Source organism: Heloderma suspectum, chromosome 6, assembly GCF_057233095.1.
Source record: "Heloderma suspectum isolate Gila_16-S chromosome 6, 16-S_ref, whole genome shotgun sequence".
Classification (NCBI taxonomy): domain Eukaryota; kingdom Metazoa; phylum Chordata; class Lepidosauria; order Squamata; family Helodermatidae; genus Heloderma; species Heloderma suspectum.
In genome coordinates, this window is record NC_139463.1 from 65,006,680 (window position 1) to 65,136,334 (window position 129,655).

General features: G+C 46.4%; 2 protein-coding genes and 1 pseudogene across 10 annotated transcripts; all 3 read right to left on the reverse strand.

Moving 5' to 3' along the window:
• Positions 1–34,161: 34,161 nt before the first annotated feature.
• Positions 34,162–60,335, reverse strand: LOC146341043 (keratin, type I cytoskeletal 14-like). 8 transcript variants are annotated; one of them, XM_084804634.1, is made up of 11 exons: positions 57,960–60,335; positions 51,674–51,801; positions 50,200–50,404; positions 43,851–44,030; positions 42,939–43,021; positions 42,551–42,707; positions 42,228–42,389; positions 39,024–39,149; positions 37,741–37,967; positions 37,075–37,199; positions 34,162–35,102 (listed from the first exon to the last, which is right to left on the reverse strand). In XM_084804634.1, exons 4-11 carry the CDS (start codon positions 44,028–44,030, stop codon positions 35,089–35,091), a joined length of 1,074 nt encoding a protein of 357 aa, XP_084660760.1. In that variant the 5' UTR covers positions 50,200–50,404; positions 51,674–51,801; positions 57,960–60,335; the 3' UTR covers positions 34,162–35,088. The 8 variants fall into 8 exon arrangements, with proteins under 8 accessions (XP_084660760.1, XP_084660753.1, XP_084660758.1 ...); XM_084804627.1 differs by having other exon boundaries at positions 43,851–47,261; XM_084804632.1 differs by lacking the exon at positions 51,674–51,801 and having other exon boundaries at positions 43,851–47,261; positions 58,654–60,335.
• Positions 60,336–66,396: 6,061 nt separating this feature from the next.
• On the reverse strand, positions 66,397–90,185 carry LOC146341044 (keratin, type I cytoskeletal 17-like; annotated as a pseudogene). Its single transcript, XR_014784103.1, has 7 exons — positions 89,949–90,185; positions 89,211–89,293; positions 78,268–78,424; positions 76,595–76,754; positions 74,081–74,206; positions 70,321–70,544; positions 66,397–66,712 (listed from the first exon to the last, which is right to left on the reverse strand). The product of XR_014784103.1 is annotated as a keratin, type I cytoskeletal 17-like (transcript).
• A 9,418-nt stretch (positions 90,186–99,603) lies between these two features.
• LOC146341045 (keratin, type I cytoskeletal 19-like) lies at positions 99,604–116,483 on the reverse strand. The gene is made up of 8 exons (XM_084808257.1): positions 115,750–116,483; positions 114,717–114,799; positions 112,350–112,506; positions 111,437–111,598; positions 109,156–109,281; positions 107,027–107,253; positions 102,125–102,267; positions 99,604–99,889 (listed from the first exon to the last, which is right to left on the reverse strand). The coding sequence occupies exons 1-7, from the start codon at positions 116,416–116,418 to the stop codon at positions 102,147–102,149; spliced, it is 1,545 nt and encodes a 514-aa protein (XP_084664383.1). The 5' UTR covers positions 116,419–116,483; the 3' UTR covers positions 99,604–99,889; positions 102,125–102,146.
• Between the last annotated feature and the right edge of the window lie 13,172 nt (positions 116,484–129,655).

Consider the following 129,655-nt stretch of genomic DNA (forward strand, 5'->3'; position numbering starts at 1 on the left):
CCTGCGATTTGCCACCATTAAGTGCAAACTGGCCCAAATAGTCTTCCGGTGACAAGAAGTCCATGTGGAAATGATTACTTGAAAGTGTGATATTCTTCTAAACCACTGGTCTACAATAATCTGGGTAATAAATTCTGAATCAAAGTCAATTGGATGGTTACGTATTTCATCTTCCCTCATATATACCCCACTTTTCAGGCAAGAGTTGCTCCCACAATGACTTGCAAATCCAATTCCCCAGGAGATATAATATAAGTAAATGGGTCTGTTTCTATATATGCTAGAGAGTGGAGGAGAGGTGATATTGTTTACGTATGATGCCGGTGGGCCTCAAATATTCAATGTTGTTCAGCCTGTTTTGCATTGCTGAGTGAATGATTGCTGCCTTGGGTTCTATTTGGGTGGCCTTTTGCCAGGGCCATGATGGAAAAATAAAAGCCCTGCTTTAAAGCGGTTTTCTTGGGAAATGCCATGTCGAAACAGGGCATCCACATGGATTTCTCAGACAGGAGGAGGGGCGGTTCCTGCTGGTTTCTCCTTTTGTGATGCCTTCTGAGAAGTCCACATAGATGACTGGTGTTTGTTTTCACAAAGATGCCTTCATGGGAATGTCTCCAAAAGCACTCACACAGGGCCCCGGTTCACACAATCAAAACAGTCCACCACGACTTATTTAAGTCACGGTGGGCAGCGGTGCATGCCGGTGTCCATTGTGGGGGGTTTGAACATTCAAGCCCTGGCTGCGGCTTGTTGTGTCATCTGAACCCAAGGACTGTGGGTTATGCGAGGGTTAAACAACCCTCGCATAACCCAGCAACAGATTGTGGGTCTATTCAAAATGGCTGCTTGCATGTGATGCTGCTCAATTGTGTAAACTGGCTTGCTAACTGCATTTTATGCAGAAAATCAGCCCTCAGCCTCGGTTTCTGCATTTGTAAAATGAGTATAAAAATGTCTTGCCCTCAGGGCTGTTTGGTGAATAAGCCGAGCACTGCACATGCAAAGTACGATGTAAAAGAATTCAAAGGTGAATACTGAGTCGTGAATGGAAGCCTGAGAAAGGCAATGGGAAAAGCCCACTGCAAATGATCAGTTCAGACCTCTGGCAAGGATTATCTGTTCCTCCCCTGGGAGACCGCTGGGCAGGGAGGATGAGGGAGAAAGACAGAGAAAGAGGGTGGCAGAAAGAAAGCAAGAAAAGGCCCACTGCCCACTTTTGGATCTGGCCCTATCTACCACAAGCTTTCGCCCCACCTACCACCAGCATGCAGTCCCCGACAGATTAACCCGAAAACCTTGACACACACACAAAAGGGTTCCATATGGCCCCTTTCGAAGACTGGAGGACACCGTGGGCTCCTTCACACCAGGCTTTTATCCTGCGATTGAGATTGCTCCTTCACGGAAGTTTGTGGGCTCTTTACATGACACCGTGATCTTTCAAAGCGTCTCCTGCACTAAATGCCCTTTGTTCCGTTTTTAAACAGAACGCAGATCATGAGCTATCAAATTACCCAGTTGTGTTCCGCTTCAGTTTCCTCCGTGAAAAGAGTTAAAGCGGCAAGAAGAGGAGTGAGATCAATGAAAGATGACAAAAGACTCCGATATGGGGAGAAGCGGGGGAAAGGGAGGGGGAAAAGGAAGCGCGTGAAAAAGGGAGTCGTTGTGATCCTGCATTTCAAGCAGAAGCCAAAAGCCCTGTTTTAAATGCAGGATTTTAGGCTGGTGTAGAGATGCCCCGTGTGAGTGAACACCGTGCTGTCCCCTGAGCTCTCTGCAACTGAGGACGTTCTCATTTTGTCTGTGATTCTCAGGAAAATCAGAGCAGTGCACAAAAGATCCACGGTGTTTCTGACCTTCCCAAGTACATACTTTAGAATGACATCCACTTATCCACATTGAAGGGGAAAGCCCCAGTGTTTGGGGAGCAGAGTAGCCCCTGAAGGCAGCTGCTGCTGTTGTCATCTGCCTTTCTGCACCTCTCAGGGCATTCTGGGGGGAGGTGAGTTAATCACAGATGTTCTTGTACTCAATAGACCCCCTTAAAATCCTGGCCAGCACTGTTAAGGAGACTTGTAATCACGAGAGTGTGTGAACTGGTTGGCTGATATGCAGCAGTCATTTTTATCGCCTAATGGATATGCAGTGGTCCTTGTTTCTAAATTCTTACATGATTTTTTTTTATTATAATTACTCATGCACCCTTTGTCCTCAGGCAGCTAGAACTGGGCAAGCCTGCAATCCCTGGGCAAGCCTGCAGTCACACTCTTTCCCCTTCACTTTGGATGTAGTTTTAAAATGTGTATGGCAAAAGTGAGTTTCTGCAAATCTGTACATTCTGTACAGTAATTTGAAGCCGCCTCCCCGTGATGTTGCCTAGCGCCCTATAGCAGCATCAACAGAGAAACATGGGTTCAGTTTTAGTATCCAGATAGTAATCATGCAGTGATCTTTTGGCCCTTCAAAGTGCTGTTTTGAATACTTGTGTAGAGCTGCTCTGTAGTGTAGCCCCAAGCAACTGCTCAAATATAGACATTTTTACCCATGTGCGACTTCTGCAGTTTCTCCGCCCACCTTTCCAGTGTGCTCAGAAAAGCTTTCTTTTGCATTTCGGAAGAGTGCCTCAGATGAATTATTATCATGTTTCCCTTTTATTGGACGTCTCTCTGGCACGGAGAGGCAAATCTTACCTGCTGCCTGTACAATAAAGTCCTTGCAACAAGACCTGATTCATGGTTCCAGGCAGTAGTTAGACTAAAAGGTTTGGGAAGTAATGGTGAACATGCACTGGAAACCATAACACAAATTGGTTGAAAGCCCAAGCTAATGTTACTACCTTTCACATCCACTTTCAAGATACTAGGAAATGGGGAAGTATTTCCTACTCCAAACCAACAGTTACCTTTAGCACTGTTCTCACTTTCTTTCATTCTTTCTGTGTCTTTAGTCTTCCCAGTTACAAGAGTTCTCTGGTAGACTACATGACACCAGAAGAATAAAAACACAGTACATAAGAAATAACCAATCATCATCAGGAGATAAAAATGCAGTATAAAATAAATAAAAGCAGCCATTCCAGCGCACCAAGGGCACTTAAAACTTCTCAGGTCGATACTATAAATACTAGACTCTAAAATTTAAAATGCCTTTGCCTGGCACAGAAAAGAGAACAGTGTGGATGCCAGGCAAGTCTCCTTGGGGAGAGCATTCCACCAGCAGGGTGCTGCAACTAAGAAGGCTCTCTCTTTTGTAGCCCTCTGCCTGACTTAATTTGGTGGTGGCATCTGAAGGATGGCTTCCAAAGCTAACCAAAGGGTCCAGGCAAGCACATATAGAAAGAGATGTTCCTTTAGATACTCTGGCCCCAAGCCATTTAGGGCTTTAAATGTCAGCACCAGCACTCTGAGTTGGGCCCAAAAGGGCCCCTTCACACCTCTAATATTGCATATATGGCCCTGTATGGCCACCATTTTGTGCAACATTAAATATACGGAAATTACAGATTCCCAGTCTTGCATTAAAATGGCGGCTCGCAGCAAGGGGCAGGTGGTTGTGGGGCACTCCCAGGGTACTCACTGAGCCCTCCTTGGCTCACACGGCCTGGTAAGCGGGAGTGGGTGGCAGTGGGGAGTAAGCAAGCACCTGTGCTCAGCGGATGAGTCCATCCATCCCTGTAACGAGGGCAGTTTGCAGGAGGCTGATCATGAGTCCTACTTTACAGAAGAGAAGACCATCCCCTATCTAAAGGGCTGTCAGGAAAGTCGTCGGGTTGAATGCATCCTCTGTTTGAAGGGTTGTCCAGGTCAAGACCAGTTTAGAGATATAGGACCATGCAAAGGGAGAACAGGGGCTTTGAAGTTGTCCAGCAACAGTTAGCACCTGGCTGGAAAGCAGACTAGGGATGCCAGAAAAATCCATTTGCAGTGGAGTTCAATGGGTTTTCCTAGGTTTTCTAAGCAATTTGCACAAATTACAGCTGAATTTGTATAATTGGTGCAAATTTGGCCTTTCTTTCTGCCAGTTTGGCTGTAATTTGCACAAATTGCTGACCCTCCCCCCTCCCCTGCCGATGCACAAAACAGTTCCCAGCGTTCAGGGAACAGCCCGCAGCTTGGCTCGCAGATGCAAAGCAAGTTGTGCATGCCACAGAACTCTTTCGAGCCAAAAAAGAGATGGATTTCCCAGAGACAGACATCCCTGCAGCAGACTGAAGATGCATACAGCTCCCCTAGTCACAGTCTTCCCCACTATGGAGACATGTCTTGTATCTCTAGTACAGTAACCATTTATAAATTGGGATCTCTCTACATAATTAGCACATGTCTGAGCAAAGGGCTGGATGTGCCCGATCTCATATGATCTGAGAAGCTAAGCAGGGTCAACCCTGGTTAGTACTTGGATGGGGGCCACCTGGGAATCAGGCTTCCTGCACCGAGCAGGGGGTTGGACTCGATGGTCTTGTAGGCCCCTTCCCACCCTATGATTCTATGATCTATGTAGAGTTTATGCAAATCTATGTCCTCTTTTTTGGCAATGCATCACCTCTGTTCTTTTCTCTTTTTTTGATATGTAAGTGGTCATCCTAGTCTACAAAATAAAAGCAAGATCATCACAACGCTGTAACATATCAACAGGGCCGGTGACAGAAGCCAGCCCTGGGCCCCCTTTACATTTTTTCCAGCCCATCGCTATAAGCAGCACAGGGCTGCTCAGTCTAACCACCATTTTAATTTCCCACCCTGTCTGCGATACACTGTCACTCTGGGGCATTGTGGGAAAATAAAATGGTGGCTTAACCCAGCCATCAGTAGTGCTTGGAGTGCTGTCACCTCCCACCACCACATGAGCCTACTACTACTGGGCTGTGTTGGACTGCAGTTCCCATCATCCCCTGACAACATGCCAATGGCTGTGGAGGCCTGACCTAAGGTATACAACTTCTTTTTTGCCTTGTCATTTGAGTTTCTGGTTACTGGCACAAAGAAAGAAAGAAAGAAAGAAAGAAAGAAAGAAAGAAAGATCTGGGCCAGGCCAGTTTTTTTTCTGGTTGAAAACCCTGCATGGGACTCAGATCAGAAACCATAGCAATGAATTTAGAAATTATCCAGAATTTTGCTAGGTTGGGGTAGTCTGTCTCTTAAGGATTCATTTTGGCCTGAACTCCAGACCGGACTCTCTGGGCTCTGATGAACCTGATCTGGGCTGGGGTTGCTAGCCAGTGGGAGGCATCTTAATCCTGGTGATCAGTGATGACATCATCACAGTGTGCCAGGGACTGGAGGCCTTAAACCAGCCCTCCCCAACACAATGCCCTCTGGATGATCGGGACTACAGCTCCCAGCATTCCTGACAATTGGCCGTGCTGGCTGCGGCTGATGGGAGTGGAAGTCCAAAACATCTGGAGGACACAAGGATGGGGAAGGCTGCCTTAGACTCTACTGCACGGGTGGGGAACCTCTTTCAGCCCAAGAGCCGAATTCAGTTTTGGAGCAGCTCTCAAGTTTGTACTATGCACAAACACACAAAGCGGCATTCCAGTGGTGGGTGGAGCTGGGCCAAGGGGGCAGGACCGAAGGCAAAAGGGGTGGGGCCAAAATGACAAAAAATGCAAAAAGTGCAGGAATTTTGGAACATGGTTGCCGGTTAGTGTCAGGAATGTGTTCGTGTTAGACTACTGGCAGCTCCTAAAGCAAGGCTGCTTCATCTTTTTGAACCTCGTGATCCTGGATTCCTGCATAAAGACTGTCTTAAGCAATTGTTTACCGCTGCAAAGTTAAGCGTAGCTTGTAACTGGAAGTCTCCAAAGCAACCAACTAATAGGGGTGTACAAAATCCCACTTATCTGCGTCCGCGGGGGGTCCACCGGGGGGGAGGAGATCTGTTCCTCCCCCCGGAATCCTCGACAGGGGGGAGGCGATCCGTTCCTCCCCCCCGGAATCCTCCCTGGCTGGCTCCACTCCACGGCAAGTCCGCAGAGCCACCAGCCGGGACCGCCCACCGCAGCCTGACTTCTGGTCGCGGCCGGGCTGTGGCAGCAAATGGCGTCTGGCTTAGGGGACGCCATTTGTGTCCTTGCTTTGCCATGATAGGCTATGTAAGGATTTACGTAGCCTATCACGGCAAAAAGGGAGGCATGCAAATGGCGTGTAGGGGATGCCATTTGCGTCCTTGCTTTGCCGTGATAGGCTACGTAAATCTTTACGTAGCCTATCATGGCCAAAGGGAGGCATGCAAATGGCGTAGCAGACTCAGGACGCCATTTGTGGCCGCAGCCCGGACGGCAGCCAGCAGCGTCCGGATCCAGACCCGGCGGAGGCAGGTAGGATCCAGTCCGTGCAGACTTCGCAGGGTGGCGGGGGGGTTGCTCCATTCCGCCACGGACTCCAGGGGGCCAGATTCCAAAGAATACGGCCTCACTGGAGTCCATGGCGGAATTCTTCGCCATCCCTAAAAGAGCAGTGGGTTGATAAAATCTGGGGGACGATGAGTATGTATATAAACTTACTCAGCAAGTGCAGCAAGCAAGGGATCCTAACTTGAAGAATTATATTATGGCACCATGGTTTCCATTCATTTCCTATGCTGAGGCACTTCAAATGTTTGATAAAGTTCCCACAACATACAGTTGCTATATTTTTTTCTGATTACCATGCACAAACATACAAAGAGGCACACACCCCGTTCATATGTTGTGGAACTGGCATTTTTACGGTCATTAGAAATTGAGCTCCTACTGGGCTGAAAACAACAGAATGAAATTTAATAGGGATAAATGTAGGGATGTACGAAATTGCCCTTACCTGGCTCCACCGGGTTCCGCTGGCGGGGGGAGGCGCTCCGTCCGTCCCCCTGGAATCCTGGCCGGCCGGCTCCGCTCTGCGGGGATTCCGCGGAGCCGCCGGCCGACTCTGCCAGCAGCCGGACATCCAACCGCTGGCTAGCAGGGACGCAAGTGGCCGTAGCCGCTGTCATTTGCATCTCTGTAGTCAGCCGTGATAGGCTACATAAATCTTTACGTAGCCTATCACGTCTGACTTTTTTAAAAAAACAAAAAATGCGCGTACGCAAATGGCGGTGGCTACGGCTGCCACCATTTGCGTTCCTTACTTTGGGCCGTCTTAGTCTACGTAAATATTTACGTAGACTAAGACGGCAAAAATAAGGGCAACGCAAATAGCGTAGCGGACGATATTTGTGTTCCCCCTTATTTTCGCCATCTTAGTCTACATAAATATTTACGTAGACTAAGACAGCCCAAAATAAGGAACGCAAATGGCGGCAGCCGTAGCCGCCGCCATTTGCAGACGCGTGTTTTTTGTTTTTTTTTTAAAGTGAGATGTGATTTTTTTAAAGTTTTTTTTTTAAGTCAGACAGCGTACACGTCGTTTTTTGTTTTTTTAAAAAAAAAAACCTAGCCATGATGGGCTACGTAAATCTTTACGTAGCCTATCACATCTTTTTTTTTTTTTCAACACTGGAAATGGCGGCGGCAGCAGCCAATCGGAAGACCAGCCGCCACAGCCGCCGCAGGCGCCGCAGCCGCCGCAGGCGCCGCAGCCGCCGCAGCTGCCGCAGCTGCCGCAGCTGCCGCAGCTGCTGCCCGAAAGATCCGCCCCAGGTAAGTCTCGTCCTGGGGGGGATCCGCGGGGGGGCGGGGGGTGGCAGGCCGTTCCACCACAGAGTTCGGGGGGCCGAATGCACTGGCATTTGGCCTCACCAAGATCCGTGGCAGAATTCTCTGCCATCCCTAGATAAATGCCAAGTTCTGCACCTAGGAAATAGAAACCAAATGCACAGTTACAAGATGGGGGATACGTGGCTCAACAACACTACAAGTGAGAAGGATCTTGGAATTGTTGTCGATCACAAGCTGAATATGAGCCAACAATGTGATGTGGCTGCAAAAAAGGCAAATGCTCTTTTGGGCTGCATTAAGAGAAGCATAGCTTCCAAATCCTGGGAGGTACTGGTTCCACTTTACTCAACACTGGTTAGGCCTCATCTGGAGTCCTGTGTCCAGTTCTGGGCACCACACTTTAAGAAGGGTGCAGACAAGTTGGAGTGGGTTCAGAGGAGGGCAGCAAAGATGATCAGGGGACTGGAAACAAAGCCCTATGAAAGAACTGGGCATGTTTAGCCTTGAGAAGAGAAGACTGAGGGGAGATAGCATAGCGCTCTTCAAGTACTTGAAAGGCTGTCACAGAGAGGAAGGCCAGGATCTCTTCTCCATCATCCCAGAGTGCAGGACACGGAATAATGGGCTCAAGTTACAGGAAGCCAGATTCCGACTGAACATCAGGAAAAACTTCCTGACTGTTAGAGTGATACGACCATGGAACCGATGACCTAAGGAGGTATGGGCTCTCCCACACTGGAGGCATCCAAGACGAGGCTGGTCAGCCGTCTCTCAGGGATGCTCTGACTTGGATCCCTGCACTGAGCAGGGGGTTGCACTCGATGGTCTTATAGGCCCCTTCCAACCCTACTATTCTATGATTCTATGAATTCCTTTGTTTCTTTTGTGATTGTGATCTATTATTTTGCACATTCTTCTTCTTTTTGTTGCCTTTATTTTGTTAACCTTGTTATTTTGTTAACCTGGGGAACTGAAACTGACACTTAACCGGGGAAATGAAACTACTCCTCTCAGGTTTACCCCATCCCAACAAAAAACTGCTGGCCTCTAAGCCTGGCCTTTTCCCCGTTTGCCTCTGTAGACCTCAAACCTTCACACCATGTATGGGGCACTCCACCATGTTACTTACTGTGGGTAGGGTGTATGTGTCTGCACATACATGAAGAGCCAAGAATATCCCACTTACAGAATAAGAGCTGAAGCTCACTCTGAGGCCTCTACAATCTGACATATGGAGACGACGGCACCGTTTACGGACTTCTGGGCCATGCTAGTAATGCCCAGTTGTGCAAACTGGGCCTAATCGAGAAGAACAATCTAAAAGCCCAAGAGATGTCTTGGAAATAAATATGTCTGGGAAATCAGATTGCTGCCAGATTGGATTTAGGGATCATCTGCCCATCATCTGTTTGTAGTCACAAGAAAGCACCTTTGTTTCTTTTCGAGGGAGAAGAGCTGATATTAATTCTAATATAGGTAGGGATGTACGAAATTGCCCTTACCTGTCTCTGCCGGGTTCCGCTGGGGGGGGAGGCGCTCCATCCCTCCCCCTGGAATCCTCGCGGGGGGGGGAGGCGCTCTGCGCCTCCCCCCCAGAATTCTGGCCGACCAGCTCCGCTCCGCGGGGATTCCATGGAGCCGCCGGCCAGCTCCGCCAGCAGCCGGACATCCGGCCGCTGGCTAGCAGGGACGCAAATGGCGGCGGCCGTAGCCGTCGCCATTTGCGCCCCTGTAGTCAGCCGTGATAGGCTATGTAAATCTTTACGTAGCCTATCACGTCTGACTTTAAAAAAAAAAACCGCACGTACTCAAATGGCGGCAGCTACGGCCACAGCCATTTGCGTTCCTTATTTTGGCCCGTCTTAGTCTAGGTAAATATTTACGTAGACTAAGATGGCGAGAATAAGGGGAACGCAAGTAGCGTAGCGGATGCTATTTGCGTTCCCCATTATTTTCGCCGTCTTAGTCTACGTACGTAGACTAAGACGGGCCAAAATAAGGAACGCAAATGGCGGCGGCCATAGCCGCCGCCATTTGCATACGCGCGTTGTTGTTTTTTTAAGTCAGACATGATAGGCTACATAAATATTTACACAGCCTATCACCTTGTTTGTTTGTTTTTTTTAACCTAGCCATGATAGGCTATGTAAATCTTTACGTAGCCTATCACGTCTTTTCTTTTTCTTTTAACACTGGAAATGGCGGCGGTGGCAGCCAGTTGGAAGACCAGCCGCCGCCGCTGCCAAAACCACCGCCGGAACCACCACCGGAGCCGCCGCCGCCCAGAAGATCTGCCCCAGGTAAGTCTCGTCCCGGGGGGGATCCGCGGGGGGGGCGGGGGCAGGCCGTTCCGACACGGAGTTCGGGGGGCCGACTGCACTGGCATTCAGCCTCCCCGAGATCCGTGGCGGAATTCTCTGCCATCCCTAGATATAGGCTGATCCTTAAAGGAATGTATCACAAGTTTGGTACAAATAGCTTTATGTATCTATTACCGATGTGTTTTTATTTGATGTGCTTTATGATTTCATTATAATTTTGTATACTTTATTATTGTTAGCCCCTCTGAGTACTATAGTTAGTGGAAAGGTGAGATAGAAATATAATAAAGAAATAGTTCAGTATTTTAGAGGCAAAAACTTCAATCACAAAAGTGGAGAACATGTTTTTCTGGAATTTCTGTAATGTTATACCAGAAGTCTAAGCTCAGAAATAAATATCTGCATAAGGGCGCAATCCTGTTGAGATAGTCGGTAGCCTCCAAAATCAGACTTGTGCTGTATAAGTTCACGGAATTGTTGTGAAAATAGAGTTGCATACCCCATCAGTGGCACCCAAAGCAACCTAGAGAAAGGGCAAGGTAGAAATGGGATAAAGAAATGTTTGATTTATCGGGTATGTGGTATGTGAAGAGACTGAATCTTCCTGCTCTGCGCTTTTGACACATTGGATGTTAGAACTCATTCTGCTCTGGAGACATATGTGATCCAGGAAATCAGTGATCCGTCTCCCAATTATTTTACATTAAAACAGATGCAAGAGGTCCAAATCTGATCTGGGGGAAGCACTAGAGGAACGGGTTATTTAACCCATCCCCCCATGCTGTTTTCGTGATTTGTGTACCCCTCTTCCACCAACATAGCATAATGGCATGATGCTAAAAGTATAATGGAGGTTGGGAATCAGATATGCCAAGTGGAAGCTGGTGGCTTCAGTTTCAGAGGGGTGGTGATTCCATTCTGGATTTTAGTTAGAACCAGAGCTCTAAAGGTTCTAACCATGGTGCTGAAACCGATCCCCAAAATGCTTTTTTCCGAAAATGGAGCCACCAGCCTCCACTGGTATGAAGGTTTGAGTCTTACAAAGGCAAGGAAAAAGGTCCGGCCTAGAGACCTGAGGGTTTTTTGTTGGGAGGGGGTAACCCTGAGAAGAGTAGTTTCATTTCCCTGGTTAAGTTTCAGTTTCATTTCCCGAGATACGTTTCATTTCTTCCGTTTTGAAGCAGTACTTTTGGTTTTGAGGGAGGAGGGTATAAAAAAGACAGCAAGAGAGCCAGTAAGAGCAGAGTCGGGGAGACCAAAGCCTGAAGAGGGAGCAGGAAGAAGAAGCCTGGAAGTCTAAGTACAGTTAGGGTAAAGGAACTTGAGTTTTTGCAACCTTTATTTTCTCTTAATGCCTTTGGTATCACTCAGCTCTATTCTGTAAATAACTTTAGTTGTAATTTGCCTACTTTAATTTACCAGTAAACTGTTGTGGTTAACACCCAAGTGTCTGAAGTGCTGATCACCCCATGTCTACAGCCTAAACGCCATGTTACTGGGAAGAGGAAGTTTAAAAGAAGGAAGGTGGGACTCTTAAGGAGGCAAGAGATCCTTAAGGGGTTGCTGAGGTGGTCCAGGCAATAAAGACAACTGGATATGCCTACATTTTCCACCTGTGTGGGGCTAATGGCAACTTGGCAGGGAGAGATTCAAATCAGGAAAAAGGCATGGGGAAAGAGATAAACACCTCCTTCCCCGGTGCTGTGATTTGATCAAATCCTGAAGCCCTGCATCCATTTAAAGTAAGCACTGGAGACATCCTATTACCTTTCTCCCACATCATGTGTGGTATGGCTTTTGGGAGGTGTGAACAAAAGTTGCTGAAAGTAGTATGCAAAAACATAGTGTGAATCAGCTCCTATGCTTAATCCCAGTCACCCAATGGCCATCCACAGAGAAAGCTCCTATAATGCTTTGTACTCCAGCAGAAGAAAATGGTAGACCTGTTATTGAGAATATGTTTAACTGCACCCCTGAAATTTGAGCTTGTCGCCCAGGTGGTATCGTCATTAATAAGATATTCTGCTGCACTGATTTTAGGATTTCAGAAGGCATAGAGAGATGGAAGCTTTCTCTAGAGAACATACTACATTATATTCTATATTACATGTACTGGAGCCCTTATGCAGTAGTATCACCAGGCTGGCCCATCTACTGGACAGATGGGATGCTTGTCCAAATTGCTGAGTTTGCAGGAAGTGCCCATGGATTAGCCACCTGTGATCTTGAATGCACCAGCCTTGAACCTGAGTCTTCTCCGCAGTGCACAGAATACACAAATCAGCAGCTTCTCAAGTCTGTAAATATATGCAGCAGAACTGAGCAACTATTGGTCCTCTTCGTCCTGAAATACCTGGTACGTCGAATTTCCCCATACAATTATTTCCACTAAACCGCCCTTTGTGGTTTTGATTAATGCTAATTTAGAGGGCTGTGTTAATGCAGGAGGATTTAGCAACCTTTAGGGAGAAGCATTTTTTCACCTTGGTGCCCAGCCCAAAGAGTGCCGTCAGTCTCACCTACACAGCCAGACACACCCAAACCCAAATCTCGTGATTGTGGTTGAAAGCTGAAAAAAGTGAGGCTCCATCATGTAAGGCTCAATCCAGCTAAAGCCATTCATGAGGGACTGCAATACAAGCAATGGGGCTGCCTTGGTTTCAATGCAACTTAGTTCTACGGCAACATTTAAAGAGAGTCACACCTCACTTTAACTTTAGCTTGATTGGAAACTATAGGTTAAACCACGGTTTTCTGTGTTTATTCTGTGTTTCTGAGATCATAGCAAAATTCTGAGACAGGTAGGGATGTATTTATTTATTTATTTATTTATTTATTAAATTTATTAATCGCCCATCTGACTGGTCACCCAGCCACTCTGGGCGATGTACAACCCACCATAAAACAATTTAAAACAATAAAATTTTACCATAATTTTTTTTTTAAATACCCTAACCCACCCCAAATGCCCGCCTGAACAACCACGTTTTTAATGCACGACGGAAGCTTATTAAAGAGGGGGCATGACGGAGTTCCCTAGAGAGGGAGTTCCACAGAGTGGGGGCCACCACAGAAAAGGCCCTCTCCCTCGTCCCCACCAGTCTAGCTGTCCTGGCTGATGGGACAGAGAGAAGGCCATCCGAGGCTGATCTTGTTAAGCGGCCTGTCTGGTGTTGCTGGAGGCGCTCCTTAAGATAGGCTGGGCCGGAACCATATAGGGTTTTAAAGGTCAAAACCAACACCTTGAATTTGGCCCAGAAAACAACTGGTAACCAGTGCAACTCCTTCAGCACTGGAGTGATGTGATCTCGCCGGCAGCTGCCTTTAATCAGGCGAGCTGCCGCGTTCTGTACCAGCTGCAGCTTCCAAACCGTCTTCAAGGGTAACCCCACGTAGAGCGCATTACAGTAGTCTAAACGAGAGGAGACCAGGGCATGTACTACCGATGGGAGCAGATGGTCAGGAAGGAAGGGGCGCAGCCGCCGTATCAGATGGAGTTGATACAGCACTGTCCGGCTCACAGCTGACACCTGAGCTGCCATGGACAGCTGGGAGTCCAAAATGACCCCCAGGCTGCGGACCTGGTCTTTCAAGGGTAGCCGTACCCCATTCAACACCAGGTCAACATCTCCCAGCCTCCTCTTGTCTCCCACCAAAAGTACCTCGGTCTTGTCAGGGTTCAGCTTCAGCTTATTCCTCCCCATCCAGCCACTCACCGTCTCCAGACATTTGGACAGGGATTCTACGGCCAACCTTGGTGAAGATTTGAATGAGAGGTAGAGCTGCGTGTCATCCGCATATTGATGACACTGCACCCCAAACCTCCTGATGATAGCCCCCAGTGGCTTCACATAGATGTTAAATAGCATCGGGGAGAGGATGGAACCCTGTGGCACCCCACAAGTAAGTGGCCACTGGTCCGAAACCTCCTCTCCCAGTGCTACCCTCTGGTACCTGCCGGAGAGGAAGGACCGGAACCACCGCAATACAGTGTCTCCAATGCCCAACCCCTCCAGGCGGTCCAGGAGGATACCGTGGTCAATGGTATCGAAAGCCGCTGAGAGGTCGAGGAGAACAAGGAAGGAGCATTCACCCCTATCCAGAGCCCTCCTCATATCATCCACCAAGGCGACAATGGCCGTTTCTGTCCCATGCCCAGGCCTGAAGCCTGACTGAAATGGGTCTAGATAATCAGTTTCTTCCAAGTGTGCTTTCAACTGCACCGCCACCACCCGCTCAATCACCTTGCCCAAAAATGGCAGATTCGAGACTGGGCGAAAGTTGTTCAGAACTTGAGGATCCAAGGAGGGCTTCTTTAAGAGCGGTCTTATCACTGCCTCCTTGAGGGCTGATGGCATCACTCCCTCCTCAAGGGAGGCGTTCACCACCGCCTTGATCCCCTCACCCATTCTCTCTCTGCAGCTCATAATGAGCCAAGATGGGCAAGTATCAAGTAAGCAGGTGGTCGGCCTTACAGATGAAAGCACCTTGTCCACTTCATCAGGAGGAAGAAGCTGGAACTGATCCCACAAAATCGGTTTGCCACAGGCCGCCTCTTGCTCACTAACTGTATCCACAGTGTGCAGAGTAACACGAATCTCGGGATCACTGGCGAAACGGTCTGCCCCCCCTCCCCCCGCCCCCCCCGGGACGGGACTTACCTTGGGCGAATCTCCCTGGCGGCGGCAGCAGTTCGGCGGCGGTTCGGCAGCGGTTCGGCGGCGGTTTGGCGGCGGTTTGGCGGCAGCAGCTGGTCTTCCGGTCTGCCACCGCCGCCATTTCCAGTAAAAAAAAAAAAACGTGATAGGCTACGTAAAGATTTACGTAGCCTATCATGGCTAGATTTTTTAAAAATACCATGATAGGCTACGTAAATGTTTACGTAGCCTAACACGGCTGATTTAAAGGGGAAAAAAATGCGTGTATGCAAATGGCGGCACCCATGGGCGCCGCCATTTGCGTTCCTTCTTTTGACACGTCTTAGTCTACGTAAACATTTACGTAGACTACGAGGAAAATAAGGGGAACTCAAGTAGCGTAGATGCCCATGGGCGCCGCCATTTGCATACACGCGGTTTGTTTTTGTTTTTTTTACTCAGCCGTGATAGGCTATGTAAACTTTTACGTAGCCTATCACAGATGACTGCAGGGACGCAAACAGCGGCAGCTATGGCCGCCGCCATTTGCAGACCTGGCCGGCCAGGATTTGCGGTGGGAGGGACGGGGCGCCTCCCTCCCCGGCCAGAATTTCGGGGGGGGAGGGACGGGGCGCCTCTCCCCCACCGCGAATCAAATTTCGTAAAAGGTAAGTGACTTTCGTACATCCCTAGGACAGACCAAAGAAAAACAAGGCAGTCGCAAAACTGCTCTGGAACTGCAGTGGAGAGGAATGGTTGAAACATCCCAAGCACTAACCAATTGGCACCAACAGAAGGCTTTTTATATTCACACTAAAACATCCCAAGAAATCCCAGAAGGATTCCCCCTGTCCACCCAGAGCTCGCCCCAGAAGAGGAAAAGTATGTTTAGACAGAACATGATAAAGGACCCTTCAAAACCATTTCCAGTGTTCTAGAAAAGTTATGTTTGTCTTCACCTTAGTTTTAGAGATAGATGGTATGAAAGCAGACACTGAAGTTTTCTTAAATATTTCTTAAATATTTTCCTTCACAGAGTAGTGGGGCAACAGTTTGCTTCCTCACTGATACCGCAAAAGTAACAGCTCTTCTCAGTTTTCCATGCTGTTATAAATTAATGTATAAATTAATACATCTAAGGATTAACACAATCCACCCATTTATACTGTGGGAGATTTGAAATTGATCAGATATTTCTGACATCAGCATTTGAGTTACTTAAGTTAAGCTGTCTGCAGAAACCAAATGAAATCTACACTGTGTGGGATAATCTTCAGGAGGTTTGAAAGGTGATGAGCTAACACCTGATGATCAAGCAGCTGTTGCAATGCTCTACAGAAACAAACAGGGATCCTGATATGATCTGGACATTGTGATCTGTGATGCTTATTTAATTATCTGCCGGTGATGGCCCTTTTACTCATGATGTTTATCCGAGTCTACAGAAAGATTTCCAACAGTCTCCATATGCCCCCCTCTCTTTTAAGGAAAGAGGATTCCCCACCACCGCCACACCCATTGTTCAGACTACTTCTGTGATGGTATTTAAACATTTAAGGGCACAACCCTATGCATGTTTAGACAGAGAAGGAAGAAGCTGGCTGGGAGATGCTGGGAGCTGTAGGCCTTTTCTCTGTCTAAACATGCATAGGATTGCACCCTAAATGATGCAGTGCACCAGACAGAAAGTTTGGGTGGATCCTGCTACCTCTGCCAGTAGCACATGCAAGGCAGGGTGCGCAGAGACCAGCCATGTGCACAACCACACCAGGAGTTGTGTATGGATAGCCAATAACAGCCTCAGCAGTACTGATCCCTGGGAGCTGTGTATGTGCAGATATTCCCCTATACACACCATAGCTGTGAGAAAAGCATGCCTGTACGCAAAGCTGACTCCGGCAATCTGAGGCCCCAAGCACCTCCCAGTCAGGCACCTAGTGACGAATGCCCCTCTTGTACCGGGGAAGGTCTTCATGTTTGTTACCTATATTATTATTTATTTATTATTATTAAATTTATTAATCGCCCATCTGGCTGGTCACCCAGCCACTCTGGGCGATGTACAGCATATAATAAAACAGTTTAAAATAATAAAATCCTACAATAAAAACGTTTTCTAAAATACCCTAACCCACCCCAAATGCCTGCCAGAACAACCACGTTTTTAATGCACGGCGGAAGCTCATTAAAGAGGGGGCATGGCAGAGTTCCCTAGGGAGGGAGCTCCACAGAGTGGGGGCCACCACAGAGAAGGCCCTCTCCCTCATCCCCACCAGTCTAGCTGTCCTGGCTGATGGGACAGAGAGAAGGCCATCCAAGGCTGATCTTGTTAAGCGGCCTGTCTGGTGTTGCTGGAGGCGCCTAGTAGTCTCCCAACTTCTATCCACGCAGGACAAGAGGCAGAGTGAGAAAGCCAGGCTGCTGTCACTGAGCGATGCTGAAAGCAGAGAGGAGCGGAAGGGGCTGAGTAAACTGGAGTTAACATGCCTGTCCATTGACCAATGGTGGCATCAAGCCATGCTTGCCACTGAAGGCCACTGGGTGGACTGACTGACTTATATGCCTCCTCGCCTATCAGCTTCCAGTGTATCAATGTGCTCTCCATAGCCCACTGTCACTCACTGCTTCGCAAATGGTAAAGGGGCCACCTGCAGTTCAGGTCTGTGGGACCTGTCCCACACATGGCGAGTGTGATCCTCCAATAATGTTCCAGACACATCTGTCCAATGAAGTGGGCAGCACCCACAAATTAGGGCACTCACCCAGTTAAAGAAATCTTAGTTGATTAACGGCATGAGTTTTAGGGAGCAATCCCATGCTCCCTGGGAAGGCGGCTGAGGGGCCATAGTGGAAGCCTTGCTCTGTTGCTGGGGGGGGGGGTCTGATGGCAGGATGGCACACCCACCACTGGAGGTCCGCCTGCTGCTGTGGTGGAAAGCCCCGCCATCATTGTTCGGTTCCATTACCGATAAGAGCCAAAATGGGGTACTCTGGGGGTGAGGCAGGGGAAGCCATGGATCTGTGCCCCCTTGTCCCCCCCCCCACAAACCTAAACAGGATCCAAAACTATAACAGCCCCAGAGCTTATGGTCAATGGAAGGGAAAGAAAAAAAGAAGGGCAGAAGAAAAAATAGAACTACTTCTTGTCATCAGAGTCGCTGGGGTGGTGAAGGTGCTGGACCAGTGCCTGGAGGCTGTAGTGGGCTGAATGAGGGCCAATGGACTGAAGCTAAATCCTGACAAGACAGAAGCTCTGTGGAGTGGTGGTTCCTGAGTCTGGGAATTGGGTAAGTGACCCATCCTGGGTGGGGTTGCACTCCCCCTGAAGGAGCAGGTGCATAGCTTGGGAGTACTCCTAGATCCATCCCTGTCACTGGAGCCCCAGGTGGACTCCGTGGCCCAGAGTACTTGGAGCCAGCTTTCGCTGATCCAGCAGCTACGGCCTTTCCTGGACAGGGATAACCTAGCCAGAGTAGTGCATGCGCTGGGAACTTCCCGATTAGACTACTGCAATGCAGTTTACGTGGGGCTGCCCTTGAAGACGACTCCGAAGTTGTGGCTAGTGCAAAATGCAGCAGCTAGACTGATGACCAGAACATCTCGTAAAGATCATATAGCACCAGTTTTAAAGGAATTGCACTGGCTGCCAATATGCTTCTGGTCAGGATTCAAGGTTTTGGTGATGACATTTAAAGCCCTAAGCGGCTCAGGACCTCGATATTTGAGGGAGCGCCTCCCCCTATATATGCCTACCCGAGGACTGAGATCTGTTGGAGGGGCCCTCCTCTGTGTCCCACCAGTTCAAGACATACACTATGGTGGGACATGGGAGAGGGCCTTCTCTGCTGTGGCACCCCGGTTGTGGAATGCCCTCCCCTCGGAGGCCCAACTGGCACAGATGTTGGTTTAGTTTTAGTTTCAGCACCAAGTCAAAACATAGCTTTTCATCAGACTTTTGAGGGCTAAATGCATTCCCTAAAGTTGCACACTGTTTTAAGTGATTTATTGTTTTAGGTTTAAAAATTGGTATTAACTTGTTTAATGGTTTGATATGCTTTTAGCTGTTTACATTATTTACTGTTTTATACTGTTTAAATTGATTTTATCTCTATGCCACCCTGAGATCTTAATGATATGAGGCGGGATACAAGTGTTTTAAATACATACATACATACATACGTACATATATAGATACATAGCCACCACCCCATACTTCATGCCTTGGCCTGGACTGGCCTGGCCACAGCAAGCCAGCAGGGCTGTGGATGTGACCATTGCTGTGACACAGAATCTCCCCACCACCATCCGTCAATTGCTCCATCTGTCAATTAATCAAGGAATTAAAGTTTGCATCGAAAACAATCATTCTGAAGCAAAAGGATATTTTCTTGCACAGGCATACCCTCCTGTCTGTGGGATAAAGGTGAATGCCTCTTTTAAGATGGTGCTTGACCCCTGTGTTTTTTAAAATAAGTACTTGTATTAAAAATAATATTTTTCAAAAATTCTCCCGCCCAATTCATGGAGCGCCTTTTTAGTCGATCAAAACTTTTAAAATAAATTAATCAAATCCAGGGGTGGGAAACTTGTGGTCCTTTAGTTATTATTGGACTGCAGTCCCTCACCATTGGCTAGGCTAGCTAGGGCTGATGGGAGTTGGAGTCCAACAACATCTGGAGAGCCACAAGTTGACCACCCCTTATCTAACCATTGAATCAAGTAAACATTGCCACCTACTCCAAATGAAGTCCTCTGGTACCCACCGGCTTACAGATTATATTCAACATCTGCAACAGGGATGAGCAAAGCAGTGCACAAAGTCCTGTTAAGAAGACTGGGCTAAAAGACTACTTTCTTTCCTTATAACCCTAACGACATTTAGACAAATGGATCAAAGGCCAGAAATGAGAGCTGTTTGGGTTGGTGCAGGAAAGACAGGAACCGTAGCTCCCTATGCCAATGTTATGATCAATGAGAGAGCCACTGTGGTGTAGTGGTTAAAGTGTTGGATTGGGAGTGGGCAGACCTCAGTTCAAGTCCCTATTCAGCCATGAAGCTCTCTGGGTAGCTAGCTTTGGGCCAGTTACTGACTCTCAACCTACCTCACAGAGTTGTTGTGAGGATAAAATGGAGAGGAGGAGGAGAATCGTGTATGCTGCCTTGGGCTCCTTGAAGGAAAAGGCAAGAGATTTATTGATTTATTACATTTATATCCTGCCTTTTTTTGTCCTTAAGGAACCCAAGGCGGCATACGTAAACCTCCTCCTCTCTGTTTGACCCTCACAACAGCAACCCTGTGAGGTAGATTGAGAGCTGAGAATCTGTGACTGGCCCAGAGTCACCCAGTGAGCTTCCATGGCCGAGTGGGGACTAGAACCCGGATCTCCCGGATCTCAGTCCAGCACTCTAGCTACTACACCACACTGGCTGTCATTCACTCAGTCTTCTGAAACCAAATCCAATACACATAAAGAGGAGCCTTTTTAGCAGCTGGAGACTCACCAAACAAGAAGCTGAGCATCTTTCCAAAGTCCTGGTTTCAGTTTTATTTTAAATTGGATTGTTTATATATTGCTTTAGTATGTTGCTAGCTGCCCAATGTCTTTGGCCTGGGGTGAGGCTTAGCAGGGCCATGCTACCCTGAGAGAGTTCCTGTTAAAGGATGCACCACTTTACGGCTACACCACTGCTCTGCCAGCAGGCAGGGGACACATCTTCCACAACGTGGGGAAGTTGGTCTGATTATTTCATTTTATTTATTTATTACATTTTTATCCCGCCTTTTTTCCTCCTTAAGGAACCCAAGGCGGCATATGTAATCCTCCTCCTCTCTGTTTGACCCTCACAACAGCAACCCTGTCAGGTAGGTTGAGAGCTGAGAGTCTGTGACTGGCCCAAAGTCACCCAGTGAGCTTCCATGGCTGAGTGGGGACTAGAACCCGGATCTCCCAGCTCCCAGTCCAGCACTCTCGCCACTACACCACACTGGCTCTCTATACTACACTACTCTACACTACACATAAATGTAACAAATAAATGTGTGGATATCAAGCACAGAAAGGGATGGGGCTAGTCAGCCTGATCATTGCACAGGGCTTTCAAATGTTCTCATTAGAGGATTTAATGGGCTCATAAAACCTGAGCATTAATTTTGTTAAAGGTTGTTTAAGGTTGCATACAGTTTGTATTAAGTTCTTGGAGCTCCCTTCCAGGCAGAGGAGCTAAGGAACTCACAGACTCTCAGCCCAACCCACCTCACAGGGTTGTTGTTGTGAGGATAAAATGGAGAGAAGGAGGAGGATCATGTAAGCCACCTTGGGTTCCTTGCAAGAGGAAAAAAGGCGGGGTATAAATGCAATAAATAAATAAATAAATAAGGAACGACTTCGCCTGTATAAAATAGGAGATGTGTTGGATTTGTCATGTCCTGTGGCCACAGCAAGTGGGAAGGTGAAATGTGCAGACAAAACCAGAAAGGGCAAAAGGAAAATATAAATGCTTCCTTATTTGTAAAGCTATTTCCCCCTCCTCCTTTAAGCCCCTCTTAAGAACCGCTGCTTCTTCAGCAAAACGTTTTCTAAACCGCCGTGTCAAGGAACTTGGAGCTCGAACTGAGAACTTGGTGCCTCGACACTTGGAACCGCCTAGCCAAGTAAGCGACCTGGAACTGCCTGTGCTCAGGCCTCAGAGCCCTCTTCAGTTCAGACACAGGTGGGAAACAGGGGTGTGAACATCGGCCCCTGTGATTGGCAGTCTGTATCACCTTAAAGCTTCTGGATTGGCTAGGTCTGATTCCAATTCCAGGAGGCTGGCCAACAGAACAATACCTTTTGCTAGTATTAGTCCCTGAACGGGTGGAGGAGAGAGCAGCTCAGGAACCAGGGTTGATTACAGGGTTTAACTCGTTGATGTGGAACGTCATTCACTCCTCTGAACTTCATCATCCCATGCACTGCATGCCGTCTTCATTCCACGTGTAGGCTATTCCACAAGCACCCTCGCTCACTGGGCACATGGGAGGTCAGCTTCAAGAAGGCAGACATAATCTTTTGCTCAGCAGGCTCATCAACAGCTCATCACAGGATGACCACAAGACTCGGCCAAACAGATCTGATTTCCATGAAAGCAGGCGCCCCTGTTTACACTCAGATAGTCTCCCTTTTCCAGATGGGTGGGATGACCGTTGGGCTCATCTACTTTTTGTCTGCTAAACCATAAGAACAGTCTTGCTGGATCAGTCCAAGGGCCCATTCATCCCAGCACCTCGAACCTTGGGGCCTTGTAGCCACAGAAACAAGGGATGTAAGATCTTGATCGGTCCCTAGCTGAAGGATCATTGGCTGGTGATCAGCAAGAACATCAGCCTAGGTAGCTCCAGAACTTGTCCGGAAGATCAACAGCCACAGAGAGCTTGCTTGTGTCCCCCTCCCTGTCCAAGAGAATCCTGCCAGAATGGTCCATTCTGTCACTATGACACTGATCTGCCTCTTCTACCTGTTGACTCCACTCCCCTTCCCTTATGTGTGCAGTTGTCTCTGAAACTGTAAGCCTGAGGGCAGGCTCTGTGTCTGCATTTCGTTTTATATGCATAAAATAAACACACCGACCGTGATGTCCAGCAATGGAAGAGAGCTACTTGAGACAGGAAAGAAAGGAATTTTGCACCATGCTAGTTAATGGGCCCATAGCACTATATGGCACCCTTGTATGTGCTAAAAGAGATTGAGAAGCACTCCCTGCTGGATACAGTGGAAGATGACACAGGATCCCGGTTGACTGTCTCCACCCCTCCAGCTGTCAGGAAAATGCAGGGGACCTCTGTTGTTGCATAGTAATTAAATATTGCATGTCAACATGGATGATCTCATTCATTCCTGCAAATAAATTGCTGTGCCACGCAATATACTTGAGTAAGTAATCTTGGTGTCCTCCAAGTGGTTGGAGGCAGTAATGCTGTGTCTTGTTTTTCTACCACCTTCAGCTTGAAATGGATTGCTTCTTGTGCACTAAAGCTGCCCCTCAAGGCAGATGGTTTAAACAGGACCTCTTCAAACCGGACCTTCTTCAGACCAGGGCTTTCAGAACTAGAACATCGTCTTTGCACAGAAACTTAGGATGAAATGCTGTTACAGTCAGAGTTGAAGATTTATGTAATATTCAACACAATTAGTATTTAAGGGTGCAATCATATGGGGATAGGCGGCCGCCTCCGAACCCGGAGGCGACCGCCTATCCAATGCAGGGCAGGAGAAGCCCGGAGGGGATCGTTCCCTCAGCACTTCTCCTGCCCTCCAATTGCGGCTAGAAAGCTGATTTCGGCTGTCTAGCCACAGGAAGGCAGAGCGGGGGAGGAGGCTGCTGGACGACACATAGGATGTGTCGTACCGGCATTTACGCCTTCCCTGCCCCAAAACACCCCCTGGAACACCCTGTTTTGGCCACTCTGGGCTCCTCTTGCAAGCATGGAGCATGGGGCCATTCTGTGCTACCTGCAAGGCAGTGTGGAAGAGGGGGAAGGTCGGTTCTCCAGGCAGGAACCAACCCCAGAGCATGGGCTCCAAGGTCGGTTCCCAGAAAACCACATATCCTATAGCCATCCAGCCAGTGACTAGCAGCCATAGGATTGCTCTCTCCATGTACTTGGAAAGTCAGAGAATTCTCAAACCAATTCTCATAATTTAAAATTGCTTGCCTCCCCCCCCCACCCCAATTTCATTTCCCCACCAACGTACACAATTATAATGTGGATGGATTTAGGATTCAGAGAAAACACAAGGTTCGAAAGTAATGAATTAGGTAAATTGCCTTAACATTCACCAGCTGTGCATAGAGTAGGCAATGATTGAAAATCCCAAGACACAGTATTGCATTAAAAATGAAATTGAATTTATTTTAAAAGCAATATGACTTTACAAGGCATTTAACAACGTAGTTCTAAAACTGGCAAAAAGTATAAAAAGCAGGGGGAAATTCCTTACAGAAATGCCTTTCTGCACAGCCTGGGGCAAGGTGTTAAGCCAGACGAGTTCCCACAGAATAGTTCCATGAGTCCTTTGTTCTCAAGCCATTTCAAAAGGTTTTCAAAACGGAGTCATAAACATGTGACTGGAGTTCCTGCAGATAATTACTGGAGACAATGTGTAAGCACAACAGTGCTCTTGTACAATTGTTGAGAATCCTATGCGCCGGTCCCCTGGTGTTGAAAGCGCATGATTCTATCAAAGTTGGCAGCCAGCGCGTTTTGGCCAAGGAGGAGAAGGATTGAGAATTAGCCAATTCTAGAAGGGTAGGCAAAAAGACGTTTCGAGACACACACAGATGAAAGGGTAGCATTTTGACTATGTCATTTTGGGTGGCGTTTGCAATCACACTGAAGAACCAGGTGGGAGTTATGCATAATAATCCTTCTACCTCCACCCTCTCTGCTTCCCTCCTGCTCGGTCCCTGTACTGAGTCACTTCCTGACAGCCATTCCCTCAATCTGTGCTTTGCTTTCCCTCTTCCTAACTGAGCGATTGTTCCTGTCTGCTCCTCCAACTCTCCTCTCTAGTTCCAGGTACATACATTGATACATATGTTGTTGTTCAGTCGTTAAGTTGTGTCCGACTCTTCGTGACCCCATGGACCATAGCACGCCAGGCCTTCCTGTCCTTCGCTTTCTCCCGGAGTGTGCTCAAGTTCATATTAATTGCATCCGTGATGCTATCTAGCCATCTCATCCTCTGCCGTCCCCTTCTCCTTTTGCCTTTGAAATTTCCCAGCATCAGGGTCTTTTCCACTGACATTTGGTGGCCAAAATATTTGAGCTTCAGCTTCAGTATCTGTCCTTCCAATGAGCAGTCAGGGTTGATTTCCTTTAGGATTGACTGATTTGACTGCCTTGCAGTCCAGGGGACTCGTAAGAGTCTTCTCCAGCACCACAGTTCGAAAGCATCAATTCTTCGGCGCTCAGCCTTCCTTATAGTCCAGCTCTCACAGCCATACATTACTACTGGGAAAACCATAGCTTTGATTAGACGGACCTTTGTCGGCAAGGTGATGTCTCTGCTTCTTACTATGCTGTCTAGGTGTGCCATAGCTTTCCTCCCAAGGAGCAAGTGTCTTTTACTTTCATGGCTACAGTCACCGTCTGTGGTGATCTTGGAGCCCAAGAAAATAAAATCTGTCACTGCTTCCATTTCTTCCCCTTCTATCTGCCAGGAAGTGATGGGGCCAGATGCCATAATCTTTGTTTTTTTAAGTTTGTAGAGTTTCAAACCAGCTTTTGCACTCTCCACTTTCACCCTGAACAAGAGGCTCTTTCGATCCTCTTCGCTTTCTGCCATTAGGGTGGTATCGTCTGCGTATCTGAGGTTGTTTATAATTCTCCCGGCAATCTTAATTCCAATCTGTGATTCATCCAACCCGGCATTTCTCATGATGTACTCTGCATATAAGTTAAATAAGCAGGGTGACAATATGCAGCCTTGTCGTACTCCTTTCCCAGTTTTGAACCAATCCGTTGTTCTATGTCTGGTTCTTCCTGCTGCTTCTTGACCCTCGTACAGGTTTCTCAGGAGACAGGTAAGGTGGTCTGGTACTCCCATCTCTTTAAGAATTTGCCAGTTTATTGTGATCCACACAATCAAAGGCTTTAGTGTAGTCAATGAAGCAGAAATAGACTTTTCCTGGAATTCTCTTGCTTTCTCCATGATCCAGCAAATGTTGGCGATTTGATCTCTAGTTCCTCTGCCTCTTCGGAACCCATCTTGTACTTCCGGTAGTTCTTGGTTCACATACTAGTGAATCCTAGCTTGTAGGATTTTGAGCATCACCTTGCTGGCATGTGAAATGAGCACAATTGTATGGTAGTTTGAACACTCTTTGGCATTGCCCTTCTTTGGAATTGGAATGTAAACTGACCTTTTCCAGTCTTGTGGCCACTGTTGAGTGTTCCAAATTTGCTGGCATATTGCGTGCAGCACTTTAACAGTATCATCTTTTAGGATTTTAAATAGCTCAGCTGGAAGACTGAGAATGACTTCTCAGCTGGAAGTCATCTCTACTAGCTTTGCTGTTAGTCATGCTTCCTAAGCCCACTTGACTTCACTCTCTAGGATGTCCGGCTCCAGTTCAGTGACCGCACTATCATGGCTATCAGGGACATTCAGATCTTTCCTGTATAGTTCTTCTGTGTATTCCTTCCACCTCTTCGTAATCTCATCTGCTTCTGTTAGGTCCCTGCCTTCTTTGTCCTTTATCATTCTCGTCTTTGCACAAAATGTTCCCTTGAGATCTTCGATTTTCTTGACTAGATTTTCTCTAGTCTTTCCCATTCTGTTGTTTTCCTCATTTTCTTTGCATTGTTCATTTAAGAAAGCCTTCTTGTCTCTCCTTGCTATTCTCTGGAACTCTGCATTCAGTTGGATATCTCTTCCACTTTCTCCTTTGCTTTTCGCTTCCCTTCTTGGATTTTAATTTGAAGAGGGTGCTCCCAGCTGAGTTAAGGGACCATGAACTGAGGTGAAACCATTAGAAATTCAACTTAGAAAAGTTGGAAAGCTGAGGGTAAAACTGCATCAGTGGAGGGGAAGGGCTGTTGTGCCGCTACTTTGTTCAAAGGCATGTGAAGAAAGTCAACAGGACATTTTCTGAGGAAACTTTGGATTTTTTCCCCTTCCCTTTTGCATGACTATTCCTTTGTATTTTAATTTTAAAATAATATTGGTTTGTTTGTTGACGGTAATTTATGAAGGGCTGCTCCAGCCCCTCTGACCTGTGCCGCTTTGTGCCTGTGTGACAAAAAAGAGCCCACGTGAGCCCAGTTTCTACAACTTCACATGACCGGCTGCTTCTTTTCTAACGCCAGAAAACTGAAATCAGCCTGCCCATTGCACACTATGTGTGTAAGTTCAACGACCTGTGTGGGAATCCTGCCCCACAAAACAGACCCAGATGTGGATTTGCTGCTGAGGTTGATCGGTTCTATGAAGACCTACAACACCTTCTAGAACTAACACCAAAAAAAGATGTCCTTTTCATCATAGGGGATTGGAATGCTAAAGTAGGAAGACAAGAAATCACCGGGATAACAGGCAAGCATGGCCTTGGTGTACAAAATGAAGCAGGACAAAGGCTAATAGAGTTCTGTCAAGAGAACTTGCTGATCATAGCAAACACTCTTTTCCAACAGCACAAGAAGGCGACTCTACACATGGACATCACCAGATGGTCAATATCGAAATCAGATTGATTATGTCCTTTGCAGCCAAAGATGGAGAAGCTCTATACAGTCAGTAAAAACAAGACCTGGAGCTGACTGTGGCTCAGATCATGAGCTGCTTCTTGCAAAATTTCAGCTTAAATTGAAGAACGTAGGGAAAACCACTAAACCATTCAGGTATGTGGAGGTGACGAATAGATTTAAGGGATTAGACCTGATAGACAGAGTGCCTGAGGAACTATGGACGGAGGTCCATAACATTGTTCAGGAGGCAGCAACTCAATCCATCCCAAAGAAAAAGAAATGCAAGAAAGCAAAGTGGCTGTCTGATGAGGCTTTACAAATAGCTGAGGAACTAGCAAGTCCTGACAGCAAAGATACGGGGTTGAATCCAGATTTAAGCAGGATCTTCCCCATCCCCTCCTTCCCATGGTGGTCCTTCCAGCCCCTCGAAAATGCCTCACAGAGGATCAGGAAATCCTGCTGAATGGGGTGAGCTGTGGTGTGGGGGTCCCCAATATTTGGATGGAAGGACTTTCTGCAAGCGGAGCCCTTGATCTTGCAGAAGGACTTTCTGCAAGTGGAGCCCTTAATCTTCCAGAGGGCAGATCCTGCTTCCAACCCATATTGTCTTAAACTGGGGCCTGGAACATACATGGTCATGCCCTCTCTTGGCTCTGTCCTCACATCAACCCTATGAGATAGGTTAGGCTGTGTCTTAAACTGGGGCCTAGTCCACTCAGGACCCACACTTTGAGGATTTGAGGATACTATTATGACTCAAGTCCATTTGTGTGAAAGAATGACAGAGTTTATTGATGGAAAATAGATGCAGAGAAAGCAAGAGCAAAGAAGGCTTACACATGCCATTAACTCTCAGTTCAGTTGCTCTGGTTCCCAAGGGAGCAGCGGGCGCTGTCCCGTGGGGCTGGTTATCTGAGCAGGTGGCGCACCTTCCCCCTCTCAGATGAGAACAGATAGCAGGCCAGTCTGCTCAGGATTTTATAGGGCCTGGTCTCATCATCTAGTTCAGACTGTCAGAAAACACACACACTTACCCCTCTCTTCACTCAAAAGGGGGGCCTTTCTCCTTGGCAGCAAAATATGTTTCTCACAGTACAGAAAGAGCATCCCTTATCAGTTAGAAGGTGCACAGTGCGGAGAGCGACTACTGCGCATTGTTTTAGCTTCTGTTAGTAGCAAAAAGACTGGCCTTCACTGCTTGTGAATGCAGCTATGAGAAGCAACTCTAAAATCAGGAAAATTGCCAACTGCTCTACCAAATTAGTATACTTATACCATTAAATACTACATTAAATACTGCATATCTCTGGGTAAATTCACACCTGATTGCCCGCCATTCTTATTTATTTATTACATTCATATCCCACATTTTTTCCTCCTAAAGGAACCCAAGGTGGCATACGTTATCTTCCTCCTTTCCATTTTATTTCACAACAACAACCCTGTGAGGTGGGCTGGGCTGAGAATCTGTGACTGGCCCAAAGTCACCCAGAGAGCTTCTGTGGCCAAGTGGGGACTAGAACCCTGATCTCCCGGCTCCCAGTCCAACACTCTCACCACTACACCACACTGGCTGTCATTCATTCATTCTTCTGAAACCAAATCCAATACACATAAAGAGGAGCCTTTTTAGCAGCTGGAGGCTCACCAAAACAAGAGGCTGAGCATCTTTCCAAAGCCCTGGTTTTAGTTTTATTTTAAATTGGATTGTTTATATGTTGCTTTAGTATGTTGCTAGCTGCCCAATGTCTTTGGCCTGGAGTGGGGGTTAGCAGTGCCACACTACCTGAGAGAGTTCCTGTTAAAGGATGCACCAAACAGAGGATTTCTCCAAGTGCAATTTTTCTCATCACAGTGATGGGAATAGCCACACCTAGCCATGTCTTCTTCTGTATGTGACTCAGAAAGGAATGGAGGGCTTCTTGGGATCTTGATCTGGCAACCTTAGATGCAGATAAATCCTAAATAAATAAAATAAAAGCATAGGAAAGAACTGCACTTGTCTTTATTCACACACATGAGCGAAGATGCACCAATCTATTTATGGTACTGACCATTTAGCTGGAAAGATAGATTGAAAACTCAGTTGGCAATATATTAAATTTGATTCCTTCCCCCTGCCCCAAAACAAAGATTACAAATTGCTTGGCAAAAACACACGCTTAGGTACATGACAGCACATTTTCGTTATGTAGCCAAAGATGACTTAATCCCATAATTAGCAAAGCAAACACATTAAAAGGCCAGCATATTTCAGAAAAGGCTTGAGGCCTCCGGGAAGGAATGAAAGATTAAGGTTAGCAATTGTGCACCCTCTAAAGGGAAAATGGATAATCACAATAGAGTGCCCTTGTGTGAACATTTATGTCACTGAAAGAGCGTAGAATCTGTACTATAAAGTTACGCAGGGTTCAATCCTTGCATGCTTGGACAGAAACAATAGAATTTAAGGGGGCAATCCTATGTCCCCTAGACAGTGTCTGTGGGACAAAGGATGTTTTGGTTTCTGGGCTCCAAAGTCGGAACCAGGGCACTGACCTCAGAGTCCAGAAACCATGTTCCCTGCCCCCACCCCCAGAGCATGAATGCGATCCTCACCTCCATGCATTTCTGGCTAGACAGGCGATTTTGCCTTTCTAGCCAGAGAGCTTCAGAACAGGAGGGGAGGAGGCCGCACAGCACATAGGAAGCAGAATAATATGGCTTCTGCGGTCTCCTCTCCTCCCCACCCCCGGGTCTGCCCCCCTTTCCCCATCTCTGCACTCCATTTCTGAGCGCAGAGATGTAGCCAGCATGGAGAGATCTAGTCTAAAACAAACAAATGAATTTCTCATATATCACTAGGAGCAGGAAGCAGATGCTGGCAGGGTGGTCATCCTGTCCTGCTTAGAGCTGTTTGTCTATGCCTTGGTCATGCCTTGGTCATGCTTGCGGAGTCTTTGGTTTTTCTTATTTTGCCATGCTTCTCTGTGAAACCTGCCTAGGCTATTCTATGCATGTGCTCCCTGACTATTTGCTTTTAGCTTTTAACCCAACGTGCCCCTTGATTGGAGGAAGTGCAAGTCATTTAGGAAAAGAATACACTGAAACAGAAACACGGACAACTACAGACCATTGGTGTGGAAGAAGGGCTAGGTTAGTTAACACCTTCTTGGAAGCTTATCCCTTAATAAGACCGAAATGCGCACATAATGCACTTAAAGCACCAAGAAATATCCAATTTAAAAGGCTAAAAGTTGTCCAGGCACGGTGTGTGTTTCGGAATGGGGGTGGGTGGGCTGGGACTTCATTTCTTGATGCTTGGTGTCGTGGGCGCTGTCAGATAAGGTCCGTGTAAGAGCCACTCAAAGAACAACAAAGGTGATGGCTGGGAAAGGGTTCGTGGTTCAGTCATGGGCAGCTCCCTCATCCCAGGTCAGACGTTTCTCAGCCTATCCTAAGGCTGCCTACAGCGACTGACAGCAATAACTCTTCAGTTCTCAGGCAGAGGTTTGCACAGCAGACAGCCTCAGGCAAAGGAGAAGCGGCAGGGAGGACGCATGCACATGTCATGGAAGTAGAATCCCAGAAGTAGCACTGGGGAAAGGGCTGGAGCTGGTCCACTGTGCTCTTGCTCTCACCTGTCCCCTCTCCCCAGGTCCTTTCTGCTCCTTTTCCTCCACATCTTTGGATGCTGTGGTTAAAAGACTCCCCGCCCCTGCCCCATCAAACACACACTGACGGACCTCAGAAAGTGAGTGGTTCCTATAAGCATACGTATGTTAGCATACTGCAGCTGTCCTCAACCTGGTGCCCTCCAGAGATACTGGACTGCACCTCCCACAATCCTTCAGCCAGCCCTCCAGAGGTACTGGACTGCAGCTCCAAGAATCCCCCAGCCAGCCCTCCAGAGGTACTGGACTGCATGTCCCAAAATCCCTCAGCAAGCTAAGCAGGCTGGGGGATTCTGGGAGTTGTAGTCCAACACCTCTGGAGGGCACCAGGTTGGGGAAGGCTCAGGCTAGCATATGACATCCTCAGGCAGCTGCTGGGTGCCCACCAGGGCCTACTGCTGGGCTAATGTCTACCTCACCCCCAAACCTGGAGCCAGCTCTGCTGCCCGAGGTTCCCGGCGCCCTGTGCTGGTGGCTTGGAGCCATCCTTTTAACATCCCACAATTCCTTCAACATAGCATCACTCCATTAACATTTGTGTGATGTAAAGAATTTTGGCGATTTACTGTCAGTCATTTGGGTGGATTCTTTTATTTATTTATTTTTAGTACTCACCCTCTCTTCTTTGTCTGTTCTAAGACAGATTTCCTTGAGAAAGAAGGTGATTGGTTAGACATTATAAGCATTTCCGTTGTTTATTCGGTCAGTCGCTTCCGACTCTTCGTGACTTCATGGACCAGCCCATGCCAGAGCTTCCTGTCAGCCCTCGCCACCCCCAGCTCCCCCAAGGTCAAGTCTGTCACCTCCAGAATATCATCCATATGAGCATTTCTACACCAGGCTAAATCCTGCAACTTTATCAGGCCTTTCTGCTTCCATTTTCTTTGCAGGATTATGATGGGTTCCTTTAGACGGCAAGCATGTGATGTGGAATTGAAATGAAAACTTCTTTTCTCAGCAAGGCTCTATATGTTCAATGAAGCAGCACCATCTAGTGGTTGAATTATAGATCTACGCTGGCATTGCACACTGCTGATATGCCTCATTAATTTGTATTTCAGCTTATCTCTGATCTTTTTGAAAGCAGGATAACTGGGGGAAAGTGCGAGAGATGTCCTGGAGATTGATGACTCCATGTAAAGGACCTGCAAATTTCCGTGAGTGGCCAATCACGAGCGTGCAATAAATCACTCATGCAGAGAAGCCCTGTGTCATGGAGTCCATCATGCTAAGTTTTGGGGTCTTTAAAATCAGAGAGGATTGTGCTTGTTTTCTCCTTAAATCCTGCCTTCATCCTTGAATTTGCTCTCACCGTTGTCTTTTGAACTGTCTCCCTGACTGAGGAGTGAGGGCTAAAACAGACATTACATTAAATGTATGACTAGCAGGAGCTACATATTTATTCATTCCATCATTCATTTTTATTCTCGTGTGGGTGCAGCTCCCCTGATCTGGATTGGTACACTACTGCCTAGTAAGCTCTTGACTGGGGCCCCAGTGCCTAGTGTAGAGTAAAAATGAAATGAAGACACACATTTGAAGTAATGTTTGTTTTGACCCTCAATCTGTACCATTGCTTGATGGAACTAGGGGCAAAATCAGAAAATTCTTCTGACCAGAATTTCTAGACTCTGGAAATGTCTCCAGTGCCAGTAAGGGTGCAATCCTATGCATGTTTAGACAGATATAAGCTGGCTGGGAGATGCTGGGAGTTGTAGGACTAATTTATATCTAAATATGCATAGGATTGTGCCCTTAAGGGTACTGCTTTAGCAACCCCTGCCAATGCTTGCTAATGTTGTTTTAATGAGCCAGTTTGTATATCATTATTTTTTTAAAAAACACACCTAATGTTTAATTATATGTCTAGATTTCTGCTCTCTTTATTAAATTAAATAATAATTTGCCAACAGTATGGTTGCTTGTTTTTTTAATCTATGTCTTGCATCTTCTAAACCATACAATACAATTTGTTTTTCTATAGTGTTTGAGTGGCTTGAAGTGTAGCTGGTTATCAAGGTTTATAATACCAAAGAACAGATCTTGACTTCAATCCCATATCAGGAGCGGCTCCGGTTTTGAGGGAGCCCTCGGCCGAGTGTTCTCCAGTGGACACTTCTTATGGAGGTGGGGCCCCAGCTGTGGGCTTACCTGACAACAGCATTGGGTGGCTGTGAGCCTCCATTTGAAATTTCCCACAGTGCCCCCAATGTAGCATCACCATGACTTTACACGTCATAAGGAGTCTATGGTTGTGAGTAATGTATTCTTGTTATATCTCTGTGCTTTATGGTGAGTATCTCTGATAGGGATGTCCGCCACGGATCTTGGTGTTCCCCGAAATCCATGACGGAACGAAGCCCCTGCCCCCACAACCCATGAAAGGTGCGCGGAACGGAGCCCCCAACCCATGAAAGGCGCGCGAAACGGAGCACTTACCTGCTGCCATCTGCACTGACTTGCGAATGCCGGCCACCCTGCGGCCGCCATTCGCTTCCTCATCATAGCCATGATAGGCTACGTAAATACTTACGTAGCCTATCACGGCTAACGCAGGGGCACCTTTTGCATCCCTGCGGAGGCCGTGATAGGCTACATAAGTATTTATATAGCCTATCACAGCAAGCAAAAAAAAAAAACCGCATATGCAAATGGCGGCAGCTACAGCGGCCGCCATTTGCATTCCCTATTTTTCACCGTTTTAGCCTACAGAAATATTTACGTAGGCTATTACGGCGAAACAAAGGGGAACACAAATGGCGTAGTGGGCGCCACTTGCGTTCCTTTCTTTTCGCCTTTTTAGCCTACGTAAATATTTACATAAACTATTACAGCGGGAAAAAAAGGAACGCAAATAGCGCCCACTACACTATTTGCATTCCCCCTTTTTTTTGCTGTAATAGCCTATGTAAGTATTTACGTAGGCTAAAATGGTGAAAAATAGGGAACGCAACTGGCGGCTGCCATAGCCGCTGCCATTTGCATACGCTGGGGGGGTTGTTTTTTGTTTTGCTTGCCATGATAGGCTATGTAAATACTTATGTAGCCTATCATGGCAGCTTTGCAGGATGCAAATGGTGGCCCCTACGGAACTCCGGCTGCAGGCAGCCCTGGCCGGTGGCTCCGCGGAGCCGCCGTGGAGCGGAGCTGGCCAGGGAGGATTCCCAGTGGGAGGACCGGATTGCCTCCCCCCGCCGTTGAGGATTCCAGGGGGGGGACGGATCGCCTCCTCCACCCCCAGCGGATGCCCCGACCAGAACCAGGTAAGGGATTCGTACATCCCTAATCTCTGGTGTGAAAGCAAGGTGTGCAACAGGAAGAATGGTGGATTTCCATATGTGTGATGATTGGCTGAGTGAGTGAAGGGGGTGTGTGAAGTGTGTGTGTGCATGCGTGCTATATAAAACTGTGTTCTGTGTTGAGCGAGTCAGATAGAGATAGTGAGGAATAAGATCAGGGACAGGGATGAGATAGACTTGAGGGATGGTTTAGAGTTCAGATTTGTGATGAGATAGGATAGAGACCTGGATATGATTTGATAGGCTTAAGATTTTAGGATTGAGAACTGAGAGAGAGAGAGAGAGAGAGAGAGGTCTGTGGGGATTTGTGAAGTGATTGTTTGAGAGTGTGATCAAGAGAACAGTTTATGAGAGAACATCTATTGATAAAGCCATTAAGAGTTACCTGTTTATTATTCAACAGCTTATTACTGTAATCAATAAAGCTTTCTTTGTTTATAAATCCTATGCCTTCTGCTCTTGTCTACATAAGGGGAAGGTATAAAGGGAACAGTACAAGGTTATAAGTAAAGCCTGTGTGTTCTCGCTGGCAGAGGACTGAGTAAAGGGCTGGACCTAAGCTTTAAAGGTTGTGGTGGCAGTGAAACCCAGTGTGTGAGAAAGAAGGGGGTTCCTGCTCGGGTGAGAAAGGCCTTAGAGAAGGGGAATTCTCACTAGGAGAAGGGAGGAATGCCACAGTCACACTGAAGCATTGTGGGAAATTTAAAATGGCAGCTCATTGGGCACAAGGGCCCAGGGAGGGCCTCAGTGCTGGTGGACCCTGCTACAGCAATGAGGCACCCGACAGCCGCCCAAGCGTGCCTGCCGCTCTCGCCAGGCCTGTCCAGTACGAATATTCTGTTTTTAACTCCAGCTCTTTTCCGCTTTTAGCGGAAACAAAACAGAAAATTAGTGCCATCCTTCCAGGGTTTGGAATTTTCAAAATCTAGCAGTTTTAGGAACCAGTCATATGGGAACCTGGGTCTGAAAGGACGGCAGAGATAACTCCCAGTGACCAGCCATAAGTTCATGAGGCAGAGACACAGGTTTTGTTTGCATCAGGCAGAAGCAGAGTTTTATTAAAGTCCCATTTTCGGCAGAGCACCCAAGACCAACCCCAGGATGCCAGGCAACTAACACACACAGCAGTGGAAATACCCCAAGCTTTATAGAAGTGAGTAATATGATGAGACTGGAGGCAGCTGGCGATAGATAGTTGGTATCAATAGCGTGCAGTAGCTAGAAGGGAGATTCCTCTTATGGATGTGAGCCCCGAAAGCTTACAGAACAGAGCTGCGATGTCTGTGTCTGTGGAAGATGCTGCTTTCCTTCCAAGTCTATCTGCTGTACCCTGGAGGGAGAAAAAGAGAGAGAGAGAAAGCTTCACTTATGGAAAAGGAAATAATATTCCAGGCTACTGGATGGGACCTCCTTTTCCTTAACCTTGAGGCTGCTGAGGAAGTAACCTGCCAGAGAGCCTGGGAGAAAACCCCCAAGTATGAAGCAAAAAGAGCCAGAGGGCACTCGCAAGGAGATTTCTTCATTTGTTAAATGGTAGATTTAAACCTATAATAATTAAAATACCTTATCAATATACCCTAAAACATAAAGAAGATGAGAGAGGGTGGGATAAAGAACTAAGGCATTTGACAGCACATGATGAGTTTTTAATTGGCCCTGGATCTGTCTTTGGTTATGACTAACTGTTCAAAGTTGTTTTCAGTTATATGTTGTCTTTGTATATATCGTCTGTGTGTTTTATGTAAATGCATGTTCAACTTTCTATATTGTATTTTAATATTTTAATCTCTGTAAACTGCCCAGAGAGCTTCAGCTATGGGGCGGTATAGAAATGTAAATAATAATAACAACAACAACAACACATCCAGATTCATAGCAAGTGCTATGCACATCTAAGTCCAGTTGAGATGAATGTATGGGATTACAGTCTCAATTAACTGCATTTAGGTCCCATTGAAATCAATGTGAAAAGTTAGTCATTACTATCTTATGTTCTATTGATTTCAAAGGGAAATGAGTAAAACTAACTTAGAGCACAATCCTATTGGGATAGCCTCCGAACTCAGAGGCAACCACCTATCCAATGCAGGGCAGGAGCAGTGCAGAAGGGATCTTCCCCTCTGTGCTTCAGCCGCCCTGCATTCGTGGCTAGACAGCCAATTTTGGCTGTCTAGCAGCAGGAAGTCAGAGCGGGGGGTTGGCAGAAGCCGGACAATGCATAGGAAGCATCAGAAAGGCATTTCTGCCCTCCCTGCTCCAGCCTGCCCCCAGGAACACCCTGTTTTTGCTACTCATGCTGCTCTTACAAGCACGGAGCCAATCCACGCTGCCTACGAGGCAGCGCAGGAGGGGGTGGAGGACAGTAATCGGGGAACTGGCCTCAGAGTGCAGGCTCCGAAGTTGGTTCCCAGGAACCGACCTATCCTATGGCCATCTAGCCACTGACCAGGGGCCATAGGATTGCGCCCTTATAGTGCAATCTTATGCATGTCTACTGAAAAATAAGTCCCAGTGAGTTCAGTGGGAGTTACTCAGCCTCAGGTCAGTGTGCATAGCATTACAGACTTAGTCTGGATTCAACCCAGCGCAGAAGGCATTTGCACAAAGGAGGAGGTATAAAAAAGGAAACTGCTCCGAGACTAACGGAATCAGGCTTGACATAAGAATAAAAACATTATGAACCCAAAATGAAGGCTGTAGGGATGAAACAAGAATTGCCCAGGGCACGCTGCGGAGCTGATGTCTTTTGGCCATTCAAACATCCTGCAGGTTTAGGCACTTTAGCTGCTCCTCTTCCAGATGCCATCTTTCCTCTTTCAAGAAAGACCCCTTTTCCATCTTCTACACTGGAAGCAAGGGGGGGGGTATGTTTAATGGGCATCTCTACACCAGCCTAAAATCCTGCATTTCAAATTGGGCTTTCTGCTTCCGTTTTAAATGCAGGATCACAACAACTCCCTTTTCACGTGCTTCCTTCTCCCTCTCCTTCTCCCCGTATCTTAGTCTTCCATTCTCTTTCATTGATCTCGCTTCTCCTTTTGCCGCTTTTCCTCTTTTCATGGAGGGAACTCGAGTGGAACACAACTGGGTAATCTGATAGCTCATGATCTGCGATCTATTTAAAAATGGAACAAAGGGCATATATAGTGCAGGAGACGCCCAGGAGGTTCACGGCATCATGTAAAGACCCCTCAAACTTCCATGAGGGAGCCATCTCAATTTCAGGATAAAAGCTCTGAGTGAAGAAAGCCAGTGATGTGCTATCCCATTTTTAGGACAGAAACACAGTAATTCCCGCTTACCTTTTACATTCGACTGGCAAGGCTGGCATTGAGAAGACGAAGTCGTGAAAGTGTGGGTGGTTCTAATCCCGCCTCCTGCTGTTTGCTTGCAAATTCCTCCTCCAGAACTGCAACTGCTCTGGCCACTGTTGGAGAGGGGAGGAAAGGGTCATTGAGTGACATCAAAAAGGCACTGAAAGCCACATCCTATAAAAGTTTAGAAAGAAACAAGGCCTACTATTCCCAGCATGCCTCAGCCAGCTTAGCTGGCTGGTGCACGCTGGGAGTTGTAGGACTTTTTTCTGTCTAAACTTGCATAGGATTGTGGCCTAAGATACACTAACAGTATCTCAAGTGATCAGTCATGTTTTATGTTGTACAATGGCGGGGAACAGATGGAGGAACAGGGGCAGGACGCAGCTGTGGCAGATCCATAAGAATAGCCCTGCTGGGCCAGGCCACAGGCCAATTTAGTCCCGTCTCCTTTTTCCCAGAGTGGCCCGCCAGACATTGAGGTAAAAACAAAAAAACCATCATGCTGAATTCAATTCAACACAATTCGAAGTACTGGTGAATTAAGCAAAACTGTCCCACAGCGTCTTCCAATAGGAGGCATGAGGCCTCTCAGCAATGATAGGGGGCTGTAGGGAAAATGCAAGATTTTTAAGATACTTGTGGTCCACCTACACAACGTCATGCTGTCCTCCTTCTAGCAGGCAGCGGTACGTCTGGATCTCCTGCTCCAGGCGACACTTGACATCCAAGAGCTCTCTATATTCCCGATTCTGGCACTCCATCTCTGCTCTCAGGTCTGCCAGCTGCTGCTCCACACAGGAGATCTGGTTCTGTATCTCAGCCAAGTGGTTGTTGTAGCGACATTCAGTCTCAGCCAAAGAGCCTTGCAGTGTGTCCCTCTGAAAAACCCAAAATGTGAAGAACTGAAAAATGGTGCTGAAAATTTCAAGAATACATCCTACACATGCTTTGGGAAAGGAGTTCTATTACAGTGGGGCTATTATGAAGGAGGCTCTGCTCTGCTCCATGCTAGATCTTACCAAGTAGATGGATGCTGGAGCCAGACCTTCCCAGGAGCTCATAACTAATGTGCTTTTGGGGAGTGGGGGGTGGGAAAATACTCTCTGAGGCAGTTCTTAGGAGTAACTACAGGTAATTCCACAGAATAAGTCTGGATCTCCTTCTTGTTCTCACCACAGTTGTCCTCCATCACTCTGGCCATGTTGCAAATTCCCTCATTTTGGCTGTACCTCTTTTCTTCCCATCTGCATCCACTTTTATTTATTTAATGATATTTATGTATTGCTTACATTAACAGAAACTTCTGAGCGATGTGTCAAACAAAACAGTATAAGATCATAATTACATACTGTATAATATTACTGTATACAGTGGACAAGGTTACTTTCCTGGGAATGCTTGTTGGAAAAAGTATGTTTTTTCAGTAGGTACCAAAAACACAGAAGGGTTGGTGCCTGTCCAATTTATTGTGGTAGGGAGTTCCAGAGAGTGGACGCTGCAACACTAAAGGGTCTATTCCAAGCCATGATGGACTGAATTGCCAAAATCTTGGGTGACACCAGGATGGTATTTCCTGATGAGTGCAGCCAGCAACCAAATAGGTGGGTAACCTGTCCTGAGTATCTTTCCCTTTATGCCATCAAAAGTCCCTGTAGGTTACGTTTGTGGGATTTTCCAGGCAGCTGAAAGTGAGTGGCGCATTTCATGTGTGCACTGAGACCATCTGGAGCTTCACAGCTACCTCAAAGCACGAATCTTCCAGAGTTCCATAGCTGTGGAAAAGCTATGAAGAACAGCAGTTTATGATGCCTTGATATATGAACTTGGTATGTGTGTGGCATTGTTAGTGGGCTAGCTCAGACACTCTTAGGAAAAAGGTGGGAAGGCGAGGTTTATTGGGCCCAAGCTGTATGACTGTAGAGATATATGCTTACCAGGCTAAGCTGAGCCTGCAAGTCAATTTCCAAGGTTTGCAGCTGACGTTTCAAGTCAACAACTTGGTTTTTGCAATCATCGACCTCTTTGCTGCTGCTACAGACCTCCCGATTCACTTCCTCCATCTGAAAAGACAGCAAAAAGCAAGGGTGGAAGGTTATTGGGGCAGGGGTTGATTTTAGGTCTCACTGAGGAAATTGTTGTGTTGATGTCATGATGAGTTTGAGGCTTGCCACGGGCTTTTAAGAGATATCAAGAAGAAGGGAGACTGCAATTGTTTGCATTGTCCACTAAAGGCATGTCAAGGAGCAATGAATTGCAAGGGTAGATTTAGGTTAAATCTGTTTAAAAAAAAAAAAAACAGTCTTCCTTTAATTATTTTACTCATATTCACAATAGCTCCCCTCACTAAATACAGGATGATATGCAGATGGGGGGGGGGGGGCTAGAAGGAAGGATGGAGGAGAGGGGGGGACAGGATTGGGAAGATGTTTATTGTTTGAGTTGTACTGCAAAGATAAATCCAATAAACCGTTAATAACAAAAATAGGGATGTACAAACCCCACCTACCTGAGTCCACCGGGGGGTCCGTGGGGGGGGAGGCAATCCATTCCTCCCCCCCGTAATCCTCCCCAGCCGGGTCTGTCCACTGCCGGACTGCTGGATTGCGGACACAAATGGCGTCTGGCGTAGCGGACGCCATTTGTGTCCCTCCTCTTTGCTGTGATAGGCTACGTAAATCTTTACGTAGCCTATCGCGCAAAGGAACAGGGACGCAAATGGCGTATTTGCATCACTGTTCCCTTGCGCGATAGGCTACGTAAAGATTTACATAGCCTATCACAGCAAAGAGCAGGGGCACAAATGGCATCCACTATGCCAGATGCCATTTGTGTCTACAGTCTGGCAGAGGACGGACCCAGACCCGGCGGTGGCAGGTAGGATTCGGCCGGCGCAAACTTCATGGGGTGGCAGAGGTGAGTGCTCTGTTCCACCACAGACTCTGGGGGGGGGGCGGATTCTAAGAATCCGGCCTCATTGAAGTCTGTGGCAGAATTCTCCGCCATCTCTAAACAAAACAACAATAAAAACTGAGGGTATGCCATGAAGCAAAATATCTGTTCCAGGAAGATTCCATAGCTTTTCTGTTCTATTAGTCAGCAACTTCTGATTTCCATTCTAACTTCCTTAGGGCACAATCCTATGCATGCTTAGATGGGAAAAAAGTCCTACAACTCCCAGCAGTGCTGGCTGGGGAATGCTGGGAGTTGTAGGGCTTTTTTTCTGTCAAAACCTGCATAGGATTGCATCCTTAAAATATCAATGTTAGCCATTGCTCCAGGAACCCATGATATTCACTAGCCCGAATATTTTCCTCCTTTATCTGAGTTAACTCTATTTGTACAGTACTATAGCATTCCCTTCTCAACTTCCTTCTGTCCTAAAAAGAACAGGCCAAGATCTTTCATCTCTGCTTACAAGGCAGGCTCATTACTATTATTATCTGCTCTTCTTTGCACCACTTCCAGCCTGAATTCACCTGCATCACCAAGGCAAGACACGGTACTCCAGGTCGGTCTTCACCAGTGCTTTCTACTGGGATACCAATCTAACACCCAGGTTTCTCAGTGGTAGAGATATTGGCATGTAGCAAAACCTTTCCCAGCCTTGAATGAGCAAGAGTTACACCAAGGACTCACAATGCAGAAAACAGTTCTGCAAATATATCAAGCACAGGACTTATTACATAAGGAAAACTGCTTCCCTTTGCCTATAATATATGCAGTTTTGCTGGCAGGGCATTTTGAATGGGCGTGTGCTGGGAGGCCAAGCTGTTGGCTCAGGCAGGTCACAAAATGAGTGAACTGCTCATTTCCTATAATGCAATGGATTGAGGAACTAACAATGCTATCAACATATGAAAGGGGGGCATATAAGGTTCCAGGGCAGTCTGAAGGCACATGAGGCAACCACCGAGCTGAAGCTGAGCAGGTCTGGGTCTGGTCAGTGGTTGGAGGGGAGACCACTGGGAACCACAGGTAGCCACCTTGAGTTCCACAATGGAAGAAAGGTGGGATATAAATGTAAATAAATAAATAAAGCACCACTCACGAATGGAGATATAGATAGATAGATAGATGGATATTTGGTTTGCTTTTGTATAATCCACTTTTAGTGGATGTTGTAGCCAACTGAAATTGATACTTCTAACATATGTACTTATCCTACACACACACACACACACACACACACACACACAACTTTCTTCTCAAAACGGAGAGGGGGGAGAGAGTCAATCTGCTTCCCTTATAGGTCCAGATTTGGCTCAGAGCTGCCAATTGCTAATAATGTGGCCACAGGGCTTTATTCAACAGTACTTTATTTGAAGGGCTGCCCAGGCCACATCCAGTATACAGATAGAGGACCATCAGAAGGGAGGGCAGGATGGGGCCTTGAAGTTGCCCATCCACCAGGACAGCGGACTGAACAAAGCACAGAGGTCTCCTGGTCACAGTTTTCCCCACTATGGGGAAATGTACCGTATTTCTGTTTCAATTATTATTTCTCTGTGTGTGTGTGTGTGTGTGTGCGCGCGCGCACACACACGCGTATAAATATATGCATATACAAATCTGTGTCCACTTTTTTGGCCATGCGCAAGTAGCCACCCAAATTGTTATCTTCTATTTATTTATTTATTTATTTATTTATTTCTATACCGCCCAATAGCCGAAGCTCTCTGGGCGGTTCACAAAAACTAAAACCAAACAACACACAATAAAACAATTTAAAATATATAGAACATTAAAACCACAATATAACAATACAACCACAATAAAACCTAGCAGCAGTACAGGAGTTTAAAATACAGATTTAAAACAGCAAAGATAAAAATTTAGAAAGCTAAAATGCCTGGGAAAATAAAAAGGTCTTCACCTGGCGCCGAAAGGAGTACAATGTAGGCGCCAGGCGAACCTCACTAGGGAGCTCATTCCAGAGCCGGGGTGCCACAACAGAAAAAGCCCTCCTCCTAGTAGCCACCCGCCTCACTTCCTTTGGCAGGGGCTCACGGAGAAGGGCTGCTGATGATGATCTTAAGGTCCGGGCAGGCACATATGGGAGGAGGCGATCCTATGATACGTGCATGAGTGATTTATTGCTTTTTCCTACAATACCTGGCTGGTTACAACATCTAACTTACCTTACATTCATACCAGTGTTCAACTTCTCGGCGGTTGTTCTCAATCATGGTTTCGTACTGACATCGCATTTCTTCCAGGACCTTCTTCAGGTCTGGCCCCGGACAAGAATTCACTTCCACACTAACATCCCCAGTTGCCTGGTTCTTCAGACAGTTTACTTCCTGCAAAGGAAATTCCGGTTAAGGTCGATGTGACCACTGTTAAATCAGAAGGAAGGGAGCTTTTTCAGTGCCGTTCTCTTAGAAGCGTGGGGCAGCAGGGAGAGAGACACCCTCCTTTTGTACACCCTTCCCTTTGTAAGGGTCTGGGGTGGGGGACTCACCTCTTCGTGATTTTTCTTGAGGCAACATAGCTCTTCCCGGAGGGATTCAAGCTGTGCCTCCAAGTCAGACCTGAAAAGAGTCAGTTCATCCAGGACTTGACGTAAGCCATTGATGTCACTTTCCACATTCTGGCAAAGGGCCAGCTCGGTCTCATACCTGCAACACAGACAAGAAAAAGGATGAATTGTCCGCACCTACTCAGGCCCCTATACATTTCTGGCAAATTTCTCTTTGTATGCAAAAGGAGACTTCTCCCTTCTTTTTAGAGCTCTGCTGTGGACTAGGCTGCTTGCTTGCAGGCCCTTTGAGAGCCACGTGTTGATGAACTGAGGAGGAGACAAATGAAAGAGTGTTTTTACTATTTTGTATAACTCAAGAGGGACTCACTTGAGTCTGAAGTCATCTGCAGTCATCCGGTTATTATCAATATCCAGGACAAGCTTGCTGTTATCCACAGTGGCACAAATAATCTGCAGGGGGGGGGGAAATGCCATTGGAGCTTTGCCACCAGGTTCTTCTTGAGGCACACAGCATCACACGCTAACTTTCAGTTCTTGATTTTTCTTTCCAACCCCAAATGGTTTGATTCATTTTCAAAGTCATCCCCAACTAGTTGGATTGTACTGGATTTACCTACCTTTTCTCACCCTGTGACTCTCTGCACCCATGAATCTAGACAGCCATCCCAAACCCAAATCTGTGCCTGAGCTCCCATCTTCCCCAAATCTCATTCCATGTTCATAGTCCTGTTTATGTCACTTTCACTACTGCAAAAGTAGCATCACCAGTGAAGACAGCATGTATTTATTTGCTTACTCTCTCTCTCTTTCTCTCTCCATCCATCTATATCGTAAGTATCCGTTCTTCTAATAATATGTTCTTTTTATTTTATTTTAATTATTTTAGATTATAGCATTTTCTTTTCTAATAACTCAAGACCTCCCTGCCCCCAACTGAAAAAAAATCAACTTCAAGGGAAAATTTGTGCCCACGTCCAATTCTCTATCCAAAGACAGGACCATCACCTAACTAGGTTCCCCTTCCCCCTTCCTTTCCCACTCCTGCTGAGATCAAGCGATGTAATCCAGCTCATAGTTTGCAGATACCATCATTATTAGGTAGGCAGGATGGAACTCCAGGCTGGTGGTTGTTTTCATACAAAGCCAAAAAGTAATTAGTGAATGCAAAGATCCCCAGAAGTATCCCTAAACTGAATTGCAGAACGTAGAGCCCTTGTCAGCAGAATACTTAGTGTGATTGTTAATCCAGCTCTACGTTATAGATGAACCATTTTCCTACCTGGTTTTTAAGCTCTTCAATCTGTTGGTAGTAACAGCCATAATCCTTTGGGTCATAGAGTGAGCCTTGCCGGTCATACCACTCTCTAATTTTGCACTCAAGTTCAGCATTTTCCTCCTCCAGGCACCGTACTTTGTCCAGGTAAGAGGCCAAGCGGTCATTGAGGTTCTGCATGGTCATCTTCTCGTCACAGGAAAGCAAGGGCGCCTCACTGCAAATGCCAAATCCACCACCAAGACCACCACCGACAAAGCGGGCACAGCCAGCACCGAGCCCACCACCGGGAGCCCCCACAAAGCCACCCCCTGTAGCCCCTCCTCCAAAGCCCCCATCAATGCAACTTCCTCCCGTCAGGCCCCCATGATAACTCACGCCACCACAGAAGCTCCTCCCAGACATTCCGCATCGAGCTCCACCCATGGCAGGAGAGACTCCTGGGCCAACCCTTATTCCACCACCTCCGCTAACACAGCTACCACTGGTGCTTCTCCCTTTGGTGTACACTGTGGTGGTACAAGTCTGTTTGCAGCTCATAGTGGAAGAGTTTCAAAAGCAAGACCACACCCCAAGAAAGAGGCAAAGATGCAGACCTTGAGACAAAAGGAATAGACTGACCATTCTGGTATCCACACAGGTCTCTATTTATACCTTCTGCTGTGTGGGTGTTGCCGTAAGGGTGTCATTTTGTCTTCCTCATCATCTGTAAGGCAGGCCTGTCTGGCTGCCTCTGCCAAGAAAAATTGTCCCTGAGGCAAACATGCCTCCAGAAATCTCAGTTAGACGAGGAAGGCATTTCCCCAAGTCAGCACCTTTCTTCCAAAAGTACCATCAGCAGCAGTGTCCCATGAATCATCCGCTTTGCTCCCTATTGACACCTTTACAAGAAAGCATAATAAAACCACACTGTCCTAAAATATAAATAGGGAAGAAATAATTACAGTTTATTGCAACACAGCATTCTTCCTCCATCATTAAAGAGATTTTATTTTGATTTCATCTTGATTTTATTTTGACTGTTATTTTATAAGACAATTATTTTTCTCCTTTCCATATTCAGAGCCAAGCTATGGGTCAGGAGAAAAATGCTGGCCCAGGTATCAGGGCTCATCCTTCGATCCTGCTTAGGTTTGCCTGGCTTCTTGGCACAACCAGAGCACCAAATCAAACCCTAAATAAAGCCCATACCATTCAGGTATTGATCCCAGCATAATGGCTCATCCCAAAACATCCCATGAAAGGGAAGCGGGAAGAGGCTGCTGGCATCGCAAGCCGGTGAAGAGTTTTGTAAGGGAACACATTACTGGACCTCACAGGGAAATCCTTCTCTTTTGATTATTGCCAGCTTTGTGTTTGTCTTCCTATTTTGTTAGCATGGCCCAAGTTCATCCTGTCCACCTGATTGCCAACTGCTCCAGTATTCCTGGTCCCAAGCCTGCCTGCAGGCCCATGTCTCGTTACTGGACCCAACCATGCAAAAGACTCCCCGTAACTGAAGCTTGCTGTTGTTATCCTAGACATAAGGGCAGGGTTTCTAGAAATACACCTGGCCACATTCATGCCACTATGTGGCTTCTTGTACAGATCCAGATGCCAAACCCTAAGAATCGAGCCTCTCATTGTTTTTAAAGCAAACCTCTAGTCCTCATGTTTGTAGAGAAGAACTGTGACCTACCCATTTTACTGTAGCCCTATGCAGGTGTTCAGCCTGCTCATGTGAGGGCTAAAAGTGGGGAGGGGAAATGCAAACCCTGACCAGGGTCTCTGGCCACTCAGGCCCCAACCTCCCTGTGTTCCCGTGTTCTCCTTGAGCAGAAGGAGAAGCAATGCCTCTAGGCAATCTGCACGGCAGGGTTCCTGATCACGTGAAGGCTTCTCCTCATGTTCAAGAGAACATGATTGGAAGCTCTCTTCAGATCTTTCCCCTCAACAGGGGAAGGTCAGAACCTGAGAGGACAGGGGTGTTGGAGGCGGGATTGGGATGCACTCCCATATCCCTCCCCACTTTTAGCCTTCATGTGAGCAGGCTGCACATCTGAGAGGGCTTCTGTGTCTCTTTCAGTTTAGCTTAACATCAGTGTAGCCTTGAGTAAGTATCACCCCCTCCATTTCCTTTTAACATTGTTCATTTTCTCTCCATATCCATCCTTTGCTCTCAGGCCATCTTCCTCCTTTCTCTCATTGTTCCTCATAAAATTGCCTTACTGCATCAGACCAACATCTCTCTAATCCAGCATTTGGGACTGGATCCAGATTTATTCATACTTCAAATACACCCATCCTTAGAAAAGACCCATTGAAATCAATGGGACAAGTTAGTCATGATTAACAAGTCCTGGTTATTTCAGTGGAGCTACTCTAAGTATGAGTAAATCTGGATCCAACCCTTCATTTCCTGCAGCAGCCAGCCAGATGCTTTTCAGTATTAACAAGCACTCTGGTTTTCTCCTTCTCTTTATGCCTGTCCCTCCTTCTTCTTTCTATGTATCTTTCACTTTTTTGAATTACTTACTATCTAGATTTTGCATTATCTCCCATTCCTCTCTGTCGAAGGAGGCTGTAATTGATAACTGCACAACTCATGCTATGGAAACACCTGGGACATCCTGAAGAAGATGTTGACACTATACCTCTGGGGGGAATTCTCATTCATATAATCAGGGCTGTCTGGATTTCCAAGATAAAGAACCTGAGATTCAAATGCTGCATTTCAATTTCCATTTGATGTATTTTGGGGTTCCATGCCAGTTTTATGAATAATATTCCAGTTTCTCTCGATATTCCAGTTTGGGCTGCAGGATGCGAACTTCAGCCTTTTAAAAGCCCTAATTACGAGATGGCAAATTTGGGAAGTTCTTCATGCAAGGATTCAATTTCCGCTTCAGTTATGACCCTTGCCCCCACAACCCACCCACCTTGCCCAGCAAAAGCACGAATCAGTCATCATGATTATCCCATTGTTGTTGTTTAAATGGCAAAAATGAACCAAGTAGGCATTTTCCATTTTGTTGCTCACTCGTTCAGTCGCTTCCGACTCTTCATGACTTCATGGACCAGCCCACGCCAGAGCTTCCTGTCAGCCGACGCCACCCCCAGCTCCCCCAAGGCCGAGTCCGTCACCTCCAGAATATCATCCATCCACCTTGCCCTTGGTCGGCCCCTCTTCCTTTTGCCTTCCACTTTCCCTAGCAGCAGCGTCTTCTCCAAGGTATCCTGTCTTCTCATGATGTGGCCAAAGTACTTGCCTCTAATATCATTCCCTCAAGTGAGCAGTCTGGCTTTATTTCCTGGAGGATGGACTGGTTTGATCTTCTTGCAGTCCAAGGCACTCTCAGAATTTTCCTCCAGCACCACAGTTCAAAAGCATCTATCTTCCTTTGCTCAGCCTTCCTTATGGTCCAGCTCTCGCAGTTACTACAGGGAATACCATTGCTTTAACTATGCAGACCTTTGTTGTCAGTGTGATGTCTCTGCTCTTAACTATTTTATCAAGATTTGTCATTGCTAACCATCAAATCTTTGTTCTGGGCTGAAAACCTTCCCCTTTCATCGGACCATTTACAGGAAGGGGAAACTTTGGGCCACTTTTTTGGTGGTGGATGGAAACTGACCAATTTTCTGTGCAATGGGGTGCTTACCATGAGAAGGGCGGGGTGGAAGAGTGAGCTCTCTCACAATAGAGCTCTTTCTCCTTTTTCTTTTTTTAACAAAAAAAGCTGTCCTACGATAGAGTTGCACTTTGCAGTCCAGTGGCATTCCTATTTCCCATAGAATGGCCCAATGGGAATGATGCCATCACTATGTCTTAACATGCCATCATTCCCTGAGATATTTTTGGAAAAGATGTCTGCCCCTAACCCCCCACCCCAAAACCCTCTTCCAACTCCAAGTAAGACTGCCCCTGTTCCCCACAATTGTTCCCCTTTTCTTAACACCATTTCATGCCAGTCCACCCCTTGAGATTGCTAGGAAAATATCTGCTGAAAACTTCCACCCAGCACTAGTTCTAATCCTGTCTGGGTAGGAAAAAAAGTTGAAGATTTCATATTCCCTTCAGTCAGTCATCATTCACAGGGTTAAAATCACCTGTCTTCTCTTTCTGTCTAGGAGCATTTTTCACATTCCCTGGGGGCAAATTCAGGTGCCCAGAGATCTAGGACTGATTTGTTCCCTGACTAGTATACCTATATGACACATGTACTTACCAATATGTGTGCACCTCAGGACCAAGTAATTGAACACACTACATGCACGTTTTAGCAGCCACAGGGGAGCCTGAGCAATAGTATCAACAAGGATCAGGGAAAAAAAAACAGCTATAAGGCTGGAAACCAAAATCAAAAAAGGAACAGCTGCACCAATGGAATTCCCAATGCGTTTCGACATGGGTCTTTATCGACGGAGTTACAAATTCTTAAGGTGCAATCCTATGCATGCTTAGACAGAGAAAAGTCCTAAAACTCCCATGCTGGCTGGGGAATGCTGGGAGTTGTAGGACTTTTTTCTGTCAAAACCTGCATAGGATTGCATCCTTATAAACTTTTCTGGAGGATTCCCTCTCCCTTACTTCTCCCAAAGAAGGCCCTTACAAAGGCCCTTACAAATTAAGAAGGCCCTTACAAATTAAGAAGGTCCTTACAAATTAAAGGCAAAACTGAGTACTTTGGCCACATAATGAGAAGACGGGATGCCCTGGAGAAGATGCTGATGCTAGGGAAAGTGGAAGGCAAAAGGAAGAGGGGCCGACCAAGGGCAAGGTGGATGGATGATATTCTGGAGGTGACGGACTCGGCCTTGGGGGAGCTGGGGGTGGCGATGGCCGACAGGAAGCTCTGGCGTGGGCTGGTCCATGATGTTACGAAGAGTAGGAACTGGCTAAGTGAATAAACAACAAAAACAACAAGGGGGAGGGAATCCTCCAGAAAAGTCTCTAAGAGTTTGTAATTCCCTTGGAAAAGACCCATGTCAAAACACATTGGGAATTCCATTGGTGGGGCTGTTCCTTTTTTTATTTTGGTTTCAAGCCTGAGCAACTCCAGGACTTTGGGAGTGGTGTGGGAGTGTTATTTAACTTTCTCTCTCTCTCTGCCATGATCCTGACAAAAATCTCCACTCCGAAGCAGTGGAAGCTGGTGGCTCTGATGCCGATGGAGCAGTGAATCCACTCTGGGTCTCAGCCAGAACCAGTCAGAATTCTAAAGGAGCTCTCCAAGGTGCTGACTGGTTCTAACTGAAACCTGGAGCGGATTCACCATCCCACCAGCATTGGGGCCACCAACCTCCACTGTTCCAAAGCTCCTATTTGCATATTAAGAGACATTCCCCTTGGCATCAGCAGAGGGTTCCCTTCCAATTATTTATTTATTGAATAAATTCATTTTATTCAGTGGATTCATATACCACTGACCATATTTTAAAATATCTCAAAGTGGCTTAACTCCCCTTCTATTCCCCCTTGGTCCCTGGTTCTGCTGCTGATTCTTCCCAATCCTCACAGCTGCTGTTTACATAATTTAAAAAAACTGCATGTAAAATGCATCTGTGCCTGCAGTGCATGCTGAGCCTAGTTTGGTCCCTCATTCACACCTATGTAGGTGCATGCTTGAAACATCATAGGTGTACATCGAAAAACATCATGAGTTGGGCCCATATTGAAGCCCCATTGATTTCAATGGGTCTGCTCTAAGCGTGACTAAGTCCGGATGCAGCCCAGCGTGAAAAGTAGCCCTGACAATCAGTTAAGAGAAAGAGAAACCCTCCATCCCATCCCAGGTTGAAAAGAATCACCTGACCTAGCACACACAATCCCGGCATCTCATAGAATCATAGAAGAGTAGGGTTGGAAGGGGCCTACTAGGCCATCGAGTCCGACCGCCTGCTCAATGCAGGAATCCAAGTCAGAGCATCCCTGACAGACGGCTGTCCAGCCTTCCCTTGAACGCCTCCAGCGTGGGAGAGCCCCCCACCTCCCCAGGTCATTGGTTCCATTGTCGTCTTGCTCTTACAGTCAGGATGTTTCTCCTGATGTTCAGCTGGAATCTGGCTTCCTATAACTTGAGCCCATTATTCCGTGTCCTGCTCTCTGGGATGATGGAGAAGAGATCCTGGCCTTCCTCTCTGTGACACCCTTTCAAGTACCTGAAGAGCGCTATCCTGTCTCCCCTCAGTCTTCTTCTCTTCTCAGAGAACTGCACTACAACAGTGAGGTGGAAAGAAGGTTCAGAATGCTGAAGGCATGCCCAAAGTGATGTTACCTGGATTCTGACTTGGATTCCTGCACTGAGCAGGGGGATGGCCTTGTAGGCTCCTTCAAACCCTACCATTCTATGATTCTATGATTCTATGATTGTACCTTTCACTTTAAAGAATGTCTTAAAGCAGAGGTTGACTTTTTCTCCTTCCAAATGCATGAAAGGGCATTCTTCCTTTTGTGGACTGGAAGCAGCTATTAGCAGTAACTGGCTTTTGAGTTGGGTCTAAATGCTCCTTTGTGGCCCTTTAGGAGATCTTGCTCGTGTTCCACCTTCTTATTATAAATGCAGATTTCCGTGTGGCAGCTAAGAAAGACAACAGGACAGTGTCAGCCAAAGGAAGCAGGTTGCTGTGATGTAACTATTTCTTATGAAGACGGGGGCAACAGATCCAGCTGTGGACAACTCTACCACGCCAAACAAGAGAAAGTAACAGCTGTAGAAGTTTGGAATGTTCTCCCTTAGGGAGAGTGTCAACAGTTCCCAGGGAAAGCCTTGGCTGCCTACACAGCTGAATCCTCCTCCATGGTTTGTCCTGGTGAAACAGTCTTGGGGCCAATTCACACAAAACTTGGGTGCACTCAGATAGTTCCACTGGCACTGAGCCCAGTGCCAGCTGGCAACATGTTGTACGGAAGACTCTGGTTTAAAAGGGGCTTTCTGAGCATCTGTCAACACCTGCTGAAAGTGGTATGTGCACTCCTGGCTAGCCACAGGTTGGGAACCAGCATGCATTGACAATTGTGATGCTCACAATGCCGGTTGAGGTTGTGCAGCTCACCATCACCTGGAAAACTATAGTGTCTGAAGGGTCGCCTCCTCCCATATGTGCCTGCCTGGACCCTAAGATCATCCTCAGCGGTCCTTCTCCAGGAGCCCTCGCCAAAGGAAGTGAGTCAGTGGCTACCAGGAGGAGGGCCTTTTCTGCTGTGGCCTCGTGGCTGTGGAATGAGTTCCCCAGAGAGGGTTCCCAGGCACCTATGTTATACTCCTTCCAACGCCAGGTGAAGACCTTTTTATTCTCCCAGTATTTTAGCTTCCAAGTCTTTTAGCTTTGGTGTTTTAAATCTGTATTTTAAATCTCTGTGTTGCTGCTAGGTTTTATTCTGATTGTACTGTTGTACTGTGGTTTTAAGCTTTCATAGAATCATGGAATCATAGGGTTGGAAGGGGCCTACAAGACCATGAGTGCAACCCCCTGCTCAATGCAGGAAGCCTGATTCCCATCCAAGTGCTAACCAGGGCTGACCCTGCTTAGCTTCCGAGATCAGATGAGATCGGGCACATCCAGCCCTTTGCTTGTCCTTATTTTGTATTGTTTTGTGCTGCACTTTGTGGTTTTAATTTTTGTGAACCGCCCAGAGAGCTTTGGCTATTGGGCGGTATAGAAATGAAATAAATAAATACATAAATACATAAATAACGTCAATGCTGATGTTGAGCCATGATATAAGTGAGCGGCAATCTCATCATAAAAGGCCAGCCTGGGAGATTGGCTGCAGCACCAAAATGATTAAGTGGCTCGAATGCAATCTCAGGGGAAAATCTCTGGTCAATGCAGGAAGAGAAACTTACAGGCTCTACAGACAGTGCCTCCAACTCGCCGTTGCTCGTGTTTCCCCACAGGAAAGCCCTCGAGTCATTCAAGTACAAGCTCAGCAACGATCAGCCATTACTGAAATGGAAATATGGACGAAAAGGTCCTGCAGGCAAGGAGGGGAGACTCTGAGAACTATAATTGGTGTAGGGGAGTGGCTGTGCAAAAGAACAGGTGTTAGCCTAATGTCTTTTATTGCTCTGTGTCGCATCCCTGAAGGAATTGCCTAACAAACTGGCTGCAGCAAGACACATCTCCTACACAATATTCCAGACTCTCCCTCTACTGTCTACTTTCCTGGCATGCTGCAACTTAAACTGGCCGCGGACCCACCTTCTACCCCAGCTTGTGTCATAGAAGGCAGGGGGCCCTTAATGAAATCCACAAGCCGCCCCTTGCTTGGGCAAGCCATCTCTCATTCTCAGTCTTCCCCATCTGTAAAATGGATAAATATTAGGGCTTTGCAGGGACCCCTCTACCTGCTTCAGAAGCCGATTAGGAGCTTCCAGGTTGGCCCTGGCCCGCCTTGGGCTGATTCGGCCCAGGTCTGACTCACTTTGCACTCTGGATCCGAAGCAAGATTCGAACATCTGAATTGCCCCCCCTGCTTCTGAGCCATATGCCCCCTGCTGCCACCACCGCACCACGCACCCCCTCCCATGCGCCCCCCTGCCCCCACCCACCCAGCAGCATGAGCCCCCTGCTCCTTATCTGGACCCGTGGGGAGTGCCCACACCCATCGCCCTCTATGAGGGGGTCGCCATTTCCTTTTAAAATGGCGACTCTTCTTCTGGTAATTAAGTCCTGTGCAAATGGCAGCCATAAGGCTGTCATATATGCAACAATACAGGCGTAATGATATATAATCTACATCTATATCTATATCAATATCTATATCTATACCTATATCTATATTAACTTAATTTTATTACCAAATGCTGCATCTGTCTGATTTGACCTGTAGTATATGTCACAGGGTCACTTCAATGATTGCGCTGCCTTGCATTGATTGTACTTATTAGCGGCTCTGGATGGGGTTGCACTCCCCATGAAGGAACAGGTTTGCATTTTGGGGGTGTTCTTGGATGCATTGCTGATGTTAGAGGCCCAAGTGTCCTCCATGGCCAGGAGCACCTGCTCTCACCTTAGGTTGGCATGCCACCTGCACCCGTTCCTGGCCAAGGATAGCCTGGCCATTGTGACCCACGCTTTGGTAACCTCGAGACTGGACTACTGTTATGTGCTCTATGTGGGGCAGCCCTTAGGGCTGGTTCAGAAGCTGCAGCTCATGATTGACTAGGGTGCCTTACCACACACATATTAGGCCTGTGCTAAAGGATCTACACTGACTTTCAATCTGCTACTGAGCTAGGTTTAAGGTGTTGGAAATCAACCCTGAGTGCTCATTGGAAGGACAGATACTGAAGCTGAAGCTCAAATATTTTGGCCACCTAATGCGAAGAGAAAGCTCCCTGGAAAAGACCCTGATGCTGGGAAAGATCAAAGGCAAAAGGAGAAGGGGACAGCAGAGGATGAGATGGCTAGATAGCATCACTGATGCAATGAATAGGAACTTGAGCACACTCCAGGAGAGAGCAGAGGACAGGAAGGCCTGGCGTGCTATGGTCCATGGGGTCATGAAGAGTCGGACACGACTGAACGACTGAACAACAACAAATTAGTACACAAAGCCCTATACTACTCGAGACTAGGTTATCTCAAAGAACGGCTCTCCCTATACCAGCTTCCCAGGCCACAATGATCTACAGAGCAGGCCCAGTTGTCCATCCCTATGGATTTCCATTTAGCAGTGACACGGAGATAGGACTTCTCTGTGGTGGCATCCACTCTGTGGGATGATCTGAGGCACACCAGGCCTCAACTTTGGCGTGTTTTAGGTGTTAAATTTGAAAATGTTTCTTTTTACTTTGGCTTTCCCCAAGACATGAGCTGTCTTTGAATCAGTCTCTAACATGGCCCTATTTATTGTATTGTAATTATTGTATCCTTTGGTAAACCACCTTTGGATCTGTGTAAATGAGAAGCAGTATAGAAATAGTGCTAATTCATAAATAAATCGGGAGATCCGGGTTCTAGTCCCCACTCAGCAATGGAAGCTCACTGGGTGGCTTTGGGCCAGTCACAGTGTTGCAGAACCCAGAGTCAGAGAGACCACGGAGTGAAGGAAAAAGAGATTCTTTATTTAACGCGCGGGCTTAAGGCTGGAATCGTTTCCAAAGAGCCAGAAGCCCCGATTTACATTAGCACATTGGTTTTATAGACATTGTGACATATATGAAATGGCTCCTCCTCCCCCTCCCGCATGGGGTTGCAATCCTCAACATTTCTTCTCTTAGCACTATTGTTTATAATACAAGAACTGGGTTATAGGGTAGCCATGATAAGGAGAGAACAGAAGAGAACAGCAGAGAACAAGATATACAATTGTATGACCTTTGACAAGATAAGGAATTCCTGTGTCTCGTCAGCTTACAACAATATATTCAAGGGAGAAAGAGCTCAGCAAGAACATGAAGCATGAGACTGCATGAGGCTACTTAGTCTGACCCCCGATATGGCTGCTACATTCCCCCCTTAAATGCATAATTTCATTACAATTATAGCATTTCTGATAACCATACAAAGCTTTTTGTGACATACATATTACTTAGCCTCTTGTTGGGCTATTAGAGCGTAGAGGGCAGCAGTTTTACTAGCTGAGACATAACAGAACTTTTATGAACAATACTGGTAGAATTAGGATGAACAATGCTTTTAAGCCAGCTAAGATCTGGAAGCCAAGGGGTTAACTAATTGAGCTAATTGTTTTGTCTTATTGTTTTGTTAGCTACTATATTGTGCAGCTTGTTGATCTGTTTATTTACAGCATTGCCATTATCAGTTAAGTTAAAACAACAGAGCTTTTGGTGTGTCTCACAACTTAAATGATGAAGAAGGAAGAGGTAATCTATACCAGCTCTATTTTCTAGAACTGCACCTCTTAGATCACGCAACTTTTTATTTAACAATGACAATGCTCGTGAGGTGGCATTTATGCTTTTGGCTAAGCTGCAAGCTAACCAGTTGTTCTTTAGACCATTAGCCAAGGCTAAACCTGGAACCCCAACTAGTGACATTGCTAAGGCCAATTTTTCTAAGTCAGAATATAACTGCACATGACTATTACAATTTTTAGTTAGTTGGAGTGCTCGAGGCTGCCGTTGACGGATTTTCTCGGGCTACAGGGGAAGAATTGGCACCAGTTCAATTGGCGGCTGAGGCAACATGGGTGGTTATCAGACAAGTTGGCAGGAATGAATGACCAAGTGCGGGAATTACATGTCTAAAACTATCCATGAGGCAAAAGTATGTGGGCATCATTAAAAGATATGTTTTGAATTTTATTACAGTGGAAGGGGGCCAGGGATAGCTTTATATTTTCTGGAAAATTTTTGACAATTAAGCATTCGTGCACACGTAGCATTTGTTTCAGCAATGATGGGGGTGCGTAGAGTGAACTCTGTAGGGGGTAGGATCTTTGCAACCACGCCCCAATTAGCATTTTGGGAATAAGTTAAACTTACACCATAAACTCTTAACATGGTATCTTTTTGAATTTTCCCAGGATGTCTACAGACAGGTATTAGACAAGAGCTAATAAGCCTGTTTGCAGGTATACCTCTTGGCAAACAAAAATGTTTTACTCTCGTGATGTTAGCCAGGTGAAGCCAGTAATTATCAGCAAATCACTGGGACAAACTTCTTTTTCCAGGGGCAGACCCCCCTTTTTGCACCTTATTAAGGAAACACAATGCAACACTACTAACACTACAACACGCATGTTTGATCTTCTTTGGGATCTGACCGTACGCTGGGCAGCTATTCACCTGGCAAGCTGCAGTAGGGTCTAGTCCCCTTCTTCAATTCTCCAGTTGCAGGTCTGACCGTACGCAGGGGGACAGTTTCCCGGTGTGTCCACAGTAAGGTCTAGCCTGAGTCTTCTTACTGCTTTTTCAGAATGATTTTTAAAGGATTTTCAGGATTTCTGTTTACAGTCTACTCTCCCCCTCTCGCTCTCTTAACTCGTGTCCAATGTATCTAGGGTTTAACTCTAGCTGCTTTCATAGCTGCGGGGGTGGAAAGTATGACAGTTCTGAGTTCTTTCCATCTGGGAGTCAAAGGGTTATTTTTCCCTCTTTAACTCATACTTTAACTCTTGGTTGGAAAGGATGAACTTCTGTGATGGGAATGGCTTATTTTTTTAAGACAAAGCGACGCTGGGCTTGAAGACCTTTGCTCAGTGTTTGGACTTCTTGTTGCTTGCTTTTGATGCTGCTCCAGTGTCAATTATGAAGTCAATGTCACTGCCCCTCACAGTCAATGTCACGGCCCCTCTCAAGCTGTCTCTCTCTTCGCCCATTCTGGCCCCTTTGTTTTTTTCCTTTGTGTATTTGATTTATTTTATTTGGGCATTCATGCCACTAATGTCCATCTTGTCTACACTGGGCACACTGGTTCTTTTTTAAGAATCTTCTGCCTCTGCCGGGTCTTCTTCTTTTCTTTTTTCGTTTACGTCTTCTTGGGCCTCTGGGTCGAGGGAGGGGGGTATACTGGCGATAGGCATTTGAAAGACGCTCCAAGTACGCTCTGGGGCCTCGGTGGCACCTTGCAGCACTTTAGACACTTTGGTCATATTAACTGACTTCTTCATACCTGCTTTCATGGCTTTTAACAGCAGGGTTTGATACTGGGTGAGGCGCTCTAGCCGCACTTGTGTTTTGGGATTCCAGCAGGGGGGGGTTACTTACAAGGAGACTTTATTGGGTAACTTACAGCACACAGGCGTACTTAATTTTTGGATCAGACAGCTTCTCTGAACCACGAGCTATTGCACTAAATGGGTTTTTATACTATACATGTTACCCATGAGGCAGCACAACACTAGCAAGCATTTTCAGCATAGGCTAGAAGTGCTTGGTTCTCAGGCACAGCTTCCTGTAAACAACTTCGCTTCCCAAAGTGCTTGATAACACTTTTTATTTATTAGTATGGGAAGACAAATTTTTTCTCTTTCTTTTGCTTTCTTTTTCTTTGCTGATCTGCCTGTATTGCAGATCATGTTTCAAACTTTTTATATAAAACTTTCTGCTCCATGCACCAGCCTTGTCTCTTTATTTGTCTTTTTCAAGTTAAACTTACTTAAACCTTTCTGCCTTACACTAGTCCCAATGACACACATTTGGGATAGGCTCTTCTTCTCCTTCTAGTTACATTTTCTTTATCTTAAAGAACTATTACATTATTGTGGCTACTTTACCCCAGGTAATAAGCTCCAGGCACAATCAGCTGCTTTTAATTTACCCTGGGGGCAACTATGGCCACGCTTCTTTTTTACAAATGTTTTTTCTTTGCCTTTTGCCTTTTCTTTTTCTCTCTTCTCTATCTGTCTGCTACTTTCTCTATTCCTTCTTTTTTACTTGCTTTTGTCTTTTTTCTTCGTCATCCATTGGGAACCACACTTAGTATCATTTGGAGTTGCAACTAACACTAATCTGCAAATATCACATATATTTTATGATATTTAAGAAATCATAAAATATACACAACAAACTTTTTCTGCAATTTAACACAATGAATGGAAAACACTTCTTGCATGGTAAGGCATGATGGAGCAGATCCAGCAATTATACTGCTCTTCTGGCTGAAAGCTCAGGGCTCATTAAAATCAAGGGACGGGCATACCCACACACACAAAGAGTTCTAGGTCACCATTTTTGCATCAGCAACTCTATGCTGCATGAGTTTTAGCAGAAGGAAATTTAAAAGTTATAAATCAAACTTAGCCTGCTGTACACTGAGCTGACTACAAACATAGACACATGGTCCACAGCGATGAGAGTTCAAGTTTATCAAAAGCTTCACAGCACTGTCCATGGCAAGTTTGTGACAATTTAAAATTTTAGTTCATGTGCAGAGTGTCTCTAAAAAGCCCAGACATTGATGGAGGCAAACAGAGAAGGCTCTGGGCAATGAAGATGCGATGTTTCCAGCAAAGGCTCTCCACTTTTGCATCAGTTTAAAAAGGGGAAGTGTGGCCCTACACCCCTTCTGACAGACAAGGGCCTTTAACTTTTTAGCAAGGCTTCTGTTTAAACAGAGCGGCACAGCTCAGCTCTCTAGCCATGATGCTTTAACTTGGGCAACTCCTCTGTAAATTTTATTTTACTTCTGTCAGGTTCTCTCACAGACATTTTAAAAACTTACTCTTTTTTTTTTTCTCTTCTAACCTGGTACACGAAAGCACTGAAACACTGAGTGCCGAAACTCAGGACGCTGGGGGGTGATGGGCATCGCTTTATACTTGCATTTTTCAGGCAGCCATTAATCTTCGGGGAGGCAGTGGGGTGATTTGCAGGACTTCAAAGGCAAGCTTCTCAGTTTGTTTGTATTTGTAAATCCCAAGCTTAAAACAGGACACGATGAGGTACAGGGCAGCTAAATTCTTGCTTTGGCACGGGCAACAAATAACTCGGGTTCAGCTTTCTTCGCTGGGGTCTCAAACAGGAAAACAGTCTTAATTTAAAGTTGTAACATCACTGACAGCGTCAGCCAGCCAGCTACACAGATCTCATTGTTTTTCAAGACAGTTGCTCCAATATCTTCTTTTCTTCTCAATCAGGTTGGGTCTCCCAGCTTACACAGTTTATTGCAGCTTCCAGGAGCATGGCAGTAGCATGATTTTGGCTTGGCCAGGAACATGCTGTCTGGTTTCTCGGTCTCTTTAGCACACACACTTAGGCAGTGTAACACTGGACACTCAAATCAGTGAGATTTCTTCATTGCAGGGAATCCCACGGCAAAAGCTTAATGGTTACGCTCTTCAGAAATCATATAGCTGATGGTCAGTAGCTACAGGCTCTATGCAATTTTAACACAGTTCAAAGCTAAACACGGTTACCTTGACAGAGATCTTCAACGTGGTCTTTCCGCTTCATTCTGCTTTGGGACAGTCTTATGGCACACTTTTCACTCGAAGAGGGGTCTAGCCTGTGCTCTGGGGGCTGATTCTTCACCTTTATTTTCTATTTTGCCTTCATCTTCTGGGTCTTCATTTTCAGTTTCCATTTCTTAGGGATTTTATCTCAATTAGGCGAGGTGATGATGTTGCACAACTCAGAACGTTGTGGGCAATTTTCCTGCCCCCCCTCTCTCGGCGCGCTAGGCTAACAGCTACTTTTTCGGCCTTACACTCTCACGCTCCCACGCTTTGTTAAAAGCCAGACTGTCCTGCAACATTTTTCTAATTAACAGCCTCAGATCTTGTTTTTTTTTCCTCTCAGCTCGACCTTGAGCTTTTTGCTGTTTTCTCTCTTTATTCTGAATCTTTTTTAAAAAAACCTTTTTCCTTCTTTGTTTGACATACATCTCAAGGGGGTGCAAGGTTTGCTTCCCCCACCACCCATAGCCTCCCTCCTAAATTGAAGACAGACACAATTAGGGAATGGGAATTGGTCAGTGAGTAAGGGGTCTCACTGGCCGACACAAGAGGATTTTTCACACCACGCACTTTGCTACTGGCCTGGGCACCCGGACGGTCAACGGTATGCTTCAGAAACCGCAGTAGCCACTCACACAATCATCAATCTCTCCACTACATCCATATGTCCCTGCCACCCACTTTTCCCACTTTTTACCAGAGCGGAAAACGGCTTCCCCAGCTTCCTCAGCTTCCTACTGAGTACTGGCGTGCTAGGTACTGGCGCCCACTCGGGGGTGTGATCAGGCCCCCCTTCTACCCGCAAGGAGTAGGTTCTTTTGTATACGTATACCACCAACACTGACCTTCTTCATAAGGCGGGGCCCTCTTTTTTTCTGCCCAGTGGCCTTTCTCCCTAAAGGCGGGGCCCTCTTTTTCCCATATACTTGCCTTTCTCCTGAAGGCTTCCAATGTGGGTTTCAACTCAATTGCAGCTGCGATACAGGCAGGGCTCAAGTTCCTTCCTCCGCTTCCCAAGGTTCTCTTGCTGCTCGCTGCCGTTTGGGCGATCCCGGTGCAGGCTTTCTCCCATTCACTCGACAAAAAGGTCGGTGGCGCCAAGAAAGGGAGGCATGTGCCGAGCTCGTCCTCCTGGTGCGGCGATCAAGAGCAGGCAACTGCCACCTGTCTGGCTCAGAGCCTGCCACATCCGAGTCACGGCACCATTTATGTTGCAGAACCCAGAGTCAGAGAGACCACGGAGTGAAGGAAAAAGAGATTCTTTATTTAACGCGCGGGCTTAAGGCTGGAATCGTTTCCAAAGAGCCAGAAGCCCCGATTTACATTAGCACATTGGTTTTATAGACATTGTGACATATATGAAATGGCTCCTCCTCCCCCTCCCGCATGGGGTTGCAATCCTCAACATTTCTTCTCTTAGCACTATTGTTTATAATACAAGAACTGGGTTATAGGGTAGCCATGATAAGGAGAGAACAGAAGAGAACAGCAGAGAACAAGATATACAATTGTATGACCTTTGACAAGATAAGGAATTCCTGTGTCTCGTCAGCTTACAACAATATATTCAAGGGAGAAAGAGCTCAGCAAGAACATGAAGCATGAGACTGCATGAGGCTACTTAGTCTGACCCCCGATATGGCTGCTACAACAGACTCTCAGCCCAACCCACCTCACAGGGTTGTTGTTGTGAGGAGGAGGAGGATTGTGTACACAGCCTTGGGTTCCTTACAGAGGAAAAAAAGGCGGGATATAAATGTAATAAATAAATAAAATTAATGATGAATAAATAGATACATTTGAATTCTCGGCCATAGATTCATTCATCAGCTTTGGGACTAGTTTAAGCCTCAGTGTTCTCTAACTGTAAAATGGGTAAATGTTTTCTAGAATGTTTTATGAAATGTTTAATCCCTTAACAATATGCTACATATCTGCCTGCTATACATGTGGCTGGATGTGTGATCTGAGGGTGTGCTCGCCTACTTGAGTTCTGCTGTGTGTGCACTTCTAGTTCTTGCATTGTGCTTGTGACATAGTTGTGGTCTGGACTGCCTTTGGGTGATCTGTGGTAGCTTATCACATGTAGGTGATATGTGGGAGGATGTTGGCGCTATAAAAGCCTCTTCTGGAAGCACTCTTTTTGTTGCAGGTTCTACCTGGAGGAGAGAATATCTCAGGAGTTCTTCCTTCCCTGACCAGGAGCACGTTTCATGATGGCAGCTGCTTCACCAACAATTGTGCAAAGCTTGTTCAACATCATTTTTATCTTGTTGCCTGTCGTAAGTAGCTTGCCGGATTTGCGTAATGCCTAGCAGGCATCTTCTAATGAAGACTTTTTCTGAATCTTTGATGTGTTAAGCAGAGAGCACTATGGAAGAAATTAATGTAGGGGAAATAATGAACGTGGGCTTTTGATTAGTTTGCCTGACTTAGACACACAGAGGCACATGAAATTTTAATTCTATGTTATGTGTTCAGTTAATTCACGTATTCATTACTGTTCAAAATGCGCAGCTACATCCTGGAAAATGTTAAGGCTGCATTTTCTTTTTCTTTTAATAATGGGGTTGTCTCACATATTTAATAAATATTTGATTGCAAGATGAGATGTTAGCCGCCAATGTGTCTCTTCATTTAATTCATACCTCTCAGCTTCACTTTTCTTTGACCCGGTATCCGGAAAGGTACTGTCACCCACACCGGCAAAATGGTGCTGGACAGGTTAAGTGTGTGGATAGAAGACAGCTGCAGAGGAAATTCACAGGACCCCAGTCAAGGCCAATTTAGCTGCCTCCAAACATTTGCCTTGGCCTTCAAGACTTACCCTGATCCAAAAAACTCACCCTACCCCACTCTCCACTTGGGCCTGCCACATTCTTCAGTGACACTTAGACATTCAGGATTCTACAGCTGAAAGAAATGTGTGGAGATGGGGCAGAATTCTCAGGAAAAAACACTCCTTATTCAAATGTGTAGGACAGCCTCGTGTGGCGCAGAGTGTAGGCAGCAGTATTGCAACCGAAACTCTCCCCACGACCTGCGTTTGATCCCAGCGGAAGCCGGGTCTCGGGTAGCCGGCTCAGGTCGACTCAGCCCTCCATCCTTCCGAGGTGGGTAAAAAAAAATGAGTACCCAGCTTGCTGGGGGAAAGGTAGTTAGGACTGGGGAAGGCAATGGCAAACCACCCCGCTATAGTCTGCCAGGAAAACGCCGAGGAAAAACGGCATCCCTCTAGGGGTCAGTAATGACTCGGTGCTTGCACAAGAGGAACCTTTCCTTTCCTATTCAAATGTGATGGGTTTTGTTATTGTTTGCTGTTTTTGCAAACTTCACCCTTTGGGGTGTTGCTGGATATAGGGGTTTTAGGGTGTAAAGTATCGAACTATGTAAGCAAGGCTTTAAAATTATTTTTAAAATAAGTCCGATTATGAATGTATGAAATTAGTCTGATTATCAAACAGAAATAGGAGTTATGTGGGCTTCAACATTTTGAAGATGTGCCCCCTCCCCATATCCCACAGAGTGTGGCTGCGTTGTCTCCTTGCTTCTGATTTTCCGCCTCTCTCCATGATTTGGTGATAACGCTCTGGGCTCCTTACTTTGGGTACATTTAGCAATGCACCAGAAATGGTGTGCATGCGTGCGTAGTGAGTTGCTGTCAAGCAACTGAGACTCCAACAATCCCCAAGTATAGACAATGGCCCTGTTCAGACACACATTGGAGAAGGGTGGTTAGGCTAACCATGGTGCATGATGGTTACTGCTAAACACTGCGAGTGCTACTGCCACACATGCAGGTAACAACGTTCTGCAACGTGGTTAGTCTAAACATTCTCTAACCACCCTCCCTCCTGCAGGAACCCGAAGTCCTCTGGATGGGCGGCCGGGCATCCCAGCGGTCTTTGCACTGTTGGCCATTTTGATGCTTGGTGCTGTCAGCCATTTTGGTGCTCGGCGGCTACTCCTTCTTTGGCCGTTCTTGCTGTGGAGCTCTATGGCAGCTGCCAATTAACCACGGAGGCTGTTCAGACATCATGTTAAGCCATGGTAAACCCACTAACCATCTTGCAGCAAGTGGTTAGTGAACATGGTTAGTCTGTGGTTAAAAAACCACCATGGTTAGGACAGACATGGTTAGGACGGATGCCTATTCAGACATCACACTAGGCCAATATGGTTAGCTCAAAACTCCTAACCGTCATGGCTTAGTGTGATGGCTGAACAGGCCAATGTTGTGTCTTTCACAGGGCGGATATATGTCTGACTTAGGGATGGACGAAAGGGACTTACCTTGTCCCGCAGCTTGCTTCGCGGTGGGGGGGAGGCGCTTCGGTTCTCCCCGCCGAAATTCAGGCCGGGGGGGAGGCACCCCATCCCTCGCTGGCGAAATTCAGGCTGGGGAGGAGCGCCCCGTCTCCCCGGCCGCAAAAAAAAAGTAAAAAAAACAAAACACACACACACCCGTGATAGGCTACGTAACGATTTGCGTAGCCTATCACAGCTAGATTTCCAAAGTCAGCCGTGATAGGCTACGTAAATCGTCACGTAGCCTATCACGGGTGACTTTGGGGGGAAAAAAAAAAGCTCGTATGCAAATGGCGGCGCCCCATGGGCGCCGCCATTTGCGTTCCTTATTTTGGCACGTCTAGTCTACGTAAAGATTTACGTAGACTATGGCGAAAATAAGGGCAACGCAAATAGCATTCCCTTATTTTCGCCTTAGTCTACGTAAATCTTTACGTAGACTACCCCTGTCCAAATAAGGAACGCAAATGGCGGCGCCCATGGGGCGCCGCCATTTGCGTACACGTTTGTTTGGTTTTTTTCCAAAGTCACCCGTGATAGGCTACGTGACAATTTACGTTGCCTATCACAGCTGACTTTGGAAATCTAGCCGTGATAGGCTACGTAAATCGTCACGTAGCCTATCACAGGTGTGTGGTTTTTTTTTTACTGTACTTTTTTATTTTGTAATGGCGGTGGCAGCAGCCGGTCGGGAGACTGGCCGCCGCCCCCGCTGAAACGCCGCCGAAACGCCGCCGGGACCTTCCGCAGAGAGGGACATTCGCCGAAGGTAAGTCCCATCCCGGGGGGGGCGGGGGGCCGGCGGAGAATTTCCCCAACACTTTCGGGGGGCCGAATGCGTCGGCACTCGGCCTCCCGAAGATTCGTGGAGAAATTCTCTGCCATCCCTACAGTTCTCTACTGAACAGCTGTCCTGTCTAAGTCCGGTTGAAAGATAAAGAACCATAAGAAGGGAGAATAGCAGGGACCTTGAAGTTGCCCATCAACAGGAACTAGACAGCAGCAGGCATACAGCTCCCTTGGTCACACTCTTCTCCACTATAGGGAGATGTACTGTATTTCTATTTACATTTCTAAAATTGATCACTACATATAAATTAACCTGTGCAAAACTCATCCAGATTTCTGTCCTCTTTTCTGGTGATGCATGTCCTCTTTTTTGACAATGCATAATTGGCCGTCCTAGTGTCTAAAGCCTTGCCAAACCAAACTCACTTCTTTCTCAGCTTTAGTCCTGAATATGTCTTATAGGAATGTGCTCTCTACGAGGATAGAAAGTGAAATAGATACTAATGTTCCCTCCTACAATGATATCGTCAATTGATTGACTTGAGCGGTTCCCATTAACCAGTCCATCACTGACTCTAGGTTTTTGAGGACCCTTGGGCAAGACACCCCTCCCTCAATGAGTCTAACTTCTCACTGCCATTGCTATTGCTCCTCTTCCGCTTCCTCATCATGCTACCACTTGCTGGCTTCACAGGCAGACAGCCAGTGAGCACATAGTCCGCAGCATCTCCCGCTCCTCCTTCTCACCACCACCGTTGACTGAGCCAGATGGAGAGGCAGGTGAACAAGCAGGTTGCAATGGGGAAGAGGAGAATCAAGTCCAAGGGGCTGTTGTCAGTGGGGCCCTGCTGAGGTGTGGGCTCTTGACAAGTGCCCAACCATGCCTAACCTTGATGCTGGCCCTGAGCTACCAGTCCCACCATATCAAGCTACCTTTGGTTTGCCACAATTTTTCAACGGGGAAAACAGATTCAGCCTTCTAACCCCCTGTGTGCAGGGACCTCCTGCTCATACTCTAGATTTTGCCAGGTGCCATTCATAGCCCATCAGGTTCTGTCCTGGAGCCAGGACATCCCCAATCCATTAGGATCTGTCCTGGCTCTGCATCCACCTTCTGGCCTCTCTTAGGGCAAGCTGGCAACCTTAGAAGAAGAGACAACATATGGGATTCCCTGAGAACTTGCATTGCCTGTTTAGTTGGCACGAAGGGAGAGGTGTATGTTGCTGATATGAAATTACCCTGTTCTCTGAGCCAGATCAGTGGAGCATTTAGCCAAGCCCTGTGCATATCTTGACTTTGACAGAAGCTTTCCAAGGTCTTAGGCAGACTCGGGTTTTCCCAGTCCAGCTACTTGAGTTCTTTTTCACTTGAGATGAACCTTATATGAACCACAGTAACACATGCCACAGTAACACATGCCTTAGTTACATCCTGTTTGGATTACTGTAACACACTGTGTGTTGGGCTGCCTCAGAAGAGTGTTCGGAAACTTCAGCTGGTTCAAAGAGCTGCTGCCAGACTGCTGACTGGGGCTGGTTACAGGGAGCATACAACTCCCCTGCTAAAACACCTTCACTGGCTCCCAGTCTGTTCCCGGGCACAATTCAAAGTGCTGGTCATGTCCTGTAAAGCCCTATACAGCTTGCCTACTCGTGCCCTGAGATATTCAGGGGAAGCCCTTCTTGCCATCCTGCCACCATCACAGGCACGCCTGGTGGGAACATGGGAGAGGGCCTTCTCGGTGGCTGCCCCAAGGCTCTGGAACTCCCTTCCCAGGGAGGCCAGAGTGGCACCCTCCTTGATATGTTCTCGCAGGCATGTAAAAACTTTTTTCTTCCGGCAGGCCTTTGGGGATAGATAGTCTGGACCTGTGAAAATATGACAGACGGATACTATTTTTCTTGTTGTCATTTAATGTTTTGACATTTTTGCAATTTTAATATTAATGATTTAATTATATTTTTAACTTTTGAACACTTGTACTTATATTTCTATTTAGAGGTTTTAACTGTATAAATTTTAATGTTGTAAAGCCGCCTTGAATCCCAGTATTGGGGGAAAAGGAGGGATATAAATATAATAATAATAATAATAATAATAGATATGGAATGTATGAGCTCAAGAGCTATGGTTGTTCTCAATTACTGCACAAACATGGCCCATTGGCTGAGTTGGATGTTGTTGCTGGGGACCCAGGGCCATGAGTTGCTATGCTGATGGGCCCACTGAGGGCATGCAGTTTGTTTGGAAGAACACATATAAGGCAGCTGGCCTGGGATGATGCTGGGTTCCATGAGCGCTTGGCATCTGGTGAATTCTCACTGGGTGCCTGCGAGTTGAAAGAGTAAGGGAGTAAGGCGTAGCCTGTGTGCACCAGTTGCACATCTCAAAGGCTGTCTGTTAATAATAATAGTAGTAAATCATCAATCATCATCATAGATGTGTTGTGACTAGTCATGTCTGAGACGGTTTTATGGGGCTGCCTTGGAGGAAGAATGACATCCAAAGTGTAGGGTGAAGGCAACCTGTAGTGCCTATTAAATGTGGTTTCTCATACAGCCGTCACTTTTACATTGTCAGAATTGACTAAGTCAACTTTCAGGTTCACTTGCAACCACCAAAGCCTTTATTAGAAACAAGGGAGTTGATTAACCAACAGTTGGAAAGATTAACATGTCATGAACAAACTGTTTGGATTAGTGGAAAGCAAAGAAGCTGCCCGAAGCAAGAAATACAGGAAGAGGAGCCATTTGAGCAGGCAATTCATTATTCATCCACTTGAGCAGTCTTCACGAGAAGACACACATTGTAGCTCATTCAGCACAGATTCAGATTAGATTGAATCAGGGCTGCGTTTTGGTGGGCCATGAACTAGGAAAACGTTGGAGTGTCTCGATCAGTTGTTCGCATCTCTGTAGTACTCTGCTGAGAGAGAGAGAGAGAGACAGACAGACAGACAGACAGAGACAGAGAGAGACAGAGAGAGTCAATTGGAATTGCCTTAAAGAAACTTTCCAAACTCTACAAATTCAATATGGTTTGGAGCTTGTTTACTAACCCAAGACTTGGAGGCTATTACCTTAGGGCTGTTATCCCGGAATAACCATCCTTTTTGCAACTTGGCAGAAGTGTATAAGGAGCTATTTGATTTTCTTACAATAATTGATCATATGAACAGGATCAAAGCTGCATGCAGGACTGATTCCAGAAAGTATTAAATCAATAATACTGGGCAAGATGGCAAGACAGAAGAAGGAATGATGGTTAAATTCTGTCCCTCTGTTAGTCCAATCAAAGGATGAAGCATTGGATACCGCAGAGCACCTTTCCTCAATCTGGTGCCTTCCAGATGTATTAACTACAACTCTGTCTTCCCCAGGCAGCATGGTGCTGTAGCCCAACACATCTGGAGAGCATCAGATTGAGGAAGGCTGCTATGGAGGGTGACAATAAGGTTCCTTAATTGTTATACGAGCTCAAACAAAAGCCCGTTTAATAATGGCTTGTGGTCAGTTTACTGTTTTTATCTCAAACTTGAAATTGTGGAAAAATATAGATTTAGCATGTGTATTAAACCTGGAGCCTGAGCCACTCAGGGCTCACACTAAGCAGGTTCAAGGGTACCAATGTGACTCAACTCCGCTTGTGCGAAAGAATGATATACAGCTTATTGTTAGAAAGTGGATGTAGCCAATAAAAGCAAAGATAAGCTTACATGCACCCTCCAACTCGAAGCTGTAGCTCCTCCGGTCCCCTCAAATCAGTTTAGTGTGGATCCTAAGTGGATCAGGTTCCAGGTTTAAGAAAGCATGTGATTTCCCCCACCCCACCCCACCCCACTCTTTCTGTCAGAATAAGGATTTGAGTACTGCCACCGAGATTTGAACAACCCCAAAACTACCAGCCCTTCAAAAAAAATGGTCTGTCTGTACCAGATGTTCGCCCATTTCAATTTTGGGGTCAAAAAACCCCAACAACAACTTTCAGGGGTAGAAATATTTTCCAGGGGGTGAGTATTAAATGTGTGAATGTTCGCCTTTTCACAGCAATCCTTGACAAATCACCAACAGGGGTTTTCTTCCAGTGTTGACAAAACTGTTTGCAAAAATCACTTCCTGTTTCAAAAGTAAAAATGACCACGAACCCAAGATTTCATATGAAATCAAGAATTAACGTGCATGGCTTCAGAAATTAACCATGAAAAATACTGTTCGAATCCACTATGTTGGATTGGATGTTTTGGATGACAACTCCCAGCATTCCTGACCATTGGGTAGGCTGGCTGGGGCTGCTGGGAGTTGTAATTCACAATATCTGGCAGGCACCAAGTTGGGGAAGGCAGATGTAGAGGTTGGAGAAGCATTGTAGCTCAGTAGTGAAGCACCTGTTTTGCATGCTGCAGGTCCCTGGTTTGATCCCCAGCATCTCCAGGTAGGGCAAGAAAAGAATCCTGCCGGAAACCCTGGAGAGCTGCTGCTGCCAGTCAGTGTCGACAATACTGGGTTAGATGGACCCAGGGTCTGACTCAGTACAAGGCAGCTTCCTATGTTCCTGTGCAAGGAACATCATGCAAAGGAAATGAGTGGGAGTGACAAAACAGCTTGCTCTTTGGGGATGTGAAATGTACATCACCTGGCACATTCTGAGGCCAACCCGGCTCATGGTGACGGGGTTGTCGTTGAGTCGAATAAATAACTAATTGCTCCTATTCTTCCAGCTGAAGATGGCTGGCTGGGCCCTGCTTCTCTTCTATGAACGGAGATAATTCCAGCTGAGAGAACAAGCCTTTGTGTAGACCCAGCAACTGGTCTGTCTAGCCGTCTTTGGCTGATCGTTGCTGATCTCAGTCCCCACCAGGTTTTCTGTCACTTTGTTCGCAAGGATACTGCCAGACTGGGTCAGAAGACCCAGGTTCATCTGGTCTGTTTTTATTTTCAATACTGTATGGGACTAGTCAACTTTAACCTATAGCGGGGATGCAAACAGCTGCAGCTTGCTCCCCAAGCCCTGTCGGGGGGGGGGGGCTGACACCCCCACCATCTGCCACTGCCAGAACCAAAAACAAGAAGGTGGGGGGGGGATGAAAAAATGGTCTAGGAACAGGCTCTATGGTTCTGAGCTTCAGCCTCAGAGGCACCTACAACAGAGGCAGCAATCCTCTCTGCTTAATTCTGCTTAAATCTCTGCTTAACTGCTACTGTATGTTAGTTTTGGTATTCCAACAGAAACTGTGATACGGATCTATGAATAATTGCTCTGGTACAGATGGTTTATTGTACATGTGTATAGGTGGTGTAAACCCATATGTGTGTGCATGGGGGGGAGAGAGAGAGAGAGGTGAGTGAGTGAGTGGCATGTGTGTGAAAGGGGGGGTGAACGGTGGGGTGAGGGAGAGTGGGGGGTGAGTGTGTGTGAGAGAGAGGGGGGGAGGAGAGAGAGAGAGAGGTGAGGGAGTGGTGTGTGTGTGAAAGAGACAGGGGGTGGGCGGTGGGGGTGAGGGACAGTGGGGGGTGAGTGTGTGTGTGTGTGTGTGAGAGAGAGAGAGAGAGAGAGAGAGAGGTGAGTGAGTGGGGGGGTGAAAGAGGGGGTGAGCGATGGAGTGAGGGAGAGTAGGGGGTGAGTGTGTGTGTGTGTGTGTGAGAGAGAGAGAGAGAGAGAGAGAGAAAGAAAGAAAGAAAGAAAGAAAGAAAGAAAGAAAGAAAGAAAGAGAAAGGTGGGTGGGTGAGTGAGTGAGTGAGTGAGTGGTATGTCTAAGTGGAGTGTGTGTGTGTGTGAGAGAGTGAGAGAGAGAGAGAGAGAGAGAGAGAGAATGTGTGCTGTGTGTGTCGCACCCTATCACTATCGGCTGGCGAGGCTCCACTGTGACAGAGTCCAGCGCCAGTTACAGGGGGCGATGGGTGGGTATTTGCTCTATCTCTGAATGCCATGGGAATCTCAGATTTGGTTGATATGGAGTTGATACTTCGGGATAATAGACCAGAAATGGTGGCTGAGGGACTCTGAAGGCTTCACCGGCCTTCACAACATGAGTAGGTAGGCCTCAAAACAAAAGACTGGATCTGGAGCTGGACATGGGCTACACATCACACTCGCCACAGGGATCAACACCCCTACAGCGGGTTTCCCATCACACAGCCATAATGTCCAGCTCCAGCTGCTGTGTGATCCAGTGCCCCTGCACCGAGGGAGTTTCCCCATTCCCCCCAGCAGCCACCAATAGGGCGTGGTGGCAGCACGAAAACTTTGCTGTGTGGCAGCCCCAAGTGGTGCTTGGAGCGGTCAGCGCCAGAGTCGGGCACTGAGCATGCCGGTTCCCATGGCAAGCCCTTACAGCTCAGGACCCCGGCTCGGGAGGACTCCGGGTCAGCACAGCTACATGGCATGAGGAGCTGTGTGCTAAATGCAAGCACCCTGTGAGGAGTACCTCCCGTGGTCCATGGATTTGTGCCAGGCCCCCCAGGAAGGAAAGACCGTCCCCAGGAGGGGCCAAAAGAAGCAAGCAATTCCGCTCTGCGACTCTGGCTACGCACACGTCTTGCTGCCCTTCTTCTAGCAGGCTGCGGTACGTCTGGATCTCTTGCTCCAGCCGGTTCTTGACATCCAGGAGCTCTTTGTATTCCTTGTCCTGACCCTCCATTTCCAAGTGTAGCTGTGCGAGCCGCTGCTCCATGCAGGAGATCTGGTCCTGTATTTCGGCTAGCTGGGCACAGTAGCGACCTTCTGCTTCAGCCAAAGATGCTTGCAGTGAGTCCCGCTGCAGGAGTGGGGAGAACAGAAGGCAACATCTTAAAAGCCTTAATTGTGTATGACAGGTGAGCTGTTTTTTTGAACCAGAACCTATGCAGAAAGCAGAGAGAAATGGCAGCGAAGAAGACAAAGTCATTCATTCAGCCTAGCCCTCTGTACCAGAGATGCACGCATGGATGTTGCCCCCAGTGCGCAAGACAAGTCTTTGGGATCCACGGATCTGGCCCAGCATTGCACAGACACACTTACCTCGCTCCAGTTGGCCATGCTCGAGTGACAGGTAGGCTGGATTACGATAATGTGAGACATACGCTATGGTGGGACATGGGAGAGGGTCTTCTCTGCTGTGGCACCCTGGTTGTGGAATGCCTTCCCCTTGGAGGTCCGATCAGTGCAGTCATTGGTTCCATTTCAGCACCAAGTTAAACTTGGCCTTTGAGGACTAAATGCATTCCCTAAAGTAGCACACTGTTTTAACTGATTTATTGTTTTAGATTTTAAATTGTATTAGCTTGTTTAATGGTTTGATATGCTTTTAGCTGTTTAAATTATTTATTTATACTGTTTAAATTGATTTTATCTGTACGCCACCCTGAGATCTTAATGATATAGGGCAGGATATAAAAGTTTGAAATAAATAAATACAGTGAGCTGCATGAGACTGCCTTTAAAGACTGTTTGGAAACTTCAGATGGTACAAAATGATGCTGCTCAAGTACTGGTGCTGGTAGGAGGCAATCGGATCATATGACACCTACATTGTACCAGCTGCACTCACTGTTCCCAGGCCAGTTTAAAGGCCTGGCATTGGCCTTTAAAGCCCTAAACAGTTTGGGTCCAGGTTACTTGAAGGACTGCCTTCACCCATACCAACCAGCCATACTCTGAGATCAACATCCGAGGCCCTGCTTGTGTGTCTGCCTGTCAAAACAACCAGGCTGGTGGGCCTGAAGAATAGGGCCTTAAGTTATCAGTAGTGGCCCCCACTTGTGGAACTCTGTTCTGACTGATGTCTGCCGGACCCCATCTTTACAGGCATTCAAGTGGGCTGTAAAGACTTACTTGCTTACTGGGTTTTAGCTGATAACTGGTCAGGCAGTAAGCCAAAGATAAATGGTTGCATTTTTTTTCGTTCTCTCTCCACTTTTTTATGTTATATTGTAATAAAGTGCATATTTGTGTGTGTATGTGTGAGTAGACATATAAATCTATTTTTAGATATGATACTACTTAAAATATACAGATGATTTGTTCCTGTTTTTGTCTTTCTCTTAAACTTCTCTTTTTTCCCCTTTGTATTAGTATTATTACTATTAATTTCACTATGGGATTATCTTTGTTCCTGTTCCTTGCTGGTTAAACCTTTAATGTTTATTAATATGTTAACTGAAGAGTAATTTATGGCTAATGGAAATGGATTGTTTACTTCTATTTCTGGGCTAGAAGACTGCTTGGACATTTGGATTGTTTTTATTGAAGATTAATATAATTCTGTTTCTTCTTTTTTCTTTTTTTCTCTTCCTTCTTTTGCTATCCTCCCTTTCTTTTAGAATACTGTAATGTTGGAAACTGAAGATTTTGATTATATTGGTGGTAGTGTTTATTTTATTTGTAAAAACAAAATAAAAATAGTTTTTTTTTAAACGTACTTGCTTACCTTGGCCTGTAATTGAGCCAAGACTTTATTGGGTACCATTATGTATCTGGTTGTTTGGCGTTGCCTGGTTTTAATTGTTAATTTTGATCTTATCATCATTTTATTGTGCTTTGTGATTTTAAATTTTGTACACCCCTTGACCCAAAAAGCTTATAAATCTTAGCTTATAAATCTTTTAAATAAATACATTACCCAGATCCAAAATCCCCACTCACCTCATACCAGGATTTATTTCTTCACCAGTGTGACCAAGGGGACAAGGTGTAAATGGATTCTCTGTGCCCTTTTGACAGCTAAAAGACCGTTATTACAACACTGGAAGGATAAATACTCACCTCCTATAACGCAATGGATTGAGGTAGGGATGTCAGAGAAATCTGCAGTGGAACCAAACGGAGTTTGGATTTTCATGAATTCAACCCACAGATTCCATAGTGGACCAGCTTTTCCCTTGTTGGGCAGATTCTGCAGACTTGAGGACCAGTTCCTAACTTTCCCAAATTTTGCGCAAATTTTGCCATATAAAAATATGCAATTTAAAAAAAAAAAAAATGCACATTTCCCCCATGAGCGAAAGCATGAAAATGCACATTGGGGGGGAAGTTGCACATTTTTGCACTGTGCATTTGCGCAAGTGCAAATTTGCGCAACTGCTGAAACAAAAAAAAATCCTGTTGATGGGCGGACAACAGAATGAAAGGTGCCTGACAATCCGCAAAACACAAATGGAAGATATTTTACACAGTCGGCACATCCCTTGAGTGAGGACCTTACAGCACTTTCAATATCTGCACAGGTGGCATATAGGGAGCACTTTCAAATGGAGACTTATTTGGATATTTGGTCTGTTTTTGTTGAAGCCAATATATAATTTCTAGAAAGTTGTATACATTTCATATGTATTCATTGCTATGGAGGTATACAAATCCATGTACAGATTTATAATAATTTATAACTTATTTATAAATTTATAATTTAATTTAGAAATACAATTTATTTATAAATGTGTAATTTAAATTTATAAATTTATTTATTATTTATATTTAATTGCTAGAAATTTGTATGCATTTCATATGTATTCACTGGTATGGTTATATACAAATCCATGTATGGATTTATAATGATGTATTATTTATAATTTATTTATAAATTTATAATTTAAATGTATTTATTAATTTAATGTATAATTTCATTTATTTATACATTTATAATTTAATTTAATTGTAACTTTATAATTTAAATTTTTAAATTTATAATGTATTTATTATTTATATATAAATGCTAGAAAGTTGTATGCATTTCACATGTATTCATTGCTATGGATATATAAATATCCATGTACATATATGAAAAAAACAAAGGGGGGAAACATTTTGCAGGTGCCTGTGGGCACCACATTGACGACCCCTGTACTAGACATATGGCTAGGAACAAAGGTCTATCTAGCCCAGTATCATCAACACTGACTGGCAGCAGCTCCCCAGGGTTTCAGGCAGGATTCTTACTTCGCCCTACCTGGAGATGCTAGGGATCGAATCGGGGACCTTGTGCATGCCAAGCAGGGTCTCTACCTCTGAGCTAAAGCTCTCTCTCCTGTCTTCTTGAGCCTGAGCTGGTAGTCTGGTGTAAGGAAAGCTACTGCCTGGCCCAGTCTCTACCTCTTGACATTCCCTTGATGCTCTTAGCAGAGTCTCAAATTACCTGAGTGCCACCTGCCCCTGCATTAACGCACTGGTATCCCAGCAGTGGTCAGGCAGAACTCCAAAGCATGGCGCTCTTGAAGCATAGGGAAGGACTGGACTAGTCCTGGGAAGGTACATCCACCGTGACCCCCATGCGCGTCGCTCTGAGCAGGGATTGGCCTTCCACATGCCAGTGTCCCTCACCAGAGTGCACTGAGCTTGAAGATCGATCTCCACGGCCTGCAGCTGGCGTTTCAGATCAATGACCTTGTGGTTGTCATCCTCCCCTTCCTGGCTACAGGCGCAGACTTCCTGGTTCACCTCCTCCAGCTGAAAAACACACGTTGACTAAACATCAGCAATTTCAGGAGTTTTGTTTATTATCCATCGTGCAAGAAAAGACAATGTGAAACTGTGTTGACATTGGCTTTGACAGACGAGAACAAAGTACCCCGTGGAGATCGTGGAGCGCCTTCTCCCCTACGTCCCAGTCCACCACCGAAGGTCCTCTCTGGGTTATTTGCTGCGGCTGCCTAATGTGAGATTAGCAGCCACACGCAAGAGGATCTTTTCCTTGGCCGCCCCCCTCAGTTGTGAAATGACCTGCTGGTTGAAATGCACCTGCTGACCTCTCTGAAGGTTTTTAAGTGGGAATTAAAGACCCTATTATTCCGGCAGGCCTTCCCTTTCGAGAACTCTGGTTCCTCTTTGTTGATTGTTATATACTGTTTTTATGCTGTATTGTATTTATTGTTGGGTTTCCTCTTAAATTGTTTTTAACTTTTAATTGTTTTAACCTAGAGTGTTTTGTATATAGGCAGGTTATAAACTGAATGAAGAAGAAGAAGAAGAAGAAGAAGAAGAAGAAGAAGAAGAAGAAGAAGAAGAAGAAGAAGAAGAAAGCATGTTCAATATCTGTTTTCATTGTCCATAGCCAGGAGTGCTAAAATAGACATCAATCTTAAAAATCAGTGTATTCTCTGATCTTTAAGAAAAAGAAGGGGGAAAAAAGATTTGAAGTTAGGGATGTCAAAGAAATCCGAGACAGATTAAAATGAGTTTGGATTTCTCTGAATCCTCTTTGAGTTGTGTGTGGAGTCTGTGGATTTGGTGGGTTCTTTTCTAACTTTCCTGAAATGTATGCAAATCTATTCATTGGAAAGTATGGAAGTTACTTACTTATTATTAGAAAATATGCTAATACATATGCCATTCTGAAAAATTACACAAATATATATGCCATTAAAAAAAAGTTAAATACATCTCTGATCTCTCTTCAACCTCCATGTAGCACTCTTTTTTGGTGCATTCTGTTCATTGTTTGTGCGCTGATCTAAGGGCATTTCTACACCAGCCTAAAATCCTGCATTTAAAATGGGGTTTTCTGCTTCTGTTTTAAATGCAGGATCACAACTGACCCCCTTTACACATGCTCCCTTTCCCCCTCCCCTTCCCCCCTCCTTCTCCCCGCATCTGAGTCTCCCATTCTCTTTCATTGATCTCGCTCCTCTTCTTGCTGCTTTTCCTCTTTTCACGGAGGGAACTCAAGCAGAACACAACAGGGTAATTTCATAGCTCATGATCTGCGATCTATTTAAAAATGGAACAAAGGTCATTTAGCGCAGGAGACAGCTGGGATGATTACTGCATCACATAAAGTGCCCGCAAACTTCCGTGAAGGAGCAATCTCAATCGCAGGATAAAAGTTCCATGTGAAGGAGCCCTAAGTGTGTGTAATACAACACCATACTGGTGGAAGCAAATAAATGAGCTAAATGTTACATACTAGCAGAAATTATGTAAATTGCTGCAAAACTTATAGTGGATTTTTTGCGTACTTTTCCACATCCCCCCAACCCCTGATTCAATTCTGTCCACGAACGGACGACGGAATGGATGGCACCTGACAATCTGTGAAACAGACACGGAACAGATTCTACAACATCCAGACATCTCTACTCCAGGTTCTGTGACCTGAACAAATTCGGCACATGTGGATACATGGGGTTTCTTTGAATTCCTTATTGTTCTCCTTCTTGCCACGAGGAAGGGAAAGGCCACTGCTGCCACCCTCCGGAGCCCTGCAAGTACGGATGAACTCAATCTTCCTCCGATTTGGATTTTTTTCCCCCTTTTAAGTTTATTCCATCTTGCTTCCACATTGGACTGCGAATTTTGTTTCTTCATCCGCACAAAAAACATGTATAGATTTTTGCAGACATGTTTGAAAGAAACACATTTTTGTATGCATTTTTGTGCACACATGTTAAAATGTACCCATTTTTAACATGTATACACAAAAATGCATACAAAAATGTGTTTCTTTCAATGTAAAAATGTACCCATTTTTAAGTGACTTTCCAATGAACACAGCATTTGTGTCCATATTTTCAAACATACAGATTTTTGTGAGCATTTTAAAAAATGTATGCATTCTTGTGTGCATTTTTGAAAAGTATGCATGTCTTGTGTTCTTTTTATTTGTTTGTTTCTTTGTTTGTTTGCAAACTGCATTGCAAACTTCAGAAATGTATGAATTTTGAAAGCAAGCTGTGTTCCAGTTCGCATTTAAGGTTTGGGAAGTGTAAATTGGGTAAGTTTGCATGAAAACCTGAACCCTACTAGTTTCTCACCCACCCCTACCTACAAAACCTGCCCTTCTCCCGATACGCTTCCATCCTTTTAGTTCAACTTCCATGCAGGGGCTGCAGTCTTTACCTTGCCTTCATACCAGCGCGCAACCTCCTTGCGGTTTGCGTCTATCATTGCTTCATACTTGCACCTCATCTCTTCCAGGATTTTCTTCAGATCTGAACCTGGGGCAGGTACTGACTTCCATGTTGACATCATCTGACTGTTTCTTCAGAGAGATTAATTCCTGCAAGCAGAGCTCCATTTATTATAATAATTACAATTAATATTATATTAATATTCTAAAAAGGGTGGTTTTGCACAACATCAGCTAGTATCCCAGCAGAAACGTTCCCTGGAGAAGGCAGATCAGGCTGTTGTGACACATGCCTTGGTCACTTCTCCCCTAAACTGTCTACACCAACATGTAGTTGTGTAGTTAACATCTTCCCTAAGCTGGCTTCTGTCAACATCTCTCCTAAACTACACCACCATGTTCAACATGTACATGTTCTACATCTTACAGATCAGGCCACTGTCACACATGCCTTGGTCACATCTGCCCTAAAATACACCAACAGAAACTACTGCTGGAGCAGGGTGTGCAACGACACACCCCACCCCACTCCCCATATGGAACATATTTAATCCATTATTATTTGATCTGCACTGGCTCCCAGTTTGTTTCCAAGCCAAATGTAAAACATGCTGATCATCGCCACTAAAGCTCTAAACGGTTTGGATCTGGAGTATTTAAAAAATGCCTACTCCTACATTAGCTGACCAGTCCACTTAAATTTTCTAGGGAGGCTCTGGTCAGTGCCTATGCAGGACAGAGCCTTTTGGGGGTGACACCCAGACTCTGGATTTCCCCCCTTTGGGAGAGAGCTCCTTCCCTACTCACCTTTCACAAATGGGTTTAAGGACTGTTCTGTTCCAATGGGCCTTCAGCATTGCTTAGCTTGTTCTCCTTATTCTGAAGGGGGTTGTGTATTTATGTATGTATGTATTTATTGCATTTATAGCCCGCCTTTTTTCTCTTGCAAGGAACCCAAGGTGGCTTACGTTATCCTCCTGCTGTCCATTTCATCCTCACAACAACAACCCTGTGAGGTAGGTTGGGCTGAGAGTCTCTGACTGGCCCAAAGTCGCCCAGTGAGCTTCCATGGCTGAGTGGGGACTAGAACCCGGATCTCCCAGCTCCCAGGCCAATACTCTAGCTTGTTTCTCTGCTGCTCAAACTGTTGGAATATTTAATGTTGATTTTATTGTATTTTAATACAGTTGTATGCTGCTTTGGCGGCCCTTTGGTCAAAAAAGCAGCCTTTAAATCAGGGTGGGCAACTTGTGGCCTAGGGTGGCATGCAGCCATCGAGCTAATTTAATGTGGCCCTCAGCCTAATTTCAAAAGCCCTCTGTATGCAATCAGTTCAGACCTCTGGCAAATGCAGTCTTGCCCTTCCCTGGCAGCCCACTGGGTGGGAAGGAAGAGGGGAAGAGGGAAAACGGGGGCACAAAGAGAAAAAGGGGGACCCACCCACTTTTGGCTCTAGCCCTGCCTACCTCTGGCTTTGGCCCCTCCCACTGCCAACATGCACCTCCCCCCCGACAGGTTCCCCACAGGGGAGTGCAGCCCTCAACAGAAAAATGTTGTCTATCCCTGCTCCAAATGTTCATATAACTAAATAAAATAAGTAAATAATGCGTGTATTGCATTTATTAAACAGACTGAGTTATATTTTGATGAGCCCACAGTGCACCTCCTTATGGATCTTCTTGAGACAACACAGTTCCTCTTGCAAAGACTCCAGCTCAGCCTCCAGCTGGGCCTTACAGCTGGACAGTTCATCCAAAATGGGGCAAAACCCAGTAAGGTCCGTATCCATGTTCTAACGGATGCCACGTTCAATCTCAAACCTAAATCAGCAAAAGAAGGAAGGGCTTTAAGACTGTACATCGCTTAGCTGCACTTGACTTATTTAGTAAATAGCAGAGGCGTTGCTAGGTTCCTAAAAGATCCGGGGCACAGGCCCAGAACACAAATTTGCATATATATATATATATATATATATATACACACACACACACACACACACATACACGAGTCTAAGCGCACATCTAATATATATGTGTGTGTATATATGTGGTGTGTGCTTGCGTGTGTGTATAGATTACATACATAAGAAGCATGCACTGACCCCTCATGCCTCACCCCACTTCAACTCAGACCCTGATTCAGCATTTTGGAAAACATCCCACTTCTGCTCGGGCCAATTTGTAGTCGGACCACTTCAGCTCAGCACCAAATCTGAGTCAGTGTTTGGAAAAATGAGTCTTTATGCTTCCTGTTGGCTACCATGGGAAACTAGAAAAAAAATGTAACTTTTTTCTCTTGGTCAGAACTGGATGATAATTTCAGGCATAGTAGACCCCTAGAAGGGGATTACACCTACCCAATGTCATAAAAATAGGTGCAGGGTTTATATTTTGATTTTCTGTTAAAGGGAACTGCCAATAACATTTGTACTCCTTGGAAGAATTGGATTTCGAGATTCATTGCCCCATCAGGGGAGATCATGTCTGCCAAATTTCAGAATGATGGCCACAGGGATTTTTGAGCAAGTGTGGCCTTGACATTTTGAGGTCTCCAAAAGTAGGGATGGGGGAGAATTTCTCCCTGAAACTTCGGGGGGCCGAGTGCCAATGCATTCGGTCCTCCGAAGGTTGTTCAGGGAGAAATTCTCCATGCCCCCCGCCCCCCCGCCCCCCCCGGGATTTACCTTTCACGAATGTCCCTCCCGGCGGCGGGTCCCGACGGCGGTTCGGCAGGTCTTCGTCGGGGGTGGGGGCGGCAGCCGGTCTTTCGACCAGCTGCCACCGCCGCCATTACAAGAAAAGTAAAAAAAAAAAAAAACGCCCCTGTGATAGGCTACGTAACGATTAATGTAGCCTATCACAGCTAGATTTGCAAAGTCAGCCGTGATAGGCTACGTTAATCGTCACGTAGCCTATCACGGGTGACTTTGAAAAAAACAAACAAAAAGTGCGTACGGCTAATGGCGGCCCCCATAGGGAGCCGCCATTCGCGTTCCTTATTTGGTCCCTGTAGTCTACGTAAAGATTTACGTAGACTACGGCAAAAATAAGGGAACGCTAATTGCGTTGCCCTTATTTTCGCCGTAGTCTACGTGAATCTTTACGTAGACTACAGGGACCAAATAAGGAACGCGAATGGCGGCTCCCTATGGGGGCCGCCATTTGCGTACGCGCTTTTTTTTTTCAAAGTCACCCGTGATAGGCTACGTGACGATTAACGTAGCCTATCATGGCTGACTTTGCATATCTAGCCGTGATAGGCTACGTTAATCGTTACGTAGCCTATCACAGGGGCGTTTTTTTTTTCTTTTGAAGTTCATGGCCGGGGAGACGGGGCGCTTCTCCCCGGCCTGAATTTTGGCCGGGCGAGGCGGGAAGCCTCCCCCCCCCCGGCCTGAACTTCGGGGGGAGCAGCGAAGCGCCTCCCCCCCACCGCCAAGCAAGCTGCAAGACCAGGTAAGTGACTTTCATGCATCCCTATCCAAAAGAAGACATACTTCTCTCCTTCTTTTCCTTGTGGTCCATTGCTCTGAAAATTACAAGCAGCCTAGAGTCATCCCCAAGTAAGAAACCAGCAAAGTTTCAGAAGGATAGGTGCAGCAGTTCATGTGGAAGGGGAGTTCTCCAATTTGGGGGAGGGAATGATTTGGTTTCCCTTCCAGTCACCCCTTCCCCAATAGTTTTTGGGTAAATTTGTATGAAAATGCACCGGTCATTAGAGGTGTCCCCCAGGCAAGAAACCTGCAAAGTTTCTGAAGGATATATATGCATGCAAATTTAGAATGACAAGAATTTATTTACATTTCACCAAAGTTAGCAACATGGATGGGAAGGTGATACAGCACTCATGTCCTGCTTTGTGCATTTTCCCATGGGCATCTGGTTGGCCACTGCGTGAACAGAATGCTGAACAAGATGGACCTTGGTCTGATGCAGCATAGCTCTTAAGTTCTTAAATATAGAGAGCCTCCGAGCATGTGCAGAATGTTTTTCTTTCACCACTGGGCACTTACATTCTCCCCTTACCAATTCTATTACCCTCCATGCAACCACCCCTCCTCATCCTACCACCCTCCAGCAACACTTCATAAAAACAGATTCTTGTTTTGTGCAACTCCTCTCTAGGGATGTACAAAAGTCACTTACATTTCCACGGATTATGTTCATGGTGGGGGGGAGGCGTTCAGTCCTTCCCCCCGGAATCCTCGACAGCCAGCTGTGCTCCGCAGTGGCTCCACGGAGCAGCCGGCCAGGCCCAGGCCAGAGCGGTACACAGCCGGATTTCTGGCAGCGGAGTGCTCTGGGTAAAAAAAACAAAAACAAAACCGCATACGCAAATGGCGGCGGCTACAGCCGCCGCCATTTGCGCTCCTTATTTTTGGCCGTCTTAGTCTACGTAAATATTTACGTAGACTATTACAGCGAAAATAAATATTTACATAGGCTAAAACGGCGAATCAAAAAGGGATGCAAATAGCGCCTGCTACGCTATTTGTGTTCCCCTTTATTTCCGCCGTAATAGTCTATGTAAATATTTACGTAGATTAAGACAGCCAAAAATAAGGAACGCAAATGGCGGTGGCCGTAGCCGCCGCCATTTGCGTACGAGGTTGTTTTTTTTTAATCCAGACGTGATAGGCTACATAAATCTTTACGTAGCCTATCACGTCTCTGTTAAAAAAAAAAAAATAAACCTTCCAGACTGCAAATGGCAGTGGCGGCGGCCAGTCGGAAGACCAGCCATCGGAGCCGCTGCTGCCCGGAACATCCGCCCCAAGTAAGTCTTGTCCCAGGGGGGGATCTGCGGGGGGGCAGGCCATTCTGCCACAGATTTCGGGGGGCCGAATACACTGGCATTTGGCCTCACCAAGATCCGTGGCGGAATTCTCTGACATCCCTACTCCTCTCTACCTCCTCCTTGTTATGCACAAGGTCTCATTGTATCTTCCTCCCCATATAACTTCATTTGTGCCAAGACTTCACCAGGATTCAGCCAATGAATCTGTTTTCAAAACTAGGGCTAAGTTATGGAGAAACTCTGAGCATGTACTAAGTGCCCTTCCCTCACCAATGAAGCTAGAGTTCATGCAAAAAAAACCCCAAACCCACAGATGACAAAACATGCATAGGACTGAGCTGAAAGGGTAGTCAGTTCATTAGATGGAATTGGGTAGGCACTGTTAAGCTTGCAGTACCATGCTCACAACTCAGGACTTATTTCTAGGGATGTACGAAAGTCACTTACCTTGTCGACGGGGTGATTCGTTGGGGGGGGAAGGTGCTCCGCACCTCCCCCCAAAATCCTGATCCAGCCGGCTTCGCTCCATGGAGATTCCGCAGAGCCGCCGGCCGGGGCTGCCCACAGCCGGACATCCGGCTGCTGAGCAGCCTTCCGGGGGGGAAAAAACCGCGTACGCAAATGGTGGCAGCTACGGCGGCCGCCATTTGCGTTCTGGTTTTTTTGCTGTTTTAGCCTACGTAGATATTTACGTACGCTATTACGGTGGGGGGGGGAGGAATGCAAATAGCACCCACTACACTATTTGCATTCCCCTTTTTTTCGCCGTAATAGCTTATGTAAATATTTACGTAGGCTAAAACCGCAAAAAAAAGGGAACGCAAATGGTGGCCGCCGTAGCCGCCACCATTTGCGTACGTGTTTTTTTGTTTGTTTGTTGCCGTGATAGGTGACATAAATACTTATGTCGCCTATCACAGTAACCTGGCCGGACGCAAATGGCGGGGATGCAAATTTGAGTCCGCAGCAGCTGGCCAAGAGGCCAGCTGCTACCGCCAGCGGAGCCGGAGCCTCTGCTGCCGGAACATCTGCCCCAGGTAAGCTTCGTCCCAGGGGGGATTCCGCGGGGGGGCAGGGGGGGCCATTCTGCCACAGGTTTCAGGGGGCCGAATGCCAGTGCATTCGGCCTCACTGAAATCCGTGGCAGAATTCTCCGCCATCCCTACTTATTTCTGAGTAAACATGCAGAACATTAAGATGCAAACCTCCCTGCAAACGTAACTTGTGCTGGAATCCTATGCACACCTTCCTGAGGGTAAGCCTCATTAAACATAATGGGACTTCTCAGTAGGCAGACATAGGATTGCATAAATTAGCAATATTTATCTCCCCTCCACTTGAAAAACAAACCAAAAACTCCTATTTTTTAAATTAAAGCTTTCTGTTCATAGGAACATAGGAAGCTGCCTTATACTGAGTCAGACCCTGGGCCCGTCTAGCGCAGAATTGTTGACACTGACTGGCAGCAGCGGCTCTCCAAAGTTTCAGGCAGGATTCTTTCGTAGCCCTCCCTGGAGATGCTGGGGATTGAACTTGGGACTTTCTGCATGCCAGGCATGTGCTCTGCCACTGAGCTACAGCCCTTCCTGTTGCTGGATAATGGCAACTGACAAACAAAACAGCCCCAGATTTCTTTCTCTGCGACCACGTGAACCCACTCTTCTCAAAGACTGGAGTGAGGAGAAGGAGAAAAACCAGCCCTCTTGTCTGTTTGTATAAAGTCAAATACAGTTCAGAACTTCTCTTGCCTGCCGAAGAGAATTCTCTTTAAGAATTCCCCAAGATATGCTCTGGGTGGAATAAAGAAGAGAAAGAAAGAAAGAAAGAAAGAAAGAAAGAAAGAAAGAAAGAAAGAAAGAAAGAAAGAAAACAAGATAGGGGACGGAAGAAGAAAAGAAGAATGGTGATTGGAAATGTGCGTGGGGTTGGCGGGTAGAGAGAATTCCCTAAGCCAAGTGGCTCCTTTCAGAGAGGTGGTACTTCAGAGGAATTTAGGAGGCTGTGGAGGGTTTAAGGATAGAAAATGAACTTTATGAGGTGAGGTGGCTGAGGGTTTTTTCTAGCTTTTTCAGAACTGTAGAACCTATTTAAAAGCCCCAGCAGTTTCTCGATCATGACGCTACATAGTCCTAACCCTCCCTTTGGGATTTAGGGGTATACGAATCCCCACTTACCTGGCTCCGCTGGGGTCTGCAGGTGGGGGGAGGCCATCCATTCCTCCCCCTGGAATCCTCGACGGGCGGGGAGGTGATCCGTTTCTCCCCACCGGAATCCTGCCCGGCTGACTCCGCTCCGCAGCCAGTCCACGGAGCCGCCGGCTGGGCCAACCCGCAGTGGGGCCTCCACCCGCTGCCGGGCTGCTGCGGACGCAAATGAAGTCCTGCATAGGGGATGCCATTTGCGTCCCTGCACTAGCCCGTGATAGGCTACGTAAATATATACATAGTCTATCACGGCTAAAGCAGGAACGCAAATGGCATAGGGGACGCCATTTGCGTCCCTGCTTTAGCCGTGATAAGCTACATAAATATATACGTAGCCTATCATGGGCTAGCGTAGGGACACAAATGGTGGCTGCTATGACAGCCACCATTTGTGGCCGCAGCAGCCCAGCAGCGGCCAGAGCCGCCACTTCATCTGCCACCGGAGCCGCCGCCAGAGCCACCACCACCGCATCCGCCACCAGGTAGGTGTGTCCTGGGGGGATTCCGCGGGGTGGCAGGGGGGAAGGACGTTCCGCCATGGACTCTGGGGGGCCGGATTCTAAAGAATCCAGCCTCACTGGAGTCCGTGGTGGAATTCTCCACCATCCCTATTGGGATTATTTGAGTCCTACAGCTATTTAGGAGAAATTAAAGTGGAGGGGGAGAAAGAAGTTTGTGGAGACTGATTGGATCCTTTGCTGTACTGAAGCTACTAAACTTCTGCAGAAGACAAAGGTTCCAGTTTGGGGCAGTAAAATCAGATGCTGTGTGAAATATCAGTATTTATATTTTATATATCAGTATTTATATATCATCATGGATCACTGCCTTGTTGTGGCGAAGGGGCTTGCGTAACTCAGTGAAGCCATAAGCTATGCCGTGCAGGGCCACCCAAGACGGACAGGTCATGGCAGAGAGTTCTGACAAAATGTGGTCCACTGGAGAAGGAAATGGCAACCCACTCCAGTATTCTTGCCAAGAAAACCCCATGGAACGTATCACAAGGCTAAAAGAGATGACGCCGGAAGATGAGCCCCTCAGGTCGGAAGGTGTCCAATATGCTACTGGGGAAGAGCAGAGGGTATTTCCAAGTAGCACCAGAAAGAGTGAAGCGGCTGGGCCAAAGCCGAAAGGACACTCAGCTGTGGATGTGTCTGGCGGTGAAAAGAAAATCCGATGCTGTAAAGAACAATATTGTTTAGGAACCTGGAATGTCAGATCAATGAATCAAGGTAAGCTGGAGGTGGTCAAACATGAGATGGCAAGATTGAACATCGACATCTTGGGAGTCAGCGAACTAAAATGGACAGGCATGGGCGAATTTAATTCAGGTGACCATCATATCTACTATTGTGGGCAAGAATCCCTTAGAAGAAATGGAGTAGCACTCATAGTCAACAAAAGGGTGGGAAAAGCAGTACTGGGGTACAATCTTAAAAATGATAGAATGATCTCAGTACGAATCCAAGGCAAACCATTCAACATCACAGTAATTCAAGTCTATGCCCCAACCACTGAGGCCGAAGAAGCTGAGGTTGATCGGTTCTATGAAGACCTACAACACCTTCTAGAACTAACACCAAAAAAAGATGTCCTCTTCATCATAGGGGATTGGAATGCTAAAGTAGGAAGTCAAGAAATCACCGGGATAACAGGCAGGCATGGCCTTGGTGTACAAAATGAAGCAGGACAAAAGCTAATAGAGTTTTGCCAAGAGAACATGCTGATCATAGCAAACACTCTTTTCCAACAGCACAAGAGGCGACTCTACACATGGACGTCACCAGATGGTCAATATCGAAATCAGATTGATTATGTCCTTTGCAGCCAAAGATGGAGAAGCTCCATACAGTCAGTAAAAACAAGACCTGGAGCTGACTGTGGCTCAGATCATGAGCTGCTTCTTGCAAAATTTCGGCTGAAATTGAAGAACGTAGGGAAAGCCACTAAACCTTTCAGGTATGACCTAAATCATATCCCTGATGAATATACAGTGGAGGTGAGGAATAGATTTCAGGGATTAGACCTGATAGACAGAGTGCCTGAGGAACTATGGACGGAGGTCCGTAACATTGTTCAGGAGGCAGCAACGAAATCCGTCCCAAAGAAAAAGAAATGCAAGAAAGCCAAATGGCTGTCTGATGAGGCTTTACAAGTAGCTGAAGAAAGAAGGGAAGCGAAAAGCAAGGGAGAAAGAGGAAGATATACCCAACTGAATGCAGAGTTCCAGAGAATAGCAAGGAGAGACAAGAAGGCCTTCTTAAATGAACAATGCAAAGAAATCGAGGAAACAACAGAATGGGAAAGACTAGAGATCTCTTCAAGAAAATTGGAGATCTCAAGGGAACGTTTTGTGCAAAGACGGGCATGATAAAGGACAAAGAAGGCAGGGACCTAACAGAAGCAGATGAGATTAAGAAGAGGTGGCAAGAATACACAGAAGAACTATACAGGAAAGATTTGAATGTCCCTGATAGCCATGATAGTGCGGTCACTGAACTTGAGCCGGACATCCTCGAGAGTGAAGTCAAGTGGGCCTTAGGAAGCATTAGTAACAACAAAGCTAGCGGAGATGACAGTATTCCAGCCGAGCTATTTAAAATCCTAAAAGATGATGCTGTTAAAGTGCTGCATTCAATATGCCAACAAATCTGGAACACTCAACAGTGGCCACAAGACTGGAAAAGGTCAGTTTACATTCCAATTCCAAAGAAGGGCAACGCCAAAGAGTGTTCAAACTACCGCACAATTGCGCTCATTTCACATGCCAGCAAGGTGATGCTCAAAATCCTACAAGCTAGGCTTCAGCAGTATGCGAACCGAGAACTACCGGAAGTACAAGCTGGGTTTCGAAGAGGCAGAGGAACTAGAGATCAAATCGCCAACATTCGCTGCATCATGGAGAAAGCAAGAGAATTCCAGAAAAACGTCTATTTCTGCTTCATTGACTACGCTAAAGCCTTTGATTGTGTGGATCACAACAAACTGTGGCAAATTCTTAAAGTGATGGGAGTACCAGACCACCTTACCTGTCTCCTGAGAAACCTGTACGAGGGTCAAGAAGCAACAGTAAGAACCAGACATGGAACAACCGATTGGTTCAAAATTGGGAAAGGAGTACAACAAGGCTGCATATTGTCACCCTGCTTATTTAACTTATATGCAGAGTACATCATGAGAAATGCCGGGTTGGATGAATCAGAGATCGGAATTAAGATTGCCGGGAGAATTATCAACAACCTCCGATATGCAGACGATACCACCCTAATGGCAGAAAGCGAAGAGGATCTCAAGAGCCTCTTGTTGAGGGTGAAAGAGGAGAGTGTAAAAGCTGGTTTGAAACTCAACATTAAAAAAACTAAGATCATGGCATCTGGCCCTATCACTTCCTGGCATATAGAAGGGGAAGAAATGGAAGCAGTGACAGATTTTACTTTCTTGGGCTCCAAGATCACCGCAGACGGTGACTGTAGCCATGAAATTAAAAGACGCTTGCTCCTTGGGCGGAAAGCTATGGCCAACCTAGACAGCATAGTAAGAAGCAGAGACATCACCTTGCCGACAAAGGTCCGTCTAATCAAAGCTATGGTTTTCCCAGTAGTAATGTATGGCTGTGAGAGCTGGACTATAAGGAAGGCTGAGCGCCGAAGAATTGATGCTTTCGAACTGTGGTGCTGGAGAAGACTCTTACGAGTCCCCTGGACTGCAAGGAGGTCAAATCAGTCCATCCTAAAGGAAATCAACCCTGACTGCTCTTTGGAAGGACAGATAATGAAGCTGAAGCTCCAATATTTTGGCCACCTAATGCGAAGAGAAAACTCCCTGGAAAAGACCCTGATGCTGGGAAAGACTGAAGGCAAAAGGAGAAGGGGACGGCAGAGGATAAGATGGCTAGATAGCATCACGGATGCAATGAATATGAACTTGAGCACGCTCCGGGAGAGAGCGCAGGACAGGAAGGCCTGGAGTGCTATGGTCCATGGGGTCACGAAGAGTCGGACACGACTGAACGACTGAACAACAACAACAACAACAATTTATATATCAGTATCACATGGAGCTCTTTCTTCCTTTCCTTCTCCAAAATTTCATTGCAGGCAAGCTCCCAACAGTGGGCATGTAAGAGCAGAAAAGTAGGGGGAGAGGGGTTTTGCACCTCAAAAAAAGCCTACACAGAGATTAGAGATGGTGACCTCCTAATGGTCACCTTAAATGGTCAACTTCTGGTTCAGATCCCTAATCCCCTGGTTGGCTTGACAGTTTTTACTTTTTGTTTTAGACTTTGAGAGAAGGAAACTTTACACATGGCTAGCGCAAAAGCCACTGGACCTAGGGATGGGGGAGAAATCCACCATGGACCCCAAGAATCCAGCCCCATTGGGGCCCATGGCGGAATGCAGCACTCACCTCCACCTCCGCGCGGAATCCTTCCGGGTCAGATCTGTCGCTGCCTTGATCCTGCGGAGCCGGCCGCTTCCCTGGTGAATGTTCATATGGCTGGCAGCCATTGCTGTGCCGTATCGCTGTAAGTCAGGCTCTGGACGCAAATGGCGTAGTGGTCACCATTTGTGGCCGTAAAGCTGGCAGATTAGCCTAAATGCAACCATAAATGGCTGCATTTAGGCTAATCTACCAGCTTTACAGCCGTAAATGGTGTCCACTACGCCATTTGTGTCCCTGTTTTTAAACGTGATAGGCTACCCAGATATTTGCGTAGCCTATCATGTGAACAGGGATGCAAATGGCAAATGAATGAAGTAATATGGAGAAGAGGACAGAAAATGGTGCCCTTCTTAGGACATCTCTACACCAGCCTAAAATCCTGCATTTAAAACAGGGCTTTCTGCTTCTGTTTTAAATGCAGGATCACAACTGACTCCCTTTACACACGCATCCTTTCCCCCCTCCCCTTCCCCCTCCTTCTCCCCATATCTGAGTCTCCCATTCCCTTTCATTGATCTGGCTCCTCTTCTTGCCGCTTTTACTCTTTTCATGGAGGAAATGGAAGCGGAACACAACAGGGTAATTCGATAGCTCATTATCTGCGATCTATTTAAAAACGGAACAAAGGGCATTTAGTTCAGGAGAAGCCTTGAATGATCACCGCATCACGTAAAGAGCCCGCAAACTTCCGTGAAGGAGCAATCTCAATCCAGGATAAAAGCTCCATGTGAAGAAAGCCTTAGAATCAGCAGCCAAAAGAGTATTTGCTTTTTGCATTTCATGGTAAGCCCTGTTCATTACTGTTCATGCCAAACTAAAATTGATAGGTGTTTGCCAGGGATGGAAATGACTAAAGGGTGGTTTTAGTGGGGTTGGGCTAGAAAAGAGCTTTGGGATCCTTACATCTTGTCCCATTTAGTGCTTCATCTCTCAGTTACTCAACATTAAATTAAACAGAACTAGACATTAGCAAGTATCATTCCGTTCTGACCGAGAGAAAGAAAGTTATAGCTCGTTTGGGATTTTCCACAATACTCAATGAGAAGCACAAAGCATCAGATTTCTGAACTTTGAATTGGTCCAAGCAGAAGTGGAACATTAAGTGCCGAATTGGTCTGAGTCGAAGCCAGCGGGGCAAGGGGTTATCCATGCGTGTACTCACTTCTGTCTCACACCTTCAAGGTTCATGCAGCCAGTGTCAATTTTGAGAAGGATCTTGTTATTCTCTGCAGTTGTACAAATAATCTGGGGTGGGAGTGGGGAAAGAAAAAAGAAGTGTTTAGATCTCTTTATGCTATGAAAAGCATAAAGAGGACATGGTCTACACATATAACTGAACGAGGTGGTAATGGGGATTGCAGGTGATAAGGGATGTTTGCTTTTGAGTGCTTCCGGTGCCAGAACTGAGCTCACAGTTCTTTCACCTGCAGACCGTTTCCCCCAAACATTCTTCATTTCAGCGGTCTAATTTGGAGTGGAGCAGCCTTTTTCATTTGCAGCTATTGGGAGTCAGAAGCTCTACAGCAAATCACCCAGAGATCCCAGTCTACCTTCTGCTTGTCCCTGCTGCACTTTGCCCCTTGAAAGTGTCCTAGAAAAGATAACTAAGGGTGCAACCCTATGCATGTTTTGACTGAGAAAAAGCCTACAACTCCCATCATGCCCCAGCCAGCTGGCTGGGGCATGCTGGGAGTTGTAGGCTTTTTCTCAGTCTAAACATGCATAGGGTTGTGCCATAATAGCATAAACAGCCATGAACGAAGTCCAAACTTTGAAAGAGGGCGATGAAAGTGCTTCCTTTGGGGGTTTGCGTCTATTTGAACTTCCTTGCCCACAATGTGGGCACTACTACATGTGTGCTGGGAATGCTTGGTGAGTGGTTGAGTGATGGTGGCCCTACCTGGTTTTTAAGCTCCTCCATCTGCTGGTAACAGTGGCTGTAGTCCTTCGGTTCACTAGCAGGGCCTTGTTTGGCATAGAAATCACTGATGTTGGACTCAAGCGCAGCATTTTCAGCCTCCAGGCATCGTACGTTGTCTACATAACTGGCCAGGCGGTCGTTGAGGTCCTGCATGACTGTCTTCCCATCGGCGGAAGAGAAAATGGTGCTACAGGCACCAGGGTCATCACCACCCATCCCACCAACGACACCAATGCTGACTTCAACTGGCCCACCACCATAGGCAAATGGAGGGAAACCACCCTAGTTGCCACCGGGACAGCTTCCTGTACTCATTCTCCTTCCAGAGCCACCACCAATAAATGCTCTGCTGCTTGAAAAGTTGTTCCAGCCAATGCTGTAGCCATCGGTGGAACTCTTCCCAAAGCGGCTTCCACAGGAGGAATTGCCTCTCATGCGACCTAACACACATGAGGCATGATTGCTGGACGAGACAGAGGAAACCCTGGCCTTCCCATCTGAGACAAGACTATTTCTTCCTGCGGTTACTGGAATATGCCTAGTGCTGCTATTCATAGTGGCAGCGGTTAGAAATCCAGGCAAAGCAGAAGCCAAAACTCAAAGCCTGACACTCAGCCAGAGTGTACAGTCGATGCCATGCAGGTCTCGATTTATATCTTTTGCTAAGGGTGTCACTGCTGGGGAGGAGGGGTCACTGTCTCTTACGAGTTTAGTTCTAGCTTATCGTTTGTGTCAAGAAAAAATAGAACCCTCAACAGCAATTTGCCTCTGGATACCCCAGTAAATAGGCAGTTTCTTCACACATCAGCTGTTCCTCTTTAACGATGTTGCCACACCAGAAATGTTATAGTTGCACGGAATCATCAAGATTTTCTGTTTCTGTTTTTCAGTTAGGGAGATGAAATAGCTGCTCTGGTGACGGCTGAACCCAGTGTTTCTCTGGGCTTAGTGGGGCCCGGTGAACATTTGAAGCGAATGAGAGCCCCTTTTTGTTGCCCATTTGATGAGACTGGGCCAAGACATTTTTCTGGACTGATGCTGGCTCACAGCATAATACTGGAACAGAAGGAAGCATTTCTTCGCGCAGCACATGGTTAACCTATGGAATTTCCAACTACCGCAAGATGTGATGGCCCGAGGGCTCTTATGGATTGGTAACTGGTTAAAGTACAGGAAGAAAGAGTAGGAATAAATGGGCAATTCCCACAATGGAAGGATGTGAGCAGTGGGGTCCCCAAGGATCTGTTTTGGGAACAATGCCTTTTACCTTGTTCGTAAATGATCTGGAGTTAGGGTTGGGGTGAACTGTGAGGTGGCCACATTTGCTGATGACACCAAGGGACAATCTACATTACAACTTTAAACTGGTTTCAAACCGGTTTATCTAAAGGGAACCTGCAGTTTCATGAGGGTACTGAGAATTCTTTGCTAGAGACCCCTGTCCCCTGCCCAAGCGGCCCCTCTTCCTAGAAGTACAATTCCCAGAATTCCTGTATTTAGTAGCTGTAATTGCTAAAAACAGGTTTGAAACCAGTTTAAAGTTGTAATATAGATTTCTCCTTGGTCACAGTTAAAACAAAAACAAGTTATGGTGGTTAAAATAAAAATAGACTGCAAAGAGAAATGGAGCTCTTCAAACTGGGAGATTAGGCATCAAAATGGCAAATGCAATTCAATGTAAGCAAGTGTAAAGTGATGTACACGGGGGCAACAAATCTGAATTTCATGTGCACACTGATGAAGTCTGAGCTGGCAGTGACTGACCAAGAAAGGGATTTGCAACTGAGACGTGATGGGTGGGAGTATTGCTTTCTCTAGCATTCAGTTTTTAAACCTTTCTCTCCCAGATATGAACTGTGCGATTCTTTATCAAAAACATACTAAAACAAAATTCTCGCTCATTTGCACCAGCCAAATTCAACAGGTACAGCTATTCCCAGCATGGAAAGGATGATGATATATCTGTCTGACATAGAGCTGTTAAAGATGAAGAGGCTGTCAGAAGAAGAAGAGGTGGTGGCAACCCCAATTCAGCACCAATGTGGCTGAATATATAAGGATTCAAACCCAGGCATTTAAGAGCAAAGCAGCAGTCAAAACCCTGGGCCTGAATGGACAAATCTGTCAGTTCTGGTTTCTCTCACATTTGACTTTTTCAGATCTCAACTTCTTTTTGTCCCTCACAATAGCCCATATTTGTTTTTTGTTTTTTTTAAGCAAGTGAACACATTAGAATTCTGCTTGTTGTGCAGTTGTCAAAGGTAGAGAACTCTGTCCACAAAAAGGGGCAGATGATATACATTGTATTAGAGAGTTATTAGATGTAAATGCCTTTACCTTTTTTTTTTTTTAAAGATGGCATCCCTCAGCATTATGTCGGTTGATGTGGTACTCCCCAAAATTGCAGCAAAGCTAACGGAGGTAGCCAAAATCACATGCATAAATGAAAAAGCTCCCTGAGCCCAATGAACCAGAACTGAGGTATCAGAGTTGAAAACTCCAATCATCCCAAAGACATTGACTGTGGCTGATGGGAGCTGCAGTTCAAAACATCTTGTGGGCTCCAGGATGGGAAGGCTTGCTTATACATGTGTATATGTGACTGAACAGGGGCAGTTAAGAGTTATTAGTTATGTTTCAGCTTCCACCTTCCTCAGTAACACATAATATGTGTGTGTGTGTGTGTGTGTGTGTGAGAGAGAGAGAGAGAGAGACAGACAGACAGACAGACAGACAGAGCGCATGCAACAAAACCCAGGGAAGGGATATGAAAAAGCACCAAGGCTAAGCACACAGAATATGACTCAGTTCTCAATAGCTCCTATTCAGTTGTATGGGAATAAGTTGTATGGGAATATTAGGGAAACAAGGGCAAGTGCTCTTCCCAGGAAAATGGGGGACAGCAGGAAGATTCCACCCTCATGGTGTCCATGAATACACACTTTTATCTTATCCCATGCAAATGAATGATTACCACTCACACAGTTAGCTACACAATCAGACTCAAGGAGTGCTTCTCAATGGGATCTTCTCAAACTGGGGAGAGGTAACGAGCAGAGTACACAGGGCGCAGTCCTGGGCCCAGTGGTCTTCAACATTTTTATTAATGACTTGGAGGAGGAGGTGCAGGGAATGCTGATCAAATTTGCAGAGGACACAAAATTGGGTGGGAGAGCTAATACCCTGGAAGACAGAAACAAAATTCAAAGTGATCTTGATAGGCTGGAGTGCTGGGCGGAAAAAAACAGACTGAAATTTAACAGGGATAAATGCCAAGTTCTGCACCTAGGAAGAAGAAAGCAAATGCACAATTACCAGATGGGGGATACTTGGCTCAACAATATTACAAGCGAGAAGGATGTTGGAATTGTTGTCGATCACAAGCTGAAGATGAGCCAACAATGTGATGTGGCTGCAAAAAAGGCCAATGCTATTTTGGGCTGCATTAATAGAAGCATAGCTTCCAAAACCTGGGAAGTACTAGTTCTCCTCTACTCAGCACTGGTTAGGCCTGATCTTGAGTACTGTGTCCAGTTCTAGGCACCACACTTCAAGAAGGATGCAGACAAACTGGAGAAGGTACAGAGGAGGGCAGCAAGGATGATCGAGGAACTGGAAACAAAGCTCTATGAGAAGAGACTGAATGAACTGGGCATGTTTAGCCTTGAGAAGGGGAGACTGAGGGGAGATAGGATAGCGCTCTTCAAGGATTTGAAAGGTTGTCACAGAGAGGAAGGCCCGGATCTCTTCTCGATCATCCCAGAGTGCAGGACACAGAATCAAGGGCTCAAGTCACAGGAAGCCAGATTCCGTCTGAACATCAGGAAAAACGTCCTGACTGTCAGAGCAATACAACAATGGAACCAATTCCCTAGGGAGGTGGTGGGCTTTCCCACATGGGAGGCATTCAAGATGAGGCTGGACAGCCGTCTGTCAGGGATGCTTTGATTTGGATTCCTGCACTGAGTAGGGGGTTGGACTCGATGGTCTTGTAGGCCCCTTCCAACCCTACTATTCTATGATTCTATGGGGAAAAGCCCAGCTTGGGGATACCACTGCAGTGAGAGGAAAAATGCACCTCCCAGTCCCCGACACTGAGTGCCCTGGCCTCTCCTGAGAAATGCTCTGTTTCCAAGACTCCTGGCAATATTGAGAAGCTCTTTCCACTCCTACCATCTGTCATAATGGAGGGCATTTTCCTATTATTAGAAGAATAAGCACTCTAATTATGCTGGCTCATAAGCAAAAGAGGAAGGAGCAAAGTTTCCCAATGAAATGAGGGACAGCCCTGTTGCAGAACCAGGAATAAATTCCATGATGTGGGAGGGAAAAGTTGTGCTGCTCAAAACACACACGCACAAAGCAACTCTTAAGATCTCCTTGCAATTCTTGTTTTGCACTCTCTTGAAAGACAAATGTGGGACCCAAGTTGGGCCCTCCCCAACCATCTCCTCGCATTGTCCTGCAAAACAACTCAAATTCCCTCATGGGAACACATCCACAGTTTCTCCCCAAATGCAAGTCAGCAAAGATTCAAAAACAGACTTTGAAAGTTCCTCTGGGCAAGGAGGCAGACCTATTACTTTAATTGCAGCTTGTGGAGCAATCATTTTTAGAAAATGGGACAATGTTATCCAGCTGTTTACGTCTCCACACAATAGTTGTGTAGATCCCTTTGCTTCTCTCATTTCCATCTTTTTCATAAAAGCAACTAGAGTGGCCGTTTGAGAACCTCCAAAAAAGAGGACATGCATCATCAAAAAAGAGGACAAAACAGGAGGCCAATTTGCATTAAATTTGCATATGCTGATTTATAAATATAGATTCAGAGAGTGCCTTAGACTGCAAGAAGATCAAACCAGTCCATACTCCAGGAAATAAAGCCAGACTGCTCCCTTGAGGGAAGGATATTAAAGGCAAAACTAAAGTACTTTGGCCACGTAATGAGAAGACAGGATACCCTGGAGAAGATGCTGATGCTAGAGAAAGTGGAAGGCAAAAGGAAGAGGGGCCGACCAAGGGCAAGATGAATGGATGATATTCTGGAGATGACGGACTCGACCTTGGGGGAGCTGGGGGTGGCAACGGCCGACAGGAAGCTCTGGCGTGGGCTGGTCCACGAAGTCACGAAGAGTCGGAAGCGACTGAACGAATAAACAACAAAGATGTAAATTTAGAAATCATTATTATAACTTAAATAGAAATGTAGTATGTCCCACCATAGTGTGAGAGACTGTGACCAGGTGACCTGTGTGCCTTGCTCTGTCTGCTGTCCAGGTGCTGTTGATGAGCAATTTCAAGCCCAGCCCTTCCTTGTGGTGGTTCTTTATATTTGAACTGGACTTGAACTGGACAGCCTTTCAAATAGAGGACACCTTCAAGTAGAGGACACCTTCAAGTAGAGGACTGTCCTCTGTAAAAGATACATGGAAAGATACATGGCCACCCTAAAAGTTACCTGGCCACCCTAAAAGATACATGGCCACCCTAAAGAGATACTTTAAAAGGTAAAGTTAAAGGTGTCCCCAACCAGTCGTGTCCGACTCTAGTGGGTGGTGCTCATCTCCATTTCTAAGCCGAAGAGCCAGCGCTGTCCGAAGATGTTTCCGTGGTCATGTGGCCGGCATGACTGAACACCGAGGTGCACGGAACGCTGTTACCTTTCCCGCCGAAGCAGCACCTATTTATCTACTTGCATGTTCTTGCTATTCGAACTGTATAAATAGTAATAGAAAGCAATAGTTCTTGCTTTCGAACTGCTAGGTTGGCAGGAGCTGGGACTGGAGATGGGAGCTCACTCCGTCACGCAGCACTCAGGTCTCGAACTGCTGACCTGCCAACCTTCCAGTCTGCAGTTCAGCGTCTTAACCACTAAGCCAACACGGCCCTATTAAAGAGATACTTGGCCACCCTAAAAGATACATGGCCACCCTAAAAAGATATATGGCCACCCTAAAAGCAACCAGCAGTGGAATTTTACTCTTCTTTCAGTCCTCTTTACATCTATGGATTTGTATACATTGCATTGTTTCTTTTATTTAAAATATTTTTGTACCATCTTTTGAGGCAGAGCCCCCAGGGGCAGCTGCAGTCTGCGGCTTCCCAGGGGCACCTGGTTGGCTACTAGGATCCTGCATTAGATGGAGCTCAACATATCTGGAGGCCGCCAGTTGTCCACCCCTGGTCTACATTATGCCCTATCAAGGGGTAAACTATGATGGGTACCCGGGCACCAGGGGTACACTGTAATTAGCCCAGGGATACTCTGTCTCTCTGGTCCTCTTCTCGTTCTTCCTTTACCCACAAATTCTTTCAGGGTGCTTAAGAATACGAAATGGTGTGAAAGCCCCATACCATCAAAATATGTTCCACAAACTGCATGATTTGCATCCTTGATCCTGGATGCAGAATCGGTCTTTCCTCGGCACGGCACAGAGGCTGGGTCTGTGGGACCAAGAGGAGGGGCAGTTGGATCTGCAAAAGCAGACTGGTCATGAGCACATGATGGGATCTGTACACCACTTCAGGCACTCTGAAGCCCAGGTATTGCTTTGTCCAGATTTGTCGCTGAAAGCTCTGCCAAATGTTTTTGCTGTGGGTGGGGGTAGTAGGGGGGATATTTGCATTTAGCAATGCCTTGTGTTTTATTACCATCAGCCAAGCCCAGCAATGCTTTCCAGTTGGAGGCATTAACGTTCCCTAGGGCAGCCTCCCCCAATCTGGCACCCTCCAGATGTGTTGGACCGAGGGGTGTTGGAGAAATCTGCAACCGATTCAAATGAGTCCAGATCTCTATGAAACTGACCTGCAAATTCTGCAGCAGACCAGCTTTCTCCAAGTCAGACGGATACTGTGGACTCGCGGATCGGTTTTTCACCGGGGGGGGGGGACTGCACTAATTTGTATTTGTGCTAAATTTCATTAGCCCATTCACATTAGTGCTGATGCAAATTAGCACTAATGCGAAGTAGCTCAAGGAGAAGAAAAATCTGGTTTAAAAAATCCACTTCCATCAATAAATGGATGATGGAACGAAAGATGCCTGACAATCCTGCAAAACACAGACAGAACAGATTTAACAAAATCCCTATTTGGACCACAACTACTATAATTCCCAGCCAGCATTGGGCATGCTGGATGGGAATTATGGGAGTTGCGGTCCAACACATCTGAAGGGTGCCAGGTTAGATAAGGCCACCATGAGAATCTTTCATAGCTAATTCAGCACATATTGGCTACTAAGCCAATTCCTCCAGAACACAGAACACAGGAGTTATATTATTTCATTTAAGAGAACTTGCAGTATCCCCTGTGCTGGATTTTACTCTCCTAAGGGCGCAATCCTTTGCATGTCTAAACAAAAAAGTCCTGCAACTCCCAGCATGCCCCAGCTAGCATAGGATTGTGCCTTAAGTGTATCAGACAGTCTGCAACATAAATGCCTTTATCTTGCTGTCATCCCTCCAATCTAAAGAGGCACAGCAACCTCACCTTGCAATCGCCACACTGGAATTAAAAAGGCTCAGGCAGTGGGGGGAGGTCCTTTACATGAATATAGGACTGGAATATGTGAGAATCCCACAGGTGACAACTATCTGTGTATAGGAAGCATTGGATCGGGTGGGATGCAGGCGGGCCGGGTACGAGAAGTAGCTCTAACAGGGAAAAGATCTGTTTGGTTACTTGGCTGAAATGGAAATTTCAAGATTTCAGTTTTGAAGATCCTGATTAGTGGAAACTGACAAGTTTCTTTTATGAATATGGAGAATTGGTTCACAAGGAAGTAATTATCACACAGCAGAGCAAGAATCTTCCCAGACTGTGCACAAAACAGGCAGCAATTAATTACTGTGGCAGATCAAGCATCTTTCATCAAAGGAGCGTAATTATCTCTCAGTGCTTGCAACGTTTGAAAACTAGCAGAGTATACCGACTAAGACAGAGGCCTAATGGGTGAATTCTGTTCAAGTCGTGCTTCTCCATGCGCTACTCGCCAGGCGGCTTTGCGCAAGCCTTAGTCCTCTACGCGCAATATGGGGATAATAATAGCAACCTACAGGGTTGTTGTAAGGATTCCAGCATGACTACCTTAAGGCCCATTCATTTCAATGGGGTTTAAGCAGGAGTAACATTGGATACGACCCTTAGAACAGACCCAGGATTCCAGCATGACTACCTTACGGCCCATTCATTTCAATGGGGTTTAAGCAGGAGTAACATTGGATACGACCCTTAGAACAGACCCAGGATTCCAGCATGACTACCTTAAGGCCCATTCATTTCAATGGGGTTTAAGCAGGAGTAACATTGGATACGACCCTTAGAACAGACCCAGGATTCCAGCATGACTACCTTAAGGGCCATTCATTTCAATGGGGTTTAAGCAGGAGTAACATTGGATACGACCCTTAGAACAGACCCAGGATTCCAGCATGACTACCTTAAGGCCCATTCATTTCAATGGGGTTTAAGCAGGAGTAACATTGGATACGACCCTTAGAACAGACCCAGGATTTCAGCATGACTACCTTAAGGCCCATTCATTTCAATGGGGTTTAAGCAGGAGTAACATTGGATACGACCCTTAGAACAGACCCAGGATTCCAGCATGACTACCTTAAGGCCCATTCATTTCAATGGGGTTTAAGCAGGAGTAACATTGGATACGACCCTTGGAACAGACCCAGGATTCCAGCATGACTACCTTAAGGCCCATTCATTTCAATGGGGTTTAAGCAGGAGTAACATTGGATACGACCCTTAGAACAGACCCAGGATTCCAGCATGACTACCTTAAGGCCCATTCATTTCAGTGGGTTTACTCTAAGAAGGACTAACACTGGATACAACCCTTAGAACAGACTCAGGATTACAATATGACTAACTTAAGTCCCATTCATTTCAATGGGGTTTAAGCAGGAGTAACATTGGATACAACCCTTAGAACAGACCCAGGATTCCAGCATGACTACCTTAAGGCCCATTCATTTCAATGGGGTTTAAGCAGGAGTAACATTGGATACGACCCTTAGAACAGACCCAGGATTCCAGCATGACTACCTTAAGGCCCATTCATTTCAATGGGGTTTAAGCAGGAGTAACATTGGATACGACCCTTAGAACAGACCCAGGATTCCAGCATGACTACCTTAAGGCCCATTCATTTCAATGGGGTTTAAGCAGGAGTAACATTGGATACAACCCTTAGAACAGACCCAGGATTCCAGCATGACTAATGTAAGTCCCATTCATTTCAATGGGTTTACTCTAAGAAGGACTAACATTGGATACAACCCTTAGAATTAAATCAATGGGACTTAAGTTAGTCATGATTAATTTGAATCCTCATTGATTTCAATGGGTCTACTCTAGGTATGACTAAACCTGGAACCAACCTATTGTATGGTAGCATGCTTTCATACCTCCCTACAAACATACTTGTGTAAACATGCTACACTTCATACCTTTTGAGGGAACATTAACATTATTCTAGGGATGATGAACAGTTAGAATATGGAGACTATTCATGTGGTTTATTACCTAGGTTTGCTGTTTGTGACTTAGTGGTCAGCCTTATTTATACAATACTTTAAAAATTTTGACACAAGAAAACATTTTTGACACACAGGCCTTTGGTGGCATAGAAAGAAAAGCAGAGATTTATTTTGGATTTGTTCATTTGTTTTCAGTGGCCAGCAGATTGCTAACCACGGCACTTATGCACGTTGGATAAGAATCAGAGAGTGGACCAATGCTATGTTGCAGAAGAATGGGAAAGACTGTAGCATGGGACACAGTGAACTGGGCCCTCTGATCAGCTTTGAAAGATACCAGTGGACAGATGGAACAGCAACAGCTTGGATAAGCTACTAGGAATGTTTCTCTGGTGATAAGGTGCTCTCTGCCCATTCTGCAGTTCCCTGAAGACAAAGAAAAACAACAAGATGTAGTTAATATGGCACTATCTCACTGCAAACAATGGTATCACCTACTCTGTCTATCTCATGCAGAGGGGATCTCATGTTTTTGCTACTGAATAGTCCACGGTGGGCTATTTTATCACACAAAAATTCAAATGCATTGGTGCAGGGCTTTCCATAGTTGTGTATATATAGTTAAAGCAACAGTATTCCCCATAGTAACATATGGCTGTGAGACCTGGACCATACGGAAGGCTGAGTGAAGGAAGATAGATGCTTTTGAACTGTGGTGCTAAGGAAAATTCTGAGAGTGCCTTGGACTGCAAGAAGATCAAACCAGTCCATACTTCAGGAAATACAGCCAGACTGCTCCCTTGAGGGAATGATATTAGAGGCAAAACTGAAGTACTTTGGCCACATCATGAGAAGACAGGACACCCTGGAGAAGACGCTGATGCTAGGGAAAGTGGAAGGCAAAAGGAAGAGGGGCCGACCAAGGGCAAGATGGATGGATGACATTCTGGAGGTGACGGACTCGGCCTTGGGGGAGCTGGGGGTGGTGACGGCCGACAGGAAGCTCTGGCGTGGGCTGGTCCATGAAGTCACGAAGAGTCAGAAGTGACTGACCGAATAAACAACAATATGTGAGGTGAGACAGCAAGGCCCCTCCTCTCCCTCAATTGTCATCTGTAGGGGTGTACGAAACCCCGCTTACCTGGCTCCGCTGGGTCTGCTGGGGGGGAGGCGCTCTGTCCCTCCCCCGGAATCCTCGCCAGGGGGGAGGCGCAGAGCGCCTCCCCCCAGAATCATGGCCAGCCAGCTCCACTCCACGGGGATTCCGCGGAGCCGCCAGCTGGCTCCGCCAGCAGCCGGACATCCGGCTGCTGGCTAGCAGGGACGCAAATGGCGGCGGCTATAGCCGCCGCCGTTTGCGTCCCTGAATTCAGCCATGATAGGCTACATAAAGACTTACGTAGCCTATCACGTCTGGGTTTTTAAAAAAAAAGCGTACGCAAATGGCGGCGGCTATGGCCACCGCCATTTGCATTCCTTATTTTTGGCCGTCTTAGTCTACGTAAATATTTACGTAGACTAAGGCGAAGACAAGAAAGGGGAACGCAAATAGTGTAGCGGATGCTATTTCCGTTCCCCTTTATTTTCACCGTCTTACTCTACGTAAATATTTACGTAGACTAAGACGGCCAAAAATAAGGAACGCAAATGGCGGTGGCCATAGCCGCCGCCATCTGTGTACACGTTGGGTGTTTTTTTTAACCCAGACATGATAGGCTACGTAAGTCTTTACATAGCCTATCACGAATGGGGGGGGGGGACAGACTGCAAATGGTGGTGGCGGCAGCCGGTCAGAAGACCAGTCACCGCCGCCGCTGCCGCCAAAGCCGCCGCTGGAGCCGCCGCCGTCCGGAACATCCGCCCCAGGTAAGTCTCATCCCGGGTGGGATCCGCAGGGAGGCGGGGGAGTGGCAGGCCGTTCCGCCACGGAGTTCGGGGGGCCGAATGCACTGGCATTCAGCCTCACCAAGATCCGTGGCGGAATTCTCTGACATCCCTAGTCATCTGTTAGTTGCAAGTTCACCAGGCTGCAGCAGAGGGAGGGAGGGAACAGCAAGGCCCTCTCTATCAGCTTGGCTGAGAGACCAGGTGCCATTTGGCCCCTCCTCTCCCTGGACTGTTTCCATTCAAGCTGGGATTGATTGATTGATTGATTGATTGACTGAATATTTATGAAGAGCCACCATGTGACTTTAAGAACTGGTGCCTGGGTTCACTTTTTTTTCCTCTTCCTTCCCTATCCTTTTTTTTTTTTTTCCTTTTGTGTCATATCATTTTGACTGTAAGCCTACAGATAGCAGCTCTCATGATTTTAATCCATGTACAGTGCTTAGTACATTTTAGGTGCTTTATAAATGATTCTCTCTCTCTCTCTCTCTCTCTCTCTCTCTCTCACACACACACACACACACACACACACACAGATGTCACTACTCTGATCTTTGACCGATTCTTACAACAGCTTCTGCTCAAACATCTTGGGATTTCATCTCAGAGATCCCTATCTGGCCTTGATTTAGGTACTCCCAGGGACCAGATTCTGCCTCCAGGCCCCAATCCTACCTTTGTCCCAGCACGTGACAAAATCCCACAGGCTTTGCATCCCTTTTCTCATCATAGGCGGTGGGGAAGTGAGGGGTAGAAGAAAAAAGCATTTCTCACCGCATGCCCTTCTTTCCAGTGTCTAGTGGTGTAAGTGGCCTCCGTGGCAAGCATGACCTGCGGAATGGGTCACATACGTGTGGGAAGTCCGGACTTCACCAGATCTTCCACTGGAGATGCCTCCGCCAGCTCCTCCTCCTCCGCTGCAAGGAGAGAAGAGGCAGCTTGTCCAGTAAGGCTACAAATCATCCCTCCAGTAGAAAAGGAGCCAGGGTCAAGCAGAACTGGAGAACATCCAGCATAACCCAATGGAAAAAGAGACAGACTCTCAAGATATAAAAGGTATATAGTTATTCCTTGAAGTCGCTCAACATGTTTTGGCCCTGTACTACATTTGGGGCCTCTTCAAGGGTTAAACTCTTTCAAAATCAGCCTGCAGAGATCTCCGAAAAGATAGATTTCCAATATAAATCCAGGGACATAATTTATCTTGGAGACCTATCTTTTCAGAGATCTCTGCAGGCTGGTTTTCAAAAGAGTTTAACTGCTGGGCCCAAGATATATAGTACAGGGCCAAAATGCATTGGGCTACTTCAAGGAATAAAACTATGTTTTGTTTTATTTTACGTCTTCAGACTTCTGTCTCTTTTTTCCATTGGGTACAAATCATTCCTGGCATATAATAGTAAGCAACGTCCCAACTCAGCATATTGGTTATCAGCTGCTTTCACATCTAACCTGCACATTTAGTTATTTACTGGGGGGATTATGGGGATGTGAAAAAATCACCTGTACTTCTCAGCACTAGCTGAAAGAATTATAGAATCATAGAATCGTAGGGTTGGAAGGGGCCTACAAGACCATCGAGTCCTGCTCAATGCAGGAAGCCTGATTCCCAGGGGGTCTCCCATCCAAGTACTAACCAGGGCTGACCCTGCTTAGCTGAGATCAGGCGCATCCAGCCCTTTGTGACATGGCACAGTCCTGTTCCTGAAACTAGGCAGATCTGGGCCTCCAGCTTGCCTGGATGAGAGGCTGCCTGGGAATCTGATGTACACCACTCTGAGCTTGTCAGAGGAAGAGCAGGGTACAAGCACAATAAATACAATTCTATTGGAGCACCTGAACAGCATGCTCAAGAAGGGACATACCTGTGTCCTAAAATGAACTGTGGAGCATATGGACATGACTGCAGCCTTTTACCCCCCCCCCCCCCGACTTGGACAGCAGATATATCTGTGTTAATACAGAGGTGCTAAATACTATATTGGAATAGCCCCATAGCTTTAGCCTGGGGTTGCTGAAGTCTGTGCCACATTTTTACATTTTTGCTAAAGGTAGGCTACGGTAGGCAACCTTTGGTAGGTCCTCACTTACTTCGATTGAATGACCTCACGCCATTGCTTGGAGCGTTGGAGGTTGGAGCAGCCTCCTCCAACCTGGTGCCCTCCAGATGTCTTGGGCTACAACTCCCATCATCCCAAGGCAGCCACACCCATTGGCCATGCTTTTTGGAAAGGGTGGGAGTTGTGGTTCAGTGCCAGGTTGCGGGAGGCTGGTTAAGGGATCAGCCTGCAGGAATTACTTGGATGTGAACAGAGCACCAGTTTGCACATGAAGCAAATGGTAACACATTACTTAATTAATAAGTACTTGTTGTTTCCAATTGGAAATGCTTTTTTTTTTTTTTACATTTCTTTGCCGAGAACATCAATAACAGCGTTGTTGTTAGGGATGTACCAAAGTCACTTACCTTGCCCAAAATTTGATTCGCAGTGGGGGGGAGGCGCTCCATCCCTCCCCCCGAAATTCTGGCCGGGGGGGAGGCGCCCCGTCCCTCCCGCCGCAAATCCTGGCTGGCTGGGAACACAAATGGCGGTGGCCATAGCCGCCGCCATTTGCATCCCTGCAATCAGCCGTGATAGGCTACGTAAATGTTTACGTAGCCTATCACGGCTGAGTAAAAAAAAAACCGCACGTATGCAAATGGTGGCACCCATGGGCGCCGCCATTTGCGTTCCTTATTTTGGCACGTGTAGTCTACGTAAACATTTACCTAGACTACGGAGAAAATAAGGGGAACGCTACGCTATTTGACGTTCCCCTTATTTTCCCCGTAGTCTACGTAAATGTTTACGTAGACTACACGTGCCAAAATAAGGAACGCAAATGGCGGCGCCCATAGGCGCCGCCATTTGCGTACGTGCGGTTTTTTTGTTTTTCACTCAGCCATGATAGGCTACGTAAACATTTATGTAGCCTATCACGGTATTTTTTTAAAATCTAGCCGTGATAGGCTACGTAAATGTTTATGTAGCCTATCACGTTTTTTTGTTTTGTTTTGTTTTTTACTGGAAATGGCGGCGGCGGCAGCCAGTCAGAAGACCGGCCGCCGCTGCACCGCCACCGAACCGCCACCGGAGCCGCCGCCACCAGGGACATTCACACAATGTAAGTCCCGTCCGGGGGGGGGGGGCGGGGGGGCAGACCATTTCGCCACCAATTTCGGGGGGCCGAATGCGCTGGCATTCGGCCTCCCCGAGATTCATGGCGAAATTCTCTGACATCCCTACTTGTTGTTAAGAGTTGCTTGTTGTTAACTGCTTTGTTGTTCAGCCCAAAATGTGTAATGCTTCTCACCCCGGTAGCAAAAACACCACAAATCAATTAGGCTACAAGCGTCAAGGAGTAACACTTAGAGCACAATTGTACACATGTCTTCTCAGAAGTAAGTACCATTGAGTCCAACGGGACTTGCTCCCAGTGGTGTAGTGGTAAATTCTGAAGTGCGGGAGCTCAGTGTGAGAATGGCCACACCCCCAAGGAGAGTCCCAAAATGCAGGCAATTGTGTTGATCCATATCAACAAACCAGTTCTAGCCGTTTTCATCTCCACCAGCGGCAGCTATTTCGGTAAAGCAAATGGGTCTTAATTTCCCATTCAAGACCAAGCCACCCCAAAATACTTTGCATTACAACAGGGGACAATGTATTGTTGCTGGGAAAATTCATCCCCCGCCCCCCCGTCCCCAGCCCCTGTGAGAATTGCAGCTAAGCTTAGACAGAACAGGGACTTTTGAGAGGGATGGCAGATGTCAAACAGTACCGATGCTGACTGAGTCCCCATGAGCTCTGCCTCCACTACACCACTGCTTACTCCCAGGAAAGTAGGCGCAGGATTGCAGCCTTAATTCTTCTGTTAAATCATGTTTGCCCTTTCTCCAAGGAACTCAGAGCCATGCCTTTAGCGTCACAAAAACCAACGAGGTGGGTTAGTCTTCAAAGGGAATGACTCACCTGTGACTATCCAGCTTGCTTCATAGCTCCGCAAGGGTTTCTGTGTGTTTGTTTGACCCATCCCCAAACCCCGAGACTTTAATAACAACAGCATTTACATGACACATTGAAAGCATTCCAAGCACCTCATGTTCATTATCTCAGTAATCTTTCATACGGCCCTGTAGGGCAAGGCAGTATTATTATGTATTATTATTATGGCCTTGTAGGCCCCGTCCAGCCCTACTGTTCTATGATTCTGTGATTACACCCCTGTTGTAGATGAAGGGAATAGTTATTTTTCTAAGGCCACCTACGTGGCTGAGATGAGATGTGAACCAGGGATTCCCCAGTACACAGATCACACCACACACTGGCTCTTCTGCGCAGGGAACGTGACGTGTGCTGACATCTGGAAGTCATTTCATCCTGTGCTGGTTCCAGCTTTCTGAGGGCCCTTGGGCAAGACACCCTCGGTGGGCCCCCTTCCTCGGTGGGACAACTTCCTCGCCACCTTTGTCACCTGCTGCTCTTGCTCCCCCTGCTCTTCCTCATCATTGCTACCACTTGCTTGTGTGACAGTTTGAAAGCCAGTGAGCAAGTAGGCCGTGACATAGAACGAGCAAAGGGCTGGATGTGCCTGACCTCATCTCTGATCTCAGAAGCTAGGCAGGGTCAGCCCCGGTTAGTACTTGGATGGGAGACTGCCCGGGAATCAGGCTTCCTGCACCGAGCAGGGGGTTGGACTCGATGGTCTTGTACGCCCTTTCCAGCCCTATGATTCTTTGATTCTCTGATCTCCTGCTCCTCCTTCCCACCACCACCATTGCCTGGGCCAGACGAGAGGCAGATAAACAAGCAGGTTGTACGGATGAAGAAGAGGAGCAAGTCCAGGGGGCACTTTTCAGTGGGCCCCTGCTGGGCTGTGGGCCCTCAACAGCTGCCTATTTTTTTATTATTGATTGATTGATTGATTGATTGCATTTATACCCTGCCTTTTTTCCTCTTGCAAGGAACCCAAGGAGGCTTACTAATCCTCCTCCTCTCCATTTTATCCTCACAACAACAGCCCTGTGAGGTGGGTTGGGCTGAGAGTCTGTGACTGGCCCAAAGTCACACAGTGAGCTTCCATGGCCGAGTGGGGGCTAGAACCCGGATCTCCCAGCTCCTAGTCCAATACTCTTGCCACTACACCACACTGTCCTACCCATGCCAGCCCTGACTACACCTACTGGACTAGTCCCCTCATTCTGTTCTTATTGTAACTAGGGATGCTGGAGAAATTCGAGACGGACTAAAATGAGCTTGGATTTCTAAGAATCCACCACAGACGTGGACTTTCAGATCTTTTTTTAACTTTCCCAAAATTTATGCATGTTTATTCGTAGGAAAATATGCACCTTTCCGTTGAGACTGGTAAATATATGCGGGGAAAAGTTGAATGGAAGGGGGCACAATATGCTAAACATTACGTACTAAGGTAAATTGTGTCAATTGCTGCAAGCTCTCTTACGGAATTATTTGTGTATTTGTCCACATAATGAAAAAAAATCGAATCCGTCTGTGAGCAGACAATGGAGCAAAAGGTGCCTGACAATCCACGAAACACAGACGGAGTGGATTTTACACAATTGTAACTCCTGTTCTGGGGTTTATGGGGGTTCCTCTGTCTCTGCATGCTACTTACACAATATCATGCTTTCCCCCCTCGAGCAAGCTGCGGTATGTAGCAATCTCCTGCTCCAGGCGGCTTTTGACATCAAGGAGCTCTGTGTAGTCATGGTTCTGGCACTCCATTTCTGACCGCAGCTCGGCCAGCTGCTGCTCCAAGCAGGAGATGCGCCCCTGAAGGTCACCCAAGTGATTGTTGTAGCGAAGTTCCGTTTCACCCAGAGAGTTTTCCAGGGTGTCCCTCTGAGGAATGAAACAGAAGACAGTGTCTCCTTGTTAAAAGGAATCCAGTTTTACTGACCACGCAGGATGCTCAGACTTCAGCCAAAGTGCAAAATGCTTTGGTGGGAACATATTCTAGCATCAGAATTTTTACCGAGAATATCCATGGAATTTCAATGTAGAAGTCCAGCGCTTAAGACTGCAGGTGAAAATCCATGAACTGGTTGTGATCCCGGCCAACCCTAGACACATTTACATGGGAGTAAGTCCCATTGTCCTCTAGATGACTTGCTTCTGAGTAAAGATGCATAGGTTATAAGGCTACAGCAAACTTACTGAAGAATAAATCAAATTAAATGCTTCTGCGTAAGCATGCTTAGGATTGCACTGCCTAATTCCAGCCACTGAAGCACAGCAGGAAGGAAAATGGTGGAGGAAGTTCCAGTGACAGACTGTATGCCTCTCCAAATTATTTGTATTTGGCAAGAAATCAGGCTGTGTGTTGCCAAGACTCCAAGGATTGGCTCTCTCTTGTTTGGTTGTTTTACCATACACTGGATGACTAACAGTGATGGTTGTGTGAACTGTGTTTGAGCTGACAAGCCATTTACACACTCAAACTACCTCTTCTTGATGGGGCAGCCTTCAAGTGATGAATATGCATGTGGGAAGCAGCCCCACGAGAAATGTCTTCTAGTCCCTTAAGAGCACAACCCGGTGGGGATAGCCGGCCACTTCCAAACTCAGAAGCAACCAACTATCCGACGCAGGGCGGGCGGAGCGCGGAGGGAATCTTTGCCTCCGTGCTCCGCCACCCTGCGTTCGCAGCCAGACAGCCAATTTCAGCTGTCTAACCGGGGCACCTTGGGGCAGGGGGCAGTGGGGAGAGGCCAGATGGCACATCGGAAGCATCGTAATGACGCTTCCGCCGTCCCGTCCCCTCCCCACCCCCAGGAACACCCCCTTTTCCCCCACTCAACACTGCTCTTGAGCACAGAGCCGGGGACGAACTGTGCCTCTTATGAGGCGGCAGGGGCAGCGGGGAGGCGGTTTTCTGGGAGCCAACGTCGGGGATCTGGCTCCGAGGTCAGTTCCCATAAACTGAAAAATCCCATGGTCTAGCAGCCATAGGATCAGGCCCTAAGCTGTTCTTTATTTCTGGCCATTCTGATATGGTACAATAATGAACAGTCTGAGTGAGGGTGTATTCAAATGATACATTTGTATATTTTTTCCATCTTTGATTGTGCTAATTTTTCCTCAGAACATATATGGCTGAAAAGTAGGGCAAGCTTTGTCTTCTAAAAGGAATTAAAGAGCAACCTGTTTCCACACTTCGGAAGAAGCACAGATATGTATTTAAAACCTTTCTTTAGGGATCTTTCCTCATTCTACACCCCCCAGATCAGTGGTTGTCAAATGTTTTCAATACATTAGGTCTGGATACCATCAAGGTGAGGTGAGCACGCTCTGACTATAATACACACACACACACACACACATTGCCTCACTGCCTTTGGGGGAGTCAGACTTATGTACATTCACCGGATGGAGACATTTTGTTGCCTTCCACAGTTCAGCCCCCTGCTCAGGGTCGTCCCGAGACATTTTGCTGCCTGAGGCAAAGAACAAGATGGCGTCCCCTCCCATTCCATGTACAAAAGCTGGCTGGACTGGCACTTCAATCTTTCTTCAAGCCTGGAGAGGGGACAGCATCCTCCACCACACTTGAAGGCAGCAGGCTAGCTTAGGGGCACAGGGCAGCCGCTTGGCCCACAGCTCACTCCTCCAACGCCTTGCTGCCGCCTCCCACCACCTGCCGCCTGAAGCAGCTGCCTCACTCTGCATAATGGTAGGGCCGGCCTTGCCTCCGTCCCCCCGTATAGGTCTACAATGATGCAAAAGCTTTGTTCTCTCTTTTACCAGGCTGCACTGGGCCTCATAGTCAATCTCCAGGGCTTGCAGTTGGCGTCTCAGTTCCGTGACCTTGTTGCTGCTTTCCTCGATCTCCTGACTGCTGGTGCAGACATCACGATTCACCTCCTCGATCTGCAATGCACAAAATTAGGGAAGGGCCACAGCTCAGCTTTGAGTGCAAAAGGTATCCAGGTTCAATCCCTGGCATCTCCAGGTGGGGCTGGGGAAAACCCCTGTCTGAAACCCTGGAGAGCCACCACCAGTCCATGTAGACAATACTGTGCTAAACAGACCAGCAGTCTGACTCTGTATGATGCAGCTAGAGATGTTGTGAGCACCTGACTCAGTCCGGGAGGCCAGCAAAATCCCCCATGCCCAGCCCCCCAGCCCCAGCTCGCCAAACTCCAGGGCACTGGCGAGCCTGGCCGATGAGTGCCCTGGAGCTTGTCAAGCAGCCAGAAAGAGCTGGAGGAAGAGGAGGAGGCACCCTGTCACAGGCACCCTCCCAGACACTCCCCACAATCACCCGGGCCCCATCCCGCGAGCACCAGCCATTTTTTTGTTGTTTTTTTACGAAAAAAGGGAGCTAAAAGAAACCTCACATATTTAAATGTGCACATTTTTTAAGATCCCTTTTTCCATAAAAACGAAAAGGCGGCAAAATGGCGGGCACTCGTCGGCCAGGCCTGGGGTGAGTGCAGACGACTCGTCGAGCTCCTGGGGTCTCAAGTGCAGGACTGGGGGGCAAGGAGGGATGGCGCTTCAGCAGGCGGCCGGAGAACCCGGGCAGGAGTGGGTTCGCACATCCCTAGAGGCAGCTTCCTAGGTTCCTAATTCAGAGTATTTCTGGGGTGTCCCTATGAATATATGGCCGTGCTAAGGGAAAGTACCCACAAAAGAGAACATAGCAGAGATGATTATGCCATGCTTGCATGAGCACACATTTACAGGGCTGCTGCACATCTGTAGAGACTATGTCTGTGGAGCAGTAGTAAATTCTGATGTGCAGGCACTCATCGTGACAGTCCGTGCTCCCAGGACAGTCCAAAAACGTAGGCAGTTGCGTCGATCATGATAAACACGAGGGTTCTAGCATTTTTCATCTCCACCACGAGCAGGTCTTCTGCAAAGCTAATAGGCATAATTTCCCATTCGAGGCCAAGCCACCCCAGAATACCCTGCATTACAACAGGGAACAATATATTGTTGTTGGGGAAATTCATGCACCCCACGACTGTGAGGATGGCAGCTAAGCTCAGAGGAACAGGGAATTCTGAGGGGGGTGTCAGATGGCTATCACCCCTGCTAATCAAAAAGTCTCAGTGCTTCAGCCCTGTGAGCCCTGACTCCACTACACTCCTTTTTGTTTAAAAAAGAAAGAAAAGAGTTGGAACCTTTGCCTGCCTGGAAGTCACACCTATAAGACCTCTTCCTTAATCCCCAATGTATAGGTCTGTGGGGATACTAACTCCTAAGAGCTCTTAACCCACATGATCCCAGGCTCACATAATAAGCCCTGCACATCAGACTTGTGGGGTATGTGCTATGCTGCAATCGTATGCCCATTTAGTATCCATCTGTGCTGTGAACATTATGTAGGAATATTCTAACAGAGTTAAACAGGATCACCCTTTTCAGTTCCTATTAAACAGCAGGATTTTGACATGCTACTGCTTCTTTCCCCACAACTGAGCAAATAGTCACACATGGCCTTTCTCTTTACATCTCCTAACCAGATGGAATATAGTTAAGAGTTAAGATGACCAGGGGGAAGAGGAGGACAGGGCTCCTGTATCTTTGTGTAGAAGATGCTTGTGCCAAACATGGAATATCAACATGTGGGGTGGGGATGGGGACTGGATTGCAACAACCTGACAACAACACCATCTGGATTGACTGTGTAAAAGATAAGTGAACAAAGGAAAGCACTTTCAAGGAGAGAAAGGGGGCTGTGGAAGCAATCTATTTGCAAGACCTAGTTTGAGTCAGGGCTGAACCTCAGAACCTTTTGAAGGCCAAGACAAAGGAAGTTATGATAAAAGGAGAGTGCCATCGAGTGTATGAAGAGTGTTTTTCTCTCATCAATGAGTAACTAAGCAAGCAGCCCACACACACCTAGAACTAGGTGTAAATGATTTCCAGGTCAGAAGATGTGACATCCCAGCATGCTTAAAATATATGACATGGCTGACCACTGCCTGTGCCCATCACACTTCTCAGTTTTAGTTGTCTCCATTGTACTGCCTCTCTCCTTCATGTGTTATGGATGTGGAGGTGTATAGCTTACCTTGGATCCATACCACGCTTCAACCTCCTTGCGGTTGCCTTCAATCATTGACTCGTACTTGCACCTCATCTCTTCCAGGATCTTCTTCAGATCCGGCCCAGGACAGGCATTGACTTCCACATTGACATCACCAGTGGACTGGCTCTTCAGGCAGGTGATTTCCTGCAGAAAGATCACAAACCCAATGAAACAGCTACCGTGATGGTGCTTTCTCATCTCCTCCGCCATTTTCCACACTACTCATCCATCCTACCCTGAATGAACTCTCCAATAACCAGGGTAACTGAACCTGGTTGAGACTCGAAGAGGCAAATCCGTCTCAAGGAGGCCACTTGGGTGGCCCCTGGAGCGATACTGAATGACACTGCCATTCTGGGCTGTGCCACTTCAAAATGCATGCATCTGAATGCTCCCCAATGCTGGCTGGGATGATGGGAGTTGTGGTCCTACACATATGGAGGGCACCAGGTTGGGGAAGGCTAGTTGATCACTTACTAAACCCACAATCCTCTAAGAAGGCACCTACAGTCACAAGCTCCTGCTTGGGATCTCTTCTTGCCTTGCCTCCATGTCACTGCATGGTTTTCCCCCCATGAAACTCCTAACCCATGACAAAGGATGGCTGCCAATACCCCTGTAGCAGCCTTTCCCAACCTGGTGCCCTTCTGATGTTTTGAACTTCAAGTCCCATCAGCCCCAGCTGGCATGGCCAACAAGGGTCAGGAATCCACGGAGCTGTAGTCCAAAACATCTGGAGGGCACCAGGTTGGGGAAGAATGCCTTACAGAGTCTAACATGCATCTTTAACACCCGCAAGTATTATTCTCAGGTTTAAAGCTCTTGGAATCTGGGAAAGCATTATTTCACATGTTCCACTTAAGCTTCATTAACGATAAAAGATGATATCCTTCACCTCCTCATGGTTCTTCTTCAGGCAACACAGCTCATCCTGCAGGTTGTCACACTGTGCATCCAGGTCAGCCCTGCAGGCCGTCAGCTGATCCAGGATTTGATGCAGGCCATTGATATCGGCTTCCACATTCTGACGAAGGCAGCATTCCGTCTCATACCTGAGCACCAAGGAGCAGAGCATGAGGACCTGTCTCTTGCTAGATTGTAAATCTGGTGCCACCTCAGGGTTTCATACGGACATCAGAAGAGCCCTGCTGGATCAGACCCAGGGTCCATCTAGTCCAGCATTCTGCTCACACAGCCGCCAGCCAGCTGTCGACTGGGAAGCCACAAGCAGGACATGAGTGTAACAGCACCCTCCCACCCATGTTCCCCAGCAACTGCTGTACACAGGCTCACTGCCTCTGGTACTGGAGGGAGCACAGAGCCATCAAGACCAGCAGTTCAGGGTGATCAACATGCTGCACCCTAGCACTTCAACAGGCAGGCTTTCTTGGGCCTTTAAGCCAGAGTGGTGTAGTGGCGAGAGCATTGTACTGGGAGCCGGGAGAGCCGGGTTCTAGTCCCCACTCGGCCGTGGAAGCTCACTGGGCGACTTTGGGCCGGTCACAGACTCTCAGCCCAACCCACCTCGCAGGGTTGTTGTGAGGCTACAATGGAGAGGAGGGGGATTATGTATGCCGCCTTGGGTTCCTTAAGGAGGAAAAAAGGTGGGATATAAATGTAATTAATAAATAAAATGAAATGAATAATAAGACCAGCCTCCCCACATTGTGGAAGATGCACCCCCTGCCTGCTGATGCACACGGCAGAGCAGTGGTGTAGCCATAAATTTTGAAGCGCCGGTGCTCATCGTGGCAGTCCAAGGAGAGTCCAAAAATGCAGCCAGCTGAGTTCTAGGGATGGGCAGATTCCCTACCTGCTGGTCCAGGTGGGAATCCGCTCTTGGGGGGAGGCAATCCGTCCCTCCCCCTGGAATCCGTCTGGGCCAGCTCCACTCCGCAGCAATCCTGCGGAGCCAGCCGCCAAGTCCGCATCACTGGTGATACGGCCAGCCACCACTGCCGTACCGTATTGCTGGGCTAACTACAGGCGCAAATGGCGTCCACTACGCCATTTGCGGCCGTAAAGCTGTTAGGTTAACCTAAATGCAGCCATTTATGGCTGCATTTAGGTTAATCCAACAGCTTTACAGACGCAAATGGCGTAGTGGACGCCATTTGCATCCGGAGTCAGCCCAGCGATACGGCACGGCAATGGCAGCCAGACGTATTGCCAGCAATGCGGACCCGGCAGCCGGCTCCACGGGGTAGCTGCATGGAGGAGCTGGCCCAGACAGATTCTGCAGGGAGGCGGAGGTGAGCGCCCCATTCCGCCATGACCTCCGGAGGCCGGATTCTTTGGAATCCAGCCTCATTGGGGTCTGTGGCAGAATTCTCTACCAACCCTAGTGTTGATGCACATCAACAAACCTGTTCTAGCCGTTTTCATCTCCACCAGGAGCAGGGCTTTGGTAAAGCTGATGGGTTTTAATTGCCCACTCAAGACCAAGCCACCCCGTCCCCCCGAAAGGCTTTGCATTACTGCAGGGAAGAATAGATTGTTGCTGGGAGAATTCCTTTTCCTGCAACAGCTGTGAGGATTGCAGCTCAGCTCAGAAGGAACAGGGAATTCTGCCGGGGGGGGGGGATTTATTTATGTTTATTTATTATATTTATATCCTGCCTTTTTTCCTCCTGAGGAACCCAAGGCAGCGTACATAATCCTCCTCTCCATTTTAGCCTCACAACAACAACCCTGTGAGGTAGGTTGGGCTGAGAGTCTGTGACTGGCCCAAAGTCACCCAGTGAGCTTCCATGGCCGAGTGGGGACTAGAACCTGAATCTCCCGACTCCCAGTCCAACACTCTTGCCAGTACACCACGCTGGCTCTCTCAGAGGATGTCAGAGTCTCTGCTAATAAAAAAAAGTGCTGGTGCTGCATCCCTGTGATGCCTGGCTCCATCACAGGGATGCACCACTACTGCGGAGTACAGAAAGAAGAGACAGGGAGATATCCAATGAACAAGATGGCTTCTTGGCCAACCACCATCTTGGACTTGGCTTTGCTGCCGCATTCCAGATACTTTGACTCACAGTCCTTTTCCTGTGCCCTTGGATGACGCTCAGTTCTGCAGAGCCCCAGGTAGCCCACAAAACAGACACCTCCACTCCTTCAAGCCTGAAAGGACAGACACCCCCCACTCCATGCAGCCCCTATAACAGACAAGCTGAGCCCCACAGCGCCCACCAAGAATGTCCCTCAGACAATGGGACCCCATCGAACGAATGCCCATTTGCCTCATGCTTGTTTATGGAAAATGACTCACTTGGTTCTGAAGTCATCAGCAGTCAGCTTGCTGTTATCGATGCACAAAAGGAGTTTGTTGTTATCCACACTTGTATGAATGAGCTGGATAAAGACAAGGTCAGGAGAAGCCAGTTATGACCCTGCTTTCTTTCACCCTGCATGTGAAGGTCTAGCATTAAGATTTAGACTGCCTCCATCCACACTGGGTGTTCATCAGTCCAACAGGAGCTCCATGCCAATGTTCAACCAATGTATGCCATCCAGAACAGATATATATCAATGCACAGTTGAACCACGGGATAGTTAGCCATCCTGCTCACTACCGGTGGAAAGAAATCACTATAGCCAGAACATCTTCAGGAGTTGTGACAGGACTGGGTTCACCCAAAACATACCTTCGATAATTTTAGAGTTCCAAGCACCACACAACCCCTTCTTCAGTTTCCTTTTGGGCTGGTGTACACAAAACTGCCATATCATGTGGGGGTGACTCAAATGAATCCCTGTGTTGGCTGTTGCCATGCAGCAAGTTGTACATATGCTTGTAGTGTGCTATCCTGGCTACCACAGACCACCAAAAATATGCACCAGCCCATAGTGCTGGAATGACAGCAACAGAAGCTGCAGATTAACTTTAGAGTGCTACTCCAATACAAAATGGTGCTAAAGTTCCCGAGTGTTCCTCTGGATAATGAGTGTGTTATTAATTGCTGAGTTAGTCTTGTAGAGTCCACATCACAAACAACATCTAAACAAACCAGGAGGAGGAGGAGGAAAAGGAGAAGGAGAAGGAGAAAAAATATGTTTTGCGGAAGCAGTAATATTCCACTCAGTAAAATATTTTGGGAATCCAAGAGCAAATTTAAGAGGATTTCAGTAGTTCATCTTTTTTCATGTCATGATCATGACTGTGAATTGGTTTCACACAACTGTCATTTAAGATCAGCAAAACACTGATGTTCTGAGTTTAAGCCAAGAGACTGCTATTTGCAATGGACCCAAGAAAAAGCATGTGAAACTTATGAAAAGTGGGTTGAGAATTGGTATCCTACCTGATTTTTAATATCTTCAATTTGTTGGTGGTAATGGGTGTAGTCCTTCGGTTCACAAAGAGGGCCCTGCTTGGCATAAAAATCCCTGATTCGGCGCTCAAACTCAGCATTTTCCTCCTCCAGGCATCGGACCTTGTCCAGGTAGCAAGCCAGACGGTCATTGAGGTTCTGCATAGTCATTTTCCCATCAAGGGAAGAGAAGATGCCTCCACAGACATGTTCACCGCCCAATCCACCAACCACTCCAGGGCCAGCGACCACACCACCCATACCACCGACCATGCCGGCAGGGACACCTCCAACTACACCACCCATGCCCGCTGCCATACCAGCAGGAATACCACCAACCACACCTGCATGACCACCACCGACACTACCAACATGAGAGCCAGTGCCAAAGCCAGCACTTCCGCCAACATGTCCACCACCAACAAATGCCCCACTACAGCTACCGCTTGAAAAATGGCTTCTTCCTGCTCCATAGGCACAGGTAGAGCCTCCCCCAACATGACTCCGGCCAGAGAAGTTGGCTCTCCCGTTGCTTATCCCACAGGAAGTATACCGTCCAGATGAGACAGAGGCCACCCCCACCCTTCCTCCACCAAGATTGCAGCTGCCACTGCTGCTTCTCCCAGCGGTTAGGACCGTAGGCCTTGGACCACAGCTCATGGTGACAGCAATGAAGGATGTCTTAATGCTAAGCAGAAAGCAAGAGGCACTGCTTGATACGAAGTAACACTGCTGGACTCCACTCCCCACCAGTGTCTATTTATACTTTCTGCAGAGGGTGTCACCACTACTGGTTGAGCTTCTTTCTTGCCCCCCCCCTTTCTAAACTCATAGCACTGGATGCTGTAATTACTCATGTCATCTCTCAAAGGCAAGCTGCCTGCAGATATTGTGGGATTCAAAGAAGATGCTGCACATGTCAGCAGCTCCTTGGGGGAAAAAAAATCAGGAGCCTGTGTGGTGCTATTTGTGATGTACACTTGGCAACGAATGCTGGCACTGCAATGAATAATAGTCTCTTTTGCCTACAGGAGGAAACATAGCTTTCCTGATCTAACCTAATTCTGTCCTACAGCTAAAATTCAAGTTCTTGTAAAATCTAAGGGTGAGACAAAACTCAGCCCTAGCTGAGCCAAAACGACTCGCTGTTTTATTTCAGTGTTCAAAAACAGCTTCCTTTCATTGAGATTTTTGACACTTCTTGGGAAATGTTTGCGTGACTTGCTCTCACCACTCAGTGGTTATCAAGTCACCAAATTTGATTAATTATGCAGTATTACAATGCCATTGTATTCACTATACGATCCCTGATCGACTGAGATCACCCATGTGACACATCCTAGAAGCATTGTCCTCGGTCTCAATTCCTTTCCTTTGCCCTCAGTGACATTACCACATAGCCAAATCTGATTGGCTATGTCGCATCTTTATGTCATCACTTTCATTACATGACTTGTGTTTCACTGGGGTCACTCTTGAGATGGATGAAGGAAAGAAAAAGAAGCAGAGACTGGTGTGGTAGAGTTGGGGATATTACCAAAGCAGCAGTAGCTAAGGGAAAACAATGGTACTGGATAAAAGTTAGTATTTCGACATTGCTATTTTTCACCCCGAAATCAAAACCTAAGAATATTCAGCTCAGCTCTAGTAAAATCAAAACATGGCACATTTCAGAATCTAAAATGCTAAATTTATGTTTCTCAATTCAATATTTAGCTTAAAATTACACACACACACACACACACACACACTGGAGCTGAATATATATTCCAATTTTGCATGTAAAATCTTCATTCAAAATTCAAGTGCTTTAGACATTGGTATCTCTCAGTTGTTTTGATTTTGGCAAATGTGCAGTATATGAAATCTCATGAGCTATCAACTGTCAAGTATTAAATAATATTGCATGTCAACAATCAAATATTGTCAAGTATCAACTGCTAAATGTCAAATACTGAAATCAAAAGAGTACTCTGTGCCAAATAGAGGCATTGAATATTTGATGGATATTCAGCACATATTCAAATGCTCAGTGTATATCTACTGTATACTGGGTATTCAGAAGAAAGCCAGTTTGGGGCACAAATTCACTTCTGCTCTAATTCAGAGACAGAAAGAGAAAATCCACTCATAAATAAAAATCTGGATACTGGAAGCTGGGCTTTTCTCTCCATATCCTTTTAATTTGTAATGTATACAAATCTCTCTATTTTGGAGCCTTGTTCCTTGATATTTTCATTCCTTTCTCTACCCTTGTTCTGGTGTTCCTTTAGCTACTCTGGAATTGCACATTTATTTTATTGCTGCCATCACCACCACCAGAAAATGTCCATATAAGTCTTTTAGATGGCCTTAGAAAATACAAACACTTTGGGATGGATAGATGGAAGATATATATTTCCTCAGGACCACAATATGATCACAGAAAGCAGGGTGGCAAAGAAACAAATGGGGAAATATAGAGAAGAGAAGAGGGGCCATATTATTAATTTCATTTATAGCCCATCCCTCTTCCAAGCAGCTAATACATAGTTGCACGCTCCTATGGCTTTATCCTCACAGCAACCCTATGAGATAGGTTAGGCTGAGAGAATGACTACCTGAAGTTCACCCAGTGAGCTCATGGATGAGCAGGGTCCTGCTTGTGGGTTCCAGTGGTTGGCCACTGTGTGAACAGGATGCTGGACTAGATGGACCCTTGGTCCGATCCAGCAGGGCTCTTCTTAAGTTCTTATGATTTGAACCCAGGTCTCCCCAGGCTTAGTTTATACTCCAGCCACTACTCTATCCACTACACTATACTGGCATGAACTTAATAGCTCGCTATATATGCAGGTATACATATGACATGATGGCTCTACATATGACAGTCTGGACATGGAGAAGCTGCTATGGCCAACCTGTTTCCTGCATCCTCCATGTGATGAGGATATCGTGTAGACTGACCACTGAGGCCTTGAAAGCAGTTCTCATAACCTCTCCTTTCTAGTTATTGAAGTGCCATTTTTTCATCATTGTCTAGGATGGAAAGGACCAGCGCAGGCTCCACGTCTCTGAGGAAACTTGGCCAGAGTCTACATTCTTACTGCCATTGTCACCAGCTGTTCTTTCTCCTCATCCTCTTTCTCATCATTGCTACCACTTGCTTGCTTGACAGGCAGAGAGCCAGTGAGAACGTGGGCAGTGGTCTCTACTGCTCCCCCTTTTCACCACCACCATTGTCTGGGCCAGAGCGAGAAGCAGGTGAACACACAGGGTGCAATGCTGAAGAGAAGGACCAAGCCCAGAGGGCTCTTATCAGTGGGCCCCTGCTGGGGTGTGGATCCTTGGCAGGTGCCCAACCATGCCTACCCTTGACGCTGCCCCTGGAAAGGATCCCAGGTGAGTCTGACAACCTCATGGCAGGGCCTGCCACAAGCTAACCTTCCACAAATATTACCCCATGCAACCCAGACAGCGTGGCACAAGCAGAGAGCGGGGAGAGATAAAGGTGCACACAATAGGGGCTTGAGTAATGATTTCAGCAAGTGAAATCAACCATGTGCTTCAGTGAAGCTGTGGGTGGGGGCGGTCAGAAACCCAAAGGTCATTAGCCAGTCTGACATGGAGGGGAAATCCTTTTGAAGAATTGAAGAAGCTGAACATGGAGCAAACCTGTTCACTGAGTCTCAGTTTTGGAGTACAAGTTCACCCTGGCTACATCTGACACAAGACTGCTCAAACTTTTGAAATCTGCCAACATTTCCAGTTACACCGTTTAATTTTTAAGTGTTGGATGTGAAATTTCAGCACAGAAGTCAAAATGTAAGTGCTTTAGACTTATTGGCATCTCTTGAATGTATAGATTTTGACAGGCAACAAGTATGAAATCAGATAAGCTGTCAACTCTGAAATGCTAAATGCCAATCAAATACAGTCGAACACTAAGTGCAATTTCAATTCATCAGCTGCTGCCCATTACTAAATACCTTTGTGTGTCAACTGTCAAATGTTGTAAAATTTCAACTGTCAAATATCAAATACTGAAATGGCATACGGAAGCCAACTATCAAATAATTGAAATAATATCATCAGGTGTCAAATACTGATACCTGATATTCAGCGAATAATTGAATAACCTGGTCATATTCCACTGAAAATATTCAATGTCAAAATATTCGGCAGAGAATTTTGTGAGAATTTTGGGGAACAAGTCTATTTCAGGTCTTCCCAACTGTCTGGAATGGGGTTGCATGTTGTTATGGCAGTACCTGATGCTCCCAAAGGCAGAACACCCACACACACTTTGAATGGGACTACATCATTTTCCATTTTATTCCCACCCTGAGCTTTAATGTTGTTGGTTCTTCACACATTGCATGCTCCATTCTCCTAATATCTGCCTTTTCTTACTCATAACATAATTCCCCAGTCAACATTTTCTTCTTGGCATTGCATGCATAGGGTGTGGCTTGACCAGCAATTCTTGAGTCTCAGATGGTTTTCTTCTTACTAATTTACTTTCTTGGTTTGGGGAAAGCTAATTACTCCTGATTTTAATCTCGCTCTCCATACCAGCAAAGCAGCTCAAAGGTGTTCTTGGTCATATGCTTTTTTAATCCTTTGTGGTACTGATAAAAGTTTGGCCATAATGAAAATGCAATGCCTGCCATGTAAGAATCAGATCTACTGCCTATTATTAAGGGTTGAAATCATGAAGGATGGGGATCCGGCCATTCTCACTGCTAATTAACTAACTGTGCTAAACTGAGCTGCCCATCCACATTCAAAGCACAGACAAAGGATAAAAAGGAAATAGAGGAAACGGACTTCTTCATGTTGAAATATTTCAGAGTGGAGGAAAATGGTGTGCACTAATGTGGCTCTTATTTGGGAATTGGGTGAACTTATGCGATGCATCTGATGCCTTACAGTCATTAGTACCAGGGCCTTCAAAGCTGAAATCACATCCTCTTCCTTCAAATGAAGTTGTTGTCTTCCACAAGAGAAATTGTCTGTATATGAGAGACTGTCAAACAACTACATTCAATTTCACAAGTGAAATGCATCAGGGGAAAGCAAAATGCTTGCGGTAATGTGACAGTGAATGGAGCAAATATGCTCACAGACTTTTGGGCCTTTCACTAAAGCAAGCAACTTATTCAAATGGCAACACAAAGAGAAGGGAACACTACGCAAATAGGCAAGTTAGTGTTCCATGGAAATTGACAGAGTGGACTGGAAAAATGGACCTAAACATGGAATTATGCCTGTGGATTTTACACATGCCTTGGGAGGAGAGCAATGACAAATCTTGATAAAATAGTTAAGAGCAGAGACATCACACTGACAACAAAGGTTCGCATATTTAAAGCAATGGTCTTCCCCGTAGTAACCTATGGCTGTGAGACCTGGACCATAGGAAGGCTGAGCGAAGGAAGATAGATGCTTTTGAACTGTGGTGCTGGAGGAAAATTCTGAGAGTGCCTTGGACTGCAAGAAAATCAAACCAGTCCATACTCCAGGAAATAAAGCCAGACTGCTCCCTTGAAGGAATGATATTAGAGGCAAAACTGAAGTACTTTGGCCACATAATGAGAAGACAGGATACCCTGGAGAAGATGCTGATGCTAGGGAAAGTGGAAGGCAAAAGGAAGAGGGGCCGACCAAGGGCAAGATGGATGGATGACATTCTGGAGGTGATGGACTCGGCCTTGGGGGAGCTGGGGGTGGCGACGGCCGACAGGAAGCTCTGGCGCGGGCTGGTCCATGAAGTCACAAAGAGTTGGAAGTGACTGAATGAATAAACAACAACAACAAGGACATGTGCCAGGAGAAACCTTACTGTCCCCTTTTCAAGGATCATCCCAAAACTTCTGATAATATGCTAAAGCCCTGATCAAACCAGGCAGGGTGGGGATGATGATTCTGATAATGATCCACTGGAGTGGAAACAGTTCTGGGAGAAGAAGAGCCAAATGGAACCGTTCTCTCAGCAAAGCTGACGGAATAGCCTTACTTCCTATCACTCCCTCTGCTGCAGCCTGATGGAATGGTTACTGCCCCAGGTAGCAATGGAGGGAGGGAGGAGCCTGATGGTCTGTCTGAAATGCTGATGGATTGGCTCCTGACAATATAAATGTAACAGCTATTTATACTCTGGACTCAGTTGCTGTTCTGGGACACCTTGTGATTCCTTTCATTTGCACTGTCCATACAAGATTCTTTCTGCTTGCTCTTTGCCTTTGTCTCCTCGCCCTTTCTTTGAGAGCATTATTCAAGTAGATGCAATCTTTTCCACATTTTTTTTTTCATCACTCATGATTGTGGTAGCTTAGAGTCCACTTTCTCTCTTCCTCCAGATAAAAAGATTTATCCCAGCCTAACACCATGATCTGAAGCAGAAACTAGAGCAGAGGTCCCCAACTTTTTGTGGTCCATGGACATATTTGGAATTTTGAGAGAGTGTCCTGGGTGGTCTCACAAAATGGCAGCCATGGTGGGCATGGCTGGTCACAACATACTCATTTTCCAAAAAGCAAACTGGTGAGACTAAAAGAAAAGGAACTTGTCCAAGCATGTAAATACAAGGCGGAGGTGGTCTGAGCTCCAAAGCACAAAACCACTCTGTTGAACCCAAATACAGATTGTGCTGGAGGGCACCACTTTACTTTGCAGCTTGCCAGCCTCCCAGCAATAATAATAACAGTAATAATAATAATAATTTAAAAACTTAAGAAATAAAATAAAAATCAGGAGGGGCGTGGAGGCTGACAGGTGCCATGAGAGGTGTCCATGGGCACACTGGTGCTCACTGGCACCACACTGGAGACCTTAGAACTAGAGGATGACCCCTGACCTGGAAGTTCCTCCTTTGATTGGGTCATCTCTGGCACAGACCAGGAGGCTGTTTCCACCAGCGATTTACTCTGAGCCAGCTGCGTCTGGAGGTTGCTAGGGATAGATGATGTTGTGGCCATCCAGCAGCCACCCCAGAGCTTATCAGGGGAAAAACAGATTTCCCGAGACTGCTTAAAGTCCGATTCTTTTCTTCAAGTCGGGTTCTCCCCGGTATAAATGCTGTGTGTCCCAACCCCTGTATTTACCTCGGGTTTGCCAGCCCTGCCCAGGGGTGTGCCTTTCACCGTATCCCTGGTCAAGGGGTGTTTCCTCCCATTGTGCTGAATGAGGCTTGCCCTCCGAATGCCCACAGAACTTACAGAGAACCCCAACAATTGACAAGGCACAGCACGATCTCGAGGCTCCGATTCTCCTTTGTTTGGTTTATTGGCTTAGGAAGAAATTACTTCCATGTTTGGTTAGAGAGATCCTGCAGGTTAAAATGGGGACTGGTTTCCGTCTTTGTGTTTACTGCTCTCTTTCCCACAACAAACCCATTAGTGCCTCCTCAGAAGTAACTCCTATTGTGGTCAATGAGGTCCTGTGGGTTAAAACGGGGGCTGGTTTCCATCTTTGTGTTTCCCCCTACACACACTCTTTCCCAGCACAAGCATATGTATGTCTACTCAGAAGTGACTCCCACTATGCTCAATGAAGCTTGCTCCTGAAATGCAGGGGCATCTGGACTTTCAGGGGAGAGGGGAGGGGTGAACCCTCTCTTATGGGTTGAGCAGCCCCTGCCAGTCAGATGACGTTCACTCCAACCCCCACCCCGGAAGTATGTTCTGTGAAGCTATTTTTACTGCTCTGGAGAACCTGCTTGTGGAGCCCTGCTCGCAGCAAAGCTGCTTCCTTAAAAAAAAATCCGGTACTCCTCCATTAGCTTCTCCTTCCATTGTCATGGAAACACAGATTGTGAAGGACCAGAACTCCACATCTTTTCCAATTCTTTTCATTCACTTGAAAGGCTCCAGGGTTTTGCTGAGTACTTGCTGGAGCTCCACAGGAAGTAAAGGCTAGTTTGACAAGAGCTACATTGAATTTCTTTGAGTGTGACGCCCAAATGAGGGCAAGTCAATGCTTGCTTGCGCTGGTTTGGGGGAGCAGTGGGGCTCTTCTAGAAGCCCTGTGCCAAACAGCTGTATGACAACTGAGAGGGTATATCAAGGCAGAGCCTGTAGTTCTCTGGACAACGGTCCTTCTCCTTGTGTGAATGCCAGCCATGCATTTTGAGAATTTCGTCCACAAAAATGTTGCCTCTAAAGCTGGGAAGGAGTTAGAAATTGGGAAATGTCATGGAAAGTGTAGAGATTTGAGATTGTGGCCCCAGGGTTTCTCACTGTGTAATCACTTAGGCACAACACCCAGCCCCTTTGAAGCTGATGTTTAACTTTTAATTTCCTTCTGCACTGGGAGGAAGAGAGAAATACCAGCTTGGTAAGAATATATTTTAAAGGATTTGGGGTGGAAGTTTTTCATTACTCAGAAATAAACCCCAGGCTCTTGGCATGAGCTAATTAGTCTATTTATTTATTTATTTATTTATTTCTATACCGCCCAATAGCCGAAGCTCTCTGTAGTCTAGTTCTCTGTAGCTTTCGCCTCAGTGGAGTCTCAAACTTTTGTATCTTACATCCCACCAATCACTCTCGCAAAGAATCTGGGTCCCACCACGATAGAACCAAAATTGCAGAAGTATTGTTGAGAGTACATTGTATTGCTATGGCTTTAAAACACAAACAAAAATAATCATTCCATTAGTAGTCGAAAATTGTAATAATACTGCTGAGTATAAATTTTACTGCTACTGTCACCGTAAAACAAAAGATAATAAATTAAAAACGTAGTAATGTGGTGGCCCCCCTTCCTGTGGGACTCCCTGCCTCGGGAGGTCAGGCAGGCAGCAACGTTGTGTTGCCTCCAGTGCCTCCCGAAGAGATTGTTATTTCGAGAGGCCTTCCTTGAGTGACCAGCCATTTTTATTAAATTCAGAATGTGTTTCTTTTAAAATGTTTTAATTGTTTTAATATGGTGTTTTATTCTTTTATCTTTGTTGCTCACCGCTCCAAAATCTTTTGATGTGTGGCAGCATATAAATATGGCAAATAAATAAATTACAAATAAAGATTGAGAATAAATGTCATTGCTATCACTAAAACACAGACACAGAGAATAATTCCATTAGTAATTAAAAAGGTTTCTACTAGCATGCCTGCTGGATCAGGAGGTTTGAAAGATGCAGGATGATTTCTGAATTAGATTTAAAAACCACAAGAACGCCAAGTGAATACCCTGATATTTTACCCTATGGGAGGTGCTGCTGAAGATATTCTAAGTACCCTATCCTTCACTGAGGCGAATTGATTTTTTTTTGGGGGGGGGGGGGACACAAAAGGCCAACTTTAATACAAGGTGCCAGTAATGAGGGGAAGTGGCAGAAACATTTATTCGTGGTTTTCATAAGCTCACCAAGCACTGTAAATATAGAGCTTTAAAAGAAGAACTTATAAGAGATAGAATCACGGTGGGCATACAAGGACAACAGTTTGTCGGCAAGGCTGCAACGGAATCTGCATCTGATGTTAGCAAAAGCAACTGAGAAAGTGAGAATGCAGGAAACCATAAAGAAACAGCAAAGCAACTTAACAGGCCGTTGATACTGAATCAGTAAAGAGAAAAGGAAGGGGGTGGGAAGAAAGAAAGTGGCCTTGGATTCATACATGCTATAAGAACTATAAACATTAAGTGACTTATGATACAATCCTGTACAACCATCCAGAGAGCTTCAACTATTGAGCAGTATAGAAATGAATGAATAAATAAATTTTTCAGCTTTCCCCAACCTTGCACCCTCCAGATGTGTCGGACTGCAACTCCCAGAATCCCTCAGCTGGTGTAGCTGGCTGGGGGACTCTGGGAGTTGTAGTAAAACATTTCTGGAAAGCACTTGGCTGAGGAAGGCTGCTATACATGTCTACTCAGAAGTAAGTCTCATTGACCTTTTCCCCGATATGGTCTTGCTCCCACTGAGCTAACTCTCAGTCTATTGCCTGCCTGTCTATTGAATTGTTATTTTTCGCCCACTTCCTAAGTAAAGTGTTATTATCACTATTATCATTCTATAATAGTGGTAATAACAGCACTATGCAGCCAGAGCTCAATCTGAGTCAGAGCTTGGCCCCAAAATGTGTGCTTAATGCTGGGCTCAGCCCAGAGAATCTATGAATACATGCCACTTAGCATATGTAGAGTGCAATTTTTCCATGGCAGTGTCACCACTAATATACATTTTTGTTTTTAAAGGTGTTTGTAAGTTGCTTTGAATTTATATTATAAAGAAAAGAATTCAGTTTTTAAAAATAAAATTATAACTACATATAAACCCACCCCTTCCTTTTCCTATCCATGAACTTGCCCCTAAGCTGGGAAAGCATCCATGTTCTGAGGTAAATCTTTCGGTGGAGAAAGCTTGGACAGTTGTTTTTATGACTTAGGGCTCAATGCTATGTATGTTTAGACAGAAAGAAGTCCCACAATTCCTCTGCCAGCCATGGGGCATGCTGGGAGTTGAAGGACTTTTTTCTGTCTAACCATGCATAGGATCGTACCCTTAAAGAGGTTTCAGCTAAGGCTATGTTCTACTTACATATTGTCTAATGCAATTCCAAGAGCATTTAGTCCAGAATGGACCAACTTGTAACTATCAAAATGCAAGAGATACTGAAGCTAGTGAATTGGCTTGTTAGCAAATGTATTGAAGATTGAAGGCAAATAAAAGTGCTTCTTGTGATAGGAAAACCCATGGCCTGCCTTCAACATTTTGGTTTCCTTCATTCATTTGGAAAATAATTATCAGAAAATCCATGTTTGTGCTGCACTAAATTTCCCTGATTCAGCTGGGTGCCATGGGCAATCTGCTCTGGAAAGACGCTCCTTTTTGCAAAGTGACACACCTCTTTCCCTGGACTCTGTTATTTAGCAAAGGCGTAATTACAGTAATCTCTCATCAGCTCAGGAGACAGAGACTAGGGTGGCTCCTTATGCATCACCAAAAAAGAGGAAACGCATCACCAAAAAAGAGGACAAAAGAGGGTAGTGATTTGCATAACATTTGCACTTGCTAACATATGTGTATAGATGTGAATTTAAAAATAAGTTCTATAATTTAAATAGAAATGCAATGTATCTTGCCATCGTGGGGAGGGCTGTGACCTGGGGATCCATGTGCCTGCTCGTTCTGCTGTCCAGGTACCACCTGTTGATTGTCACCTTCAAGGCCCCTGCGCCTCTCCCTTCTTATAGTTCTTTATCTTTAAACTAGGTTAACTTGGGGGGGGGGGGTTCTCCACGACAATGGAAGGAGAAGTGGAGAGAGGATTATCCGGATTTTCCTAGGAATTGGCTTTGGTGCACTTTGGTCCGCACAGGTGCACAGAAGTGAGTGCATTGCACCAGCATAAGTCACTTCACAGAACATACTTGGGAAGGGGGGTTGGAGTGAACATCATCTGACTGGCAGGGGCTGCTTAACCAATAAGAGAGGGGGGGCCCTCTTATAAAATCCTGAGAGGTTTCCTCCTGTGTCTTGACAAAAGCACTCTCCTTTCCTCTCTCCCACTTCCATTAATTACTTCCTTACAGCAGGAAACATTACAGAAACATAGCTGTAGATCCTTCTCCTTCGGTTAAAGCTCCAGATGCGGTGATCAAGGGAGGCTCTGCTTTAACTACCCTAGGGATGTTGGAGAAATCTGCCATGGACTCCAGTGAGGCCGGATTCTTTGGAATCTGGCCCCCCGGAGTCCGTGGCAGAACAGACTACACCCCCACCCCCACCCCCCAAAATCCCCCCAGGACAGACCCTACCTGGCAGCGGATGCTCTGGGTCGGGTCATCCTCCTTCCGCAGCTGGCCGGTGGAACGAAATGGCAGCCGTCGTAGTGGCCACCATTTGCGTCCCTGCCCGTGGCCATGATTGGCTACGTAAGTATTGACGTAGCCTATCACGGCAAAGAGCAGGGACGCAAATGGCGCCTGTAACGCCATTTGCATCCCTGCTCTTTTTGTGATAGGCTACATAAATACTTACGTAGCCTATCACGGCCTAAGGCAGGGATGCAAATGGCGTAATGGATGCCATTTGCATCCCTGCTCTTTGCTGTGATAGGCTACGTAAATACTTACATAGCCTATCATGGCCTAAGGCAGGGACGCAAATGGCAGCTGGCATTGTTGTTGTTGTTATTCAGTCGTTCAGTCGTGTCCGACTCTTCGTGACCCCATGGACCATAGCACGCCAGGCCTTCCTGTCCTGCGCTCTCTCCCGGAGCGTGCTCAAGTTCATATTCATTGCATCCGTGATGCTATCTAGCCATCTCATCCTCTGCTGTCCCCTTCTCCTTTTGCCTTCAGTCTTTCCCAGCATCAGGGTCTTTTCCAGGGAGTTTTCTCTTCGCATTAGGTGGCCAAAATATTGGAGCTTCAGCTTCATTATCTGTCCTTCCAATGAGCACTCAGGGTTGATTTCCTTTAGGATGGACTGATTTGACCTCCTTGCAGTCCAGGGGACTCGTAAGAGTCTTCTCCAGCACCACAGTTCGAAAGCATCAATTCTTCGGCGCTCAGCCTTCCTTATAGTCCAGCTCTCACAGCCATACATTACTACTGGGAAAACCATAGCTTTGATTAGACAGACCTTTGTCGGCAAGGTGATGTCTCTGCTTCTTACTATGCTGTCTAGGTTGGCCATAGCTTTCCTCCCAAGGAGCAAGCGTCTTTTAATTTCATGGCTACAGTCACCGTCTGCGGTGATCTTGGAGCCCAAGAAAGTAAAATCTGTCACTGCTTCCATTTCTTCCCCTTCTATATGCCAGGAGGTGATAGGGCCAGATGACATGATCTTCGTTTTTCTAATGTTGAGTTTCAAACCAGCTTTTGCACTCTCCTCTTTCACCCTCAACAAGAGGCTCTTGAGATCCTCTTCGCTTTCTGCCATTAGGGTGGTATCGTCTGCATATCGGAGGTTGTTGATAATTCTCCCGGCAATCTTAATTCCGACCTGTGATTCATCCAACCCGGCATTTCTCATGATGTACTCTGCATATAAGTTAAATAAGCAGGGTGACAATATGCAGCCTTGTCGTACTCCTTTCCCAATTTTGAACCAATCGGTTGTTCCATCTCTGGTTCTTACTGTTGCTTCTTGACCCTCGTACAGGTTTCTCAGGAGACAGGTAAGGTGGTCTGGTACTCCCATCTCTTTAAGAATTTGCCACAGTTTGTTGTGATCCACACAATCAAAGGCTTTAGCGTAGTCAATGAAGCAGAAATAGACGTTTTTCTGGAATTCTCTTGCTTTCTCCATGATGCAGCGAATGTTGGCGATTTGATCTCTAGTTCCTCTGCCTCTTCTAAACCCAGCTTGTACTTCTGGTAGTTCTCGGTTCGCATACTGCTGAAGCCTAGCTTGTAGGATTTTGAGCATCACCTTGCTGGCATGTGAAATGAGCGCAATTGTGCGGTAGTTTGAACACTCTTTGGCGTTGCCCTTCTTTGGAATTGGAATGTAAACTGACCTTTTCCAGTCTTGTGGCCACTGTTGAGTGTTCCAGATTTGTTGGCATATTGAATGCAGCACTTTAACAGCATCATCTTTTAGGATTTTAAATAGCTCGGCTGGAATACTGTCATCTCCGCTAGCTTTGTTGTTACTAATGCTTCCTAAGGCCCACTTGACTTCACTCTCGAGGATGTCCGGCTCAAGTTCAGTGACCGCACTATCATGGCTATCAGGGACATTCAGATCTTTCCTGTATAGTTCTTCTGTGTATTCTTGCCACCTCTTCTTAATCTCATCTGCTTCTGTTAGGTCCCTGCCTTCTTTGTCCTTTATCATGCCCATCTTTGCACAAAACGTTCCCTTGAGATCTCCAATTTTCTTGAAGAGATCTCTAGTCTTTCCCATTCTGTTGTTTTCCTCGATTTCTTTGCATTGTTCATTTAAGAAGGCCTTCTTGTC

Excerpts from the sequence above, each read along its gene's own strand:
- LOC146341043 (XM_084804633.1), bottom strand. The coding sequence starts at position 44,384 with ATGAGCTGCAAACAGACTTGTACCACCACAGTGTACACCAAAGGGAGA. Across the intron at positions 42,708-42,938 it reads GCAGATGACTTCAGACTCAA|GTATGAGACCGAGCTGGCCC; the intron begins GTGAGTCCCTCT and ends TCTGTGTTGCAG. Across the intron at positions 37,968-39,023 it reads TGCAGGCTCAGCTTAGCCTG|AGGGACACACTGCAAGGCTC; the intron begins GTAAGCATATAT and ends TGGGTTTTTCAG.
- LOC146341045 (XM_084808257.1), bottom strand. The coding sequence starts at position 116,418 with ATGAGCTGTGGTCCAAGGCCTACGGTCCTAACCGCTGGGAGAAGCAGC. Across the intron at positions 112,507-114,716 it reads GCTGATGACTTCAGAACCAA|GTATGAGACGGAATGCTGCC; the intron begins GTGAGTCATTTT and ends CTTGGTGCTCAG. Across the intron at positions 109,282-111,436 it reads AAGCGTGGTATGGATCCAAG|ATCGAGGAGGTGAATCGTGA; the intron begins GTAAGCTATACA and ends TGTGCATTGCAG.